This window comes from Biomphalaria glabrata, chromosome 3, assembly GCF_947242115.1.
Source record: "Biomphalaria glabrata chromosome 3, xgBioGlab47.1, whole genome shotgun sequence".
NCBI lineage: Eukaryota > Metazoa > Mollusca > Gastropoda > Planorbidae > Biomphalaria > Biomphalaria glabrata.
The window spans coordinates 27,671,258-27,815,436 of NC_074713.1; the positions used below are offsets into that span (position 1 = coordinate 27,671,258).

At 33.7% G+C, this 144,179-nt stretch overlaps 7 protein-coding genes across 15 annotated transcripts in view; 5 read left to right on the forward strand and 2 right to left on the reverse strand.

The window, feature by feature from the left end:
• Positions 1-4,319: 4,319 nt before the first annotated feature.
• On the forward strand, positions 4,320-36,940 carry LOC106069188 (forkhead box protein N3-like). The gene is made up of 10 exons (XM_013228798.2): positions 4,320-5,093; positions 7,603-7,701; positions 22,806-23,473; positions 28,330-28,484; positions 28,756-28,814; positions 28,925-28,975; positions 29,943-30,002; positions 30,123-30,189; positions 30,495-30,634; positions 31,738-36,940. Exons 2-10 carry the CDS (start codon positions 7,689-7,691, stop codon positions 32,991-32,993), a joined length of 2,469 nt encoding a protein of 822 aa, XP_013084252.2. The 5' UTR covers positions 4,320-5,093; positions 7,603-7,688; the 3' UTR covers positions 32,994-36,940.
• Positions 36,941-38,410: 1,470 nt separating this feature from the next.
• LOC106069187 (uncharacterized) lies at positions 38,411-57,941 on the reverse strand. Of its 2 annotated transcripts, none has more exons than XM_013228797.2 (17): positions 57,742-57,941; positions 53,472-53,563; positions 52,882-52,979; positions 51,061-51,134; positions 50,737-50,855; positions 49,859-49,923; positions 49,682-49,773; positions 49,470-49,563; positions 44,943-45,111; positions 44,450-44,569; positions 43,597-43,726; positions 42,976-43,144; positions 42,232-42,462; positions 41,155-41,293; positions 40,367-40,465; positions 40,086-40,253; positions 38,411-38,676 (listed from the first exon to the last, which is right to left on the reverse strand). In XM_013228797.2, the coding sequence occupies exons 1-17, from the start codon at positions 57,762-57,764 to the stop codon at positions 38,558-38,560; spliced, it is 2,001 nt and encodes a 666-aa protein (XP_013084251.2). In that variant the 5' UTR covers positions 57,765-57,941; the 3' UTR covers positions 38,411-38,557. The 2 variants fall into 2 exon arrangements, with proteins under 2 accessions (XP_013084251.2, XP_013084250.2); XM_013228796.2 differs by having other exon boundaries at positions 52,882-53,066.
• Positions 57,942-58,139: 198 nt separating this feature from the next.
• LOC106069183 (golgin subfamily A member 5-like) lies at positions 58,140-76,756 on the forward strand. Of its 4 annotated transcripts, none has more exons than XM_013228790.2 (15): positions 58,140-58,242; positions 67,690-68,404; positions 68,911-69,180; positions 69,278-69,497; positions 70,036-70,159; positions 70,414-70,510; positions 70,977-71,083; positions 71,566-71,736; positions 72,036-72,164; positions 72,752-72,850; positions 72,971-73,120; positions 73,247-73,331; positions 73,736-73,832; positions 73,971-74,034; positions 74,719-76,756. In XM_013228790.2, exons 2-15 carry the CDS (start codon positions 67,888-67,890, stop codon positions 74,815-74,817), a joined length of 2,229 nt encoding a protein of 742 aa, XP_013084244.2. In that variant the 5' UTR covers positions 58,140-58,242; positions 67,690-67,887; the 3' UTR covers positions 74,818-76,756. The 4 variants fall into 4 exon arrangements, with proteins under 4 accessions (XP_013084244.2, XP_013084245.2, XP_055880308.1 ...); XM_013228791.2 differs by lacking the exon at positions 58,140-58,242 and adding an exon at positions 58,458-58,592; XM_056024333.1 differs by lacking the exon at positions 58,140-58,242 and adding an exon at positions 58,458-58,592 and having other exon boundaries at positions 68,914-69,180.
• Positions 76,757-77,250: 494 nt separating this feature from the next.
• LOC106069186 (alpha-soluble NSF attachment protein-like) lies at positions 77,251-85,476 on the reverse strand. Its single transcript, XM_056024335.1, has 9 exons — positions 85,208-85,476; positions 82,724-82,806; positions 81,941-82,057; positions 81,796-81,842; positions 81,581-81,658; positions 81,370-81,425; positions 81,030-81,114; positions 79,736-79,909; positions 77,251-78,905 (listed from the first exon to the last, which is right to left on the reverse strand). The coding sequence occupies exons 1-9, from the start codon at positions 85,297-85,299 to the stop codon at positions 78,756-78,758; spliced, it is 882 nt and encodes a 293-aa protein (XP_055880310.1). The 5' UTR covers positions 85,300-85,476; the 3' UTR covers positions 77,251-78,755.
• Positions 85,477-97,990: 12,514 nt separating this feature from the next.
• LOC106069185 (tRNA (guanine(37)-N1)-methyltransferase-like) lies at positions 97,991-106,286 on the forward strand. 5 transcript variants are annotated; one of them, XM_056024336.1, is made up of 8 exons: positions 97,991-98,145; positions 98,328-98,492; positions 98,620-98,690; positions 99,265-99,551; positions 101,878-102,028; positions 103,551-103,739; positions 104,040-104,720; positions 104,837-106,286. In XM_056024336.1, exons 2-8 carry the CDS (start codon positions 98,368-98,370, stop codon positions 104,872-104,874), a joined length of 1,542 nt encoding a protein of 513 aa, XP_055880311.1. In that variant the 5' UTR covers positions 97,991-98,145; positions 98,328-98,367; the 3' UTR covers positions 104,875-106,286. The 5 variants fall into 5 exon arrangements, with proteins under 5 accessions (XP_055880311.1, XP_055880315.1, XP_055880312.1 ...); XM_056024340.1 differs by having other exon boundaries at positions 104,040-104,405; XM_056024337.1 differs by having other exon boundaries at positions 97,995-98,088.
• A 2,660-nt stretch (positions 106,287-108,946) lies between these two features.
• On the forward strand, positions 108,947-127,611 carry LOC106069182 (selenoprotein N-like). The gene is made up of 12 exons (XM_056023397.1): positions 108,947-109,242; positions 112,334-112,800; positions 113,598-113,708; positions 113,932-114,018; positions 114,179-114,305; positions 114,660-114,876; positions 116,067-116,218; positions 116,714-116,832; positions 117,186-117,287; positions 121,728-121,937; positions 123,356-123,522; positions 124,457-127,611. Exons 2-12 carry the CDS (start codon positions 112,462-112,464, stop codon positions 124,542-124,544), a joined length of 1,719 nt encoding a protein of 572 aa, XP_055879372.1. The 5' UTR covers positions 108,947-109,242; positions 112,334-112,461; the 3' UTR covers positions 124,545-127,611.
• Positions 127,612-131,561: 3,950 nt separating this feature from the next.
• LOC106055066 (protein phosphatase 1 regulatory subunit 21-like) overlaps positions 131,562-144,179 on the forward strand; it is a 16,368-nt gene continuing 3,750 nt past the window's right edge. Inside the window, exons 1-17 of the mRNA XM_056024347.1 lie at positions 131,562-131,641; positions 133,109-133,324; positions 134,675-134,836; positions 135,064-135,180; positions 135,341-135,399; positions 135,591-135,685; positions 136,080-136,282; positions 136,502-136,603; positions 136,883-136,971; positions 137,131-137,267; positions 137,614-137,706; positions 138,573-138,700; positions 138,968-139,135; positions 140,785-140,877; positions 141,022-141,123; positions 141,714-141,881; positions 141,998-142,144. Of these exons, the coding sequence (XP_055880322.1) occupies positions 131,591-131,641; positions 133,109-133,324; positions 134,675-134,836; positions 135,064-135,180; positions 135,341-135,399; positions 135,591-135,685; positions 136,080-136,282; positions 136,502-136,603; positions 136,883-136,971; positions 137,131-137,267; positions 137,614-137,706; positions 138,573-138,700; positions 138,968-139,135; positions 140,785-140,877; positions 141,022-141,123; positions 141,714-141,881; positions 141,998-142,144 (2,130 nt within the window). The 5' untranslated portion in view covers positions 131,562-131,590. The remainder of the gene's footprint in view (positions 131,642-133,108; positions 133,325-134,674; positions 134,837-135,063; positions 135,181-135,340; positions 135,400-135,590; positions 135,686-136,079; positions 136,283-136,501; positions 136,604-136,882; positions 136,972-137,130; positions 137,268-137,613; positions 137,707-138,572; positions 138,701-138,967; positions 139,136-140,784; positions 140,878-141,021; positions 141,124-141,713; positions 141,882-141,997; positions 142,145-144,179) is intronic.

The following is a 144,179-nucleotide window of genomic DNA, read 5'->3' on the forward strand; positions in this document are numbered from 1 at the left end:
TATTACTGTTTGTTGATGAAAAGTGCTCGTGCATCAATGACATCATTGAAAAAGCGATTTTCCATTTATTTCATCATACAAACAGGAAAAGTAGCACAGTTTGTCACAAGCGTGTCTTCTAACAGGTGTCTTGGTTCAAGAAGAATCCCAAATGTATCCATTTTCTTTCCAGCCTTTGGAATCTGCCCTTCATCTCCATATGAAATCTGTCCAGCACTTCTGTCGCAACACGTTTGAATTGCAGTTGTATTGACAGTCCTACATTAGAACTCAACTTCCCATCAAGTCTTTTCTTTCATATGGTTGTTTTGATTACAGGGAATCCATAGTATTCACTACCTTCTTTTGCTTTTTCGATAGATTGGGTTTTTGTCAGTTTCTCATCATTTTGCAGAAAGCATGAAAGGGTACTAATTTCTTTAGCAGATTCCTGTATATGCAGTCCAGACTTTTTTAGTTTCTTCCGAACTATATTAATTGGGCACAGGAGCTTTGACCAGAATTCAAGATAGGCAAAAAATTCGTAATTTTCCACTTCATGAAGAAGATTCTGTGCTAATATTATATGGCATTACGTCATTGTTGGTTGTTTATGTTTTGTGCGAAAGCAAAAGGATTCAGAGTATACAAAAGTGGGAAAGATCCATATCTCGTTATGCTCGAGTATAGAAATACTCCGATAAGTGGACTGCCGTATTCACCATCACAACTGCTGACGAGTAGAAGACTCAGGGAATCATTCCAACTGATCACAAACTATTGAAACCATTGGTAGCTGAAAATGCAGAGACATTACTCAACGAACGACAGATGAAAAGCTAAGTGAAATACGATGCAAAAGCAAGACTACCTAAAGATTATTCTGTCTGAGAGTTCGTCTAGGTCAAACATGGCAGAAAGCAGTTGTCATAAAAAAAAATTCAGCACCCAGATCTTACATCATAAAGACAAACAATGGAATAACATACAGAAGAAATCAACGCTTTTTAAATAAGAGTTTCGATGAAGACATCTCTGTGTACTATGATATCGATGAAGACAAAGAACTGCAAACTGTTGCTACAAACGAAACAGACAGTTATAGACCAACGTCTAGAGAACTTGTTCAGTCAAGACAACCAGAAGTGGACGAATTGTTAAAGTTCCTAGTAGACAGTGCCGGTCGCAGTGGGCGCCGCGCTTTCATAGGCCCCGCGCTAATTCCAAGTGTACATTATTAAATTAAACAATTATAACGTATATAAAATAACAGGGTTTTCGCGACCTCCTGATTTTTCAGGGCCTCCAGGAAATCTCATGAAAAGGCAAAATATACGATAAAGTCCTGAACTTTTTTTGAATTTATTCAAATCTCCTGAAGAATAGACGAAATTGACGTTTTGGGGTGCCAATAAATAAAAATTGGCATTGCAAGCTTTCATTTGATAAAAAATTATTGGAAAGACGAAAGTAGGCCTATTTTCTAATTAAAAAAATAATAATTTTGACATTATGCTTATCCCTACCCAGACTAGGCCCCGCGCGATCCGTTTCGCATAGGGCCCCGCAAATGCTAGGGCCGGCCCTGCTAGTAGATATCACTATTAAGAACTTTAAAAGGAAGGGTGTGATAGTAACTTCAATAGGAAGGATGTATTAATATTATATGATAATACGTCATTATTTTTTGTTTATGTTTTGTGCGAAAGCAAAAGGATTAGATCATTAGATGTAAATAAAAAGAGAGAGTTTCCATTGGATTGAGGAAAGATGAATAAAGGGGTAATAACTCGAGTGTGAAGTTTAATTCTGAAATTATAGACGCCAAACCCGAATAATGGACAATTTTAGCATTGTTAAGAATAACTTTTAGTTATACTCGATTCTGTAAATTTTGCTTCAAGGTTAATTAGTGTAGCCATATAATACTCGCCATTTAGATCTATTATTAGTAAATGTAACAAGATACCTGGAATTCGCTGTATATCATGCAGTTTTATTCGTGGCAACAAAGTTTAAAATGGATTATTAATTTCACCTTTAAAAACTGATCTCTGCGGCAAAAATATTTTTAAAATATCTAGGTTGAGTCTTTGTGATAAATTTAATCCATAAATGTTGATTAAAAAAAGACACCCGTTGACACTATTTGTCAATCAAATATATTAATTTATGTATTTACAAATAAATTTCGGACCCCCCCCCCCCCCCCCATCCTTAGTTACGCCACTGGTTCTATCCTAGAATAGGTAGGCTACTTCTTGAAGTTAGTGTAGCGACAGGAGACAGACACCCCGCCCTTGTCAGCTAGGAGTTCTGGGGTAGAGCTGTGAGCAGCGGGGTACGGGTAACAGCCGCGCGCCAGCATTAGCTATTTCCGGTATTTGAAACTAAAAAAAAATGCATATTCTGAGGTATCAACAGTGCATTGTTCTTATACGCTTCTATTTAAAAATAAATAGGTCAAATTCAATTCTTCTATTCACTGTACTTTATCAATGATGCCTAGCGACTGCTAGTAATTGATAACTCTAGTTTTGCTTTATTTTTATTTTTTTTTTTATTGGAGAGGAAAGGGTAACCATAAAACCCCTTTTAAGCTACTTTGAATTTTTTTTATTTTAAGCCCCCACCCCTTAGGCAATGCTTACAGAATTTGGTGACTGTAGTTTGCTTTAGTTTTATATTGAAGAGGGGGTTTTAACGTAAAAAAATACTTTGAAGGGGTGTTTAAACTCACACCCCCCCCCGGCTATGCTCATGGAATTTGGTGTCTATCTTTTGCTTTATTTTTGGTTTTATTGAAAAGGTGGGTTTTAACCTCAAAACCCCCTGGAGGGCGAATTTAATACTCACCCCCCCCCCGTTTCCCGCTGAGCTGGTGCAAGTGATGATTTAACATTAAAATCTCACCCACATTAAACAAAATTAAATAATAATAATAAAAAAAAAACAGCCATAAAATTCCACCTCGTCTTGGGGGATGTATTTCATTTCGGGTGGGGGGGGGTGTGGGTTTCATCCGGTGGTTACGCCCATGAATTTAAGTCTATTGTCTCAACAAAGCGAACAAGAAAGAGATAGCCATCACAACACAAGGAGCCTGTTATGTTGAAAAAATATAGACTAAAGTTTGCCTTTTATTAGTGCTACTTTATATTGGGCCAATCAGATGCACGCTGGAGGGAGAAGTATTATCCACATTTTTTTTCTGTTATATAGCAGGTGTAAACCATGCAACTATCACAAGTTACAAATAGGAACTATAGTTTGCAGCTTAACTAGCTCTTTAAACCCTTCCAGGAGAATAATCTATATACATACAAATATTCCTCTGAGAGAAAAACAGTGCACTTCCTAGTGCTACGCTGATTAATGGACATTGGAGTCACGTACGGCACCAATCATACCCTCCTTAACGTATGCTCCTTTGCAGGAGAGTTTTGAGAATGATCTTCGACATGTTGTGATTGAAATATGTGTCGTTCACTTTTGATTTTAAATTAATCTATAATAATGCAAGACTTTGTAGAGGAAAAACACACACATTAAGCTAAAAATTAATTAAAAGCAGTGGCGTAGCTATGGCGGGGGATGGGGAAGAATTTGAAAGTACTCCCGGGTCCTCAAAAGGGGTGCCTCCAAATGAGTGTTCACATTTTTTTACATTAAATATTAAATATCAGCCTACGCCATGTCATGATGTCGAATGTCAAAATGCAGGGGCCCCTAAAGAGGTCAAGCCCCCGGACCCCCAAATGAGGGCTAATTCCTAGCTAGATCAGGGGTCGCCTAAGACCATCGAAAATATGGATTGTTATTGTCTACTCTTCTATTGCTGTATGTGTGTGTTTGGGGGGGGGGGGGGTCGCGGCAGAGTGGGGGATTGTAAAAAGGGGTTACCGAGCTGAACCGCTGATCTAGATCATCATCACCACCAGCATCGACAAAGGTGTGGATAACAAGATATTTGAGGGAGTATCCCACGCGGACGCTGTTGGTAGTAGATATTAGTGGTGACGTTGAACTTTTTGGATTAGGCCTACCGCTAACATAATAATAGACTCAAATCCAGTAACATCCTATAATAGAGACCTAGACCATAGTTTCGTAACCTTTATAGTTCTGCGACCCCTTTTTACAAATCTTGACCATAATAACCATTCATAAGCCGAATACATGTAGCGTTGTAGCCTGTGATTTATAATATGGTTATACTTATAGATAGTATGACCTAAATATCTGAAATGTAGATCCATACTGTATTTTCATTTTGAAATTGACAATTAAAATGTTTGAAAATGTGATTCAGTTGTATACATCTAACCTCGAATGGCAATTGTAGTTTAAAAAAACAACAACAAAAAAAAAAAAACTATCAAATAGAAAATATCTGTATAATGTCAGGCAAAATAAATAAATAAAATCCATGGTCTAATAAGTACTGTAAAGTGACACCCTGGCAAACAACCTTGACCGCCTGTGGGAGGATAGGGCGGCCCACCAATAGTTTGAGAACCGCTGTCCTAGACCCTGCAAAGTTTATTTCTTTCTCCTTTAAAAAAAAAAGTATTTAAAATTAATAAAGGTTACAAGACATACACAGCATCGTGAAATTAACAAAAACAAGTTTGCACATTTTTGGGGCTTTGTTGACAAAATAAATAAAAAAAAACAAAAAAAAAAAAACTAAAAAGATTCAGTTGAAAAGAAAAGGAACAGATAAAACTGGTTGTCTTGGCAACATAGAGTTATCTAGTAGGCAAATGATCCTCTGAGGTACAACACTGTGTCATCCATGGCTGTTGAATCATTCATCTGTGTCGGTAGTAATTGGGAAATTTAACATTCTACAAAGTTTGAAGAAAATATATGACTAGATAAAATTCACACGAGCTTGAAATAATGTATATATGAATGCCTGCAGTATTACAACTTTTTGATTAGCTAATTAATTTTGAACTTTACAAAAAATAATTTTGAAAACATGATAAATGGAATGTCAATGTATCTATCGGCTGCAGTAGCGTGATCACGTGATGTACTACTTCCGTTTTCAGAGCATCGTGCATCCCTCATCTTTTGGCTAGTGTCCATAAAATTTAACAAAGTTGGTAAGTTGCATTGTTTTGTTTATATCTTTGTTTACATTTTGTAAATAGCTGATGATAGTATCATTTACCCTTTCCTAGTTAGTTCAAACACATCTTTATATTTTTTAAAGCATAATAAACACAACCAAAGCTAAATTTCAATTAAAATACATCATCTGTCGCTTCAATGTGACGCTCGCGGGAAAATGACGTTCAGCCACGTCGGACTTTACTGAGATGAACATGATCTTTGCCTTCTACTATGATCTTAATAATTAGTGATGTATATAGTTGATTAAGTTATCCAACATATTGGTTATAATCTCCTTCTTTCTTTAATTTGCTTCCCCATTTGCAGCGTCCTAAAGCGAGGGCTTTTTTTCTTTGTTTACACTGACTACGCAGTTTTCAATATGGCGACATTGATGATCAAAAGTAAAAAAAAAAAAATCTCTGTAAACATTTTATGAATTAACACATTTTTATAAATTTTAAACTTGTTAAGTATCACAGGAAGATCTAGAATAGAATAAATCTAAGTATATCAGTAACAGTTATGTAGGGCTGATTTAGTATACCTAAGTATACTGTTTAACTATACTATAACTATAGACTATAGACCTGTCATATATTATTATATATACAATTTTTTTTTTTTTTTATAATATATACTTATGTACTATATAAATAAGTATATATAGACATAGATAATATTAATATAGATGATTTATGATATTTTATTATATTATAGATTCTATTTATAGAATATAGATCTAATTATTTTACTAATTTTAGATCTATAATATTAATAATAATAATTTATTATTAATATTATTATTAGATCTATATTAGGTTAATTAGGTTAATATTTTTATAAGTACTTTTAAGTCTAGTCTAGATAGATCTAGATCTAGTAATCTAGTAATTATTGTTTAATAAAATCAGTTTATAATTATTAAATTTGAGTTTAAACTAGATGTCTAGATCTAGTATTATTTTTATTATAGGTGATAGTCTAGTATAAGACTCACTCTATATAGATACTATTTAATTATTATGATGTAATCATGTATTATTATTATCTATTCTAGATAGATCTAGATCCATATAAATAATAATGTATACTTTTTTTTTTCAAATAATAATTTTAGATCTCTATATCAGAAGATCTTATATAGTTATCTATTGAATATTAATCTCACAAGTCTGTCTATTATAGTAATATAGTCATATAGATTGAGCAATACTGGCAATAGTCTAGCTAGAATAATCTAAAATCTAGACTAGATCTTTTTAGAATTAGAATTTCTAGATTTCTCTAGAATGACTAGATCCACATAAGTATTACATTTACTGATTTAGATTTTATATCATTTTGGTAAATTTACTTCTCGACATATTCTTGGAGTCTAAATAGAGTTAGATCTGTCTTATAAAAGAGAATATAATTGCAGAAAATAAATAATAGAGGTCTAGATCTCTAGTCTTGAAATATTTAAATTCTAAATTTATATTCACCTTCACTTATCTCTTACTCTTAGTTTGCTAGACTGCTGGGGCACCACTCAAGATTTGTCAACTGTCTTTCTTCATTCCGCTCTGTCTTTTGCCTTGGATACATCCTCTTTCAATGGCAGGCCTGTCCATTTTTTTATCTTGTCTGCCTTTTCTTTTTCCTGGTAATGTTCCCTGAAGTTAACATAAATAATATCTAGACTTATATAATAATAAATGTAAATTAGTAAAAGAAAGATATTGGCCTTCGCCATAGTTGTGTTAGTCTGCTCAACTGAGAGTTAACAAAAAACTGGTGATACTGATTTTGCAGGACTTGACATGCTTGTTGATTTTTTTTCATTGAATTTATCAGAAATGAGCTTAGTTTATTGGCATTATTATATTTTTAGACTTTATAAAGCTTAACTTTTTATTCTAGTATAAATGCTTTGCAGACTCTGAGGGGATGCTTGCTTGACAAGGCAATGGTAGTGGTCAAAGTTTGTCTGCAATAGGTCTTCTTCTTATCTTCTTATCCTATATATACTACAGACATTACTTTAATAACAAGATAATTACGTCCTACGCATTTCATGAGTCAATCTAGTCATGAATGCATCTTAATCGATCATTTAAACTCTGCTAAGTCGTTATTTTTCCTGGCTGATTCAGGATTAATAGAGTACCAAAGATATGAGAATGGTTTTGAAGCAAGTTCATTCATTCACTTTCAATCTTTTTTTTTTTTTAGTTTTTTTAGTTTTTTTTTTTTTTTCATGTGGGGGTTTCTGAAAAAAGGTTTCCTTACTGCTTGGATGATTAGCAAACTTTATATGAGTCATCTCAATCTGTCTGTAATCTTCATCAATATTCAAACTTGAACCACTCAGCCACATTCATTTTGAATTAAAGCTGCAGAATAATTTTCTTTTTTATAGTCTAAACTGATAGGTATTCACCCATATGTATCAATAATTTTTTATTAGGACATCATTTTCAAATGTGTAATTTATTATTTTATTTCATTTTTCAGATAATGTTCTTTGCATCTTATCAACCATTCAATGTGTTTTAAGTGATTGATTTGTTACATTTAAGGATTTGTGTCAGATAAAGAAAATGAACGACTCAGGTGTGTAAAAACATTGTTATTTTATCTTTTAGCGAAGTCTTTTTTTTTAAAACCACAAATTTAACATCACATGCTTTTATTAGCAATGAAATTCACTAAGGACAGGAGTAGTGACGCGAAGAAATATTTATAAATAATCTATTCAAAAACCTTACAAACAGCAATATATTTTTTTTTTGCTATCTAAAAATCATATAAATTACGGAGATGTTTCTTCAAAATAGACAATAATTAAGTCATAGGCATAAGTAATTAGAAGTAAAATGTACAAAGTGACATAATATTATAAATCACTGATTCATGATTCACTGATTTTCCCCTCCTATTCAAAAACAGTAAAGAATTGCATTTAATAGTAAATAGTTTAAATAGTAGAAAATTAAACCGAAGACTGAATGTCTCTAAAAAAAAAAAAAAAAAAGATTTTTATTTGGAGTCAAGATTTTATAAACTTTGTTCTACATCAATAATTTGATTTATAGAAGCCAAACTTTTTTTTAGAACTATTTATTTACCCCCTCTAGCATTATCATCAATTGTTGTTTTTGGAAAATTTGTAATAATGCTCTATAACCCTGTATACTGTAAACAATAGGAAATTTTATTTATTGGGAGGGGGGCTGAGATAGTGTTCACTTATTTTTTTTTCTTCATAAAGTTCCTGTCTTTACTACATTGTAAAAGATCTTAAGTAAAAGTAAGCCACACCTCAACAGGGATAACCAGACAAAACATGTGATTGTCAACACCATCAACTATACACACTACACCAGGACTACATGTGTAGGCCCACTACGTCTATCTCACCAGGTTGTAAAAATAAGTCGAGGGTGTGGAAGAATTGTTTTCTTCTCTATTTGCTTTTTTTTTAAATGTTCTTAGATCTATATAACAGTAGTTTTAAACATAGATCTCAATAATAGACCAGATTATAATTTAATCTATGCTTCGGCATCATCTAAGGTCCAAGCTATAAATAAGTTAATAAAATATCGTTTACCGCAAATGAATTAATCTAAAACAATAAATATTGACCTACAACGCTTCAGATTCTAACTATTAACTAGAAGTTACTATCAGTATTAAGCCCTTGAAGCCAGAACAAGAAGCAGTCCTTGGACTTTAAATTACAAGCCTGATGACCAATTGTTGCTGAAATTCATGAACACATACATCGGAACACTATACAAGCCAGATTGCACTTTACCTTAAAGAGATTTACATTAGTAACTAGTTCAATATATATTTACGTATTTTACATTGTCCATGCCACCAGTGGCGTAGCATGATACCCGTGGGCCTGGGTTCAATGATATATTGGTGGGCCCCCTCCCCCAATAAGACAAATACAATGTAAGACAAAACAATTGAGTAATTTGAATGTATTGGTACATTGACCAAAATACATTCCAATACAAGTAAAGTAGCTTTTTAATCATCTTATTACGATTGACTCTGTTATAACTTCAACACGAATTAAAAGTCAATGTTTGTACAATTTTTAAACAGAATGAAACAAGTTAACAGAGTTTCAAATATATAAAGAAATGAGTCCAAGTTCCCATTCTACACTTTGACATTCCTAAAATACTTCCAGGTGTCACGCTTTCAAACATTGATACTAGTATCTAGTCCTACGTCCATTATTTAACAGTAAATAGATCGAATATTTATTTACTGAACATTTCTCTGGCCTTCTAAGTAGCAAAGTAAGAAACCAGTGCATCTATTTCTTAATGCGCGAGCGGCTTCTTCTGATGAAACAAAGGCCATTCTAGTATCCAATCATATTGGAAGCACCTTCATAGCTTTAGCCCAGTAGTTTATTTAAGGATAAATGTTGTTGTTTTTTTAATTACTTGGTGCATTTGTTCAGCAAATTCTGCTGACGTTTGATACTCACATATATATGAAAACCTAAAAATGACTATCTAATTTCTATTTCTTTGGATGTTCCGTCATCGGAGATCACTAAACAGTATCAATAAAATAATACGAATTTGATAACATTTTATTTGTCTTGAGCGCTGCCACCAATGAAAGAGAAAAATGTTACAGAATTGATATCCTATAGTACCAGTATTTTTTCCAGAACTGCATTGCCCAACAGATATATTATCTCGTTTTGAATCTGTTAGGCTTTGATTTCCTGTCAAATTTGAATATTCATAGCAATTTTTTGATGTTTTTGTATAAATAGATGGCGTTAAATTTCTTTAAGAGCAATGAACCAAGTTTCAACCAAATACTAAGCATTGGTCAGTGAAAGACACTATTCCATGATCAATTTAGTGATCTGTCTATCTTTAAACATCTTGTTATAAACCTGCTCCCCAGTTCGGTTACCTCCTTAATTGCAATAGCACAAGCATCTTCAACTGGAACAATTCCTATGTTAACACTCTGATGTTTCTTTGGCTTGCTAAATATTTAATATTATTATTTTGTTTAGATTTCATCTCTTTTTATTCTGATATAATGATTACATTAACATTTTGTATACAATACAGAAGACAACAAAACAATGCAATGAAGACTTTCGAGGACGCATCGTCTTGATTGAATGTCTTACACTATTTCACAATGTAAACTTCTTCGGATTCTATAGTTGTTGTTTTTTATGTCAGTCTAATTTTCTTTATATCAGACTACCAGATTATACTTTCACTTACAATAACTCACAAGACAAAACAGGTTAACGCATTTACGCTGAGCAGTCAATGTTATTGAGAAGTTGTGTATAGTTCATGATCAAATACACTGTTCATTGTAATATACCCGATGGAGTTTATCAATTATAAAGTCATAGTCGCATATATAGGAGCATTAGCGAGTGGTCAAAACAAGATCAGATTTTCAAGCTCATTAGAAAGAGCGAAGATCCAAAATTGTTCATAGTTAAGATTTTGTTGGTGCGTCTACTAGCTAACAGATCAGCCTGAACACTCAGATTGGAAAAAAAAGACACATAGTTTAGAGTAAAATGAAATGATTATATTACATATTTTAAATACAAAACGAATACAAGACAAGGGAAAAAAAGAATGGGATGATATGGAAACAATTGTCACCTTGAACAAACAATTAGGGCTAGCCACCATTACAATTTACAAAACTTAATAAAAAGCATATCCTTACATTAAAGCTTAAAACACGTTTGAAATTAATATAAATTTTGATACAACGTTCAGGATATTTTGAAGGAGCTTTTTAAATTCTATTTTTTAATTGTTTTTTACAAAAGTGAATTTATTTTTTCACTTTGGTGTCACCCCCAAATTCTCAAGTCAAGAGTCATGGGCCCAAGCGCAGTGGGCCCCTAATGGTTGTGGGCCCGGGTTCATTGAGCCCCTTCATGCCATGGATGCTACGCCACTGCATGCCACACACCCCTTTACAGTTGGTGGACTCATACATATACACACACTCATGCTTCACAGATTAGTTTGTGATATGCATATCTGTTTATAAATACTGTTAAGCTTTAATTCATCAATCATTATCGGAGTTTAAAGCAATAAGGTAATTTAAAGGAAAACAATTATTACGAATATAAGTATAGTATGTTATTTAACAGTTTGCAAAATGCTCAGCAACACAAGATATGTAGGTATCCAGCTCCAGCCGAATATCAAGTGAACCCCTTGTATAGAGTAGTGTGTTGGGCATGTATGTATATTCTTCATCTTTTATTGAAAGAGGTGAATTGAAGACTCTTGGAGCTCTAGGCCTACAGAAGATCCCTTCCATCGTCTTTTCTGAACAGCTGTTATGTCTGGGAAAGATTTGGCCAGATGTAAATCCCTATATATGAAGGCACCATATCTAAAATGTTTAGATTTACTGGTTAGATGCTAGATGCTAAACTCCCACATATATATTCCATAAGATGTCCATTCTAGAAACGGCCAAGTATGGCTAATGACTTGTTACCTATTTGAATAGAGATACAAAAGATTATGAACATTGTGGCCAATGTAATGCAGTTGTCCACATACAAAGATTTCACAGATATGAAAACACTGTTGTAATTAGGCTTGCACTTCTTTGTCCTGAGAGGAGCCCCCACACAAAAAATGCAGCCTTACTGTGGACCTAGAATTTAAGGATATTACAAGGTGCTTTTAGTTTTGATAGCACGAGAACACTGAGAATGGGATCCTTGGAAAAATGCTGAGTTTGGTTAGGGCCAGCTGGATTAATGTTCTGATAGAATTTTAATATATAAATTGTAAATGTTAGTATCTCATGTACAAGTTTTACAATTAATAAGTAACACTTATCAAACACTTTGGTGAAGAAAAAAAATGGTTTTAGGATTACAAAGCTCCTCTGTTGCTTCTCTCAACCCAATTGTTTCATTTGTTTGTTCTGATTTCTCTTTGGTTATTTGTCATTGGAAATCATTTTTTTTTCTTAAAATTATAAAGTGTAATCTTAATTGACTGCAAACTAGCAATCACAGTTTTTTAAACATACATGTGGACCTTATGTGCCCATTGACTCCTGTCCTATTATTTTATTAAATATCTTCTTTATTTTACCATAAGTTTTTACAGAGTTAATGAATACAAAGCATTTTCTAAAAGCTTAAAAAGTCGTTTCCTTTAGGACTTAACCTTTCTTAGGTTTTTTTGCTGTCTTGCTTTTTTTTTTTTTTTTTTTTTTTTAGTTGCCAAATGTGAAAGAAGTTTTGGTGGCCAGAACAATGATCATCTTCTTTTACTTTGGCAATGTGTTAGCTATTCATGACAGCTGGCTAAATTCATGCTATGTAATTTACCTAATTCCTAGCTTCCATCTTGATTCACTCTTGTAAATATATTTTTGAGCTATAATTCACAAGGTCATGTCATCATCAAGCTGCTCATATGATGAAACATTTAATTTGCATTAATTATGACATAGAAATGGGTTTCTTTGTTGGTTTTTTTTTTATATTTCTTCATTAACATTATTTTAGCCAAACCCTTTCACCTAAGTCATTTACTACTGCCTTGGTTTTGTAGTAAAGTTTTGTTATCTTTCAATGTATTTTCTATACTCATCTGTATATATTATATCTAAATATTTAGTTTAAAAATTACTCGGTGTAATCTATGTAGTCTGTACGCCTGGGTTTGATGAAGTGCTGATGTCTACGTTTGAGATGGTCTCGGTCTAGGTTGTCGCTTTGTTGTTTGAAATAAGGGATTCAACTGACACGAAAAGCACATGTATCAACACATTGTTGGGGGGGGGGGGGGGCGGGGGAAGGAATCCATCAGCAAGCGAGGCGTGCTGTCTAAATGTCTTTAATTAAATGCCGGACTCCCCTCCCTTGATATAAAAAAATACACTTCAACTCCCTGCATCCCATCGTTGCTGTTGGAGGAAAATGTCCAAAGAAGAGAAAAAGGAACATCAATGCGAAAGCTAGTATGGGTGCATCATCGTCACCATGGAAACGGACGGTTTCATGTCAAATAACACCCACACCACCACCCTCTCTTTTTTTTCCCCTCCCTGTCTTCCTGCCCACCCCTCTCTCCCAGCAGACAACTTAGTTGGGCAATCGGTTCATGGAGCAGTAAGAGAGAGACAGGCATCTCGTTCTGGTAATGATTGAAATTGGGGCCCGCGTAGAGATCGCCCCTCCACAGGCCTAGGTACATTGCTTCTTGACCTATTTCTTGTCAATGATAAACTATGGAATGCTTTAATATATTAAGGCATTGTCTGCGTGTCCATTTTTTTATATTTATTTGCTATAAGTATGTGACCTTCCTATTTGCCACGTCTCCAATGACTCTCGATGTGAGTGGAAGTCATTTAGTCTAAGTTTTTTTTTTGTTTGTTTGTCACCCCTCCGAATGAAACGTTTCTCATAGCATCTAGTGCAGTGGTCTAGTTGAAGAACACGAAGGAATCAGAACTAAACAGGGATCGGGGGTGAAGTTCGCATTCTGATTGTGATTAGTAAAGTCAAATCTCTTGCTCCTGCCCACTGAAAGTCATTTCATTCAAGGGGCTTTGCACAACTAAAGCGGCTTACATCGTTTGCTTGCTAGCAAACGCTTACGTCCACTGTAGTGTTGGTTTTTGAATGCTCCTGATCAGTTCAACAGTTGAAAGGGAGCTGTGACAATATCCTCTGGACTTGAGCAAGTCCTGCATTCGTTCCTTCTGTTTAGTTTTTTGTTTTTCTCAAAGCTGAACATTTGGAGGAAGTCATTGACTTGTTAAAGAAAAGTTGAAATATTAATAGGAACTCAGCATTCACTAGTAAGAAACAATATAGTTTTAGTCATGCGGCTTTTAGGTTTAGCAATGTTTGATAAATACTTTTGAGGTCGTTCAGTGATGAAAAAACGATAGCTATGATTAGTATGACGATAAATACAGTCGATTTCGTAGAATCGGATTGTAACAACACTTGGGCCAGATGTAACAACATGCACGATGTTACGATGTGTTGTTATGCCGGGGATTTTACTTGAATTCAATAGTTAACAAAAATGACGATCTAGAATGACAATCGACGATTCTTTGATAAAACAAAACTCTGGAACTTTATTAAATACAACGTAAGTACAGTTTATGTACAAATTACAAATCAATGAGCATATTACAAAGGCTTTTCAAACAGAGCTCCTAGAAACGTGACTGACTACAAAGGCATTATTTTATCGACTGACTTTTACTTTCTTACTACCGCCAATTCTCTGGCGCTAACTCTTTTCAAAAATGTCTTTGTTTAAATTCAAATCAACCAATAGATTTCAAACATACTAATTACGTCCCTTGGGTAAATCCTGACTTGAACATCAAGTGTCTAAATTTGAGGATTAAATCCCGAGACTCATGTCGAGGGCTTATATTACTTTCAAAAGGTGAAATGTACAAACAATTCTATAATGTAATCTGTGACATATTACCCCCCTCTCCATTTAGCATTTGTATGGTAATAGAAATGCTCATATGTATACATAAAATACCATACATGAAACTATAGAAAAATGGATGAGGTAACATATGACAAGATAAAGTCAACTTGGAGATAACGACAATAATAGAAAAATGTAAATGCAGTGAATAAAATTATTGATGATTTTGAATACCTGTCTCACTATTCAAGTGGTTATGAAAATGAGACAATGCTTGTCATGAACAATATCAAAAATTGTACAAAGCATAATACTTGGATAAATTAAATCTTGAATTGAATAGGTTATGAAGCTTCATGATGAAATTAAAATATGACAATATAACTCATTTGGTTAGTACTAATGTGAAAATGTGTACATGGAAAAATATATTGCATATGAAAAATTGACATAGAAAAAATAATTGTGATAGTACATGACAATCTTCTGAGAAAATAGTACTCAATGTGATCTAAATCTCAACATGAAAAATTCCAATTGTCTGTCATGTATCTGTACTATCATAATAGGATATATGCAATAATAATATACCTGAAATAAAATACTCATGATTTAAAAATTAAAATGTCTGATGCATGTCATATGCAAAGATGCTGAAACATAATAAACGAAGTATCTTGAATGAATGACCTTCCTCAGTGGGTTGCTTGGTGCTGAAATAAATATAACATCTGATATAGAACTCCTGTGAAAAATGAGTAGACAAATTAATTGATTAAGTACAACTGAATACTGTTCTTCCTTGACGAGTATGAATGATAATGGATCAAGTGGCACTAAATATGCTATAGTACATATGTAGAGTAGAAATGTAAAGTTCGGAACCCTTCTGAATTGCCGACATGGATGTGCATGTGCGTTTTCTAAACTTGAAGAAAAGGTCTTTCAGTTTATGAAGCTGTTGTCTCCATGTCATAATGATCTCACAGATAATGTCTGATTGAACCGCGTTTGAGTTTGGTGAAAATAAGAACTGTCCGAAACCAAAACTCAATTTTCTGGTTGATGAACTTTGACGCTGTAGAACAATGGTAGCAGAATGCTTTGCATTAGAATGTTCAATAGAGCAATGACTGAACATGTCTGAGTTCAATCGGTCAATACAGTAATGTTGAAGAAGTTCATTTGTTCCTTTCTGAAGAAAAGTTGCCCCTTGAGTAGAAGGAGGATGAAACTTGGTGTTGTCAATGTTATTGCTTTCTGAGTTGTTTTCAAATTGCAGTAATGGGAATGTTTCAGAAACACTGGTAAAGAAATCTGCATGGTCTGGAAACACTTTAATGTTCTTCACTGTTTGTAGTGCTATGTCATCCAGAGTGATGACCTTGGGAATGTCAATGTTATTTGATGTTGGTAATAAAACATCTATCTCAGGAATGGGTGTTGATGATGTTTCTTCTTCCTCAGGAATAGTTGCTAAGCTTGTAAAATGTTCAACTTCTGCTTTGATGTCTTCATTATCTGTTTCATGGTAATGTTCAAACATATGAACATGAAATACTCTGGTAAACTTGTTGACATTGATTTCATAAAGCAGGTTGGAAATCTTTCTGGTGATGGTAAATGGACCTTGCCATTTGTAGAATAGCTTGTTACTCCAATCTGGTAACAGTAGATTGACTTGATCTCCTTGAGTAAAATATCTTGATTTCATGTGTTCATGTAATATTCTTTGACTTCCAATGTTCATGGTTGTAATGGCTTCTTGAGTTGACTCACATTCTTTCAAATGAGGAATACTTGTATGAGTGTTAGAGTCAAGTTGCATAGTTTTTCTTTTGTCTGGTATAGCCAAAGTTGATTGAATATAAGTATCTGCTTCTGGTTCATGAGACTTGTCTTGATGGACTTCAGTTTGACCAGTTAGATTTCTTGTATCATTGCTGGAGACTCTGGGCATGTCGTCTTGTTCTTCAAAGTTCAACAATGGACATTCGGGAATTGGAGGTGGACTTATGACCGGTAGGGATGGGCTTGATGTAACTGGGGGTGTCCATGTTGAATGTTCTTGATTATTGCTGGCTACTGGACTAGTAACTGGTTCTGTTGCATTCTGCATAACTTGAGTAACTGAGGTAGCCATGTGATTATTTTGGCTAACTTGTTCAGGTGCCAAATGTTGTTGTCTGGACATGGATCTTGTCATTACTGCCAAACATTTTTGCCCTTGCTCTATGGCATTTGTACATTCAGCAAGTTCTTGAGGAGTGCATTCTTTAACTCCTTCTATGTTTCCAATGATTAGGTCCACTGGTAGATTGGGTGTTACTAATGCTTTTGTTTGACCACTGAAGAATGGTGTAGTAACATAAATGATGGCTTCAGGTAACTTGCTGACAGTTCCGTTGAATGCAGTGACTTGGACGTGGTTGCCTGTGAAACGGTTTGCGTGTACGAAGCGTTCATGTACTAATGTGGACGTGCTTCCGGTGTCACGAAGAACTTCCACCTTCTTGTCTCCTACAAAGCCTGGATAAAATTTGAGACCATTGGACTTTGCAATGACTGTCATAGTTGAGTGCTCATTGTAATAGCTTCTGTTATATGAGCTTCTGTTTGGCATATATTGTGGTCTGGAGTCCTGTGAATGACTTCTGTAGCGAGGTTTGTTGTTATCTGGTTTATTGTTTCCAGGTGCTTTGTTGAGATTGTATTGCTCTCTATTGCTGTATCTTTGAGTTGGTGATGTGGGTCTATCAAAATTTTGATTTTTGGAGACTGCCTGTTTTTTCCAACATTCATGATTTTGGTGACCCTTTTTATGGCAAAATGAACATTCTGTGGTTTTGCTGCGGCATTGAGACGTGAAATGCCCTAGTTTATGACATTTGTTGCATTTGACTTTGTCATCTGACTTATATCTTGCATTTTTGTCTTGAGCAAAGCAGACAAAATTTTCTTCAACAGATGGTTTGATTGACTTGTTTGGATAGGCTGCTTTATACTGTCTGATGATCTTGGTTAATGTCTGGATATCAGTAGGATTTCTCTCTATAATATAGGATTGAATATCTTCTGAGTGAGCATGGGTAATGTTGTCGATAATAATATGTTGACGAAGAGCTTGGTAACTTTCTTCTATTTTTGCCATGGATACCCATCTATCAAACCACATTGACATATTAGCTACAAAAATTTGAGGATCATCATTTTGCTGTGGCCTTTCATTATAGAATTTCTTTCTATAGTTGGCTGAGGTTGCTCCGTATTGGCGCAGTAGAGCTTCCTTGATATCAGAGTAAGTGCTGCGTTCATTGATGGACAGTTGTGAGCAAATGTTGACAGCTTTGCCAGTCAAAAGGGTAAGGAGTGAGCTCGACCAATGTGCTTCAGGTAGACCGGATGTTGTAGCTATTTCTTCAAATCTTATGAGATACGAGTCCATATTGTCAATGTTTTCGTTGAAAGCCGATATTTTGTTCATTAATCTGTATTTGTCAAACATATTTGATTGACCTTGAATTGGAATGCTTTCTTTATTTTCTTTATTTTGTTTTTCGAATTCCATTTTTTCTTTTTCATGTTGCCTTTGTTTCTCGGCTTCTTGCCTTTGTTTCTCGGCGTCTTGCAATTTTTTTTCTTCTAATTGCATGCGTTTTTCAGATTCTTGCTCTTGGTATTCTTTTTCTTCTTGTTTCTCTGCCCACTGCCACTGGTCTGGTTTTGGGATATGCTTTTCTTTGGCTAATTCTATTAATTCGAAGAATCGTTGTGTTCTAGCACTGGAAGCCATATTTAATTTTTTTGTTAGTTTCTTGTATTGGAGCAAAATGTTCAATATCTGGATTTTGGCTTTATCTCAGATATAATAATAATATAATGAAAAAGTTCTTGAAGCCTCAATTTGCTAATAAATTCTTGACAGTAGACTTGTAGTTACTGGAGTCGTATGATTGAATATATAGATCTATTGAGCCGATGTACTTTTTACTGGTTTAACAGTTGGTTAAATCTGGTCTTCTGTTTACTTTGTGCTGCACAAATGATTGTTTACTGGTCTTCTTTATAATGCCAGTTATTTGATTTACTGGTCTTCTTTATAATGCCAGTTATTTGATTTACTGGTCTTCTTTATTGCCAGTTATTTGCTTTACTGGTCTTTTAATAATGCCAGTTATTATGTATATTGGTCTTACTCCTTTTGCCAATTACATATAATAATAGATTTCGTGAGTTAGACGTAACTCTAACGAAAATCTTTATAAATAAATTATCGATAACCAACTGACCTGTTAAACACAGAAATTCTGTCCTCCGTTAAATAAGAATGAAGTTCCTTTGAAGAGTTTTAGAAATTGGTCCTAGATCTTGAATAAATTTCGTTAAAAGTTGTCCATGAACTTTTATTTGTCGGAGAGTGCCAATGTAACAACACTTGGGCCAGATGTAACAACATGCACGATGTTACGATGTGTTGTTATGCCGGGGATTTTACTTGAATTCAATAGTTAACAAAAATGACGATCTAGAATGACAATCGACGATTCTTTGATAAAACAAAACTCTGGAACTTTATTAAATACAACGTAAGTACAGTTTATGTACAAATTACAAATCAATGAGCATATTACAAAGGCTTTTCAAACAGAGCTCCTAGAAACGTGACTGACTACAAAGGCATTATTTTATCGACTGACTTTTACTTTCTTACTACCGCCAATTCTCTGGCGCTAACTCTTTTCAAAAATGTCTTTGTTTAAATTCAAATCAACCAATAGATTTCAAACATACTAATTACGTCCCTTGGGTAAATCCTGACTTGAACATCAAGTGTCTAAATTTGAGGATTAAATCCCGAGACTCATGTCGAGGGCTTATATTACTTTCAAAAGGTGAAATGTACAAACAATTCTATAATGTAATCTGTGACACGGATGTACATCCCCATGCAATCATTGTGATCCTATTAAATGACTGTGTACACAGAACTGTATACAAATGTTTGGATAATTCTGTCTCTATAGCAGGCTGGTCTGATTAAACGGTTTGACTGTACACTAGCTTGATAATGAAACGTTGAACGTGTTTTATTATTTCTATTATCACATATCTTGAACAGATGTGATTGTTGTTCTTTTATTTATGCATGCAGGGGACACAGTTTCATCTGGTTCATTTAGGCTTTTGTTCAATGTAGGGCGCTTAGTCGATTGTTTCAAAAAACATTATTATTTTTTTTTTTTTTTAGGATTTCAACTCCTGGATTCCCTCTTTTCCCTGTGATATAATTTCTCTGTTTTATTCAATATTAAGAACAGATTGATTTTTTGTTCGTACTAATCATCACGTCTGAACAATCTGGTTTGACATCTAGCTCTTGAGTCACCACTTATTGCCTCTACACGCAAACAAAATTTGATACAGTTAGATTACGGGCCTTTGTATGTACTGCATATCGACTTTCAAGTCCAATCTTCCAGCTGCTGGTTTTGGGACACACTGTTTGAACGAGCTCTCTCAATGTTCATCCCGTACTTTTGAAAGTTAGGAAGAGCCCTTGGAATAATACAGACACATATTGGAGGTGGCTTGAAGCATATTTTCTTCGGTCTGTCGAATTCAACTCTAATTCAACATCTTTCACACATGCATCAATCTTACTTATAACTTTCTAGAGTGTACTCATTATGCATCGTGTAATAGTGTCATTGTTAGGTTGTCACTACTACTAATCTATAGCATTATTTTTTTTAAACAAATAAACAAGCGAACACGTGATCCCTAAAGTAAGTCAGTTTCATTCCACTGTCCTGTTATAGACATCCTAGCGACTCTATTGATTCTGTGCTGTAAAAGAACAATGGTAATGGAGTGATCTGCTATTTTTGGATGACTACGGCTTCCATTGGCCGTGAGCACATTTAACGTGTCTCGTGCGCCGATGATAGTTTATAGGTAACTATGGTGATGCACTGTCAGCCCGGAGTGTTGTTCACAGCTTCCTGCTGTCCTCGTCAATCTGACAGATTTTTTTTTTTGATCAACTCCGAGTTTGATTTCTTCCATTGTTTCCATTCAGTACTTCACATTGGTGTCACTAGGAGTTTGTAATCATTTGTGTTTTGTTAAAGGTGTGTGATTATAATGTCGTTGTTGAAGGTGAGTCATTGAAGTCATAATAACTACCGAGTGTAAGACAAACACATACAAATGTTTGCATTGAAAGTACAGTGTCCTGTGTAGTCTCAGTGGGTGTGTTAGTGACTTGTGTACAACAATTCGCTATACTGTGGGCTTACGTCTCAATGTGTTTGAAGTCTACACTATGTGCAGTAAGAACAATTGAGGTTACCTTTTAGGTGGCTTTCAACTTGGGTTTGGCTAAATGTCGGAAGGAGGAGGGGACGGCTGTGATTCGCACTTGTGAGGTTAAAGTTCATTTCAAGAGTTGAATGTGCATTAACTGTCTTGAAGCCAAAAAAATGTTACGGGTTATGTATATACAGATCCATATATATATATGCCACACCGCCGTGAATATTCCTTATTGTTTAAAACCCATATGAAGGAGACTTTGAAAAGGAGGGGAGGGGTTGGTAAGGGTGTGAAATCACATTATGTTAAACCATGACAGATACGAGATGTGAGGCATCAGCCAGCTGGAGTTTACGTTACCATGGTAACTGACGCTTTGGGCTTGCGCCGCTTCCACTCCCATCTCCTCATCGAGTGAGTGTAGCCACGTTTTGTTCTGCGAGACCGCGGCGGCTGTATTGGCTTTGCGTTCGCGTCTTTCTGTCTGGATTAGTGCATCGCATGCTAATAATGTAACCAAGATTTACAGTCATTGCAGTTGTCTGAAAGAACATGGATTGACACTACTGAGTGTGTCTCCTCCTTTGCCATTGTTTACTTCTTAGAGTAGTTTAGTTTAGTTTTGTAGGCATACGTTGAATTTCGGAATCAAGTGCTAGGTCAAAACGAGACAGGAAAGACATGAAAAAAAAAAAGCAACAACAAATGATATGATCTTGTGAGGTAGTGGTGCGACGCTAGTCCTGTCTGCTTGTAACAATCTATTTCGGCCGGCCGACCTCGTGAACTTTCTCATTGCCCCACTTCACGCCAAACTCTTGTGTACTGTTGTCATGGTAACCGGATGCTCGAGACACGATTGGTGGAGCTTGCGGGCATGGTTGTGAGAAAAGCGAACGAAATCAGAAGGGAGAGAAAGAGAATTGCGAGTGAGTGACGGCCCTCCCCTTCTGTTGTAGTTACTCTATTTACATTAGCCCTGTCCCGTGAGTTCAACCCTTTCAAATCACGTTATAAGAGATGCTCTATTAGATGTTTCCATTAAATGTCTGATATAAGGTGGGCCGCCAGTTTTTTTTTTTTTTTTTAATTGTAAAACAGAGGTGAGGGTAGTTGAATGTGATTTATTTATTATAGACGTTATTATTTCTGTGTGTGTGACCATTTAGTAGTGGTGAGATGGTCCCAGGGGAGATAACCTGGTTTAAAGCTACTTGATTTAAATTTTGTCTTATCACTAAGAGAATTATTTAGAATCTTTTCAAGCAATACAATATATGCCTATACTTTATGGAATATGTAATTGTGTTTAAATCATTTCTATAGAAAATGATCAGGAGCTATTATAGCTGATATTGTGTTTGCAGGGTATTAAATAAACAAAAGACCTACCAAGCATCACATATTATAGGCAATTTTAAGTTTAAAAAAAAATGTGTAGGTTTTTACCACATCTACTGTGTCTACTACTGGTTGAGCTGACTTTGCTCAGATTCTTACTAGACCACATTTATTATATTATTAAATCTCATGTTCCTCTGCCTTTTTATCCCGCCTGGCCCATGCACTTTCCGGCCCCATTCATGTGTATTCTTCCTACCAGGATTGCAATATCCCTTCCTTTTTTATTTCTTTCCAAAATAAAAGATGACTATTTAAATTTAGTTGTAACTTTATTTCAGTATGCTATTTTATTGGATAGACTACATATTCTATATTGATCATGATCAATCACTCATTTCATTTTGCTCTTTGGGGATTAAACTTAATTTTTTTTCCTTCTTGGAAGTACAATTTTTTATCATTGCTTATTCAGCTAGAATGATTTTTTTTTTTTTTAGATAACTAAATTTTATATAATTGAATGGATTCTTCTTCATGTAAAAAAATAAAATAATTTTTTTTTTGTTTCTTTCTATCCAGGCTGTGAGGACACAGTGCCTTCAATGGTCTGCAAGCTACCAGAAGAAAGTGATGCCTCAATGAGAGCTCGTTTGTTCACAAGTTTAAGCCAGAGCTTTCCCCACAGTCAGCTGTATAAAGCTCTCCATGGAGGAGAGGACATAAACCTCAATGGTGGGGACAACTCTGAGGACGACGATGATAGCCTCTACGGGGACCATCTATCAAACAGCTGCTTTGCTTCCTTACGCATGGATCGCAGGGACAGTGACGATTTCGATGATGACCTCCAGTCCCTGGAGTGGCTTCAGAGTGAGGATCTGCTGAAGAATATTGGTGGTGAAAAGTTAGACAAGGATGAAGAAGAAAGCGGCGAGCAGAAAGAGAATGAAGACATTAAACCAGATGTCAGTGCACTAGCAGAGCCCACTCGGCAGCAGCCTATTGCAATAGCACCGTTTCTTCCCAAGGAACATGTCAAAAGCAAACCTCCATACTCATTTTCATGTCTTATATTCATGGCAGTGGAGGCATCTCCACAAAAGAGGCTTCCAGTTAAAGATATATACAATTGGATTCTTACACAATTTCCCTACTTCCAGAATGCTCCTACAGGATGGAAAAATTCTGTACGGCACAATTTAAGTCTTAATAAATGCTTTAAAAAGGTGGAAAAGGATAAAGGCCAGGTAAGATAAACCATTTGCACTTTATTATAATTAACAAAACCTCTTTTCAGTCCTTGAACTTAAGCAATACTAAATACTATAGTACATTATTGATATGCCTAAACTAATTACTTGATTAAAAGAAAATCAGCTTTTAGGTATATAGTGCCTTTTCCATACTCTGGTCGGTGGGAGCACAGTATTTACTGGCTAAATTTTGTTTGAGGGTAGCAGTAATTCAGTTTTGCATGGCTGGCTTTGTGTTCATACTATGACCAAGCTTTTCTTTTCAACCTATTCCTTCTTATCAACCTCGTAACTTTGTCAACTGTTTCAGTTGTTTCATTTATCCGCAGTTTATGTTGACCATCATACTTTAATTTAGTACAGACATTATACCCAAGCCAAACCCATTTTTTTTTCAATAATTGAAATTTACTTTTCTGTTCATTTCTTGCAAAGTCAGTTTATTCAGTTTAAAAAGGTCATATTTACACTAAAACTTTAAAACTTTTTTTTTTCACATACTTAATCTGAAGTATACATAATTATTATTCATTAATTATTTCACAGTAATTTTTGTTTTGCTTTTTAAAATGACTTTTAAAAATTTACTATCATTAGTTCCTTATTGTAATAACTTAAGTGAGGCAACTCAACGAGGACATAGACGTTTATTTACATAGAGACATGACAAACACAAAGGGGCATCTGCCTTGAGTACAGCATCTCCATATTGGCTCTCTACTTGGGCGGAAATCGTTAGTCTCTTATGTCAACATCCGACTTGTCCGGTCACTGATAGTGCGCACCTTCTTTCTGCACTATCTTGGATGGCGGTGCGCATGGCAAAGTCATAACATTGCCCCCGTCTTAGCACTTTTCGTCCCGAAAAGAAACACTGCAGCTGAGGTTTGACAGTTCAGGTGGAGGTCGATCAGTGGGAGCCACAGGCGGCATGGAGCGTGTTCCCCACGAGGCCATCCGCATTGTTTTCCTCCAGTGCCGCTTTCTCTTTCTCCAGTTGACCAGGCTGTTGTTGCGATAATGACATGGCCGTTTGCCACACAAAGAGATAGGGTCGAGCACTGTTTTCTTCAGCACAGCCGTTGATCGGACACGCTGTCTCAGCAGACCTTCCCGACAGACGCCTCTCAAGGGAGCTGCAGGTTCGCTTGCAGCCACATTGCAAGCAAAGTCCAATGCACCGCAGTCATCCTCAGACAACAGTCTTACGTCCATAAGATAGGTCTCTTCATGTTTAAGTGGAAAATGTCTTCCTCTTGACAGCTCAGATTTAGAGTGGTTTGATTGACATTCATCTATGCCAATATCGATGATGATGGTAGAAGTACATATGCCCTGTTGGTGGTTTTCTTGGCATCTAAATTCTATGTTCATGTGTGATGCTCTGCACGTACAGTTCATGCTAAACTTCTGGATGCAGTTGTCAAGCTTCGAATTTCCCTCGTGAGCACCGACAGATAGGCAGAGGTCTTTAAGGTCCATAGCAACAGGCTTGAACGCAGACCCAACGTTGTCTTGCTCCGTCAGGCTCATTGAGGTACTGGTAACAGGTACAACAGGAACATCCGCTTCAGGCACATAACAGACTTCAGTTAAGGTAATGGTAACATGTACAACAGGAACAAACGCTTCAGGCACGTAACAGTCTTCAGTTTCTTCATTTGTCTCTTTCCGTTCGATTCGGTACATCTCGTTGAGATCATCACAGCAATCGTTGTCACGTTTCTCGTCTTGAAAGTCACAACCACAAGACTTGCCCACAACACAGACGGCGCTCCAATTCCCAGCGTCTCCGTCACCACTGTTTGTGCAGCCACAGTCTTGACCACGCAACTTCTTTACCAACGAGTCTACAGGCAACTGCTCCTTTACCAACGAGTCTACTCGAGACACCATTTTATCTACCTTTTTCCCCATACTGTTCATTTGTTCACACATTGCATCAATACCTTCATTTATCTTGCCAATAAGCTCATAAATCTCTGGTTCAATTTCAAATAGGTAGGTCTCCGGATCTTCGTCTTCATCAATTAGGGCTTGCCGGAGACGAGCTGTAAGCACCTCCTTCCCTCCTTGCTACCACCAAGCTTCAGGTGTCTGTAACGAAGTTCCTGCCTTAGCTCTTTAACTAAAAGCTGGTCTAGTTGTTTCAAAGAAGCCATTGTGCTAGAATCCTACCTCCTCTCGTTGAGTCGCCTATAATCCCACTTCTGAGACCAATTGTAATAACTTAAGTGAGGCAACTCAACGAGGACATAGACGTTTATTTACATAGAGACATGACAAACACAAAGGGGCATCTGCCTTGAGTACAGCATCTCCATATTGGCTCTCTACTTGGTCGGAAATCGTTAGTCTCTTATGTCAACATCCTACTTGTCCGGTCACTGATAGTGCGCACCTTCTTTCTGCACTATCTTGGATGGCGGTGCGCAAGGCAAAGTCATAACTTATCATATTTTCTAGGTTTAAGTTTTACAACAATACAATTTATTCTATTTTTTTTAATTATTATTTTCAATGGTTCCCCCTATATTATTGTTATTATTATTTCCAGCTGATTTTGCATGTTGCATTTTAAAATAGTTATGAATGTTTCTAAGTTTTAAAGTGAAAATATGTTATTAAGTTGAAAAAAATTATCCAAAGGTTTTGATCATATAAATTTATTAATTTAAAAAAAAACAACAAATATGCAGTTAAAATATTTCAGTCCTAATTTCAAGTGATATTACCAGTTAAAATTATTAATCCTAGCCATGTATATTTCCAGCTCTGGTTCCATAGGTCGGGTGGGAGTGCATTTTGACTAGGTTTGTAGAATTGTGTGCAGTGTGCCTTTGTAGTCACCAACTAAATATTTTATCACATACTGTATACTCCTGAGTTTGTAGAAGTGGTTTTCATTTTGTTTTGTTTCTTCTTTAGTTTATTAATTATATTTTTTTATTACAAAAAAAGTTGGCCAGCTTTCAAACATCTGTACAAGTGTGTTACTGCTGACCTTGGTCACATTATTTGCATGTTCTAAGACTCTAATCTTTTCCTGTTGGGATTATTTCCCTGGGTAAAATCATAGTTGTTAACAGAGATGCAAGTAGTTCTCTACCCTTTTTTTTTTTTTTAAAGTGTTAATGGCACAGGACTAATTTATTTTTATTTTTTTTTATCACTATATCTCTGATGTCTGTATTCTACTTTTAGTTTTCCCCAAGTCTTCTAAGAAAAGAAGTTCTTTTCTTGTATATAGAAATAAAACTTTCATGTATCTTATGTAATAAAATTCCCAGACTTAAATTGGTGTACTCTTTATAAAGTTTTATACCCAACATTTGAAAATTGTTATGAACTTGTAGAGTTACTCTATTAATGTAAATGCTTGTGGTGTCTTATGGATGTATTGCAGATGTTGATAGTTTGTTTTTTTATCCCCAGTAAGAGTCACCGGTATGAGACTCCTAGCTTAGAAGTTATACACAGACATTCTAATTTATAAGAACTTGTTATAGTAATTTTTCAAACTTGTATTAGCCTAATTAATCTTTTGTACACACCCTTTAAAACAAAGTGATAAATGTTTATTATTGTAACTTATGATTTGTAGTCATTGTTTAAAATTTACAAGACAAAGAGCATAAAATATTCATTTATTTTCTTTTTTGTACGGTAACAATAGAAATCAACTAGAGTTATAATTGTATTTACTAATAATTACTAACACAGAATTGTATTTTATTATCACTTTAAATATAATTCTTTCCCCCCCCCCCCTTTTTTTTTTTTTTTTCTGAATCAACTTTATTTAACTTCTGGTAGTCTAAAATAATGAAATAGTCAAGTTGTCCAATTTCAATTCAGTAGAGCTTTTTTTTTTAACATATATATATATCAAACTTCATATGATCAAATCTTTATCCACAATTAAAAAATAGCCAGTGAAGCTCTACTAAATGAGAGATCAAAGATAAATCACAATGCAGTCTCAAAATAGTCTCTTCTATGAGAATAACTGGAAATTTTGGTCCAATTGATCAGGATACAGGACTACATTCACCATCTTTTTTTCTGGCTGAAATGCCAGTTCAGAATTTTAAAAATATTTTCATTAAATTTTTTTACTCAAATCATATCTCTTCAACTTTATTATTTTTTTTAAATAGATTCTTAAATCTGATCCGTCTGTTATTTATAAAAAGTATTTCCTGATTGTTGAAGACTCAGCCTGATAAAAGAAATATATACTTTCTCAAATTTGGTGCAATTAATTTGTATTTATAACACTTAAATTGTTTCTCAATGTTTAAATAGATTTCTCTAAAATGTGTAGGGAGCTATTTTGAGAAGTGCTTTGGCTTACAATAGGTAAGGTACATTGATGTAATTAGCAGCCCTAAGGTCTAAAGAGTCAATAAGTCTCTACTTGACTTTTTAGCTCATTCTTAGAAGTTATGGTAATGTTTTGAATTCCATGTGTTTGAATTGATTCAATGCTGTATAGAAAATAGAATATTTATATCTGAAAAGTCAGAATTATGAAACATTGTGGTGGATTTAAGCTTGCTATTTGATAATCCAACCAACGCTAATGAGTATCTCACCAATGTGCGGGAAGGGTGTTTTTTTTATAGTTTGACATCTAGGTGTGAAGGCTTTTTAAAATAATAAATTGATACTACTGATAAATGGTACTTTTTTTATGCTTCAATTTTCTTAGTGGTTACAATTTGCTTTATGTATTAAGTTTAAGGCATACACATTTCTGTCACCAAGTGCTGTTTTATGTTAATGAAATGAAGACTGTTTTCTTTCATCATCCAACTCTTATGTTATTTTTGTTTGTGTCTATCCAGAGTATAGGTAAGGGGTCATTATGGTGTATAGATCCAGCATACAGACCCAATCTGCTTCAGGCCTTGAGAAAAACACCCTATCACCCATACCATCAACTTCAAATGACATCTACACAACCGCAAAACTACCTTCAGTATCTGCAGACACTTCCTGGGTAGGTATTTGTAGCTGATAGGTTTGAACTTGAGAACATTAGCTCAACAAAATTACTAGAAGCAAAGCTTAATTCTTTAATCATTTCAGTCAAGACAATTTTAAACAAATTTAAAACATTCTTACGAAATAGTTACTAACAACAGAGTTCAATAATTGAAATTTATGAATTATTTCATTTTATTATTTTTATGAATCAAAACCTTTTTATATTTACCATGTATTATATTGTTCAAACATTTGTTCTAATTTTTTTGTCTTTTGTTTTCTAGTGGAGGGCGGACAGTTCTTCCTTTAACTCAAAGACCCGTGCCAAATACAGTTTCTCCACGTAAGTCTGCATTACTGTTCAGAAAGTTTAAGATTTCAACAATTTTGTAAAAATATAATGCTTTAAATAGTCACAATTTTGCAACAAAATTTTTTTTTTGTTCTTTTCAGATTTATTCCCATTTTTAAGTCGAAGGCTAGCTCAAACATCTTTTGATGTTGGTAAGTTCTCAATCATATACACAGAGAGCTTTGTTAAATGATAACATATGAAACAAGGCTCATAAAAATTTTTTTTTATTAAAATAGTAACATTTCTTTAAAAAAATATAACCATCTTAGAATGACAGTAGTCATATTTGAGCTCAATGTTCTATCCTTTTTGGTAATTACTCCTCCTGGATCCATTACTATGCAGTGCATAGAAACCCTGGCCAGACTTTACCTGCCTGCATTACTATTTGTATTGATTTCCTATGGGTAAAATTTACTTTTGCCAACCTTGTAGAATTGTTCTGCTGGAGAAGGTTAACAAAGACAATTTTTCATTGATTGTTAGACAGCAGTTAACCCTTCACTTCTCCCTCTCTTCCCAGCCCTTTTTTAAAAATATTCTCTCTCTCTCTTTTTCTTTTTTTTTATTGCCACATTTAGAGTTGTATTGACGATACCATGGTAACATTCATACTAAAGAAGTTGTCTTATTTTCCCATGTTGGAATTGGTTAAATGTGATCAAAATATGCATATTTTTTTTAACTTGAAAGTGCTCTCTTTTTTTCTCTGTGACATTTTGTAACTTGTGTTATAGTAGCTGTTAAGTTTTTTGCTTTATACATCACCTTATTGAATCAGTTGGTAGCTGAGCACTTTAACTTGGCAGTGACAGAGCTCTATTCCTTTTTTAAAGTTTTTAATTAAGCCATCATTCATGTGGTCTAAAGTTTTGTACTTAATTCCTGTTTGTTTTAAAGTTTGTTCAGTTGATAATTTTGCTAGGCTTATGGGATGAATAGCAAATATTTCAAGTTTGAGCTTCTTTTAACTAAAGAAACAATGAAGATATGATGTATGGATAGTATTGTTTTGTTCTCTTTTAATATAAATTGTTCAGTATATGAATAGTTGACCTTAATATAAAAGGTCATTGCAAATTAGTTTCTCATTGAGAGATGTTTCTCTTCTCTTAGACAATGAAATGAAAGATGTTGCTCAAACATTAGTGGCATTAAAAACTTCACACAAACTAGGTGAGATTTTTTTTGTTATTTACCAACCTTATTTAGTAGATCTAAATCTAAGTTATAGCAATAAGTCACTCAACTTACTTGTCTTGAATATTTATGATCATTGCCTTTTGAAATGTCTAGGTCCCACGGATAATTCAGCTGGTGAGGATACTGGTCCAACATGGAAACATCATAAAAGAACTAACAGGTAGTTATTTCTAATTTTATAAAATTTTGGTTTCAAATTAATATGTTTGTGTTGCACTAATATATATATATATTTAAGCAAAATCTTTAAATTAAATGCAAATAGATAGGGTAACACCCATTGACATGTTACTGGCTTTAGTTAGTTCATAAGTCTTTTCAATTTTATATTTTGTTTCTTATGTTTTTTCTGAGTTTCAATTTTTTTTTAAAATCTATCAACTTCAATATTTTTGTAAATACCTAAATATTTGATAATAATCCCTACATTTTGTCATTACAAATGTATTTTTTTTCTTTCTGCAGGCGCACATCTGTCCCTGTTGTTGTAACTGAACACCCTTACAGCGACCACTCTTATAGCTGTATTAGACTCATTGAAGATGATGTTCCTTCTCCATCCTCCTCTTCATCTATTGATGAAGAGTACGACTTTGGTGATGCAGGTTTGTTGACAATCTTTCAGTATTTCTATCTATCAATAACCAATAGACTATAAGATATTCAAAATAACATTTGTGGATATAAGAACAAAAATTGTAGGAAAATAAACTTTAACTGATGAAACAAAATACAGAGTCTGGTCAAAGTTCAGTGACAGGAGTTTTTAACTGCAAAAAAGAAATGACCCAGTGCTTTTGATAATTTTTTAAACATTTTAGTCTCGATAAGCAAATAATTTTAATTTGAAGCATCTGATCAGACTGTACGAAAGTAATAAATCTATTGCTCAAAGGCTTTGAGAGCTTTTCCCTATTAATGTTCCAGTACTGTCTTATCTACTGAGACATACAGGAGATACAGCTGATGACTTGCTCAAACAGCTTGATTGCTCTGAGATCTCTTGCCCTATAAGTGATCATTTCTTTTGCCCTCATAGTAAGATTTTTAAACAAGTCTTTCTTTCAAGTTGACTTTTTTTCCTGATCTGTTTTGGTTTTATCTTTTCATTGACTCTGAGTTGTTTCTCAGAAATTTGTTTGTTTTTTAGGAAAAAGGGGGGGGGGGGGGGCTGTAATCAATTTTTTTTTTGTATGGGATTGTTATTGTTTCAGAATTTTTTTTGTCATTTGTTTAAATAATTAAATGTTTGTTCTACTGTTGTTGTTTTTTTTTTAAATATATTACATATAGAAAAAAATTATTAAACCATTTTTTATGTTGTATTTCTTCTTGTAGTGAAGTTAGACTGTTATGTTGTTGTTTTTTTTTAATAAAATATATTGTTATTTTAAACAGACTTAAATAAAAAAGTTTTAAAAATAAACAAATTATTAATTAAAAAAAAATAATTAACTTTTATTATATTATATTATATATATATATGTGTGTATGTGTGTCTGTCTGTCTGTCTCTCTCTCTCTCTCTCTCTCTCTCTCTCTCTCTCACACTCCTTCCTCTCTCTCTCACACTCACTCACTCCTTCCTCTCTCTCTCTCTCTCACACAAAGGCTTGTTTAGTCACCCAAATATTAGATAACAAATTCTTACTTGTATAGTGTTTATTTGTGCCGTAGGTTTAAAAGTGTTTTTGTTTGTTTGTTTCTAGATGAAGAATCTGACTATCAGTCTGACATGGAGTGGGACAGTGATGACAAGGACGAAGTAGATGGAGATGTCCAGCCTCACAAGAGGCTCAAGATTGATCTCCAGGACAGTGATGGGGAGACCTATACTGTCAAGAAAGTCATTGAGGATGAAAGTGAAGATGATGAGCAGAAGAAGATTCATGAAGGGGCCAGTGCCCTTTTGAACCTTGCTGGACTCTACCGCAGCAACAGCAGCACAAGCAACAGTCCCAGTTGTGGAACTGAGAAAAAGAAAATGGAGAGAACATCTTCAAAGAAAAGAAATTCTGCTGAGAACAAGTTGAAACTGAGTAAAAAGAAAAAGGAAGAGAAAAAACAAGTGGCTAGTGAGTTGCCAGAACCTTCAGGTAGAAAGAGTAAAAGCAAAAGGAAGAATGCTGGAAGCAATGGGAAATATGCCAGTGGAGAATACTCTTTATTAAAAACCAGTCGGACTCCAACTAAAGGTCGTATCAGTAAACCAACCAAAACCTTAAAGTCTTCCACCGCAAATTCAGAAACAAATAATTCAATCCAAAACAAGGATTCTGATAAAGCCAATAGCTTAACTTCAAAGCCAAAATCTTCAGTGAAAACCAAATCTCCAAAAAAAGGCAGTGAGAAAAAGAAATTGAAACTTTCCAAAAACTTTGGCACCTCAAAGAAACAAACTGCTTCTTTATCAGGAGAAAAGAGTGCTACTTCTGCTTCTGTTGGGCAGCCTCATGAAAGTAGCACAAAAAAAAGTTTTCTTAAAAAGGGAAATACTCCAGCTGTGGTTAGTGGAAGGAAAAAAAAGTCTCTTTCTGATCCCTCTCGTAAAGTTTCATCATCTCGTGTGGAGGGTGACAGCAATTCAAGTTCAAAGAAAGATCATCCCAAAGCTTCTGAAAATGTTTCCATCCAACCATCCCTTGTAGAAAAGAAGCCAGCTGACCTTGGGGAATTTTTTCAAGAATCTGGGGAATCCAAATCAGTCAGTAGCAGCCTTGTGGCACACATTTTTAAAACAGAAACACTTTCTCCAGCTGGTGATGCTCCGGCTATCACTTCCAGCAGCCCAAGTGATAAACTGGCCAATCAGAAAGACAAGTCTGCAACTGGAAGTAAACTCCCAGCAGATGCAAAGTCTAATGGAAATAAAAGCAGTGCTTCTGGGACATTGACAATAATAAATGTAAGCCACAAAAGCCCTCACTTTACAAGGTTCTCAAAAAAGAAAGCCTCAATGTCTTAGCACTTGTTTATTCAACCATACACCAGTGGAACAACTATTTGGTCTTGCTCTGTGCCAAGGACCATTGTCAAGCTACACACTTCAATAGGATACAATTCTTCATCAGCTAGTTTCCAACTTTACAAGACTGGTGTGGTAGTATTTGGGTACCACATTTGGCTCAGGACACACAGATTGCCCATCTGTTTGGTTGTTGAGTTACTCTGTAGTTGTACAATTGTTGATGCTATGTTGGCAACTTAGTTCTTCAGTCACATTCTGAACTGTTTTAGAAGTGATAGTTTATGGCATTTACAATAACTTGAAATGTAATTCAGTTTGTTCATTATAAACATGATCATTATGTTCAACTTTTGTTTTATGGTCTCTTAGCTTTTTTTTTCTTTTAATTTTGCTGTACTGCAACAACTATTGTTTGTGGCAAAAAAAAAGTCAACACAAATTATCCCTGCATTGGACTTGAAGACCACTCTGTCAGCATTAAAGTTTACGTGACTGAACTTATACATTTGAGATCATCAGCTTCTAGACAACAAAACTGGTGGCAGGTATATCAACAATGTTATTTTATTCATAAGTCCATTGTGTTGTTGTTCTGAGTTTTGTTTCTTGTGTGATATGTATAAGCTTTTGTTATTGAACTGAACACAATGCACTAACGCTTTCACTGGTTTATTTATGTTTGTGTTATTTCTCAAGAAATGCATGACATTGCTTTGGAAAATGTCAAATTCATTAATTTATATAGCTCTTATAATATCTGTATAGTTTTTCTGTTTTGTTATGCTAGCATAGTTGAAAGTAATGCAAAGATTTTGGTTGTAGTCATGTCTGTTTGACTATAAATGGAAATGCCTACATTTTGTTTGTCATATAACTTGTAATAAATGAGTTAATGAACTGGTAGATAAGTCAGTTTAAAAAGCAACAAACCAGGTTATAACTAGCAATGTTACTTTTAAATGAAGTTTTGTTGTGTTAAGATTTCTTAAGAAGTATCTTTTAAAATATTGAATCAAACTAGGCTCAGGGGTCATAGGTAGTTTCTGCTATCTCAAAATGTTTTAAGAAATTGCTAATTTGAAATAGTCTTTGAATACGAGTTTAAACTTTTTAAAAAATGTATTTAAGTGCATTTGTTTTTTAGTTAGATAACTATTTTATTCTTGAGTATAGTCATTTGAATGGACAGAAGTTAGAAAAGTCTACACACTAGTTGTGATCTAATTTCATCCATAGAACATGTCATTTTCATTTTCATTTTTTTTTAAATACTGCCCATAATATTCAGTTACTTTCCTTGCTTATTGTGTGATGTGACCAAATGTTTTTTTACTGTTCAATTTACTTCTAGGTTCTTATCAGAAAGTATTACTTGCTCTTGGTGCCTTAACAATTTTATAAAACTGTTGTTAACAATTTATTCATTCATCCATTGTAATGTAGGTCAAATTCTCCTACTGATTTGTTAGTGAGAAAGCTTTTACTTCATGTTGGATTGAAGGTGTTTGGCCAATGTTTCTATTAGTTGTTTTTTTTTTGTTCCTTTTTAGCATATAGACAAAATAATACATGTACTTTAATGAGCAATGTGTTTTCATAGCATTCTTGAATTTTGACCAAAAGAAATGGCTGCGCTTTACATTTGTGAACTTTCTGATCTCTAGTACTACAGCCAGCTTTGTATCATCCTTTTGAGTCTAGTAGCTACAGTACTACCTATAGGAAAACTTTAAAACTTTGTGGGTTTTTTGTTTTTTTTTACAATTTCTTTTAAGTGTGATGCAATAGTCTTAGCTTGGCAATAATAAAAGATAAACTATTTTCATGGCCTCCCAACACTGTTGTTTATAACATTTCCATTGAAATCTTCGGTAGTGTAAGACTAATAGCTGATTTCTTTTTCATCTCTAGTAGAACTACATAGGATTCAGCAATTAGAAGTCTCAACTATTTCAAGTTTTCAGTTTATATTATTTGTATAATAGCCAATAAAACTGTTGATTGATGGCTTGCACAAACACTAATGCAATATTTCTTGCTGTTTGTTTTCTTGTCCACTCATCAGAACCTCACTTGTACTCTCACAGCTGCTTGGCAATAACATGTTTTGTTAATAGTTGGTCAAACAATGTGTTCATCTTGAAATATTTTTTTTCATGTCAAAATCTAGTCTATTCTTTTACATGACAATGATGGAAAAGAAATTTAAAAGCTTACACATCATTAAAGATATTTGGAATTAATATGATATCACTAATATAAAAAGATAGCGATGATAGTTTGAAATTAATGTGTACAACGAATGCTTAACATCGATTGAATATGTGTCACTTTGTTGTATGAACCATCTGCTCTTGTTATGTCATTGGAGAACATTCTTACAGTTAGTGAATTGACCAAAAAATTAAAAAAAACAACTCAGTTTGTATGTATAAATGTACATAGAACTATTCTGCAATGAAATCTTTTTTTCTGTGCATTTTGTGAATATATAAATAATGTTTTCATTTTATTTGTGTTTGTCTCTGTACATTATGTCATGTATGACAAATCTTGGTCCTGTTGTGTTTCTCGAGGCCAAACACTGATACTACTGGAGTGTTGACATTTCTTAGGGCATTGTAACAACCCCTAAAGCAACATGCTTGTTACATTCAATGACGATGCTAGTGTACATAGATACTAAGCAATAGATTTAGATCAACTGCTGTTTTTGTCTGAAAACATTTTGTCACTGTCTTGATTAGTTAAATAAGTGTGTGTGTCTTAGTCTCAGAACTCTTGTGAGGAGCTCTGGTCATAACCTCACACAAACCTTCTAAGAAAGAAAAAAAGCTTCAGTCAAGAAGAGTAGATAGTTTTGTCCTTAGTTTCATCTGTTTGTAAGCCATATAGAAAGGTTGTGTGTGTTGTGTCTTATGTTTAGACTAACATAATCTGTTTAATTCCTGTGATACAAGGAAGGAACTGACCTAGTGCTGTCTAAATATGGTGGAAGTGCACTTTTTTTTTGTTTCATTTATGAACTAATCAGATTATCTATTTAACAGGTAACAATTTATGTTCAGCTCATGTCTTGGTTTAAGCTAGTGCACTCGCTGCTTCTCTGGTTGCCATTTTCATTTAATGTACATATGTCAACTTGTTGCACAATGATCTTTGAACTAGTGTGAATGGGTGTGTCTTATCTATTTTTTAAGCAAGAAATGTATACATTTGTAATCAGTATGTCATTTCTTTAATGACACTATTTTAAGGAGCCTTCCTCAACTGTCTTCCATGAACTCATTTATAAAGTCACCAAAATTTTTCTTTGTTTTGGTCATTTGTTATGGAGCTTTAATGATTTTTTTTTCTCATTTATTGCCTAAGGAATGTAAAAGCAAACTTAAATGTAATTAAAACATACTATGGTCAAAATTAATTACCCAGTAACACATTTTAAACAAGCATTTGGTATTTTTTCATGAAAATTCTTGCATAACAAACATTTTTTTAATCACAAAAAATATCAAAATAGAGATGGGAAATGTTCTAGAAAATCAGTCAATTTTTTTATACCAGTATCTGCATTAGTAGGAAGGATATGTATCATTTGGCTTACAGTACTATAACTAAAATTCTTTTTTCTTCTGAAGAAGGCAGATTGATATTTTAACAGGCTTGAATTTTTTTTTTCTAGCAGGAAAAAAATTGACCATTTATTTCAAATGTTTTTAGTATCAAATTTGTGTCAAAACTTTTCTTGTATTTTTAAGGTGCTGTTATTTGTGTTATATAAATGTTTTTTATTTAAGAAATGGAAAAGTGTTCAGCTTCTTTGTGCAATAGGCTAATGTAATTAGACTGAATTAGGACACATTGTTTAGAGGCTATTGACTTCTTTGGTTCACTGTACATTGTGTAATTAATAACTGAATAAATCTTTGTTTTCCTTTCCCTTACCACTGTGTAGGTGTTGATACTTTCTGCTGTTTAACTCTCCTAGTCTTATATTACTTTTCTTATTATAGCCATCAGAAAAGAATGCAGATTTTAAAAAAAAAATGGGCAACTCTACAACAGACCCACCATACCAGTTCCTTGTGTGTGGCTGGCTTTTTAAAGCGAATATTGAACTATTAGTCATCTTCAAATTCATAGGAAATGAGATCAAGCTCATCTTCAACAGCACAGGAGCACCTCTGTATTGTGGTTATCAATTTAAAATTTAACATCAATTGAACTGACAAAATGGAATAGATCATAATGACCAAGGGGATATAACTTTGTTAGACTTCTCTAAAGAATGTTAAAATGGTCAACACTTCAAAATAAAAAAAAACTTAATTTTTGTGTCATAGTTGCATGTTATTTGTTTCAATGGTTCTTATCTTATATAATACAGACATTACTTCTAAATCATTACTAAGTACAAGCATTAAGAGCAATTGATGAATTACTAACAATTTACTTGAAAAATAAGTATGATAGTGATTAAATGATTTTTAAAAATCTTATTCAAAGAATTTTTTTCACAATTTAAAAAATTTAATAAAATATTACTAAAATGCTATCTAACCATAATATAGCCAATATAAAATGTGACCCATGACCATAAAAATCAACATGACAAGTTAGTCAAAAAGCAAAATAAAAGTAAAGCTCCCCTTTGGCCTGTCTGAACAATTGATGTCTATGTATCATATTCAGTGTCCTGGAGCTCAGGTCACCCTGGCTAAGACGAGTACACCTGGGAGCCCTACCACTTTTCCTTTGTTGTAACGTGCTAACTGAATTTATGAAATGATTGAAGAATGGCATTGGATTTGGGACATGGTTGTTGCAACACTTTCAATTCCAGAGACTGCAATCAAAATCTTCTCGCACTGTACTTAGGTACTCCAACAGGAGTCATATTTTTTGTAATAATTTCCTCTTAAGACTGTTTTCCATCCAGATGCTACTATAAAGCTGGGTAGCGTAGTCCGGGACAGCATTTCCATAAACTGTCATTGTGTTAGTCATTTACTTCTGGACTTATTAATTATGAGAGTTCCCCTTTCAGACCTGTGATCTATTTGGGCAGATGATGTAGAGGTCATCTGTTTTTGTGGCCCACAGTCAATGACCAACCTTTACTTTTCCCCAATAAATTTCAGGTACCCATTAGAACAGGGTGGACTCAAAGATCCTGAAATCAATAATCTTGAATTCAAACCCGGGATCTCTTGGTTCAGTAGCCAAGCATTTTACCACTCAGCCACTGTGCCTCTTAAGGTTATGATGCTGCGTCAATATTAGGAATTGAATGTCTTCCTTAAATTGCTAAAGTATTTCATTTTCTAAATTGCTTTACTATTTCCTTTTCTTTGAAAGCTTGATGCTGACTGAATACTGGACTAGAATAACAAGAAGAAAACTAAGACACCATGTCATTATTGCACTCTTTATTTCATTTGATTGGTTGCTTGACAAGTGTACTTCTGCATGATGTAACATAGTGGCCCAATGTTGAGAACATTGTCATATTTGTCTCCAGGCCACATCTTTAGTTATTCATTCTTTGATGTTTCTGGTGCCTACTGGCACCAAGCAAGAACTTGTTGTCGGTTGCTCAAACCTTCCACAGGAACTAAAGACAGTGTTAAAGGGTGAGAATTACAGGAGACTCCAAGATGTTCAAGGTTCAACTGAAAACCTAAAAAAAATAATTTTTTTTTAATTTAAATCTAAATTTTAAATACATTATGGCTGATGTAAAAATAATTACATTCAACAATTTTGACCATTTAAAAACAACATGCAAGTATGATGATAAAAGTCAAACTTTAAAACATGAGATTTTAATAAAACATTTAACTTTGGGCAAACTAAAGCCCACAGGCCAATCAAGCCTGCCAAATGAAAATACACTTAGACATTGAACCAAAGGGAAAAGTTTCTTCCTTGAGGCCTTGAATGAGAGATTGACCCTTTACAAAACAATTAAATCAAATAGATAATCATACAATAACATCAGTTAGGCCAGATTCACATTAAACCATATCTTTGCAACTATCCATTCATTGAATACATTAAAAGTCTCTTCTTTATGTATTGGCAGAGATAGGATTGTGGTAGTTGGTACTTCATAGTTTATGATATTTTGATATGTTCGGGGGCCAATTTTTAGTTTCTTTCCACACAAACTGTCTGAAACACAAAGTCTTTGGCACCTTGTTTTAGAACAGTAGAATATAGCCCATTTGTCATACATGTTTATCACTTATCCACAATAATAGACTGTTTCTATCATATAAGTTTTTACTTATCCAGAAACGTGACAACTTAGCAACAGATATTCCCTCAATACCTTTAGCAGTTACCAAAACTGGAATTTTATTGTATTAAGTGCCCTGCTAAAAATTCACTTTGCCAATCTACAGAAGAGTTCTAACCAGAGGTGCATCACCAAGGTCAATAAGTAGTAAACATTGACAGGTCTCAAGGTGTGCAAACCAACAAATGTGTGAAAGGAAGCACTGAGTTGTCATAGGATAGAGGGTACACCAAAACAAAAGTTGCACTCACTGGTGGGGATGATGCTGCGGGATAAATGGGAATAGATGAAGAGTTGCTCAAAGGTAAATTGGGATTTTGAAGTTTAGGATTTTTAGGGCCCACCTGAGTCCGCCCAACTCTAATGGGTACCTGACTTTAGTTGGAAAATATAAAGGCAGTTGGTCGTTGTGCTGGCCACATGACTTTACTTCAAAGTCTAAAGTAAAAAAAAAAGTAAAGCTCACGGTTAGCGAGGGTGTCATGTGGCCAGAACAAGGACCAACCACCTTTACTTTTCCCTAACTTATGTCAGGTACCCCATTCGAGCTGGATGGACTCCATTTCGCTCCATACTATAATCTTTTGAGGCACCCTTAAGATCCAAAAATGTTAAAATCCAAGTCTTCACCATGATTCAAACTCTGGATCTCTCTGCTCAGAAGCCAAGTGCTTTACCATTCAGCCACCATAACTTATGCTTTAAAAGTCAAACCATAGGAATAAATCATTTATTTAGAAACTAAAAGCTACTGTTTTCATTTCAGTTCTAATAAAGTTGGTACATACATTTGTAAAGTATCCCATAGTTGAACATTGTAGGTGAGAAAACAATTTTGACTAGTGGTGTCATGCCTGTGATGCCTCCTTTCTCCAATACTTTAAAGTATTCCAACAGCAATTCTTTGACCATCTGCATAGTGTCAATGTGGCTATAATCTTTTGGGGAGCCCAAATCTGTAGATGAAAAATTTTATAATAACCAAATGTATCTGTACATCTTTTCAATGGTTGTCTGTATAAACTTTCTTTCACTTATATAAGACAAGAGAAAAACAAAAAAAACTAACCCACTGATATGTGACAAGAAAACAAATCCACTTTTCCTCTGTAAAAAACAGCGCTTGAAGTGATTTTGTAATTATCAAACTGTTGTAGAATATTGATTTCTAAATATGAAGAAAGACAGGTAACAATTAAAATCTGTATAGTATAAGTAAAGTAGAATATTCTATCAAGTCTACCCCATGCTAGGATATAAGCTGTACACTATTTTTTGGGTGTTCAAGATTCAAAAAAGTCTTAGCCGCAGCTTTTTCACATCATTTTTGGGGTAAGTTCATTCTTGTCATTTATATGATAGCCTTTTTCTAACTAAAGACCGTTCTTATGTCCTTTAATATGGTAGCCTTTTTTCAACACAAGCTCATTCTTAAGTCATTTATTTGTTAGCCTTTTTTGCTCCATACTAATAATCCTACCCAACTAAGTGTCCCAAGATAATTGTATTATTGACATCATAAAACAAAGACAAGAAAGTGAACAGAGTGTCCAACAAGACACAATACAAGCTGCAAGGGACAGTTCTGGATGAAAAAGAAGGCAACAAAAAAGCTGTAATTTAATATTCTTTATGTTTGGCACTAATGAACTATTGCATCTGTTCCAGCAGTTCTCAATCTTTAGAAGCTATAGGAGAAATTATACATTTTTCAGGACAAGTTGTTTTAATATTACTTTCTGCACAATCTATGAATTGAGACTTTTGTTCACAAGGTAAGGTACAATGAAGGTGAGTCATTCCAATTGTAGACTTAGTTCTAAGATTGCTGTGATCATGTGTGCAATAGACAAATACCTGTGACATCCTCCTGCAAATCAATATTGGGCCAAGCGTAGGTATGCCACTCAACAAGAGCATTCTTGGGTAGTGCAGGAACAACACAATATTGAACACTAGGAGTCAGTTTGGGCTGTTCCATATTTATAGCAGATGACTGAGGAAACAGAATACATTTTATTTTAATCTTGATGCTGTTACTAATTGTTTAATGAAAATAATTACAAATATGTGGTGGCTACATTTTGAGCATTAAAAAATATATAATCCATTTCAACATTTTCAAATCAACTGAGATTGAAACCTTAAAATGAGGAAATAATCATAAAGTTATCCTGTAAATAAATGTATAATAGTCTGATTTTCAATAAATGTGAAATGTATTATAAACATTTTTGTTTTAAAGTAACTATATGAAATATATTTATTGCCATATTTATAGACATGGCATTTCTAAATATGTTTTATCTAAATTAATATTAATATTTATAATTATAGAATATCGAAAGAATGATTAATATTTATGGTTATTGCGTATCTAAGACAAGAATTTTATTTTTAACTCTAGCAAAGCAAAAGATTATTTTGTTTCTTTCATAGGATCACATCAAATAATCTTTTTTTTCCAAGCTCACTTTCATGGTAAGTTGTCTTTCAAAACAGGAACAACCAAAGAAGATTCAAAAGTAAAGTAGCAATTATACATAAAACACTGAACCATAATCTTCAAATACAAAAACAAAAATTAATAAAATACTCTGAAAGACACAAAGATAAAGGCACATTCCTCGTTCCTTTTGTTAGGACAAATTTGTACAAATGCTCCTTCTTCTCTAGTGCTATTAGAGCATGGAATAGATTGCCTGAGCAAGCCAGGAAAACCAATGACTTGGCAGAATTTAAATCATTGGTTAACATGCATGACTAGATGCATGAATCATAGGACATAATCATCATCTTTTTTAAAGTAACATCTATATTTTATAAGATAAGATAACTTATTTAATTTTTCATGCACATAACAAGTTCAAACCCAACCACAATTAAAATCCCATTGTACTCTATTTAAAACAACAAACAACTCAGTTGATTAACCTCCAGAGCTTTCTTCCACTCTTCTTCTGCATGCCTGACATGTTCCTGTTTAGTCAGATAACACATGACCAGCGGGCAGGACCAAAATGTACAGCCATCTTTCATTGCGGACATGACATTCTCTACATGCAGTAGCCCAACTGAACACTGAGAATTGATTCCACCATTAATGACTTCTAAGGTGGCGGGGACCAAAGGCACCATTCCAGCCAGATAAAGTTTATCTCCTGTCTGAAATCAAGATTGGATAACGAGTTGATTTAATTATGTAAATATTGTACACAAGTTCTCTTTAATGAAAGGCATAATACAGTATATTATTAGTAGAGGAACAATTTGTTCTTAAAATAATCTTGTGGTTTTTTGTTGTTTGTGTGTGTGTGTGTCTTTTGTGTGAGATGAAAGCTCATGGAATGAGATTCTATGAAGCAAAGCAACAGAGATAACTGACTGAATTCAAACCTCTCTAATGCACTAGAGGTCACAAACTTGAAGCTAATAAAGGTAATATAGTATTTTCAATCATATGTAATGGTGACAGGGCATGTTGAACTCTGAGGAAAGTTCAAATTGAAATGAGAGGGATAAGTTATAATCTGAATGTTATTTGTATTGATCTACATTAAAATAAAAAGTTAATTTTTTTAATTTAAATTAGTGTAAGCAATTGACTTGTGGTTGACAAAGAGATTTTTTTTTCTTCATTAATAGAAAATTGTATTTATAAATAGTATATAGACTAACCAATATAGCTTGACTGTAAGGGCCAATGTTTGCCGGTGCCCAATGGGACAATGACTGAACATGCATGACAACTCTGTCAGACAATTCCTCGTCTTTCTGCTGCTGTATCCTTCCCTGACAGTCCAGCTGTAGGGCTATATTACGAGGTAAGTTGGCTTGTATACACAGTCTGAGGGACACAAAGTTGTCAGTTCATCTAACACATAATCAAGTTTTATAATCAGGACATAGCTACTAAACTAAGTAGAATTAGACAGCTAAACATTAACTGTAAAAATGTGGTGGAGTTGATTAAGTTACCCAAACTCTGATTGAGTAACTACACAAAGAAAGATAAGTGGGGTACAGTAAACCTTTGATTGGATTATAAACCAGCTTTGATTACTTACACACAGCAATGATTCTCAATAAGACAAAATAGTTGTTGGTTACAAGTAGCCAGTTACAAGTAGCCAAAATTTCATGCTTAAACTAGCTCAATGAAATGGAATATTTTAGAGCAGACCATTACAATATTATAATTTCCAGTTTCATTCAAGGTACTTTAATTAGAAGAATGTTCTGCACAATAAGAATTTTATTTTGTATTCTGTGCAATTGTATCTTCACTCAAAGTCTTACCTGACAGGTGGGTTGGAAGAGAAAAATGTTTTATACACTTTGTTGATTTCTGCAAACTGGGTCATGTCCCCTACCAGCAAGGACATTGACACAATGTCACTAACCTTCAAATCTTTACTGTTTAGGCAATCTAATAGAGGAAGTAATCATTTTGTTTAGTTTCTCTTATGCTTTGTGTTTATAACCTAAGTAGTAAACATTCAGAAACAGACAAAACATAGTAAACAAATTAAAGTTTATACCAATATGAGTACAGGTACATAAAAATGTGAGAATTTTGACCAAAAAAAAAATTCTAACTAGAGATCTAGACCTATTTCTTTACTAAAACTACAAGTCCAGATCAGTAAAGTCAATAGAGTAGTAAAGAGATTATTTCTTCCACCATTAGTTAGCACACCAACTGTGGCATTTTACATTTCCCCTTTTGACACTTCTCATGTGACTAAAGATACTGATCCTTGATACACATCCACTGTCATGGGTTAGGTGGAGGATATTGAGTTTGTTTTCCTGACAAAAGTAGGTGGATCATGTTTATAGCTACTGCTCTGTACACAGGTTCCATAATCAGCAAAGTACTGTCTCACAAAATTTTCTGCAGCTGTGACACTGTGACCATTGTTTTGACTACCCTGTTATAGTGATGCCATTTTCAAGTATCACATCATTGGAAATAATGGAGCCAAGTTAAAAAATGATCAACTATTTCCAGGGATTGGCCATTAATGGTCTCGCAAAGTGCATTAGTTTTGGCCCTCAAAGACTTAGGCTACTGTGATATGCTTCTTACCAATCGATAAATAATGGACAGTCCAATAGTTCATTATAAAATAACTCGAGTTGAACTTACTTTTTAAAACAGACAATGCTTCCATGACTGCTACACTTATATCAATACCTTCAGAAAGAAAAGCTTTCACTCCAGAGACCACAAAATGTGTCCCGTCTGTGGAGGTCACAGGAGCATAATCTAGAATGAATCATACAAATAAAATTGAAAAAAAACAGCAAAAAATCCTTTTAAAACACTTTATTTTTACAAATAAATCATTGGAAAAGTAGGAACAACTGTTCTACAAAACAAAATTAAATAATGTTTAAAAATTATGTTAGCCTGAACGTTTTTATTTTACTTTAAAAAAACAACAACTTCAATCTCTTAAAAGAAGCCTTTTATGGGTCATATATATATACCACTGTTAAAAGAGATTTTTTAAACAAACTCCTCCTATTCTCTAACAAGATTTATCTGCAACATGCTTGCCACTTTGCTCAATAACTCTTAATTTAAACTGTCATTGCTTTAATATTTTAAAAAGTTCAATGACAAATATGTCACTAACCTGATGTGTGGAGCTCAGGTACACACATCACCATTCCCATCAACCCAGAGTCTCCTGCTCCATCCTGACTAACCTCTGCATCATCATTGGGCACATGCCGTGCTAGCCACTTCTCAGTTGTCATCATTGGCAGTTTCATTATTTTTTCTTTGAGAGATGTTGAGCTATCCTGCGTCAGAAAGATTCAGAAGTGTGAACAGTGCTGACTAAAACATCTTTAGCACATCTATATTACTCTAAAGCCTCATCAAGGAAAGTATCCCATCTCAAGCAGGATTTGGGCAAAGGATCATTAGATAAGTTTAATGCTGTAACAGAGATGCCTACATGTAAAAAGGGAAATGTGTATTCCCAGACCTGGAAATGTGTATTTTGAGGGACAAATGCGTATTTTCCTAAATATCAAGAAATATACACAGGAAAGACTAAAATTAAATCATTCACATAACATACATGAAAGGCAGCAATCCCAATGTTAACACAGCATAAAGTTATATAAGACATTTTGTACAGTTGTCAAAATATTTACACTTGTAGTCACACTTGTAGTCTTTGTCTAAGACTTTTCTAGACTATGTTAGAATGATTGCGTTCTTGTCACTTTGCAATGATCTTATGATCATAATGCCTCTTGTATACTTTACATTCCATAATAGCGCAACAGAAAATTCATTCAAAAGAATGGACATTTTTGTTACAAGTGAAATAAGACTTAAACCAGATGTAATGGTTTGCTTAGCTGGATCAGTGACATCTAGTTTTATAAAAGTAGTTTTGTTTATAGGCAATTTCTTTACAAGGTATCCAGACACTGGAAATATTGTATATCACTTAGATTTTCTTCTTCCAGACCTTTTTTTTGCAGAGTTAGCAATGAAAGCTTTGGCATCCTCTACAATCACTAATTACAAACATCTTATATTATAAAGTAGAATGTGAGGTGTATGTATGTATGTTACTTATAGACATCAAAACAGCTTGACCAATCTTGATAAAACTAGGCAGGAATGTTCCTTGGGTACTAACTTAGACCGTAGTGTATGTATTGTAGCCCTAAAACAAAGTTAAGACCCTCAAAAAAAAAAAAGTTGTCCGACTCTATTACAGCTATAGTATTTTATGGATCTAGGCCATGTCTACAATGTTGACATGAGAAAAGATAGAAAGGATTTAGACCTAGATCTAATTTTAAGAAATACACTTTGCGCAGATAGTTTTTTACTTTGACACATGAAAATACAAAAGAAGATCCATTGATTTCATTATATAACAAAATTAACCTTCAATTTGGTGTTTCAAAAGCATTTTTTACATTAATTAGTTCCTTATATCTGTGATTACAGATTTCCTGACGAACATTCTTTCATTAGACAATTCCGTAATGAATCGCGTACTAAATATTAATTCGTTTAATTGTTTACTTTATAATCCCATCCCTAGATCTAAAACTCTAATTCAACTCTAAGATGATAAAACTTCTCTTCGCACAGATAGTTTTATACTTTAACACATAAACATATTAATTAAAGTCCATTCATTTCATATTTTGATCAAATAAACATTCAAATTTGGTTTTCTAAAGCTACATTCATTTACGAAAGCTGCGAAGCCGAGTTGAGATAGGCCTAGATCTATATTCATTCATGAATCGCGTACTAAACATTATTTCGTTTAATTGTTCACTTTATAATCCCATTCATTTAACAAAGCTATCGCTCTTTTCGTTTTTAATAGATAAAAATGTATCGACTTCGGGTAAACCTATTTTCGCAAAACTAATTTTATTTTCGTAGCGAAAGAGAAATAACGTGAAAGGATCATTAGCTACGTTTAACATACATCTAAATCCAATCCACTAGATTATCCAAAAGCATTTTTTACATAAATTAGTTCCTGATATCTGTGACTACAGATTTCATGGCGAACATTATTTCATTAGACATTACCAAATGGTTACACATTAACACCTCTCTCTACTGAGTCTATTCCTAGGCCTAGGTCTAAAACTCTTATTGAACTCTAAGATGATAAAACTTCTTTTCGCAAAGATAGTTTTATGCTTTAACACATAAACATACTAATTATTGTCCATTCATTTCATATTTTAATCAAATTAACATTCAAATTTGTTTTTCTAAAGCATTTTTAATATATTCGTTCCCTGTTCGCTAAAGCTGCGTAGCCGTGTTGAGATAGGCCTATATTCATTCATGAAAAAAAGTTCACGCATGTGCAGCACAGAATGAACTCAATAGTCTATTAAAGCCAATTTTTAACTCTAGATTAGTGTAGATTTAGATCTATGTCTACCTCAAGATCTACTTTATACTTTATACACATGAACATACAAAATTTAGTCTATTCATCTCAAATTTTAATCAAATATATGTAGGCCTACAAGCAAATGTTTTAATTTAAAAAAAAAAATGAATTTAAGCCTATTAGCTATTCTGATTTGATAGCTTCATTCACACTATTTTTACATTGACACATTCGCTTTACTTATTACATTATTATTTCGTTTAATTGTTTACAAAACACTCTCAGTGACTATATCGACAGTAATGCGCAAATAAAGACCGGCGGGTCGCGGGTAACATATGTCTAGTTTTAAATATTTGTTTTTTAGGCAGATAATCCTAATTAGTCATTGAACTTGTTTCTAATATAAAAAAGCTTGGCTATTGAGTCTGCTTTAAGTGCCTCTGATTTCATTCTTTGAATTTAGGCCTTCATAAGTAATGGAACCTAGCTAGTCCCTAGTGATTATAACAGTAGCTACCGCAGAAGATACATTCTGCAAGTCAGGGAACATCAGTTTGATCCCCTTTATCTTGCTAAGAGAAAGATTAAGCTCAACCAATATTTCTTCTATGAAAACCTCTGCCCTTCTGACTTTCATCTAATAGAAAAATTGAATCCACCCAGGAAGAAAAACGTACAATTCGAAAAACGGCCAGCTCCTCTACCACCGAAGCAAAAGTGTCTCTCCAAAATAGGGCTCCACAGCCACATGAGGAAGTGTGCTCTGAGATGAACCATAGTCGTTCTACGACTGAAGGAGGCCAATGATGATGATTATCTAGAATAGATCTAGATCTGTAAGCAGCTTCATTAACAGTTTATTGGTTTTTAATTTGCATAGGGATATTTAAAGGTAGGCCTATTTTAACAATCCCACAGAATTGTAGGCTCTATCGCGAATGTGAAATACTATAGCTAGATCTAGACCTGTACAAAGTTAGCTGTTCTCAGCTTTTTGCCCCATTTTTTTATATTAGATTCCATAAATAAGAAATTGCTGGTTTTGAGTAGATTAGATCTAGTTACAGATATCTAGAGCCTTAAGTTACCTCTTCTACTAGAGTGACTAGACCTACGTCTAGCCAGTAGTTTAAATCTAAGTTTATTACACACCTGATCATATCTAGAACTAGAATGTAGACTAGAATTATATTTATATCTAGAATCTAGATCTATATCTAAATCTAGAAAAATCTAGATCTAGGTATATTTAGATAACACAATTAGATCTAGACCTCCATTCTAAATATAGATTTACGTACATTCTATTTTAGGTGACTGACATCGTAAAATATCTCTGGTTCTAGATCCAGTCTAGATGAATTAGAACTAATCAATCAATTAATTCCCAATTAGTTTGAAGACTTCATATAAACTGACATATCGTAAGGAACTCTGCTTTATTTAGATGAGTAAGATTTAGTAACCATTAAAACCTACGAGCGTCAGCACGCGCAAAAAAAAGTGATATTAACTCGAGGTAGATCTAATAGGAAAAGTCCATCCCAGGCATTGACGCACTGATCTATTATTCTATATATGATTAGCAAGAACTACTTGTTTGTTTTTTTGTTGTGTTTTTTAATTAATTTTTTTGTGTTGCTTTAGAAGGGGAAATGCATATTTTCAGATGATAAACCATACGTGTGTATTTTAGTGTCCATTTGCATACAAAATATGCAATAAGACGCAAGATGCGTACTTGTAGGCAACTCTGCTGTAATACAAATATTGAAGATTTTCAAAAGATTGTGAATGGATCAAACCAGTAGCAGAGCAGTAAAACTAGTTCAAAGATGTGATTGTTGATATAGCTGTGCAATAAGTAGAAGTCAAGTAATGTTTAAAAATGTTTCATAAATGAAGTATAAATAAGTTTGACAACTACATTGTAACTAATCTGCCACATTTTTAATGCTGCTATATTTGAACATGAGCCAGAGATATTTTAAGTATTATAACTACTTTTTTATATTTAAATCTGTACACAACTTGACTATAGAGCAAAGCAATGAAAAGAATTACATTATTTTTATCAATCTTTTTTTAAAAAGATCGAGCCTGATTAAGAATGCACACAATTTCAAACCAAAGATAAAGCATTTTCTACAGTGAAAAAAAAAAAGACATTGGCAAAGATATGTAACCACATAATCAGAAGTAATGCTTGCAAAAAAAAAAAAAAAAAAAAAAATATTTTTAGACAAAAAAACAAAAACTAACCCAGTCTTTATCTTTATGCTGGCAATCCAATAAATTGAGGTAACCAACTTGAGCAAAAGCATCATCAGAGTGGATGACTGTCTCTGTCTTATTGCTGTTAGTAGACAAGACAAGCGTTAGAAACTATGACTAAGTAACAAGATCATTATTTGAAACTTTATTTATGTAAAGGTATATTAAAAACACTCTTGAAAAGTAAAACAAGCACTTACATAACTATTTCCCTTTTAAATAATGGACAGTCATAAACAAAAGATTCATATTCACCACCCTCTCCACAAATGTTAAGTCCATACTTGCTGTTCTAAAAAAAAAAAGAGAATGATTTGATCTTGATACGGTCTAGAAATAAACATTAATTACACCAATGAAAGCCTATTGCTGCGTACCATTTCAATTAAATGTGGATAAATCTCATCCAGATCAAGACCTAAGTGATCCTTTGGATTCAAACCTGAGAGTACAAAAAGAAAAAAAATCTTAGAAAAACACAGAAAATATAAGAATATTATAACCTTCTTTTCTTTAGGTATAGAGCAGGGATGGGAAAATCTTTTCATCTCTGCCCTGGCAGTTGATTTTTAAATAAAAAAAATTTGATTCTTATTGTATCTGATAAATTACAGAATTTCCTTTAAAAGAGAAAATAATTATGTCCTAATTAAAATGATTACTGTTTTTAATGCCAATTTTGTAATGATTATATGTTTATGATTATGTTTACAATACAATGCAAACAATCATCACTTAAGTATATGATTCGCAACACTATGCACTTTAATGTGTTTATCTAGTTGAGTATGTTAATTAGAGGCTATATTTTTTATTAGAGGCTTAATCTTTATCTGCGTCTTTCTGAATATTTTATTAGTTTGTTTTTTTTGTTATGGTTTTAGTGTTTTAGGTATTATTGCTACTTTACACTACTTTACAGTCCTGAAGTGTCTCCAAGTTTAGTGATTTAATTAAGTGTTACTCTAGTCAGATGTAAATATTCATTTGTTATAAATCTCATAGCTCTATTTTGTGACTGTTCTAGTAAAAATGCACTATATAAATATATATATTTGTAAATTATGTGTGTGTATATTGATATGCTACAAAAAAAGATTTGGTGCATAAAAATGAGGATATTTTGGTTTAAGTTTTCTAGCTTAGCAACAATGGCATGAATATAAAAATACAAACTAGATATTGAGATGAAATAAAGTTAGCTGATAGAAACATTGTTTAAATCATTAATAATATTTAAAAAAAACAGAAGTACCCATGGCAGCCACTTTAATGATTTTGGCTTTAATACCACATGCTATCATCTCTTCAAGCAGTTCTTTCTGATTTCGTCTCCAAAGGAAAGCTAATACTGTCAGACCAAGACGTTCACACCTTAGAGAGTAAGAAAAAAAATATCTAGTAACCAAAGATATAGAAACAAAATCATTGGAGTTTTAAGAAACATATATATATTTTTAGTTTAACTAGCTTTAAATGATATAATTAATCATGCTGCAATCTATATACACTAAAGAATATATAACATAAAGACATACATATATATAAATATGAATAACTAGAAAGCGATTTTCATTACACATGTTCCACTCTTATTCTTTGATAATCTGACAAGATGGCACCAACAGAGACAGCCTCCACTTGTTTCTCTTCCTGGAATCAAGATTTTTCAAATATATTTACACTTTAACACTGCTATATAAACAAAGCAGATTATTATTGTCAGAAGTTAAGGAAACTAATTCTAAAGCATTCTGATGCATCATGCAATCATTTTTACAAACAAATATAGGAATGTAGACTGATGCAGAATTTATAGAGATGTAATTTTTGTTTAAAGTGACATTTTTATCACTATGTATTTAATCATGCATTATATAATAATATAATCATTATAAGTAAATACAGCTTTTAGCTTTTGGAATCTATATGGCAGATGATGTAAAGACCAACCACCTTTTATTTCCCAGGTACCCATTAGAGTTGTGTGGACTCGGGCAATCCATTAAGTCCAGAAATCCAAAATCTCAGTCTTCACCAAGATTCGAAACCGAGACCCCTTAATTTGGATGAGGCCAACAGACAAATGACACTCTTGTTACTTAATAAATTACAGCTCACAAAAATAAAAATAACTCTAATTTGCATTAGATAATGTTTTGTAAGTAGGTCTTACAATGAAACATTCTTTATTACAATATTTCTACTAAATTCAATTTGTAACTTTTGGAAAATTTTAAAAACCTGAGTGGTGGACACTGATCTAAAAAAAATGTTCCATTGTTTTTTAATCTAAGATTCGAATTAGTTATTAGGAGAAAAACAATTGCTCTATAAGTTGCATATAGTCTTTTTAGCGGTCCCTGAAAGGGGAAAAGACGCTATTAGTTTTGTGTGAAATGTCTGTCCATCCGTCCCGTTTAGATCTCATAAACTAGAAAAAGATATTGAAAATCCGACATCACAATATTTTAGACCATTCAAAGTTCTGATGCAACGGTTAAATTTTTTTTTCTTAAAGCGAAAAATCTAATTTTTAAAATCAGTTATGCAAGCAGTTTTTTAAAGAGAAAAAGCTAATTAGTATGCATTATAAGTTAGACCTAAATTAAAACGAATAGTAATCTTGTAAACGTCATTTTCCTGAACTATTTTTTTTAATGCGGAAATGTTTTTTTTTTACTTTTTTAATTTTAGGATTCGATTAAGAGATTGACCCTTTTCAAAGCAATTAGATCAATTATAAGACATCAGATTGGCCAGGGGAGGCATGGTGGGTGAGCGGTAAAGCGCTTGGCTTCCAAACCGGGGGTCCCGGGTTCGAATCCTGGTGCAAACTGGGATTATCAACTTCGGAATCTTTGGGCGCCTCTGAGTCCACTCAGCTCTAATGGGTACCTGACATTAGTTGGGGAAAAGTAAAGGCGGTTGGTCGTTGTGCTGGCTACATGACACCCTCGTTAACCTTATGCCACAAAATCAGATGAACTTTACATCATCTGCCCTATAGACCACAAGGTCTATAAGGGGAACTAGTTAAGCCAGGTTCACTCACATCTAACTTTACATTCACTTTCACCTATCCTTTGATCTGCTGGACCGTTGGGGCACTACACAGGATCTGTTAACCTTCTTTCTCCATTCTTATCTCTCATTTGTCTTTGATATAATTTCATTCGGATGTTCTTTCTGAAAATATTGAAGCCTGCCTGGGTGGACCACTTCTAGGGCCCGATTTTAAGTTTGTGTTTCCGCACAAGCTGTCTTTTGTAACCTTGTTAATGTTTTTCTTGTTTTAATAAATATGTTTGTTTTTTTTAAATAATGTAGAAAAAAAATAGCTACATAAAATATCTGATTCTTTTTTTTGACCTCAGTATGCACAGGACAAAGTGCTTACTTTAATGGTTTGGAGCAGCTGAAATAGGTCTTCCACCTCATCCTCCGCACTGGGCTGGTAACTTCTGCCGGTGCACACACTTGAGCCCTTGATGATGCCTGAAAACAGTTGCAAGTCCATAGCCTCAGCATACAGATCAACTGCCATGTGTCCAACTGTTTGATACATGTAACTATCTATCTCATCTACAGAAATGGAAGTGAAAATGTTGGAGACAGAGCATTGGTGTGATTGCAAGAAGTTTTTCTATAATATATCACAGTGGTTCTTATTCCTTAAAAAAAAAAGGCCACATGTTATATAATATAAACTACTCTCAGCTACTATCTTAGACCCATTTAGTCAATTGTAAAGAGTCATTGCAAAGAAAAAGAGCTCTTGATTTATATTAAATAATGGTAATGTTTATAAATAGATTTATAACAAGGTTAAAATTTTATCTAACAATGATGGGGTGAATGGTAGCTTACTGCGCCGCTAACTTAAAAAGTTGTATTTACAAATTATAACTTAATTTTAAGTATGCGTTTCAAATCAATTCAATACTTAAATTATTAATTATTATACAGTAACATTAACTTTAAAATCACCTTTATTCTCAGGTCGAAGGTTTGCAAGAGCCACTATTTCATGACCTTCTGCTATGCAACACATGATGTTGTAGCAGCTGTCCTTGCCACCACTATTAAAAGAAAATAACATTATTTTTGAAATCAAGATAAAAAGAACAAAATGAGCATTTTTTTCCTGTTCATATATATATTTTAACCAAACACAAGTATGGGTCAGACATAGGCTTTAACAGAATTGTAAGAGCAGACATTAACCACTAGAGCAAAATAAGACTGTCAGTATCACATTCACAATTGACAGATTACATGAATCATAAGGTATGTTGATTTCAGGAGAATGGTATGTGCCATATCAAGAAATGATTTATAAACACGTTTAGCCAATTAGTTATAATTCCAAATAATTATAGGAAAGCAACACTTCAATAAATTCTCACTCTCCATCAGGATTCACTTCATGCTGCAGATTGTCTGACACATCTCTTAACAATGCCCCTTAAAAAAAGGGAATAAAGTATGCAAAATATATACTCAAAATATACAGCAGCCTACCAAAAAAAAAAAGCTGTGAATCGTGTGAATGAATATTTTGTAAACCTATTTTAGGTGATGAACCAATTAATGGTGAACCATTTGTAGGGGGAATTATTTTTTGTGAACAAAGTGTTGTCATGAAATCCTTATTTTATTAATTAAACTCATTTAAGTGCTAGTCTGTAGGCCTAAAGTGTTAGTGTACATTTGTTAGCCTTTTTTTTTTATTATTACACTACAGACAAGTGACAGTGTGACCAACTCATCTCTTGTGACAGATGCTTGCTTAGTAAGCCTAGTTTCTAGAGTACAAACATAGCTAGAGTAATTTACAGGCCAAGATCTAGTCTAGATTTAACATCTAAATATTTTAGTGCTAGATCTAGATATATTGAATATAGATTCTAGATTGAGTTTAATTTGAGGTGGCTATCTAGATCCAAGTTCCAGAGTCACTGACCGTGACTATCAGTATCACATTCACAGTGAGTTAGTGCTTCACCATTTATGATGCTAATTATTAAAATGAGAATAGATGGTGGATCTATGTCTGTAGATCTATGTGAGTATGTCAAACTATACTTAGTCTAAGTTAAGTGTACTAAACAATAATAATACTTATACATGTGTGTCTTGATACTACTACACTACTGTAGTAGACTGTAACTTTAAGTGTAAGATATAGGTCGAGTAGAAATTAGAACAAATTCATACAAGAGCTTCTTCTTCCCTAGTTACTAATGCCATGGAATGTTGCCTGAATCAGCCATGAAAACCTATATCTATCAATTTATGAATTAACAGTCTAGTGTCTAGTCAACTCTGACACTTCACAAGACTAGAGTCTAGTAGACCAAGTAACTAATTGACAAATGCTATAATCAAGTATAATCTGGATCTAGTCAATACTTGAATATTTCAATGACAATAATAGTAGATATAACTATGATGAGTATATAGTAGTTTAGTAGTTTAGATAAGATATCTGACTAGTAGAGTAGGTAATTTATATTCACTTACTATGTAGACTCTAAATAGAAAAGTATCTATATAGAAGAGGGTAGACCTATTCTATCACTTGATTCACTATACTACCATTTTCTCAATTAACTCAGTACTAGTGTCAGTAGACTGAGGTGTATAAATAAACTTTAGTAACTTAATGGTAGGCCCCTATAAAATTATAATTTGTCTATATATTTATATATAAATATATAATATTCTAGATCTACAAGACTATTTAGATTCCCCAACTAGATCTATTAGGCTACTAAAAGACTCTATAAAGTAAAAAAAATTCCACTTTCAGACCTTGTGGTCTATAGGGCAGATGATGTAAAGGTCATCTATTTCTATGGCATACAGTTAATGAGGGTGTCATGTGGCCAGCACAACAACCAACTGCCTTTACTTTTCCCCAACTAATGTCAGGTACCCATCAGAGATGGGTGGACTGAGAGGCACCCAAAAATTCCGAAATTAAAAATCCCAGTCTTCACCAGGATTTGAACCCAGGACCCTTGGTTTGGAAGCCAAGCACTTTACAGCTGAGCCGTCTACGAAATCTATTATCTAGATTAAAATTTCTAGATCTAGTTACAAGTTTTTAAAATTTAGATCCTGAATAAGTTTAGTCAAGTCAGATTTCTTACTTGCTATTCATAATCATGATGACCATAACTTCTGATAAGTAGTCAGTTATGAGTTCTAGTCATCATCAATAACTTGAATAAAATAAGTAGACTATATTTCTATTTCTCTAAAAGTATAGTATAAGTGTTACTGTTAGTAGTGTTAGTGACTTAGTCTGTTAGCACATTCACATGTTAGTGTAGTGACTTAATTAGATTAGTGATAGTTCCAGATCTAGATATATAATATGATGAAATTATACTGTAACTATAATTTTAATAGACTAGACTAGATCTAAATTTATAATTTTAAAAAATTTATAATCTATATAATTATTATAATCTAGATCTTCAGTGATTACACTACTACTAGACAATATGAATATAGCTACTATTCTAGATCTAGTCAGAATAGTGACTAGTCTGCACTAGTCACTAGCTAGAGCTAGAGCAGCCTAGGCTAGGGTCACTACTATAGTACTAGACTCTAATTAATACTAAAAAACTAATCTAGTCCTAGACTAGATCTAGAATTAGATCTCTAGAGCAGGGGTGGGCAAATTACGGCCCGCGGGCCACATGCGGCCCGCCGAGGTGTTTTATGCGGCCCACTGACACCTACAGAAATCAGGTGTGCCCACAGTATATAGATAAAAAAATGTAAATATTTTAAAAAAATATCTATATAAATTATTGAACTGTCTCATTAGTTTTTAGTAAACGAAGAATATGCTTATTGGCTATACACCAATTTCAATAAAATCAATTTAAGACACAATGTCTGAGTGTTGGGTAGGCTTGAAACAAGATAGCAAGTGTAACAACTTATGGAGCTCGATCTTTGACTGAGAACCATAAACTTGAAACAGGAAAGTTTGCACAAAGCTGCATATAATTTGAATATTAATACATACTTATGTTGAAAAGTAATGGAATTTACAAGAGCTAGGGGAGTTAACCAAGGGCAGCTTTGATTTATGAATTGCAATTGATTGTTTACATATGAAATGTAAACGCATGTTAAATCTTTTCAAACAAGGTTTTCACTTTTCTACAGGCAACCAAAAAAAAAAATTTTTTTTTGTCATTTTCCTTTGCTGAAAGGTGAAACTATCTTTAGTGAAATGATTAAAAGTGCAACACTTATTAAGACAAGCCGATTCAGCTCCAGAGGACATAACTCAAAGCAAAGAGAAGTTCCAGTCAGCACTACCACGGGAGCTTTATGGGTGCCAGAAGCTGTATTTCCACACTTAAAAAAACTTTGCTGCTGTTCACACTATTTGGGTACACATACATCAGTTCTTCTTCTTCGTTCTCATTTTACATGTTGAATGGTTCAAATCAGTAATCCTATATCTGAGATGAACCGCGTAGTGGTTTCCAGATCAGGCAGTTCTCCTAATAGTCTTTGGAGAGTCTTGTTTGGGTCCCTTGATTTAGTATGCACCATTGAAGGACATGGTCAGCATTCTCTGGTGATGCTCCACAAGGGCAGGCTTCGCTCGTCCCGACATTTAACTTACGGAACATAAATTGTGTCATTCAGTGAGCAAGCATTTTTTGTGGAAACTAAACAAGTATAATCACTGGACAATGTTGGCTGACTGTAATTTGACAGCAGTCACACACAGAGGTAACAACTAGTAAGATAGTTTCACAGTTAAGAAACATTATGCTCGAGTGTAAGAAGTAAAATACTGCATATTAAGTACAACTGTATATTTGTGGGGATATTGTGATATAAAAAGACAATAGCAATTAAAAAAAAATCGTAATACAGTGCATATATGAATTAAAAGACATTCTACACAGCAAGCTTATCTTTCTAAGATATATATATGATATATGCGGCCCGCCATGCCCCAACTTTTTTTTAATGCGGCCCTCGGTACAAAAATGTTGCCCACCCCTGCTCTAGAGTCACTAGAGACTATTTCTAGACTAGACTTAGATCTACATCTAGATTATTCTATCTAGATCTAGACAACCTAGTACTAGACTCTATACTACTCTTCTTAGACTTAGTAACACTAGAATAGTCTAGATAAACTTTAAACTTAGTAAAAGTAAAAGTAAAACTAATAAACTTAGTTTAATCAAGTCGGTCACAAGTGGTTTACCTTATCAGAGCAACGGTCCTCATTGTGTTTTAATTAATTTATCGCAAAACTGCACAGACTTTAGAAATCTAGACTAGATTTCTATAACTAGAGGTCTAGATCTAATTAAATATAAATAATCTATCATTTTATCAGTTATCAGAGTGCCTCATGTGGCTCAAGTCATGTTACACAGCAACTACAATTTTTTTAAAGTTTAGTGCCGCCTGTGATTCCGAGATAATTCAAAATTCAATATAGACCGATTTTATTTTTTCTTTAATAGTGAAAAATGTTTTTACACTTATTTACCAAATAAATAAAAGTAAAATATAGTTCAAAATATTTTTTTTCACACCAGATAAATGTCTTCTTAATAATATATGTAAGAATGGTTTAATTTGAACTCAAAAAAAAATTAATTTATCTCTTGCTAAGTTGCTATAAAACTTTTAATGCCCAAAAAGGAAAGTTTACATTTTTGAGACATGCGCAAACGTCAATCCACGTCTGTCAACAAAAGTAACATTTGTTAAGAGTTAAATGTAGCCTAGATTAGATTTAAGATGTATAGTCTAGATCTTTAAAGATTAGATCTAATCTAATTCTAGACTCGATCAAATAGAGTTCTAGATTCCACTAGATCTAAACTTGTCCTAGTCTTAGATTCTAACCATAAGATAAGAATTAGGATCTAATCTTATTTATGATGTCTTATATTATCTTATTCATATTCAGATATTAATAATATTATCATATTACTATTATTCATATTCTACAACGATCCAGACTTGCCTGACCAGTGACACTGACAGTGTGACTGAAGTGAAGTGTAACTCAAACTGTGACTACTGACACTACTGTGACTCAGTGTGAGTAGTGTGAGTGATTTGGTACTTCAACTACTTAGACCTTGGTGTGGTCAATGAGGTAGTTCCTTATTTCTGACCTACTTTTACCAAAGTCACGTGATTGTTGGACAACAAAGAGAAGAATGGCCTTGTCTTCCTATATTTCCGTTGCTGTTGCTCCTCTATTTTTACGAAATTTTACATTTACAAACATTTTAAAATATACAGAGTACATCAACGAACTCCCTGAATGTTCAAATAATTATACGAATGTTTTCATAAAGGGCCAAGAACTGTTTAAGGATAGGTTTAAATTATCAATGATATTTCCTTTATAGTCATGACAAGCGTCAACACTTTGCCGATGATAGATCTACATTCACATACAGAAAAAGATGTTTTTACAAACGTTCTTGTAAGATTAAAAAAAAAGCTTGGTATAAACTACACAAAACACATACACACACACACACACATATATATATATATATATTTATTTATTTATAGGCCTATATATGGGATAATATGCATATTAGTTGAAACATTGTTATTTTCATAAACTTCAGCTATTTTTAACGTTATGTATTTCATATTCCGCTAATTTGAAATACATTATGCACATCGATTACATTAAGAATTATTTTTTGTTTTGGATACATGATGTATTATTATGTTATTAAAAGTTCTATCATTTTTAAGAAATTCACAAAATGTTACATTAAAGTTTCAAAAATGCGTCGACGAAACAGATCTAGATCCATTTTATTACTTAGAAACCAAATTTAACAATGAAAGGGCGGGGTAAGACACATTTGGCCTGTGTAACTGTAAGAGTAGATCTCGATTTATCCTTGACTATCAGATGTGTTATTTGTTCGCTAAACAACTGAAGCCTATTACGCACAAGGAAAACCCATGGCAGTCTTTTTATCTTTTATAACAACTAGTCGACATATCGACTACACACTAGCCCTAGAGCTATCTGACCAATACACACTGGTCTGCTGTCCAACTTTTAGTGTTCTACTCAAGTTCAAGCTTGTTTACTTTTGGGCAGAGAGGAAAAAGGGGGGGGGGGATGAAAGTGTTATTTTTTTTTCTAGGATTGGTTACCCGAATGCTAAGAACTGTAAATGTAGTCATTCATTGTAGATCAAGAAATCTTGATCTCAGTATGGCAGATTATAGGCCAACGCTTCGGTACCTTCTATCAAAGGTTTAACTATTTGATTTAGTTGAAACTATTAAAAAAAATGTATCTCTAGATTCTCCTGTTATTAACAAATTATAGTTTAGCGCTAATGAGTAAATTGAAACCACTAAATATTGACTTAAAACGATTCCGATTCTCACTACAAACTAACTAAAACTAAGCACGGTGCGCGTTGTATACACACAACCACGTGACTCGGGGGGAATACGAAACTACCTCATTGCATGACTGTCACTTGGTCTTGGTTGTGAAGCTAAACATAATCATCATAATGAAATGTAATCTTGATTACTAGATGTAGATCTATGTGATGTCTATGTCATAATTCTACGTGCATGTCTATAACTAGAGTAGTTTATGCTATTTGGACACCTATAGGCCCGAATTTGAAAGTTTGACTTTGACAGCGCATTATTTTACAATGGTTCGACATAGAAAAGAAAATGAAGTATAATCTTCTTTAGTTAAAGGAGAATAAGGATGACTACTTATATTTGTTCCCTTAACCTGTATTTGTTATTATATTTAAGTTCAAAGAGGCCGGGTGTTTTCATTTAATTTGAACAAATTTGACCCACATTATTTGATTCCGGACACCATAATTTATTTCAGACAGTCTCTATATTTAGGCATCAATAAACTCAGATTTTAATTCTATATTAACATTAACTAAATTTTAAGACCCTAGACATAGCCCCTCACATGAAATCATTAAGATGTTTTCAAACTATGCATAAATACCAACACAAAAAATAAAAATATGAGCACACTTATTCTTTCTACCAAAATTAGGTCACTGGGATAGTGACTTCTGCACCGACTTTTAGACTTATTTTATGTTTGCATGATTAGATGTGTGATGAATGTTTGTGTCTTTTGTTTATTAATTAAATAAATTTCTAATACAGATGATCTTTTGTAGTATAGTACAGGTTAGGATAGCCATTCTTGCCTAAATAGCTGAATCCTCAATATTCTCTCTATATAAATCTAGATCTATCTAGTAGGTCTACATCTAAGCATCTAACTTCATTCAATGTGCCAAGCTCACTCCAAACATTTGCCCATTTATTCTCTATTTAAAAAAACAACAACAAACAAACAAATATAATATAAGATCATTTTTATTGATGTCCAAAACTGGCTGTCCGAAATAAATTTTGGTAAGAAAATCGTAATTTAATTCGGACACCCTATTAATTTTTTTTTTTGATTGGAATCAGACAACTTGGCTTATGAATCAAATAAATCAGCTCCAAAAACAGAGTATATATTGCCAGGCTCATTAGTATAGACTTACCCAATCAAAAAATATAGTCTTAACCCTAGGAAGAGGTAAAGTCATCCGGGTAACATAGGAAAAAACAACAACCTGACTAACAATTTGAAAATTCGTTTTTCTTACATAAAAAGACAGCTTAATGGAAGAAAATTGGGTCAGAATCATTGGAAAATGGACAAGCACATTTATACAGCACACTAGTTTTATAATAAATATTAAAATAATTATTTAATGACCATAAAAACAGCGAATGTCCGAATTCATGTAATGTCCGAATTAAAAAAAACTACTATCTATAATTATAGATCTAGTTTAAAGTATAAGTTAATAGTTATATTGAGTTATTATTATTACAGTTATACTATAGTATAGATCTAATCTAGTATTACTAATTATAAAATACATATATATATCATATACTTTACTAATTACTTCGATCATCGATAAATGATGAATTGTGACTTGACTTCGCAAATAATTTTTAAAAATTTAATTAAAAATAACTAAACAAAGCTGTGAATCTGAATGTGAATGAAAATGATCAAATTTTGACAAGATATCTAGATCTAGGACTAGATAATAGATAAGTTCTGATCTAAACATTAGATTTAGATGGTAAATCTAGTCAATTTTACTAATTATATTCTTCTATCACTATTTTCATCAAAATGTAAAATTATTTTAAAAAAACAACAAAAAAATAGATCTAGATGAAAGAATGATGTCACACTATTAATTAATTAAATCTTATTGCTAATCTATTATCTATACTCACTATTGGCATTCAGGCCAGGAGTATTATCTATATTCACTATTGGCATTCAGGCCAGGAGTATTTATTAGACATGACTAATTTCGATTTTTTTTAGACTAGATATATAACTATATATAACTTTGTGTAGTGTTAAATTTAAATCTACATTTTATTTATAACTATTTGAGCATTACTGATTGATTACAAATACATTGCTATGATTCTCTCTCCTAATCAGGCTTTCTGTAAACATGATTGTCAACACAACACATCCAACTCATAGAACTTGACAACTAGAGTTCCAAAATAATGTGGTACTTTTTGTTGGCCTCCTTCAGTCGTAGAATGACTATGGTTCATCTCTTAGAACACTTTTTCATGTGACTGTGGAGCCCTTTTTTGGAGAGACACTCCCTTCCACATGTCCACATATATCATAGAGGAGCCGGCCATTTTTCATATTTCACGCTTTTCTTCCAGAGCTGAGGCCCATGGTTTTCACTGTCCATAGCTTTCTTAGTGATCCACACAGTGCGGTCTATGGCTATGTCTTTCCAATGCTCAGAATCAATGTTCAGTTTTGAGGTCCTGTTTTATTATACCCATGTAACGGAGGTGGGGGCAGCCAGTTTTTCTTTAGCCAGATGCGAGTTGCCTGTAAAGAATGACTTTCAGGATGTGATTGTCCTCCATCCAGAAAATGTGTCCAAGCCAGCGCAGAAAGCTGAGGACTGTAAGGATGCTGGGAAGACTGTTCTCACAAGGATCTCAGTATTGTTTGCTCTCTATTGTATCAGTTAGTCAAAATTAACTCTATCGTTCCGTGACAATATGCTTTACAACAATACTTTATACTATGACACTTAGATAGAAAATTTGAGATAGAAAAAACTAAAAAATTTAATAATGAAATAGATTATAAATGGCTCCAAATAAATACCAAGAACAGTAATTTCTAATTTACATAAATTGTGATAAATGACACCTAATTGCATAAGTTAAGAAACAAAAAATAGACTACTTGCAGATGATTGCTTAATAAGTAGAACAACAAAAGCAAACGAAATACATAAGTTTTACATGTAGACCAGTTTAGCAATCACAGATATGGGAATCAAATTGGAGCTTGTCTTTCCATCCAGAAAAATGCAAATTGTTAAGAGTAGCACAAAAAAAAACTAAAACAAATAACAACTGCTCATCTTATTCATGGCAAACAAGTTACACAGACTAAAAAATCAAAGTGCCTAGATGTTATAATAAATGGAAACTTATCATGGAATCTATCATGTATTCGAAAAATATCACTCACTGATTCAACTTTCAAAAGATATCTGGAATTGCCAAATGGTTTTGCATGAAATTTGGTACACAGCTTCCTTTTACTTTTTACGTCCTCTTATGAAACTGTATTGATAGAGATTCCCGGTCTGAGCGCTGCAATTCATGAAAATCACAAGCTTTCTATTAAACCTTTGTATTTAATTTTCGTTATTTCTCAAAAAATGGTAAGAGTCTACATATAGAACTTAAAATATGAATGTTCAATAGCATAACAATATTCTTCTATCTTTTTTTTTTTTAAGCCTATTTTATTTCTTTTTTTCCTTGGTAGAAAATAGTTGCATGAATGTGTGTGTTTGTATGCACAGAGTTATGAAAACAAAAAAAAAGCAATAAGTTTTAGATGCATAACTTTCCATTGTGGACACTTTTTAAAAGTAACTAACAAAACCAAAGTGATATTTTCATATCTGTTGTGTGTTATGGGGAGGATGTTTTGTTTAGAATTAAACTATTAAAGAACCCTACATTTTTTAAATTGTATTGATGGTCTTGCCAGTGTGTAGCATATTTATATTACGTTTATTCAGATCTACAGGCAACATCGACTTTAAAATATTTCTATGAATTGAGATCCCCAAGAAAAGTCTGCATGTGAGACTAACTTTTTTGTTGGGGAAGGGGGGGGGGGAAGAGAGAAAAGTGATACTATAATTTATGGGGTACAGGAATGAGAGAAAGAAATGGTAATAGAGACATAAACTGTTCATGGAGGGACCTCAAAGTAACAGAGCCTATTCAATATTTTGATATTGATTTCAGAAACAGAACAAAAGTTACAGATGTGAAACCAACTTTTTTTTGGGAAGGGGGAGGGGAGTACTAATATAATTTACCAGCCAAAATTATGTGTGTTGGGGGATGGACATTATAAAGCAGGTGTTCCATGGAAGTAAACTGTCTATGTTGGCAGACATCTCAGTGAGCAGGGTGCCAAAAAATAATGGTGGGGTGTTTCTAGAGAGAGTAGGAGAGAAATTCAATGTAACAGAAACTACAATTCACTGACTAAAAAGTAATTTTGAGGAGAGCGTTAAAATCCAAAGAGGATGTCCTTTAAAAAATACTGGTCGACCAGCGGCGTAGCATACGCCGCTATTTTGCAGGGCCGGCTTTAGGCCACTGCAACCTATGCGACTGCAGTGAAACCTGCACTTTCATAGAACCCGTGCTAATTCTAGGTGTATAAATTATTAAATTAAACCATTTTATAACTTATAACAGATTTCCCTCGGCCTTCTGTCAATTTACCAGGAACTCCAGGAAATCTCATGAAATTGCAAAATATACGAAAAAGTCCAGGAAATATCCGGAAATTAGTAAAATCTTTAAAAAAACTCATACAAATCTCCTGAAATATATAGACAAAAATTGTCATTTTGGGGTGTCATTCAATATGGGAAACGCCAATCCTACGCGCGATAAATATAAACGGCATTATGCATTAGCCGTAATTGTGTAATCTGGTGAAAGAAGCTTCAAACTAATGAAGAATTACTTGAGGTCAACAATTCTCGTAGATAGATTGAAACATTTGTTAATTCTTGCTATTGAGCGTGATCTATGTAGGAAATAAATTTTTTATGATATACTGTATGACTTTGCTACAGGCAAGGCTCGTTAAGTAGTTCTGTATGTATTAAAGAATGAATAAAATGCAAAGCCGAATTTATTTTCTAATACAAACTCTTAAATTTCACTTATTATGCGTATCCCTACCCAAACTTGGCCCCATGAAATCCGTTTTGCATAGGACCCCATAATGGTTGAGTCCGGCTCTGCTTTTTAGTGACAGGTGAATACAGAGTAGATTACTTGTTCTCCCCCCCCCCTTTTTTTTTTTTCGCCGCTATGTGAGGTAGAAATAAAAAAAAGAGTGATCTTTCTTGGTCACAACGGTCCGGGCCTGCTATTTTGTGAATACTTGTTCTTCCCCCTCTTGTTTTTCGTGGGGTGACTATCCACAGAAATAAGAGAGTGATCTCTTGAGCGACGAAGAGAATTATATATATATATATAATTCTCTTCGTCGCTCAAGAGGGGTGCACCGGATAGTACTTTTTGATATTTGTCCGGAGCCGGATACCTAAGTGTCTTGTTAATAGCTTGTGTTGCTGAACATTTTACGAAACTGTTAAATAACATACCTGTATTGGTTGGTTTTATTTTTTTTCCCTTTATATACATTATTGTTTTAAACTCGGTTACTGATTGATTTATTCAAACTTAACAGTATTTCTAAAAATCTGTATAGCATGAGTGTGTCTGTGTGTATGTACGATGCCACCAACTGTAAAGGATGTGTGTAGGAAGGTCAATGTAAATAATGTTAGTATATATTTAACTAGTTACTAATGTAAATCTCTCATAAGTAAAGTGCAATCTGCCTAGTATAGTGGTCGGATGTATGTGTTCATGAATTTCAGACCAACAACCTGGTCAGATATACCTAGTGAGCTTACACATGTAGTCCTAGTGTAGTGTGTATAGTGGTTTGTGTTAACCATCAAGCATTGTTTTTTCCTTGAACATACACAGGCAATAGAGTTGGGTGTCAGTCAAAAAAGATAACACATTGGCATGGTCAGTCAAGCATATAGATAAATTATACCCGTCCACTAGTTAGAGGTCAAGGGTTGTTGTTTTTTTTTTTTACGCTCCAGCATATTGTTTCTTTGTTTGCTAGATCTAACTCCGGTACTATTATGCAATTTTAAATTTTACTGTAAGGTTTTCTGTTATTTATTAAGTCAAAAGAATTAAACAAGGAAATTAGCTTTCTTTCTAAAGGTTTTAATACAAGGCAAAAAATTACACACACGCAAACATGCACATCTTTTTTTTATTTTATTGTGCAAAGAACGTATGTAAGAAACATCTTCCTTAATTATTACTGATTTTATTCGTGGTTTCAGTAACTGTTACAAAAGGGAACGATAGTAAGCCTATGGATGTCAGGTGTGTAAAAGTCGTCCTGGCCTGATACACAGTGGCTAAGTATGCATCTTAAGTAAAAAAAAAATAGTAATAACAAGGAGTTAATTGACTGTCACAAATTATTAAGAATATTGTTATCAAGTCAAGACACTTAACTGCAGGAGTAATATTCAAGTTAACACGTTAGAAAAATTATTTAACCGTAATATTTATTGACAGTGTAATATCCTTTGCTAGCACGTTGTGTTTTTTTTCATTCTGGCTTAAAAATGGTCAATGTCTATCAATAAATTGGGTGTCAAGGACCAAAGAAATAAAATAAAGAGTAGGAGGTGTTTAGCTCTCCATTTAAAGATAGCCCTGGTCGTGTCTTCTACAAAATAATTAGTTACTGGCTTACTGGGCTATATAATCTCGCGGTTTGTGTTCTGTGTAGCTAAAGGTCACTCGTTTAGGTGTGTGTGATCTTTAGATCAGCTTTCTAATTGAGATTTATGTTCAAGTAACTCGGCACACTTGAAAAGGTGTGGCCTCTAGCCCAACCACGTGATTCAGATTTTTCTCCAAATAAGCAAACTCTTTGTCCGGATACCCGTGTAGATGTTTGGCTTGAAGTCCAGTCCACCCCCACCCCCCAATTAAAATTAACTACTAAGTAAACAAACATAGTTCTTTCGTGTGACCTCTAGAGAGTGCTTACGTCCATCGTATCTGACTTGGGGTCACCTGTCAATCAATTAACTCAATGTGATGAACGAAACAAATAAAAGAGGGAGGGAGTTGTTCATCTGGAAATATACCTAGTTACCTTAGAGGTGTGGCTATTGTAGTCCAGCCCCCCTAATAAAGATTAACTACTAAGGAAACAAACTCAGTTCCCTCGAAAAGTGTGACATCAAGAGAGTGTCAATACGCTGACATTAAACCTACGTCCATCATATTTAATTTGTGGTCACCTGCCTATAAGAAAAACTCAATGTGATGGACTAAACAAATAAAAGGGGTGGGAGTTGTTCATCTCTACCTCTGGAGATATACCCGCACAGCTAGACAGACGTCTGGTCAGCATGACGTAGTCAAGGAATGTAGCATTTTAACATGTTAACTAACCAACTCAAAGGTCAAGACAAATTGAAAAAAGTGCCAGCCATTGCTTCTCTGTATATCAAGCGCATTTATGATGTAAAGTTTCATTTCTATTCATATTAAGCTATTTACACGCCTTGTCTTTATAATAAACGATGTTTGGTGCATATTCATAATGGCTCTATTTTCAAGCACATTATTTTGTTTTAATATAAACATTAATAAATTCTACAACAGACATTAATGGAACGAGGTCCACTTTATGCATATTAAATAGGTGTATTTTTTACTATCCGGTAGTGATATCCAACCGGAGCCGAATAGCACCGGATAGTAAAAAATGCCGGATATTCGGCAGAAGCCGGAGCGACTATTCGGTGCACCCCTAATATATATATATATATACCGGTATATATATATATAGATTTACAAATTAAAATATCTTTTTTTATATGTAAATTGTTTGTATATTATTATCCATTTCTCTTTTTCTCTTTCACAGCTTTACGCATTTCCTTTGAACAAAAATATGTAAAACTCAAAAGAGACTGAGTTTAATACGAGTCATACCTGTAGCTAAGACCATTCTTATGAAATTCTTTTCATGATGCAGAACAATCATTAAGGAAGTCTAGACATGATTATTTTATGAACTTTTTAATTATTTTTTTTTTAACATTGAGGTTTAAATTTGTAAGTAATGTCGTGGCTCTCAGCTGTCACTGGTAAAGCTGAGGATTTTCTTAATAAACTTGACCGGTCAGCAGCCGATGTTTTGCATGTGGATGAACCAAAAGCTAAAGTTAAACCTGAGCAACCTCCTGTTCAGGTGATAAATGAACCACTCCTTTCACCTTCTCTAACACCTTCCCAGAGTGTTCCAGCAAGGTTGAATTTTTTAAAAGAGGACACGGAAAGGTCCAAAACTCCTTCTCATACCAATACTTTAGCATCTTCCCCGCTGCAACAAGCTCCTGGAAAGAATGTGAAGAAAAAAAATTCGGATGAAGCCCTGTTTGATTTTCTCAATAGTAAAGAATCTTTGGAGGCCAGTAAGAAAAGACGCACCCCAGTTAGTAGTCAACACCATTCCAGGCAGTCCAGTACATCTTCCCTTGTGTCTGCCACATCAAAAGGAACTAAGCTTGAAGGAACTGCTGTCATAGGTTCTGATGCATCAACTGCATTTACACCTGTTACACAGATAAAACTACCAGGTAAAAATAAATAATGAGCTCAAAATTAAAAATGCCTTCCTTTTTCTAATTGCTCAATAAAGATGTTGACTTTAATTTTGACTTGAATGTATTAATATATATACTAAATACTTATTTACTAAAAGTAATTGCTGAGTGGCTTGGCTTCTGAACCAAGGTGAAGAGTGGTGTTTTAAACTTTGGGGATTTTTAAGGCACCAGAGTACACCCAACTTTTGGGTGCCTGACATTTGTTGGGGATATAGTAAAGACATTGCACTGGTTACATAACACTCTCATTAACCAGTGGCCAGAGAGATACATCACCTTTTCATCACCTGCCCTATAGATCGCAAGGTCTGAAAGGGGTACTTAACTTTACTGAGTATACTAAGTTTTGGTGTCATTTTGGTCCACCCCCCCCCTATGAATTTGGTTTAACTATCCAATGGTGATTAATCAGCATATTGGGGATTTTGCAGCAAACTAAAACTAAAATATTTACTGATTGTTTTGACTCTTATCAGCAGACTCCACAGATGATGGCCCACGACAAGACAGTCCAACGAATTCTCACACTTCTGCTGACCTAGAGGCCATTGCTGATGCCATGAAAGAAAGTCCTGCTGGGAGTGACCAGAGTGCCCCTGATAGTGACCATGCTGATATGGGGGCTGGAAATAAAGACAGGCAGCTTTCATCATTAGAACTTGAAAACAGGCTCCTACGCAATGAAGTGGCTTCCTTAAATGATGAAATGGCAAGTGTGATCACACGAGCTAAAGACGCAGAAACAGGTGAAATAAATTAAGATTTTGTCAAGAATTTTGTTATTCATGTTTCACTTTATTTTTTACACAAATAAATATTTAAACTAAAATTTTATTTTAATAGAATTGAAAAGAGCTAAAGAGAAGTTGAAAGCTCAGCTCAACTCTGCTTCAATGCATGACCAGCTAGTACGAGAGCTTCAGTCGCGAGAACTGGATCTGACAGAAGCTCTGAAAGCCAAAGATGCACAACTTGCTGTGCTGCGAGTCAGGCTGGAAGAAGCAGACAAGCGTCTGTTAAGTAAGGAGAAGACACTGGAAGAAGTGAAACTGGAACGGGAAAGGTATGGAAACTTGCAAACAGTGGTTTTGTTTAACTAAGTGTTAAAGTTATAACCATCATTTGCTCATTTATTATTTTTGGAAAAATTGTATTAGAGGATGTTTTAGGGATTAGAATTACCTTGTATTCTTATGAGAGAGAAATCTTACCACCTTAGTCTTATGGGTATGTCAGAAGAAGGTGTATAGACATTGGAATGTCAAATACGTTTTAATGCAATTCTATTTCTTACAAACAAAATTTGTTGTCAAGATTGTAGGGAGACTGCTTTTATGTTAAGTGGTAAATTAGAGATTGTGATAGTTTTATAAAGTCAAGCAAAACTGCTCTTACATGGATGAAGAGACACCTTAAGAGGTTTCAAAGGTAAATGCTGCATATGTGCTTTGGGCAAGAAAATTTGACTCCACTCCCACCTCTTTTGAGAGTACTAAAACAATACCAATTTTTCTTGTGGTGAATATCTCTCAGCTTCAGGTTCTGTAACTTTTTTAACAAAAAAATTGATCAGCATTATTGATGAAACTATTCTTTTTAAGAATATTAAGAGATCACACTGACTCTAGTGGACTTCACAGTCAGGCTTTAGACTCCATGAAAGAAAAATTAGAAGAGGTGGAAGCTGCCCTCAGGCGAGAACAAACTGCTTATAAGCAAGCTCAAGTAAGTCAAAGCCCTTTTCCTGTTTACTCTAGGTGCATTTGTTGTGATGTTATATCCCTTGATTTGATATGATCACTTTTTTACACACACAAGTACACAGAAAGAGGGAACAGAAAAAAAACAAAACTATAAGTAAAATCTGAGTTCTTTGAGCTTTGTTATAACATATAGACTAAGAAATTCCAAACATAACAATGGCTACCACCTACAGGTAGACTTCCATAGTTACAGATCTTTTTTAAATCTGTTTTCAGCAAGAGGCCAGCCAGAGACAAAGTAAACTTGAGCAAGAACAAAGAGCTATGGCAGAGTCTCTCACTTTAACAGAGAAGAAGCTGTCTGAAGAGAAAAGTACACTATCTTTCAAATTCACAATACTTAAAAACAAACACTTGATCATTTGTCTTACAATACCTTTCAAATAGAAAATTGGAGCCTGTTTTCTTCATTCAACAAGTTCATAGTGAAACTGTGTGTCCTTACATCCATGTTACACAGTTGTAATCTGTTTCCTTGTTTAAAATATGTTAGTGCTCATTTAAATTTAGATCCACTATAATAATTGGAAATGGGAACCACCATTCATCAGTTTTCTGAGTTTGGCCAACTAATTAACCACTTGGAGTATAAACTAGCATGATCTCAACATTTTCTCAATAACTCAGTAATCTTTTAGTATTGAAAAGAAGTACTTGTAAAATATTTGACAAATAGTTAATAATTGAGAGAAATTAACATAAGCCATGACATGCAATGTTTATATGTGTCAGTGAAATAAGCAGAATGAAAGACTAACACTTTGCATAATATTTGACAGTTAAAATCACAGAACTCAGCACTCAGATAAAAGTGGCTAAATCTGCAGCAGATTCTGCTAGAAAAGAACTAACTGAATACAAAGACAAGGCTGCAAGAATCTTGCAGGTCAGTCTTAGTAACACAAAATACTTTACTTCAGAATTTAACTCTCCTGTAAGGATTTTAATAATAATTATGAACCAGAACTTAATAATGTAACAGTTGAATTAATCAGTTCCATTAAATACCTGCATCATGGACATTGTGATCTTACATCCTCTATAATTGCTGTTTTTGTAATGCATCAGTTTCATGTTTTCTTTGAGCTCATGGTGGAACTTTTTTTTTTTTTTCAAAATATGCTGTACTAGTGTTAGGGTCCTGAATGCATTATTAATGCAACTAAAATGGAAAATATAACATAAAAGGTTGATCCCAATCATATCTTTGTTGCTCTCTGATCATGTCATTTAATGAAAATAGTGATAAGATAAATTGATAATAATTATAATTGTGAGCATTCTGGTTTTAAAAAAAAGGTAAAAAAATGTATAATATATACAATATATAAAATAAAAATATTATCAAATCTATTAATGGCGTTCCAGTCTAAAGAGAAGCTTATATCAAGTATGAAGGATAGCAGCAGTGGTATTGGAGATACAGGAGCTGGAGTATCAATGCTTGAACATGAGTCTCTGAGACAAGAGAGAGATATGCTGAGGGAAGAGTTGCAGCAGGCTAAACTGACCATTGACAATCTTAGGACAGAATTACAGGTGGCTCTACTAGTTTCTTTTCAGCAAATATTTTTATTGCAATATTTATCTCTGAAATTCTCCATTGATTCCTGCTCACTGTGAGCATTGTAGCCAAAAACAGATATTAGCTCACTGATTTGTTCATTATTAACATAAGATGTTAAAACAATCATTAAGCTCTTCCAATTGTAATTCTATCTGATAAATAAATACTGTTTCTGTTTGTAGAATCTTCCAGTTTATTACTTCTGTAACACTTCTAGAGAAACTTTCTTATGTCGTAACAAACTTTTGCCACTATATTTTTGAATGTGCAGGATTTAGAAACTCAGCTCCAGTTGGACAGTGACACAACTCAAGAGACCATCAGATCTTTGGAGGATTCTTTAAGGGAGGAGAAGAGAAGGAAGGAAGATGCTGAGCAAGAGTTGTTGAAACACAAGCAGGTTTGTACTTTACTTTGGTCAGCCATCGCTGCTCATTCTGAGCAATGGAAATATCTCTCATTTCTATTTCTACTTTTCTAGAGCCCTCAAAACAGTTGTAGTAACCATCAGTCTCTTTCAGGAGAAATGAACATTTGATGGCTGCCTGGTATTCACTCTGGACTGCTTGCCACCATTCCCCACCATCCTGGGGAACATATGGTCTAGGATGTAATAATATTCAACTCTGAAGGAACATCCATGTCAAACAAACAAACAGTATTTTATATTGTATGTTCATTCTTTGAAGTCACTAGTGTTTGGAACATGAAAAAACGTGATCTTATTTCAGTGATGACCTCCTTCAGTTGTAGAATGACTATGGCTCATCTCATTCAACACTTTTTTTCATGTGCCCATCGAGCTCTATTCTTGAGATATTCCTGTCGATATATAAGGCACATTAATGTTGCATTTGCTTTGGTGGTAGATGAGCCAGCTATTTTTTTGGCATACTTTTCTTCCAGCGCTGAGGACAATGCTTTTTGCTGTCTAAAGCTTTCTTTACTTAATTTGTCTCTGAAACTAACACTTTTAAATTTCTCCAGGAACTTCAGTACACCACAGAAGAATTGTACAAACAAAAAACAGCATTTCAGTCAAGAATTTCTGACAGAGAGACAGAAATAGAAAAATTAAGAAATCAGGTCAGCTAATAAAGATTCTAGTTATTGCATTAAAAAAATGGTTCTGTAAATTTTTTTTAAGAACATGTATCTTTCAAGCCTATGCTAATACAATATGTTTGCAATCTGGATTATTTGTAGCTAATGACTAAAAGCATGAGCACCAGTACTGAGAATGAGCTTGAATCTCGTGTCCGTGCTCTAACAGAGAGCCTTATTCAGAAACAGACTGTCTTGGAGGCCCTAAGCACTGAGAAGAACTCTTTAGTTTTACAGTTGGAGAGAATGGAGGTAACTCTTTGAATTATGTTTTTTTTTTAAACATGAAAGAACTTTACTAAAACATTTTCAATTCATTACTTATATGCTAGCCAAATACTTCTGAGTTGATGCTAAATTAGCTGTTTTACCCTCCAGCATCAATACAGAGAATTGGAAAATGCTGCACCCAGAACTACATCAACTACACAACTGGTGGCTGTCAGTGACCATGATGATGAAGGTAGACTTCTCTTGAACTGTACATAGAAATATCAACAAACTAAAACACTGGCTTCAATTTCATATCTAATTATTTCTGTTGACACTTTTTCATGTAACTTTTTTAAAAAAATGCACTAATTTTGTCTTCCCAAGAGAATAACAATTATATTTTTAAAATGTATTCATTGATGTTAATGTATGAATGACTGTCTGTATCAATGTGTTATTTTATGTGTGATTGTGATGAATATCTGTATACAACTTGTATTTGTAATGATAGAACTAGTTTCCTGAAAAGTTGGTATCAATTTGCAACCTTATGTTAGTTTTTTTTTTCATTATGAGTGTGTCAGGGAGGTGAAAGCAAAAGCCTGTTGTTAATTTCTGCTAAGAAACTAAAACTGCTTAATATTTTCTTAATAGTGAAACAAAGATTACCAATGTTCTTGAGAGAAGTTCCTACAGACCATGAAGTCACAAGAAGAATGAAACGAGCAGCAAACTCTATCGATGGATTTAGGTACAATATTGGAGGGGAACATGTGAAACAAATTATATATCTCGTACATACTACATATTGTTTTGTTTAAGCTTTTAATGTGCCATATTTTCTTTCTCCTATTGATGTGTTTCATTCTTATCTTTCTTCTTGACTTAGCATACGTTTAGGTGTCTTCCTTCGACGATACCCAATGGCCAGAGTTTTTGTGATTCTTTACATGGTAGGCATTCAGTTCATATATCTCAATGAGCTAAACGTAGTAGTTCTAGGCATCATTTGTCTGTATAAATAGTCAATTTTGGGGAGGGGGGGGGAGGCTGAGTGGTAGAGCAATTGGACGGTAAAAAAAAATTGCTGATGGAATACTATAAAGTGCTGGAGAAAGGAGGCACCATGGGCACGACACCACTAGTCAAAATTATTTTCTCTTCAATTTTCAACTATGGGATACTTTACAAATGTATGTTTTAATGTCATTAGAATAGAAGTGAAAACACAACCATTAGTTTCTCAATGAATGATTTATTCCTATGGTTTGACTTACACAATTTAATTTTGTACAGACTTTGAAGCAGGAGACGCTCTGGGGGAATGGCCTTCAAAATTGGAGGTCCCGGATTTAAATTTTGGTGAAGACAGGAATTTTGAACTTCAGGACTTTTAGGACGCCCCTGAGTCCGCCCAGCTTTATAGTACCTGTCTTTAGTTAGGGAAACTAAAGGTAGTTGGTTGTGTTGGTCCCATGATGCCCTCGTTAACTGTCAGCCATAGAACAAATGACCTTTACAGACATCATATAGATAGCCAGTTCTGAAAGGGCTACTTAAATATACTTTTTTTTTTCATCATTAAAAATCAGTAATTGCTAATCGCAGAAGAGTACTAACAAAAACATTCTTTTCAGGCTCTTCTCCATCTGTGGGTTTTGATTGTGATGATGACCTATCAACCAGAGATGCATGGGTTAGACTACCAGCCTCAGGCTCCCAAAGGAGGGGAATAACTAAACCTTCAGAGGATGCAATTGCCACAAGATGTATGGCTCAGATTCACAGACCTTTCAGGCAACTTTGTGTATAAATAAATGTTGAACAGGTGTTCCTGAGAAGAAGAAAAACATGGTTCTGATGTTGACAATGTAACCATATGTGCTGTTTTTTTTTTTTGTTTAAAAAAAAAAAAAAAAAAAAGATTATATTTGCAGTGTAAATATCTAACTATAAATGACATTTGAATCTTGTTCAGTTTCCTCCTTCCTTAACCCAGCTGACTCTTATGTCATTCAACAGTGCTTTGGTCAAATTTGTATAGATTGGAACTCCAAGAGAACATGAGATTCAGGATTGGGTTAGTGCTGAGGGATAAGACAAAGTTTGTTGTTGGATCACTTGAACATGTACAGGTCATCTGGATTTTTTTTTCATGTTTTAGTTCATAAACACTTTTTTTTAACTATGAAATGTGAAAAGCAGCTTTTTTTTTTTTTTAAAATAAATGTGTAATTTACACCATACCTTGACCTTAATACAATTTTTCTTACTTTTTGAGCTACAACCTGATAAAATGAAACATTCTAGTAGATGTTAATAATGTTTATACCTGCTTGTGAATATGTGCATCTAATACATAGAGTAGTTATGTTCCCATACACTTGATTTGTTACATGAAATATTAATATTTTATTTCATCTTGGCTTGAGTTTAATTTGTTATATATGTATATTTTTTTGTTTGTTATTCTCTCATATCAGACTGACCAATGAATTATGCCATATTCTATGATCATCTTTAGCTATAATGTAAATAACATGCAGACTTGATCCTTGGCTCCCGTGGTTCTGAGCAATACAAGTAATTGAATTGAATAATAGGTACCTTTTCCTTATCTCACACTGTACCGCCACTGTCTATTCAAACGTCATCAATGCTCTTAACACATATTTAACTACTTTACTCTTTGAGCTGTTAATTACAAATAAATGAAATTTCACAAATTTACATTGAACATTCACAAATAAGATTGATTGTTGGAGATTTTCATGAGAAACCAACAAACACTAAATGGAACTTCACTGTAGCCAACTAAAAAAAAAAAAAGAGTAGAGCTACAATTTGTAAAATGTTCCCATGCATAGCAGTTGATCATTCATATCAACTTTCCCTACTTACCACTAGTTAGTTGCCCATTTGTTTTCAAATAGATGTCAGTCATACAATGAAAACCTAATGCTTTATCCATATAGAAATTATTTTTTGCTAAAAAATGGAGGAACTTAGAAAATTTGATTCTGCAGTGATAAAAAGTGCAAAAATAATTCATACTTTTTAATAACATTAGTTACTGTACACTTTATTTATTTTGTACACCAGATATATCAGAGTTTTTAACTAAATGGTTTTTTGTTAAAGTGTATTGAAATAGTGTCTAAAAAGCTTGTGCAACTTAGAATTTTCAACTATTGAACATGAATAGTTAACTTATGAATGGAATGCTTTTGAATTCTAGTAAAGGCTAGGATGTTCTGTATGGCATTATCCCACCCAGCTTTAAGAGGAACCTGACATTTGCACTGGAAAGTAACCTTGGAGCAAACGGATTTGTCTTACTAGGAAATTTTTCTTTCAAGAATTTGCACATACAAATCTATACATACTTGACTTTTAATAACCTATCACATCTGGGCAGTAATGTAAATACATTGTATTATTTGAGGTCGTATTTGTTACTGTGATAATATTAAACAAAAACTGTCTTTGACTCTTAGCATGCTTAGTGTTGCTATAGCAACAGACATTTTTTAATTTTTTTAAAACTTATTTTGATTGCAATGAGATGCAAAGGAAAATAATTGTTTATGTTTTGTCAAAATAATTTCTGCCAATGTTATATGCATAGATTTGTAATGCTGTGGGAATAACTTCAATAAAAGTTTATTCATTCTTTATTTTGTTCACTACAATTTATTCAAGTCATCTAAGGTGTTGTTTGAATTAATTGTGTACATTTAGTCTAATAAACATTCGATTAGTAAAGAAATAAAAATTTAGTACAATAAGTTTCCACAGTCATAATCATGATAGTAAAAGTCTGGTACTGATATTTGTTAAAAAGAATTTTAACTTTATTCACCCACAGAATGCTTTGTAGGCTAAAAGTCTTGTTAACATATTAGTATTTTTTTTTATTCAGTCTTATCATAACTTAGTTCATTTTTAGAAACGTTTCATAAAAGATATGAAGATCTAAGACAGAAGGGAATATTTGTTTGCAGAGAAGTGCAAAAAACAATTTGGTTTCCTGTATAGTGGTTCAACACCTTGGTACTCCACTAATGCTCTTGACTTTTCAGACTATACTTTAGAAAGGACAAAAAATCTTGTTTTCCAGTGGTACGGATTCAAAAAAAAAAAAAAAAAAAAAGAATGTAAATCATGAATTCATTTAAAAAATCACATTTATTTAATTTCAAATTATTACATAAATAAAGTCTTATAGCAGTCCAATGCATGAATTGATGGTTAAGGTATCTATACATTGTAGATTATTGCAGTGTAACCCACTTTTGAATCATACCTCAACTCATAAAGTTGATCCTTGAACATTTCTGTATTCAGGTCAGACCACCAGTGAACTATTGAAGGCAAGTTGCCCATCAATAACAAAAGTTTGAAGAGAAAAATTACAAAATATTTTTAAGATGCACATATACTGATTAAAAACTGTTACTAATCTGCTTCATAGTGAGACAAAATATAGAGAAAAAAAAATAGTTAAATCAATTTCAAACTTATGAACTCCATTCAAAGACAATAAATAGCAATGGCTAGAATATCTACACAAATGGACAGCTCATAGAATGTTAAATATTACAAAATATCTTTGACTCTCTAAGCATCAGTTCTAATATTCTATTGATAAAGTTTATCCTTGACTAGCCTAGTAAAAAAAAAGATGTCCTCAACATTTCGTTGGTGATGGCTACAGAGTAGAGAATAGAACAAGTTTAAACATTGAAAATACATTTATAAAGAATCTGAAACTTCATACATACTTTTGTACTTCATGTTTACACTCCATACTCAGACACTGAAATCAAATACTTAATGTCTTAATAATAACTTAAAGAGTTGAACAAATACAATGTGGCTGTATATTTCCTGTGTAACAAATATTTCATAGTAGTGATTAGTCTTTACTTTTTATACTTTTTTTATTCTTCAGATTTTTAATTATTTTAAATTAAATGAATTAAAACCATAGAAAAAAAAAAAGAACGCTGCATTGAACATTTGTATCTGTAACCAATTAATATCAGAGAATTTGTAATAGCAAATTTATTTGACAAGCTATTTAATAAAACAGTGATGTCAATATAAATAACAAACCAATATTTCCATTCACTAAAAACAATCTACATAAGTGACTGAGATTTTTTTTTTTATGTCTGTACCAGTACTATAAAATACAACATAGGAAACAAAAACTCAAAGTTTGAGGTTGAGTTAAACTATGTCCATCTAATTTAATCAAGTTGAATAAAACAGATAATTAAGACCTAAACAAGTAATGAAATGTGCACATTATAAACTTCTTTCAATAAATGTGCCCACACAGTAACTGAAGACTCACACTGTCACTTTCAAAGTGGGAAAGGAAGAAACTTTATTAAAAAAAAAACAGCACAATGCAAGGTCATCATAAAATGATCTGAACATAACATGGACATTACTTCAAGAAGGAATATATTTTTTTTAAAATCTCGACTTATCTTCCCCCCCCCCCTCTAATAATAAAAACAAAACTACACAATTTTAAGACAATTTAGGGAGTCTCAACATGAACCAAAGTGGAAAAAAACTTGTCAGTGAATGTTCGAGAACCTTTCAACCTTTGACTGTTAGATACAGAATGAAATGAAGAGAACTGAATAATGACTGATTCTCAACACAAGTCAGGCTCTGCACTCAATTGTTTCTTGACTCTCACCAGCAATGTGGTCAGGAAGGGATCCAGTCGTGATATGCTGTCATACTCTTTTAACACTTCTGTAAACTGGTCCACATTCTCAGCTTCTATTGCCTCCAGTAGTTTCTTTAAAAGAAAACATTTAGCCAACTAAATGAACATGTTTAGTTGAAGTATGACAGCTGTTTTATTTCACTTTTGAAAGAAAGCACAAGAGAGAAAATTTGACAGCACTTGTCACAGGTATACAGATGTATTCTTAATTATAACTTTTGAATAAACTGTGCATATGTTAGGACATGGGTAACTTAGATAAAAGTAAAGTTCCCCTTTCAGATCTTGCAATCTATAGGGCAGACGATGTAAATGTCACCTGTTTCTGTGGCCCAAGATTAACAAAAGTTTCATGTGGCCAGCACCGCAACCAACCACCTTTTCTTTTCCCCAATCCCAAAATTAAAATCCCAGTCTTCACTGGGATTTGAACCCAGGACCCCCAGTTCAAAAGTCACATGCTTTACCACTCATCCTCCGCAACTATGACTGCATGATCATAAAATCCTTTTACTCTTTTTCCACATTTAATTTAAGTACTTCAATAAATATTGAAAAAAAGTGAATATTTAAATACTGATACTTTTTTGTTTACATATTACTGATAAGTTTTTGTTTGTTTTTAATCTACAGCCATCAACCTTAGAAATAATTTTACATTGAAATAAAAAGGAAGGGGGCAAATGATCACTGAGATAGGGTCACCTTGCATTAATGGGTAAAGTGCATGTTTCTAAAGTTTTGATGTTTGCTCTGTGGCCTAGTCAGATGTAATGATTACCAGCTGTCCCAATTCACCTTCATAAATCAATACTGCTCTGTTCAACATGTCATATGAGAACTTTTATCAACACACACATCAACTAGATCTAATGAAGAAAAAAAAAAGTGCACTCATTTACCTTGACAAGCTTACACTCTCTAGAGTCAGCAAATGCTGGGAACATCTCTTCATATTTTTTCACTGCCAATGTGGCATTAGCTGTATCCATGCACATATGACAAATTGAGGCCCTAAAAAAGTGATCTTTTGCACTATACTTCAGTAAGGAGTTGTCCATACTAGACACAGCCACCTGACAGACAGAACACATGGTTATTACATACTTATATTTGTCTTCACTACAGGAGTGCACCATTTAAATAAAAAATGTCTGACTAAATAACTGGTTACCACTGAATTCTTTAGAGATTGTAGTGTAAGTTAGAGTTTCATTTTCTGTGCTGATATTTTTAGTATGTTTTAATAATATTTTAAGTGCTTTAATAAATATATTAATATTTCATATGAAATTTTAAAAAATGAGACATACATATACCATATTGTTGTGCATATAACCCTCTGGTTAGACAAGTTTTTACAAATGAATGACAGCTGTGCAGGGTATACAAAGGTGCAGAGTTTACAAAATTTATTTTACTCAAAAGAAAAGTAAAGTTCCCCCTTTCAGATCTTGCAATCTATAGGGCAGATGATGTTAAGGTCACCCATTTCTTTGGCCAACTGTTAACGAGCAGGGTGTCATGTGGCCAGCATAACGCCCAAATGCCTTTACTTTCCCAACTTAAGTCAAGTACCCATTAGAGTTGAGTGGACTCAGGGGCACCATAAAATTAAAAATCCTAGTCTTCACTGAGTTTCGAACCCAGGACCCCAGTTTCAGAAGCCAAGCACTTAACCACTCAGCCACCACACCCCCACTGATAACATAGCATAACGGAAATTATGGACATACCACTGGGACTTTTTAACTCCTAAGGTTTGCTGTGTGGTTGAAAAATGTACATTGGAAAGCTTTATGAAGATCTCATTAAAAGAAAAGATATAGTACTGATGCAGCAGAGAATCTTTAGTATACCAGTAATTAATTGTGACAAGTAAGTAAGCAACGAAAGTTATTTGCAGATACCGGTAGTGTCAAAATGTATAGACTACAGTGCACGCAATACATCTGCAATCATTTGACAGTCTCAATTATGTCACTGTCCTTTCTATAGTTTAGTGAAGCCATAGAAACTTGTATCATATTCACTGATTTCTTCCAATAAAATAAATTTTCACATGTAGGGTATATAAAGCAGGTTGTATGTTTTTGTTTTTACTTATTTCTTAATTTGTGTGGGTAATATGGGTATGTGCACGAAAATACAGTAGTTAATTTAAATATTAAAAGTGAAACTGAAGAAAAAACAAACCTGCTCATATATTTCTATGGCTTTTTCATAATTTTCCAATGTTGCAGAGAACTGAGCAACTTTCAACAAACATTTATTGGCAGAGCTGTAAGTTTAGACAAAAATATTTCAATATTGTCATAATAATTTAAATCAATAAAAGTTCATTTCAAAGTTGATAACCTTTAAGCTTAAGGATTGGAAGCAATTATTAGAACAATATCAAAAGGGGTTTTATTTTTGTAGGAAACAAAAGTGATCCAATTATTTTTCATGTTAAATATCAAAACGTTTTTCCCCAAAATATCAAACACAACCAATTTAAAGATAGAAATGAGTGACAATATAGATTATTACATACCTATTTGACTCCTCCCCTTTATAGTAATCTGCTGCTTGTTCATAATTTTGAACAGCCTAATAAAATAAATATTAAAACAAAAGTTGTAAAAAAATTTCTTTCTAGTAAATTATTTCGATGAAAAATAAATAAATTTATAAAACTAAAATTTGTTCTAAAAAAAGTTATATTATTAGTTTACAAAAAGAATGAGCTCATTTTGTAAGCCTACCTTCTCCATGTCTGATAATTCATTTTCATAAATCTCTGCCACAGTTATGTGATGTTTAGCAGCTATATTAAATCTACCCTGTAATGACATGATTTTACTTTTTATTCTGAAAACACAACACTAAAATAATATATTAAATTATTACTATATATATCAACTTATGCATACAAACGTGTGCTTCTATTCCTTTTAATACTAGTGTTCTACCAACTTACCATATCTGTGTAAATCTCTATGGCTTTGTGTATTGCACTAACAGCAGCTAAAATAAAGTATATTAAACTGTACAAAATCTTAATGTAATTGGTAAAAAAAAAAAATAAGTGTATATTTTATAAACTATTTTTAAGTCCAGCTTACCATTGGCATCAGCTTTTCTATAACAGTTACCAGCTTCAACATAATGTGTGGCCCCTTCATGCTTGCTACCTAGAGCTATCTGAAGCAATGCCGCTTCTTCAAATGCTTTACCTGCCTCTGGAATGAATGAAAGAAATAAACTTAAGATAATAGCTGAAGTAATAAAAAAATAGAAGATTTTGAAACTATTGGTAAGTTTCTGTAAAAGTAAATAAAAGTACAAATTTAAAAGATTGAAAATTAGAATTAACAAAAAATAATTAAGGAAATAAAACAGAAGAAAAGAAATTAATGATAGTTTCTTGAAATATTTTCAGTACACTATATTCTTATGGTGCTTTCTTTCCACTTAACATTGGAAGACTGCGCTCCTAAAATGTTTTCTTGTAACTGAATTTTGATTAGTTTAAAGCCAGATAGACTAATGTGACAAAATAAAAGATCTAATGTGTGCCTGCCTCATGAAGAATCTTGAACTGTAATAATTCTTTTTTTTTATGTCCTGAGATGAGAGGCCAAATATAAATTTAGTGGGCTTCACGCAAACACTTCAATGCTAAGTTAGGCCTCTTAAGTACCAGAAGGGAGTAAAGAACTAAAGAAAATTGATAAGAGTTCTTTTGGTCAGTCCATTACTCATGGTGTCTCAATTGGGAGTTTAAAGTGATATTTTTGCATTTACAATCTTAAATTGTACTAATGTGTGTTTTTTCTGTTATTTCTAACTCTTTGAATTTGGATGTGACACTACTAGTGAAAATACGGGAGAATAGACTGACTTACGTGGCCATTTTTTAGCCATTTTAAAGGCATTTGCTGCTCTGACATACAAATCACATGCTTCCTCTTGTTTGGAACCTCCACCACTAAAAATGTAATGAGTACATATTTTAATGATACCAATAGTTTTTAATAATCAAAGACTTTACTGTAGACATAATATAAATAATCCTAAAGTTTTGGCTACTTATAACATAATTAACAGTTACAATTTTAGTTATCAATAAATAATGTCTCTACCATTAAAGACTTCTATCCAATACATTTCATTTAAATTTCACTTGGTTATTGTGCAGTAGATTAAGCATCAAAGAAATAGGATATATAATAAAATCAAAGCCCTCACTGACTCATCACAAATTCTTCCACTAACTTATTACCTACACATTTATAGTCCTGCTTTTCTTTACCATATTGTTGAAATAAACTACTTTTCATTTTGATACTATACTCCTTGCATCCTACTCACTCCTTTAATAGTCAACTCTACCACATCAAGATTTGTATTTGTTGCCAGCATGCATGCTACAGCTAATTCCCTGACTACTCCAAGTATTAACTACTTATTTATTAAACAATCTCATTTTTCACACTGTTTTTCCTGTTTTGACAAAATGTACTATTTACGATTTTCTTTTAATTTTTTTTTACATATTTTTTCCTAGCAGTATTTTGGTTGAAAGAAATCAACACTGTGTGTTACAGTATATTTTTGTAAACTTGCTATTTATTTATTTATGCATTCCTCACTCATCTTTGGCTTTGGACTCGAAGACAAGCCTTATATATTTATAACAACTGTAATAATAATAATAATTAATAACATCAACAATATGAATGTTGTTAATCTTGATCTAAATCTCTCTAATTTTATCAAATACAGAGTAACAGACATTACTCCAAAAGAGAAGATAATTATATATATATATATATGCCATATAATGGTATATAAATAATAATACAAGTAGATCTAGATCTATATTTATATGTAAAATAATATATAATAATCATATATAATGTAGGCTAAGTACAAATTTGTACATCTCTACTGAAAATAAACAATACAAACTTACAAATTATTAATGACAAAGTTATAGATCTAGTACTCTTACAGGCGGCCATATTGGATCTAAAAACACATTTGACATCAAAACAATTTCCTGTTCAGGTTTTACAAAACTGAAATTAAGCATGTCCTAAGAAAAGACATTGCTTTATAACTGAGTGTTTTTATGACATTTTCTTGAGTTTATTCTAAAGATAAGAGGTTCCTCTAACGGCCAGTGGGAAAAAAATTTTTTTTTTCTATTACTATGTCCTAAATATTTTAATCAGAAAAATTTGAAATTTTCAAATAACAAGGAAATTAAAAAAAGGTTTCCGTACATCTTTAGTTTTAAACCATACACTTAGAAAATTCATTCAGCTTTCCAATGATACCAAATTTATTATGATTAAACGAGTCAACGATATTTTAAAACTTAGCACACTTTTATAAGGTACTAGAATTTCACTAAGGTCGGGATGACCTTTTATCAATAATATCTGTTTTTTACAAATAAAATTAGTGTATACTGAAACATGTAAAATTGAATGAATCACTTTTTTATACCTATATCATTGCTTACTAACATAAAATATAATAAAGATCTGTATTTTTGGGAGTTCTTTTGGTCAGTCGATGTCGAAGCTAAAATCTGTAAATCTAGGTATCTAAATTGACTAAAATATTCTTTCAAATAAATATAATTAAATAGATCTAAATCTTAAATTTAAAGATTCTTTTTCTAATCTACACTATTGTTTTATAACTAGATAGATCTAGATCAATTTAGAAGCTTATTGTGTTGAAAACTTGACAACCAGGAGCATTTTTCTTTTTATAGACTATTTTAAGAAAATTAGAAAAAATTGTATTTTTTTCGTAATTTACTAATGATATTAATTTTATAATTTTAATTTCATTTTGATTTGCCACTTTTAAATTAAAATTCCTCCTTTAAAACTGTACAATTTGATATATACTTTTGTATATGTATTCACAATAGTTTTGGAAATATTCACATCAAAAAAAATTTGCTTCACTTTTTTTTTATTTCTCTAGTCTATATATAAAGTCCATTGGATGTCAGGACGCCTCGGACAAACTTAAAATCACAATAACTTTTGAACCAATAATGCTAGCATAATAAATTTGGTGTTGTTGGAAAGCATTTTTCATCCTCTTTCATTCTATCACAATTTATTGGTATAAGATTAATTAACTCTAGAGTCTAGATCTAGGATTCTAGATTTAGGTAGAATCTAGTTGCACCAAAAAATTTAAATAGCTTAATAGAGTAATCATAATAATAAATAAATAATCATTGATTCATTATTATTGATTATTATCATAATATGAATTATGATATTAATTTATATTAATATCATAATCATATGATTAATGATTAATACTAATAGATCTAATATGTTTAGTTTGTTACTTACCCAAACAATGAATTAAATAATCCTTTTGAAGATTTCAACTTTTTTTCAGCTTCAGCAATTAATTGTAATGCTTTCTGCTCTTGATCAGCCATTATAAAATGTGTGTTTTGTCGATATGAATAGTAATAATTATAAATTTTCAAATAATAACATCTAGAAATCTAGATCTGGATCTAGACTTAGAAGTTAGATCAAGGCCTAGAATAGAATACGCATCACCACTCCACTACAACACAAACATTACATTAATGACATTATCACTATTACAAGACACCAACTTCCGGTTGGAAGCGCCTCCCACTACAGTAGATTTTTTTCTAGCTCTAGATCTAGATCACAGACCTATATATATATATATTATAATAGATCTATAGATTGCAATCATGCAAGAGTTTAATTAAATTAGTATTCAGGAAAGGCCTATCATTGGAATATTATAAAGCATAGCAACTTAACAAGTAGTGCTACCACTGAAGTAGGCTACAGTTGTAAAGATAATATAATGTTACAAATCTCACAAACTGCACCATACACCACCAACTTAAAGAACTTGATAACTCAGGGCTCCAAAGTAACTAACACTTTAATAGTCGAATAAATAACAGCCAATACTGTACAATCGGCAACATGTAACACAGGACTGTACAAATATCTCTCCGATAACACCGTACCGCCGTATCACCTCTTGCACTGGCCTCTCCGTCTCGTTCCGGGCTTGCACTGGGTTCAACAGTTCAGGACTGACTTCACACACTAGGCTCGTTGTGTCGGATTCGATCACAGACCAAGATCAAGACGCCAGTCGTCTCAACTGTACTTGACAGTACTCCGCACGGAACCGTCGTAATGCTCAGTACAGAACCACACCGTTGAACTGTGCTGTAGTCGACCGTGTTCTGAACCCCTGTCGTGAACCTTCTGTCGTGAACCCTCTCTCGTGAACCGTCTTGACTGCGACATCTCCGATCTTTATATAGGGTCCCTAATGGCCTTCTAGAACCGAGCAGAACGTCGCTGGACGTTTCTAGCTTCGTCACATGACCCTCGTGACGGTCCTGAGCTCTGTTCACGACGGCGATTCTTCCCGAACCGTCCTGTTGACACTCGACTCGGCTGACCGTCGTAACTCGTCACGGTTGACCGCTCGTCTAGCGCTGGCCTGGGGCGATTTGCGTCGGCTGACTACACTCACACCACTACCCCCATCTGTGCCACCACCAGGTTTATAACAATAATAATTATATTTATTTATTATGAATGCCACATGTGCAAATGAAAACAAATATCGTAACGACTAACATGCTATAGAATATAGAATATGTGACACCCTTTATAGTGCAAAGAATTGCAAGCCTATAATAAATCGTACATAGTCGGACATGAACTACAGAATTGCTTATTCTATTTACAGTGCACTTAATATCGATTAGGTATGCGGATGGAATCACGCCGCGGGCAGTATTTGTGCATCACTGCTATAAACTGTAGGCGCCCTATACCATACATATTTGTATGCACCTGGTTGCGGCATCAGAACGAGACAGCTGGTGGACACTCACAAAGGCCGCGGGATACACATTTAAGACCAAACGAAAATCCGCTGCCGAGGGCAGACGCAGATGGTGAAAAGAAAATCTAAATCGACCACCTGCGGACAATGGTTATGCTTGCCCTGGCTGTGGCAAAATATGTAGGTCACAGCTGGGGCTGATCAGCCACGGGAAATACTGCATCCCTCACTAATCTTTGGACTCGAAGACAAGCCTTTTTTTATTATACATTTTTGTTTAATTCACGCATGTTGAAAAGAAATTGTAGTGGTAAGAGCGTAGCCCGGATTTTTTTTTTAAATGGTGCTGGGGATGGGGTAAAAATATGTTTTACAAAGCTTATGTCAACTCTGTCTGTCTGTCTATTTGGTAAAAAGTTTATACACGTTTTTTCAATCACACACAATGTCGGATAAAGCTGAAAATTTGCATAATTATTTCTTTTACCCGACAACACAAGAATTAAGGGAAAAAAAAACAAATAGTTAATTAACTCAGGGTAATTAATTATTTTGGTTGGTATCTTGAACAAGGGAAATAAATCGTACTTGACAGTTGTGGTGGTATTAGTTGAATTAGTCACATATTATAGGCAAGACTTTCGCAGCATGTGGTATGCAAATAAGTGCCGAAGAAACACAAATTATGACCGATTGCGAACAGGGTTTTAAAAGAGACATTAGTATTGTAGGCAAAAAGTTGACAAGTCTCAGTGGGTTTACATATACCTCGAAGTTATCTTCTCATATTAAGAAACCAAACCTGAAATATTGGCCAGAATTGCAGTCCACAGCAGCACCACTTGTAAAATTCAAAACAATTTGGAAAGACAAAGCCATAGCCCTCGACGTCTAAAATAACACTTGTACGCCCCCTGTTTGCAAATCTTGGACATTGATTGCAGATCTAGAAGGGATCAGGATCCAAGCAATGGAATTGAGATGTTACAGAAAGATTCTAGGTATCACATATAAAGACCGCATTAGTAAAACGATTAATACAGGAATAGGACCACACGATGACCGTCTTCCGTCAGGGAACAATAACAGGAATTTTTAAAACGAGGCGGACACAGAAAGTGATGGGAAGATAACCTAAAAGAATGGACAGGCGTGCCATTGAAAGAAATTCTATCCAAAGCAAAAAAAAAAAAAAAAACAGAGAGGAATGGATAGTCAACAGTAACAGTAGCCTATATTCACCCGACACTAAATAGTAGAGCCGGACTTAAGCATTGTGGGGTCCTATGCGAAACGGATTTCGCGGGGCCAAGTTTGGGTAGGGAAGCGGACAATAAGTGAAATTTAAGAGTTTATATTAGAAAATAAATTCGTCTACGCATTTTATTCATTCTTTACTACGTACAGAATTACTTTTACGAGCCTTGCGTGTAGCAAAGTCATACAGTATATTATAATAATTCTGTTTCCTACATTGATCACGCTCAATAGCATGGCTCAATAGCATGAATTACCAAATGTTTCAATTTATCTTTGAAAATTGTTGACCTCAAGTAATTATTCATTAGTTTGAGGCGCGAGATTACACAATTACGGCTAATGCATAATGCCGTTTTTATTTATCGCACGTTGGATTGGTGCTTTCCATATTGAGTGACACCCCAAAATGATTATATATTTCCGTATATTTTAAGGACTTTTTCGTATATTTTGCAATTTCGGGAGATTTTCAGGAGCTCCTGGTAAATCGACAGGAGGGCGCGGGAGATCTGTTTTAAGTTATAAAATGGTTTAATTTAATAATTTTTACACCTGAGTTGTGCAAACATATTTGTATAAGGGAGCATTACTAGTAAAAAAAAAATATTTGAAATGCTAGTTTAAATTAAAGTTTAGAGCACCTACAGACCCGATAGCTACCTTTTCTTTTTTATAAAGCTTCTATGAACTCCTTCTTTCTGTCTGGAACAAGTTTTGAACACGTTAGTTCTCCCACTTTCCATTCTCGGATCAAGTTGAAACTTTGCACAATTCTTCATTGTTCCTAACAAAACATTAATCAATCAAGACATTAACCAATTATTTATTTAATTAGTGGCTATTAACTGTTTTTTTGAATACATGACTCATGTGAAAGTGTCTAAGGCAGGGGTGGGCAACCTTTTTCTATCGAGGGCCGCATTAAAAAAATGGGAAATGGGGGCTGCATATATACAATATGAAAATATACACATTAGAAAAATTCTCTAGCTCTGCATAATGTCTTTTAATTCAAATATATGCTGTATTATACATTTAAATTTCATTTTTTACACTCCCAGTTGAGGAATTAAAACAAGAGTTAGTACTTTCTTAAACTAATTTTATTAATATTCTTTTTTTTTTACAAATTTTATTATTGTCTTTCAACTTCACAACATGTCACCACAAATGTACTTAACATGGGCGTAGCCAGGCGGGGGGGGGAGTTGGGATTACCCCCCCCGCCCCGAAATGAAATCCCCCCCTGCGGGGGGGGGGAGGAATTTAGTGACTGATTTTTTGCTTTGATATTGTTTATTTTATGTGAGATTTTAATACTAAACCATCACTTGCCCCAGCGCAGCCAAGGGATTTTTGAGTTTAAAACCCCCTACCAGTGGGTTTGCAGTTAAATCCCTCTCTTCTATAAACAAAACAAAAAATAATGCAAACGACAATCCCCATATTCCAAGAGCATAGCTAAGGAAGATTTTGATTTTAAAACCCCCTCCGAAATAAACGATATAATATATATATATATATATATATATATAACACAGACGTCACTTCAAAAAAGAAGATGATTATATATACGTCCTACTCGTCATGCAAAATTTGCTTATAGGCATGTCCTCTACAACCGAATCAGCTTCTGCACTAAATGGTGAGCTGATGGTATTGAAAACTGATTCCAAGCTCTTGGCGTCTTAATTAAAATTTGTTTTCAATTTCCACAATCAAAGAATCCAAATAATTTTGTGCTTTTCAACCATTTCACCAGAGATAGTTTCACCGTTCAACAAAGGAAAATGACAAAACCTGTTTTCACTTGCTTGCCTGGAGAATATGGAAAGTTTTGTTTGAAAAGATTTAACATGCACATACAAAAATACAGAGTTCCACTCTTCATTATAAATATTAGTTACAAAGTCACAATCATGTCCTTCAAGGAAAATAACATTTTCTTCCTTGAGATCCCACATTCTTCTCAATACCTTGTCTATGCTAAGCCAGCGGATATTAATGTGGTACTGAATACTGGAATGTTTTGTTTCCAAAAGCTCAAGTAGGCCCCTACTTCTTTAAAACTGTCTGTGGTAAAAGCCCTAACTCTGATAAGCTTGATCACTGAGATAATCGGGTCAATAATGTCTTTGATATTCAATGCAGAAAAGCAGGGGCTGACTGGCTATATGGCCATTCGTCCAAATGCCCGGTGGGCCGGTACCAAAATGGGCCGGTCTGGTCGTGACCAGATAATTTTTTTTTCAATTAAGACAACTTTAAAAAAAAAGTGACAGCAGCAAGAAAGATATGTTCAAGTTTTTTTTTTTTTGGACAATTAATATTGTTTAAAATTCAACCATGATTCAACTATAATATCAAAAACTTTTCACTATACTTATTATCATTTGCAAAACGTCAGACCACAATCACAGATCCCATATAAGCGCCATGAACTTCAGCACTGCTTTGATGTCTTCGAGGTTGTGTTTGGCCTGATCATTTTGCTGGTCGGCATGTACAAACTTCTGCTTAGTTTGAAGTCATTAAAGACGTAAATTCTTATAATAATGAACTGGTTTTATATAGCGCTGTTACATCCAATATTTAATGAAAGGAGATTTATATTTTATGTGAGAAGGTCAGGAGGCGCTGGAGACCTTTTCTCTGCTCAACATTAAATTTTATAACAGTAGTACTGGATGGGCTCTATCTGTGCACCTCAGTCTGCGACCAAGGGGCTAGAGTCGCCTAAGCAACCAGACAACTAGACTAAACTAACTAACTAAAGCAAGAAACAAACTTTATTTGAAAATGAATACTAAAATTGAAACTTTATTTACATAAAAAATAAATCAATAATCAATCATATATACACTAAAGTTGAATTTAAAAAACTATACCTATGCAACTACTACTACCAAAAATCAACACTAACAAACCAACCTTCCAATAACTATCTAACTAAATTACTCCAAAGGAACTTACAACACTAAACCTAAATCTATACTAAGTAACACCCAACCAACTCTAGTCTAGATCTTCAATCTGCAATATCCTACAACAAACCAGTAACACTGACTAAAACACACATTACAACTCCACAACAGAGACTAAATCTATCTAGCTAAATGAACAGCCAAAGATAATGGCACTAAATACTGTTCTGTTGTCACAGATTAATAGTAAATTACTGTAGACGTTACTAATTAATAATGATAATAACGAGACTGTCTTTATCAAGGTAGACATATATAACTAACTTTTTATTTCCATCCGATTCTTGGCTTTCGCATAAAACATAAACAACAAACAATGACGTAATATCTTCTAATATTAACACATCCTTCCTTTTGAAGCTATCATCACATCCTTCCTTTTAAAGTTCTTAATACTTATATTTACAAGGAATTTTGACAACTCGACCACTTCTGGTTGTCTTGACCGGCACAGCAAGTTCTCTAGATGTTGGTTTATAATTGTCTGTTTCTTTTGTTCTAACAGTTTGCTGTTCATTGTCTTCGTCGGTGTCATAGTATCCAGAGATGTCTTCTTCGTAGCTCTTGTTTAAAAACCGTTGATTTCGCCTGTATGTTTTCCCATCATTTGTCTTTATGATGTAAGATCTGGGTGATGGATGTTTCTTAATGACGACTGCTTTCTGCCATGTTTGTCCTAGACGAACTCTCACCTTCTCCCCGACAGAGTAGTCTTTAGGTAACCTTGCTTTTGAATCGTATTTCACTTTGCTTTTCCTCTGTCGTTCGTTGAGTAATGTCTCTGCATTTTCAGCTACCGATGGTTTCAATAGTTTGGGATCAGTTGGAATGATGTCTCTGAGTCTTCTACTCATCAGCAGTTGTGATGGCGAATAAAGCAGTCCGCTTATCGGAGTATTTCTATACTCGAGCCTAGCGAGATATGGATCTTTCCCACTTTTGTATGCTTTGTTAAATATCTGCTTTACGATACCAACTTACACCTCACTTTGTCCATTTGATTGAGGGTACCTGGGACTTGATATTGTTATCTTGAAACCCCATTCAGAAGCAAACTCTCTATATTGATAGCTATTGAATGGCATATTGTCGCTCACTATTTCTTCTGGTATGCCATGTCTAGAAAAAATACCTTTCATTGCCCTGATAACACATTCTGCTGTTTTGTTCTCCAGTCGTTTTACTTCAGGGTATTTAGAGAAATAGTCCACAACAAGCAAATAGTCATTGTTTCGCCATTCAAACAAATCTGTCGCAATCTTTTTCCATGGTCTGTCTGGTACAGCATGAGGTAGCAATTTTTCTTTCACATTATTTCTTTTGAACGTTGCACATGTTGCGCATTTCATTATTGTCGAAAAAATATCTTTGGACAATCCTGGCCAAAACACACTCTGTTTTGCCTTGGATCTGGTTTTCTCAAGACCAAAATGACCTATGTGCAACTTGTCGAGAATTTCATTTCTCATATACTTGAAGGAATTATAATTCTGTTCTCATAAAACAATATTCCATTCTCTTCATGAATACTGTCTTTAAATGACCAATACACTTTCACTGTTTCATGAACTTGAGTTTTTATCTTTGGCCAACCTTCTCTGACATAATTCATTACAAGTTTTAATTTAGCATCAGATTCAGTTTTCCTTCTAATTTCAATAATCTTCTGATCACTTCCCGGAAACTGTGCTGTTGCGTTATGAATTCTCATAACCATGTCATCATTTGAATTTGATTGTTCTTGACCATTGATGTACGCACGCGATAACGTATCAGCTATTTGCATTTTTGAACATGGAGTGTAAGTTACTGTTAATTGAATGTCTCAATAGTCTTAACATCATCAACTGAAGTCTTGGTGAAATCTTATGTAAATGCTTAGTCACAATAGTTTGCAAAGGTTTGTGATCTGATTGTACAGTCACAGTTCTTCCAAAAATATAATGGTGAAAATGTTCAGCTGCAAACACTATAGCTAATATTTCCTTTTCTATTTGTGCATATCTGCACTCTGTTTTTGTCAATGATCTTGACGTATACGCAACTGGTTTGCCTTCTTGCATTAAACATGCTCCCAACCCTTTAGAAGAAGCGTCACACTGAATAGTAACTGGCTTTTCAGGGTTAAACAATTGCAGAACTGGAGCTTCACTAAGTGTTTTCTTTATTAGTTGGAAAGCATTTTCTTGCTCTGCATTCCACTGCCACAATACATCTTTCTTTAGCAATTCACGCAATGGACTGGTAATTGTTGACATGTTTGGAATGAAACTTGACAGAAAGTTCAACATCCCTAGCAGTCTTTGAATTCCTGTTCGATCTGTTGGTGCTGGCATCTCCATTATTGCTTTGATTTTAGCTGGATCTGGACGAATACCATCTTCTCCAATTTGTCTTCCGAGATAATTAACACCAGAAAGTTTATATTGTATTTTGTTCTTGTTGAACTTTACATTGTTCTTTCTAGCTCTCTCCAGAACATTTTCAAAAATTTGATCATGTTTTTTTTCATCTTTTGCTGCAATCAGCATGTCATCTGACATGATATGTACACCTGGGATGTCTCCGAATACTTGATAAGCACGTTTCTGTAATACTTCACTAGCTGAGGATATACCAAAAGGCATTCTCAAGAATCTGTATCTTCCAAACGGAGTATTGAATGTACATAAATAAGAGCTTGGTTCATCCAACTCAACTTGCCAATATGCATCCTTTTGATCAAGTATACTAAACACTTTTGCTGCTCCCAGTGAACTATTGATTTGATCAAATGTTGGTATAGTGAAATGTTCTCTCATTATATATTTGTTCAGTTCTCGGGGATCTAAACACAACCTCAAAGAATTATCTTTCTTCTTTGCTATAACCCAGTTATGAACCCATTCTGTTGGTTCATCAACTTCTGTGATCAATCACTGTTCTGTAGTCACAGATTAATAATAAATTACTGTAGACGTTACTAATTAATAATGATAATAACGAGACTGTCTTTATCAAGGTAGACATATATAACTAACTTTTTATTTCCGTCCGATTCTTTGCTTTCGCATAAAACATAAACAACAAACAATGATGTAATATCTTCTAATATTAACACAAATACAGCAGCGGTTAAAGCAGCAATAACACAGCAGTAATATTCAGCAGAGTAATAATAGTAGGCCGTCTCTGAAACTTTTAATTATCTTTTTTTTTTTTCATTTTTAACGCTAACACTTTAAAACTTAGGTCGGCTGGCAACGCTGTCGTTAAGTGTCCGCTTGTGGCATGCTCGTAATATATGAATGCAGCTCCGGAATTACGGCAGTACATCTAACAATGGCCTTACCGGCCCTTACCCTCCACAAACTAAAAATTATACACTTCTTAAAACTAAAATTTGTATATTAAATGTTTAAAAAAATACAAAGTGAGACTAAATTTAGCATGCTTTTAGATATAAGTATTTTTTATTCCTAAGTGGAATTTCATGAAAGCTTTTGAAAAACTGTAGGGGGGCTCCACAAAAACCCTGCCCCGGGGTCCCCAAATACTTAAATCAGGCCCTATAATTAATGGGTCATGGTACATTCTTATAAAATTCGCGTTTTTTTTTGAGAATTTACTAAGACGAAGCAAGAGCTTTTCACATTAAGTTCCCCTCTAACCGTTCTGCTTTCACTAATCTTTAAATGGAATAGGTTGTTAGGGTCAGCCAGGAAAACCAACGACTTATCAGACACCCAGTGACAACACATGAAATGCATAGGACGCAATTATCTTCTTTTTTTTTTAAAGTAAAATCTGTAATCTATAATTAATATTTAATAATATTGTAACCGAGGGCAAACACTCCACGAAAGATAAAGGTGAAGAGATATTTTTTTTACAAGATATTAGACGATCACAACATAAAAGTCTAATGAGTTCATTTAGCTGCTCTGGTCTGCAGGTTTCACTGTCTCCGCTACTGCCTTCCACTGACATACACCGTTCACTGCTGCCGCCTATGTCTTATCGTTCCAACACTAACACAGGTTACATTACGTGTCTCAGGAACAATAGTATACATACACTAACAGGAATGACCCTTTCCAGTTTCCTCAAAACACTTCTTCCTGACCAGTCAAACTACACTGCTTCTGACCTGCTTACCACACTGGCAAAGATCCCTTCTACAACTCAGGCGGTTTTAATCTTCTAACCTATCTATATTCTGTCTCTCTATAATATCTACTTGGCTGGAATCAACAGTCCACCATCTTGTTTCTACCCACTCACTCGTCTTTAACAGTGCCCTGGTGCGTACCATACGCTTCAATGTAGGAGCAGAGATATAACAATATTGTTACAAATGAACAGTGACAAGTAGAGGTCAACGTGTGACCCCAGCGAGATGACACAGCAGCCAGTGTTCTCTGGAATCTACATGTATAAACATAGACAGGATGTGACGTTTCCTCACATGTTATTCCAGAAGATACTAGCAGTATTTGTGCAACTTTGGAGGAGCGATTAGGGACTCTATATAAGTCAGAGGGTTAATGTGAAAGTCAGTCGTGCGTGAGCCGTTACAGTCGATACAGACGATGTAAGACGTGTGCAGCTCTAGTGGAAGAGAAATGTGTACGACTCGATGAAAGTTAACTAGGGTAGAGTTAACTGGAGTGGACTACTGTCGTTAGAGTCTATACAGCGAACTACAGTGGACTTGAGCCGTTACAGTCGATACAGTCGATGTAAGACGTGTGCGGCTCTGATTCGGTAGACTTGAGTACGACTTGGTTCAGCTTTGGGAGACCTGGAGCGACATTGGGAAGTGTGTCGTTGGTCTGTTCTGTGGAATACGGCTCGATGCAAGTTGAGAAGAGATGAATTGCAACGAAGTATAGCTAACTGTAAACTGACAGATATTGTACAGTCTTCTACGATACATGTTACAGTGACGAATTGTTAGAGTTAATAGTCATTAAAGTTATATGAAACTGAAAATTGAGTCGTCAAGTTCTTTGCAGTGTTTTTATTTGTGTGCCTACTAATACATTTAGCCAGAAGATTCAGAAATACGTAACAATATATTCTTTTCAAACTTATTAAGACTGCTATTGTACTGTTAATAGTTTTCAGACTACATACATGTATAAATAAAATACAGTATGTAATCCTACGCAAGCATACATCCAGTATCTGATGCATTATCAAACTTTATCTACATATATTATAATTATATACATATAATATGACATGTCATTTGTGGGCCGGGTTATATGGTAATGCCCTGGCCGATTTTGACACCCAGTCCGCCCCTGCAGCAAAGTACAAAATTTCACAATTATTATTAATGACGTAATCATGACTTAATGTTTCAAAATATTGCCATTAAGAATACTCTTCGTTTACTTTAAACTTTTTAGAATGACATGTAGAGACAATGTTTCTTTTGCCTCTTCATCATAAGTGATACGAATATATAATTTATAAAGATATTTAAAATAATTTGTTTTTGATATATTTACATTTTTATATGTATAGGCCTAATCTGTGGGCACAACTGATCCGCGGGCCGCAAAAAATACTCCGCGGGCCGCAAAAATAATCCGCAGGTCGCATGTGGCTCGCGTTACGTCAAGAAATCAGAGACAGGGTTACTGTAGCGATCGGAGCTCATGACGACCTGCTTACTATTGTGAAAAAACGAAAGCTTAAAACCTTTGGCCACATTACAAGATCTACGGGGCTCGCAAAGACCTTTCTTCAGGGAACAGTGCCAGGAAAAAGAAGAAGAGGCAGACAGAAAAAGCGATGGGAGGACAACATTAAAGAATGGACAGGCCTGCCATTGAGAGAGGTTCTGATCAAGGCAAAAAAAAGGGAGGAATGGAGAAAGACGGTCGACAAATCTTGCCTGGTGCCCCAACGGTCCAACAGACTAAGGGATAGGTAAAGGTAAAGGTAAAGGTCTAAGGGAATGCGAGAGCTTTTCCATTGCACAGTGCGGAGTTGTAAAAGAGCTTCCGCGACCATGTCGATCATCATCATCAAACTCCATCTGAGTGAGGGCTTGAGAGGCTCAAATCCTCTCTTGCAAAAGCCCTGGACAGAAATCCTGCTGTCTTGCGTAATGCAAACATGTCACCATACAGGTCGAGAAGTTTTGGTTTCCCAGACCTGTCGAGACGGAGATCAGCAAGTCAGGGGCAGTCAAACAGAATATGAGGCACGGTTTCCTCTTCTTCCCCGCAGCGGGGGCACGTGAATCGAAACTTGGCCATAGCTGTGAGAAATATGAGCCAACAGGACAGTGGCCTGTCCTGCACTGTGCTATACTAGCTTGGACAGCCTCCACCACGGGGAAATGCGGTCAGGGCGCCTCATGCGCTCCCAGACTTAACCGGCTTTTTGGTACTTGTCCCAGCACTCAAAACATTTTTCCATTTCTGTTTTTTTTTTTTTAATTATAGCCAGAGCAAGATGAAAACTTACAGCCGGTTCGGTGGGTGGAACTTGCCCTCCCTGGTGGGCCAAGGAGTCTGCACTAGTGTTGCCAGTCACACATATGGGACTCGGTATCACTGCATTATTACAGGAGAGCCATAGCGTTGCTTTATGTTGTGTAAAGCCATGATGACAGTGTCGATATGTCGAGAATAAATACCCTGTCGATAACCCAAGTGCCGTTCGTCAAGGGCAAGTACTGAACGATTAACTTGGTAAAACATGAAAATGGCAGGGGTTGCCGGTGTGCTAAGCCTTCGGCGATGTATTCAAGTCCATGCGCCCGGAGTGCCCGACACATTGGAAATAGCAGTGTTTTATATAAACATTGATTTGGGCCTCTTACAGACGAGCGGTTCGAACCATTTGTTCAATCATGCTTGCAAACCTAGACTTTCGAAGAGCCTTCGGCTTAACTCTTTTGACAATCAAACGGCATTGTGGTTACACTGAAAAATTAGACACATCAAGGTTTTTAATTATAAATAATCTGCAGTGAAATATAAAACTCTGAGCTAATCTAGAGGGAGATCACCAATCGTTTAAATATTTTAAACTGCTACAGTCTACTATACACCTACAAAATCTAGTTCTATCCATGTTGTCAATGTGGATAAATAAAAGCGGTCCAACACCAACACGAAATCTGAGTAGAACCCTAATTTTTATCAGTCCAATATCTAGATAACATGATAATTAAATAATAGGTAATAGTTTAGATGATCTAGAATTCTAGATTAGGATTACAAGAAAGATGTTATAAAAAGTTAGTGTTAGTGGTCATTTATTTCTCTTACAAAGTAACAAACTCAGTAAAGTCAAAGTGTAAAAAAAAACAGTATCTAGATATCTAGTGTCTACTTCAAATCTAATTCTAATCCATTTTCAGTTTACAGATAAAAATTAGGATATTGCTGAGGTGTACACTAATGAAATTTGATGTATTCAACTCTGTCTTAAGACTTTGGAGCCATAATGTGAAAAACTTACATTTCTTAATTCAACATGAGAATGGGATTTTAAAAGTTGATGACTCTTTTTACTCAAAATTCAGGTAGGGTATTTTTATCCAAAATTTGAAAATAAATTATTTTTTTTTTATATTTAGTGTTGTTTAGTTAGAATCACTTATATCATGATTTTATTAAGATATAAGCACATCTTTAATTTTTTAAATCCAGAAATCTGTTAAATAAAAATAAAATGAATACAATTTCAAGTTCCAATGTCACTCCTCCACCCGAAGTCCAAGGTAAGAACATTTACATTAGAAATATTAGTAAGTAAATAGTATAGTAATTAGTATAAGTAAATAAGCAACCTTTTGACAAATGAAAGAAAGTAATGACATAATTAAAAAAAATGAATAAATAATAAATAAAATGTTTTGGGGATAAATAGTGGAAATTTGATGAGATAAAAATAAGCTTTGGACAAGTCAGGAATCACATACCTCACTCTGCAACACCTCTACAAGAAGGTTTACTTCTCTATGACCATTAAAATTATTTTTAAAAATCTTTTAAACTGGTGATGTTAAAAAGCTCAGTATTCACATTTCAGTGGTCATGTCATTTCATGACCCTTTTATGTAGTAGTTGGGCAGCTTGAGGCAATAGAAAAAAATATTGCATTGTGAACACTGCATTGTGCATTAAAGTAATAACTAAAAATTTATTTTTTCTGGAAAGTTCTCTTGATGCCTTGTATTTAAAAATGGTGTATTCAGTTTAAATTACTATTCCATTTTTATAATATTTAATAATATAATAGTATATAATATTTATTTAAGCTCAGTAACCCTCAATCCAGTATTTAAATAACAGGTATGAAAACTCTGGATAGAAAAGCATTCTCTACTATAGTGAAAATTCCAGGGATAAAAGTGCCTAAGTCAGAAATCAGTGCAGCACAGAAAGCATGGAAGTCTTGTCTTTTCAAAATGAAGGGAATAAAACCTATTGCAGAGCTAGGGAACAATGATCCACACAGAGAAACACACCACTTAATACTCTTGGACCCAGGAAAAATTGGTTCTGATAAATTGGCTCAGGAGCAAAAAGAAATCCTGCAGAATTATGGTTTAAATTTAGATAGTCCAACTCTATATGAAGTAAGTGAAATTGAATTTGTTTCTTTTGTTAAGAATATATCACACATAGCTTTTATTTTTCTGAAGACTTGCATTTTTTATTATCTGTTTACAACATGTTGTAGAAAAATTAATATCTATCATGTATCTTTTTTTTCCCTAAATTCTGTTTCTCTTCATCCTGTCCAATCTTAAATTATTTCTTCTCACATATTTTTGTTCATAGTTGTAGTCATGAGGTTGGCGCACAATTATATTTCTTGGTATTAGATATTCTTTAGTCTGGTTACCATGTCTTTTGAATCTTGAAATGATGCTGATATATCCACACCATCTCAGTTTTCTTTTGTACACTTATTATGTTGTTTAAAGGCATAATTTTTTTACCAATACACATCAGACAGTGCATGTGAAAACTGTTGAATTTATGGTCTTGGTGCATGAACTCTCGCTGACATAGAGCAGGGTACATAGATATTGTCTGCTATGACTACAGAAGCTTTTCAGATTCTTTTTCTCAACTTATTATTGATGTTTAAATTGCTGACGTCTGTTAAGCATTTGTATGTAACTGTATGTACACCTGTAAGGGTGTGATTATTACATTGATGGTACTGAAATAACTTAAGGGAGGCAACTGAAGGATATAGATGTTTATTAACAGGACATCACAAACACATAATAACATTGTCCGTCTAGACTTGGGCGGAACTCCATTGCTTCTCTCTAATGCAGGGGCATAGCTAGGAGTTTTCTATCGTTTGGGGGACCGGGGGGCTTGACCTCTTTGGGGGCCCCTGCATTTTGCATAATTTTTAATGTAAAAAAGCACTAATTTCAGGGCCCCTAACGTGGGGGCACTTGGAGATTTTCAAATTCTCCCCCCCCCCCCCTCCTCCCCCACCGTAGCTAAACCACTGCTCTAATGTAAACATCTTTCTCTGTCTAGTCTCTAACAGTGCATACCTTCTGCACTGACTTGGATGGCGGTGTGCATGGCATGGTAATAACAATATATTGTTTTTAAAAATTACTAAAAAGATGGTTGTTTCCCATTGGAAAATAATAATAATATTTTTTGAAACTAATATGTAAAAAAAAGGAAATGTTATTTGAAGAAAAATACACCAGATTTGTGGGCCACATTACTGAAAAGGTACAAAAACAAATGAAATTGACCTGAAACAATTTTATTAGAAATCTGGGGATCTAGTACTTACATTTATTAATGTGATACCTGAAAGGTGACTTTTTTTTTACTTGGAAAATAGCTTCATGTCTCTACTTAAAATATGAACAACATTGTAGCTATCTTACGTACAACTCATTTTCGTGTCTCTTTTTTGGTAAATATTCCCATTGATCCTCCAATCTCTAGGCGTAGTTAAAAAAAATTTTTTTATTCGCAGCTCAAATCAAGAATGTGGTCATATTTGTTTTATAATCCACTTATATGTTGTTTTTTAAAACAGCCACACATCGTTTACAAATCAAATATGTTTGCTTATTATCATGTTCCACAAAAAAGTCAAGATCCATTCATCTTTTCCTCACAGTTTCTAAATTCAGAGTCTACTTGTTGTTTCTTCGATTTCATAAACATTCCAATGTTAAAGGTCACTGTAACAATCCATCAGAGAAAAAGTGAGGACCCTAACATAGATAACATATATTTTTCCACCTTTTTGTTTTGGAAAGGGGTGAGGGATATTCTACACTTTGTGACGACATTTCGGCGTGCCATATTTTGGGCATCATTGTGTTAAATGATTTTTTAATGTGATGCCCAAAGTTGTAGGGTGTCTGCCATAACCTGCTTAGCCCAGGATCTTGGAACAAGCAATTGGCGCAATGTTTCTGATTCCACGGAACTATGACTCCCAATGCCATCACTGTGGAAAGAGCGTCAAAGCACTGTAGCATATCTTGTACGAGTGTACCCAGCTCTGGGAGCTAAGGGGTGTGTGTCTGAGCAATCACTCGACTTGTATGGGGGCTATGAAGCATTACGCTGTATGGCCCAGTTTCTTGCCAGAGAACTACAGGAAGATTAGACCTTCCTGCTCTGTTCCCTAATGGACTTCATCTCAGGATTCCACCTGGTTCTGACCATCTCAGGATTCCATCTGGTTCTGATCATCTCAGGATTCCACCTGGTTCTGATGGATACTTAATATCTGTTTAGAAAAATGAAGGTGGCATGACATTGTGCAGGCCTCATAGCAGAGGCCTCAATGTGTGAATTTTTCTTCTTATGCTGTGTAAACATTCATTTTTGTAAGGGCTCATGTACTTAAAAAGTATGTGATATGTTTTTTTTTAAACTTATTTATTTTTCAATAATTAGGTAGTTCTTCATTATGAAAATTGGTCAGTCTCTGATATTATTAAAGCAGTTCTTCCTAGTGATGCTGAAAATGTGACATCCTACTCCCAAGTTGGTCATATTGCTCACTTAAATCTTAGGACTGAAAGTTTGCCATACAAAACTATCATAGGTAAGTACAGAAAGGGTATTATTTACATATATAGAGATTTTTAAAATACAGGTAATTGCTGCAGATCTTATCAAAATAAGCTGGGGTGGTCAATTGGTCAAATACTCAAATGATCTGTGCATCTCTGGTATATGTTCTAATGGAGACCTTGAAATCTATACTTGGGACTAGATGCCCATATTCACCAAGGGTGGCTAAACAGTTTGAAAAAAAAAAATGAATGTAATGCAATGTACACATTTTAATATTTTGTCAGATACAGAGCAAGCAAACTTTGAAAAATGTTTTACATATGTTAAAAAATCCATAAAAATTTAAGGAGGCCTCATAAACATATTTATTTGAAGGATAATAAGCAGGATCAACACCCATTCATATATATTTAAAAAAAAAAGAAAGAAAGAAAATTTATACTTTGAATAAATGTATCTTTGAATTATCTGCCATAAATATGCTCCATTTATCCAATTTGTTTAAAATTATTTTATTTTAATATTACAGAATTAGGATAATTAAAATGCTCATCAAATTCCACACAAACTGCATTTTTTTTTCCACTATGAAGAGGGGCACAGATTTGCAATACGTATTTCTGAAAGGGATGTGCGAAATAAGCATCAAGCTTTTTGTTTCTTTCCAAAAATGATATAAAAGCCCTTAAATTTCTTTTTCTATTCCACTTTAAGGTAATATAAATTTAAGTAGTCAAAATAATCAAAAAATTAGTGTAAATTTTATATTTATATATTTATTTATTGTAAAAAATGTTAGAATGAGTATTGGTCATATCCTGATTACAACAGGAAATTTATGCTAAAAACCTTAAAAAAAAAAGGGCCAGTTTAGCGTAAGATCACAATATATCATTAACTATTATTATGATCTGTGTCACATGTTTACTATGTTTATTTGATTTGAATATCTTGATGATATAAACTTGTGACATATGCAGGTCCGGAGGTGCCTTAATTATAGTTGAAACACTTTAATAATCAATGAAGTAACAAAGTGCTGATATGTTTTTCTTGAGTTTTAATTATTTAAAACTTGAACTTGAAACAATAAATGTATGTACAAAAATATATATAACAGATACAGGATTCTGTAAAAATGATCAATAAACTGAGTAACTATTTACTTTAAAAGTAGCGACTTCTAAGTCTAACTTTCTAGCTCTCCCTCATCTCAAGCTAACACTCCTCCTTTTATATCTTTCTTTAGAATAAAGAACCATGACATCTCAATACCCATCCTTGACGCCTTAACCCGTTTACATTTAATTTTCCTTTTAATTGTTTTTGTAATTTAACCTATGTTAATTATGTTTCCCTGCTGTAGCCTTGAACTAAGTTATAATCGGTGTCTTTCTAGTATTTAAGCGTGGGTACGCTGACCTGATTTGAGATAGGTACAATGTCCTCATTTTGTGAACAATGAGGTGTCACTAGGGACGTGACAATCTGCAAGAGTTCTTTATTTATAGCAAAATAATAATTTTTTTTTTTTTCAATTTCTTTTATAGGAGAGGTACTGATAGATAAAATCAGTACCATTAAGACAGTAGTAAATAAGCTGAATGCAATAGACAATACATATAGAAATTTCCAGATGGAGCTTTTAGCAGGAGAAGACAACTATGTAACTAGAACGAAAGAACACCAATGCACCTTTGAACTAGATTTCTCCAAAGTTTATTGGAACTCTAGACTATGTAAGTATAACATTTATTTTATTGAGTAACTTTTATTACATTAGCATTGTGATATGATTCTGTTACATCTTAAAATGTATTGTTTCCATTTTCTGAATTATTTAAAAAAAAAAATATTTAATACAACTAACACATGTTGACCAATCAATATATCAATTAAATTTTTAATTAAAATTCAGCTTAAGAATATGTTTGACAAAGCTCACCTTAAACTAGCAATGTGTGTAATATTATTATATTCTGTTAACATTTTTTTTTACAAACAACATTTTTATCCTAATGTTCAATTTTTCTCCGCAGCTACAGAGCATCAAAGAGTAACAGAATATATTCCACATCATTCAGTTGTCTATGATGTGTTTGCTGGAATCGGCCCCTTTTCAGTTCCTCTGGCTAAAAGAAAACGATGTCATGTTTTCACAAACGACTTAAATCCACATTCATTTGAATACCTCAATAAGAATTTAAAGTTGAATAAGGTGGATTTAAGCCTTGTCAAAACATTTAATATGGATGGGCGTGACTTCATAAAAACTGTTTTCAAAGAAGATCTTGTAGAACGAATTAAAGAATATGCTAAATTAAACAATGAAAATGCTCTTTACCAAGATGCTTGCAAATCATTCGTCCTTATGAATCTTCCTGCTATCGCTGTTGAGTTTTTAAGTGAGTTCAAATCTTTGCTTCATGATTTGCCAGATAGTTTGAGAAGCACTAATCTGCTTGAGCAGACATTGCCAGAAGTGTTGTGCTATGCTTTTACCCCCAAAACTGATGCAGAGGCAGAGCTGAAGCCCAGAGTAGAAACATACCTTAAGCATTCTCTTCCTGCTAACTACAAGTGTCGGGTTGTCAGAAATGTAGCACCTAACAAAGAAATGGTGTGCCTCTCATTCCAACTGTGGCCTAGTCTTGTACTTGAAACAAAGGATGAAGTAAACATGGCTCAAGATATAAACACAGCCAATATTGAAAGTCAAAGTAATTGTTGTTGTTTTTTTGCATTTTAAAAATAAAAAACTGTTTTAAAAATTATTTAATCATTTGTACCATCGCTTTTGACTTTATTAAACTTATGTTTCTCTTTTTATCCTCAGATTGTGAACCAGAAGCAAAAAGAATTAAGTGTAGTTGACATTAAGTTTTTCTTCTCTGCCACGTATGCAAGGTGAATGGTCAGAAAGTGTTTGAACAAAACTGACATTTGAAACTGCACCATAAGAAAAAAAAATATTTTAAAGATTTTATTGTTTTAGTGTTATTATGTTTGTTCTACAGTTAACTGGAATAGATTATTTTTTTCTCTTAGTAATCACTATAGAGACATAATTTTCCAAGTATATCTGAATGTTTTATTAAGTCATTTAGATAAATTGATACATTATACTTTTAATAAATAAGCATTACACTTAGAATATTGTTCTTATTCTAACAAAACAATCAGTTACCAGTCAAAGCAATAGACCATTGTGCCAGATTTTGTTGTAGTCGTCATATTTCGTATACAGGTACACTAAATACATTTCATTTAATGTTCAGAGTGTTATTTTATCAAATAACAGTGAATGGAATCTTCTTTCAATAAATTGAGATCAATGACTTGGTAAAGCTTAATACTCTAACATGCATGACTAGGTTAACACATGGAATACATTACAACTAAAACAAATTAATTACACTTATCTTATTCATTGCAAACCAGTAACACAGACTAAAAACGCAAAATACCTATGTGTTATAATAAATGAAAAACTGTCATGGAATCCACATATTGATGAAACTACAAAAAAATCAAACAAAGCATTAGGATTTATTAAAAGAAATTTCTATAAATCAAATAAGAACATAAAACTAAAATGTTATTTAACCTTGGTTAGGCCAATAATAGAATATGCATCCTTCGTTTGGGACCCCTCAACTCAAGAAAACATTAAGAAACTGGAACAGACACAAAATAGAGCAGTGAGATTCATAACAAACGAATATTCACATTTGACTAGAGTAACACCTTTAGTAAAATCACTAAATTTAGAAAGTCTTCAGGACAGAAGGCTCAAAAGTAAAGTAGCAATCATACATAAAACACTGAACCATAATCATCAAATACAAAAACAAAATTTAATAAAATACTCTGAAAGGCACATTCCTCATCCCATATGCTAGGACAAATTTGTACAAATACTCCTTCTTCCCTAGTGCTATTAGAGCATGTGAGCTAGCCAGGAAAACCAGTGACTTGGCAGAATTTAAGTCATTGGTTAATATGCATGACTAAATGCATGACACGTAGGACGTAATCATTTTCTTTTTTGAAGTAACGTCTGTATTGTATAAGATAAGATGTAACTGTGATGGTGAATATTTTTGACTGACTTATTGTAATGTTCTGATAAACTCAGTTGTCTATGTTGTTGTCATATTGAATAAATGAGTTATTGAAAGATGTGAAGGTTAGTCATTTGACTGTAGAATGGGGACTTGAAAGTTTGTTAGGACTATGTAAATGACAATTTGAAGAATAAAGTTTGCAGCTACACAGACATGAAATATAGTGTTTGTTAGTGTATTCTAGTCCTAGGAGGAATTCCAGACTATGATTTGTGATCTTTAAAGAAGTCATTAACAATCGCAAAAAATTAGGCGATTAGTTTACTGTTAACTTTCTTGCCAAATAAAGAGTCATCCCACATGAAATGAATGTGTATCAGCAATTTTTTTATTGTCATAAGAGTTGAGTCGAAGACTCTTGAAACTCCAGGCCAACAAAATGTCCCCTTCGCTGGCCTCTTTGAATAAACTTTTAAAAAAAATAATCATATCATTTCATATGACCTAGTAATGTCTTTATGTAAATCATACTATTACCAAGACATTGTTAAAATAATGTTGAGTCTTGTGTAAAAACTGCATTTACAGACCAGGTGCTTTACAATACTTTAGTTAAGTCTTCGATTTATTTATTAAAGTCAATCAGAGTATATCATACTTCATACTCATAAAACTTAGAGTCTGTCATTGATTGCTTCACCTCAACCCAATGATTCCAATTTATGTAGAAAGTCAAAGTGTGAGCTGATTTTATGCATTTAGTTGAAACTTTTCAGTTACCGGTACTCAGACCAATTATTATAGTAAGTTTCAACACTGATATGCGCCGTCGAAACCTGTGGGTAATTTAGACCAAATGTACTGTTGTTGATTGTTTTACCTGAACCCAATGATTCCAGCTTATGTAGAAAGTCAAAGCATAATCTGATTTTATGCATTTAGTTGAAACTTTTCAGTTACCAGAGCGAGACCAATCTTTATAGTAAGCCTCAACACTGACCTGCGACGTCGCAACCTATGGGCAATTTAGACCAATAGCTCGTTGCCACATCACAGTTCTGACAACATGACCTGTGACGTGGCAACAGGCTATAATTTTAAACTGCCCACAGGTTGCAACATGGCATGTCAGTGTTTGAGGCCTACTATAACGACCTCGCTCAGAGCCACTAGTCTTAAATCTAAATGCTTATCATAGATTTTCATATTTAGATGCAGGAAGAATAAGATGATAATTTTACTTTCGAATTTTTAGTAAACAGACTATGTTTTTTAATTACAAAAGTTAGCCTAGTGATGCATGAGAATACTAGATAATTTAATATCGTTTTCCTTTTCTATGTTGAAAGTTTATATAGGCATATATTTTAGTTTGTGGAGACCTCTCCACCCCTTTGAGGGTGAGGCCTTACTATAATGTTGGGCAGAATCTACAATGCCATAATTCCGGTCCTGCTGCAAGCAGATAGTATAGGCCTTTTACTCTCCCACTTTCCCCTCCTTTTATTTTTAGCACCACTATTGGAAACTTTGATACAATGCCATCAAATTATGTGAGTCTATTTGATTCTTACAATGTTATTTCAAAATTCTGGATGCCGAGTTTCTAAATAGTAGTTGGGCTCCATACTGTCTGAAGCTAATTAAATATTTTAAGGTAAAGTGTGGGGATTAACCAGTGGTGTAGCAACCATGGCGCGAAGGGGTTCAATGAAACTGTGCCCATCACCAATAGTGCCTACACTGGCATTTTTAAAACACCTAAACAAACTATATGTTGACAGTAAGATTTCACCGCTGGTAACACCATTGCAGACTTATAGGCTCGCTAAGGAGGGCTAAAAGAACACGGTGGGAAGCTGAGACCCACAACAAACTCAGACAGATTGTGACGGATGTCAGGTGGCGGCCCACATCTAAGGGTCTGACAAGGCGTGGAAGCACGACCATGTCCAGATTTAGGATTGGCCACACCTACATCATGTACTCTTTTGTGGTAAAGAGAAAAGAGCCCCACTTTGTGACTCTTATCTCACTGTGGAACATATCCTCCTTGATTGCCCCAGATACCGGTACCAGGATATTAGGGATAAATATTTTAGAGCACACAACTTAAAAATACTGTTTGATAATGTCAACCCTGGAAAAATACTGGGCTTTATATGGGAAGTCGGGTGACTACGAGGGTTTGATTTGTGATAGGGCAAAGAAATTGTGATTATTCAATATTTACAACAGCTTTTTATTAAATTAATAATTTTTTACCATCTGAACTGTGAATGGACCTTGTTTTTAATGTCTTAACTGTATAAAATTTAGCTCTTGATATATGAAAGGGTAATTATGGGAGAGAGATTATGGGCATGAACTAAATTGTGCTGATGTGCCAAAACCCAAAGTATCAAATATCTAAAACCACACACAGAGCAGCTTGTAAGTTTCCATCATACTCTAGCAATAAAAAAAGAAAAAACTTTGTTGAGTACCAGTCCCAAAAGCCTATATTATAGGTCTAAGCACACCCGTACGTTCTTTCAGTTTAAAAACAAAATTAGGAGGGGAAAAAAGCAAATAAATAAATTGTGAGACAAAAAGAAAAAACAGATTGATTTTTTATTTGAAATAATTTTAAATGAGCGATGTGCACGCTTTGGTTAAAGCTGGAATCTGGAACTGCTTATATTTTGTAATATAAATAAATTTATAAGAAAACTGAGAAAAGAAAACAAGGAAGACCAGATAAAAAGTTATGACACAAATACATGAAGGCCTATTGCCTTGGTAGACCCAGTGGCATAGCAATTAAGGTAGGCCTATACTCGTGGGCCCAGATACAATAATATGGACAGTGGTCTATCCTGCATTGTGCTATAATAGCTTGTTCAGTTCTGGGCAGCCACCACCACAGAGGAGACTCTCAAGGCTTTTGGCTATATTATGTCATCTTTTAAATTAATATATTTTTTTTTACAATCTATTCTATCCTGTAGATCTAGATCAAATGCAAATTTTGATACCAAGGTTGAAATAAAAGACCAACATTTTGCTACAAAATAGCTAAATTGGCTGCAAGCAATACGCATTTACTTAGATATAGACTCTAATATAAGAGTTACTCAGTTAGTCGCACAGAGTTAGAGAGACCTACGGGTAGTCTATGGCTATGCCGTTTATGGTTAGTAGTCTATTCAACTATTGTACATCCAGCTACGATGTACGACTAACTTGACGTACGCTAGGATTTAACCCAGTACTTACACTGACTCCTGAGTAGCCCTACAGTCAGTGTTAAAAAATCGCCTACAAAATAAAATATAATATTATTATAAGTATGATAATTAATGATATCTAATATAAACTTATAGTCACATAGTCATTTAGATCTAGACCTCTAACCTCTATTGAGTCTATTCTATAATAATAATGAATAATAGTTTGGATAGATTCCGATAGAATTGATAGATCTATCTGCCAGGAGTGTAAATACCGACGCTCAATGCGGATATTGCCTAGTGCCCTTAGCCTTAGATTTTTAGATTAGTAGATCTAAATAAAATATCAGATTAGTAGATCTAAATAAAATACTATATAGATCTATCGAATATCTCTTAACTAGTCTTAACACCCGACTTTTGACTAAGAGTCTATATAGTAAATAATAGTACTATCATATGACTATGACTATAGTACTATACTACTGACTATACCTATACTATAGAGTATAGTCATAGACTCTATTTCTATATATCTATATAATTATAATGCCATTTACATTTATGGTAATATATAGATCTAGATCTTGACGTCTATTTGTTAAATTGTTATATATAGTTACAATCCGTGCGGCCACACTTCTCTATGGTAGATCCACAACAGATATGATCTTCTCCCTGCGACAGCTACAAGAGAAAAGCAGAGAACAAAGGCAGCCCCTCTTTATAGCTTTTATTGACTTGACCAAGGCGTTTGACTTTGTCAGCAGAACCCGCTTGTTTGCCGTATTAGAGAGAATCGGCTGTCCAAACAAGCTACGGAAACTAGTGTCAGCTTTTCATGAAAACATGCAGGGCACCGTACAGTTTGACAGCTCCGCCTCTAGGCCATTCTCCATCAAGAGGGGAGTAAAACAAGGATGTGTTCTGGCTCCAACACTATTCGGCATCTTCTTTTCAGTTGTACTCATCAGCGCATTCAAATCCCTGGAAGATGGAATATATATCCACAGTAGATCCGATGGAAAGCTATTTAATCTGGCACGCCTTAAAGCCAAAACGAAGAGATGGCATATTCTTGATTAGAGAACTGCTGTTCGCAGACGATGCCGCACTAATATCTCATTCACAAGAAGGATTACAGGGGCTTGTGAATGCAATGGCAGCTGCTTGTCAAGAGTTTGGCCTCACAATTAGCCTCTCCAAGACTGAAATCATGGCACAAGATGTTGCAGAAATACCAGTGATACACATTGGAAATCACACACTTGCGGTGGTGCAGGAATTCACATACTTGGGAACAACAATAGCCAGCAACCTAAACTTAGACACTGAGTTGACCAAAAGAATAGCGAAGGCTTCTGCAGCAATGGCAAAACTCTCTAATCGTGTGTGGGAAAATTGACCAAGACAGCAAAAATCCTTGTCTACAATGCCTGCATTCTGAGCACACTTCTCTATGGCAGTGAGAGCTGGGCAACTTACATGCATCAAGAGCACAGATTAAATAGCTTCCACCTACGCTGCCTGCGACGCATACTGTGCATCTCCTGGAGGGATCGTGTCACCAACCAGGAAGTTTTGACATGCGCCAACATACACAGCATCTATGCTCTCATTCAACAGAGAAGACTACGCTGGCTCGGTCATGTCACTCGCATGCCAGATGGAAGAATCCCTAAAGACATCCTGTACGCTGAGCTAGCAGAGGGAGCCAGACCCAAGCGCCGCCCAAGACTATCTTACAGAGATGTCTGCAAGCGAGACATGAGAGCCATGGGCATCGACCAAAGTATGTGGGAGGAGATAGCCCAAGACCGGACAGCATGGAGACAGAGTGTACGTGATGGTACGAACTTTGCTGAATGCAAAAGAAATGAAGCTGCATCGGTCAAGAGAAAGAAAAAGAAAGCTTCCCTGTCAGTGAGCCCTAGGACAGATGAATATAAATGCTCGAACTGTGGCAAACTCTACCGATCCAGAATTGGCTTGATCAGCCACTCCAGATTCTGCCCCGTCTCAAGACGTAACCAAAGCCAGTGACTCATCTGGGTGCATCCATTGTCTTACGAGACAGAAGGAGCCATATATATATAGTTATATAATTATATAGAATATCATTCTGTAGTATTAAATCTAGACTATAGTGATATTCTATTCTAGATCTTATATTATATTTATATAAGGATCTAGATTCTAGATAATAAAATTTATTGTCACATTCCTAGATTTTATATATATTTAATATATTATATATTTATATATAATATAGGTATAGTATCTTCTTTTTCTTAAACTGTCAGGTAGAGTTGAGCCTTCAGCTCTTGGAACTCTAGGCCAGCAAAAGTGAACAAGAGCTACCTCTCACCGGCCTGAATGAGAACAGTGTAAACTGTTCTGTCTGACGGGTGGGTCAGACTCGCGGCAAGAGACCGCATACACTAAGACCCCGCCATTTTCCTTTTCTATACCAGGCTAACTGTCCAGGACACGCAATTTATGTAACGGCCCCTTGAGGAACAGCGCCTGGATTGTGACAAGGTTGTGGGAGCTTTTTTACAACTCCGCTCAGTGCAATGAGGATGCTCTTGCACCCCTTTAGGCACCCCACAGGAGTCTTATTTTGCTACCCTTTAGCCTAATCATTTCCTCTAATATAACAATTAACATGATCACAAACTTCATAAAGTAAAAGGCTGTTTGTAACAGTGAGTTACAATTCTATAATCTAGTCACAACTCACTATTATAGTGATTAGTCTACTCAAATATATCTCAAGAGGTACTAAGAATTATGTATTTGTAATAGTATTAGTAATATAAATTCAGAGGACAGATGTAGATTTCGAAAAGAAAATCTTATCGACCACCGGCGTCCAATTATGGTTATGCTTGCCCTAGATGTGGCAAATATGTAGGTCACAGCCACAGGAAATACTGCATTCCTCATTAATCTTCAGACTCGAAGACAAGCCTTATTATTAGTATTATAAATTATTTATTACTTACATCCAGCTAACATGTTTTAACTTTGTTTTTCTGTTATCTTTTGCAGCTCACTTAATTTTTTAGCAACCAACCAATGGAATTCTTTATATATATAATAAACAATTATCTGCTTAAAAAAAAGACAATTAATGAATGCAGATGACATTATTAGACTAGTAGTTATGTGATTTTGACATGGTTCCTTCGAAATATCTGACAGGGGATAAAAGCACACAAAAGTCCATCTTGAGGAAGAATGACGCTAACCAAGATAGAGGACTATTACAAAATAAAGAGAAGAAATTTCACAAATGGTTGTACTGGTATACTCCCATAATTCTAAGCATCCTGTCTATAATAGCTTCATGGGCATATTTAAAATTGAACTCCTATGGCTCTGAGAAGTCAGTCTCAATGTACACAGAACTATATGGCTGGAAAGTGGTGGATTTGTTTCACACCCATGATAAAGATGGAGACTTTTATCTCAGCATTGAGGAAGCCGTTCCTCTTCTGTTACAAATACTTTCAGAGGTATGCGAAATAAATTTAAAAAAATAAGCATAATTACTATAATTAAAGATCTAAAAGCCATACAATATCACAAACAATTATAAATTTTGAAATAGTTTACTTTTGGATGTTAAGGTGAAATTTAAACTTAGTCAGAGCATGCCACACTGCTGGTGCCATGTTGGATATGTTTATTAATAGGGTATGGACAAACAGAGAAATGAAACACCCACCCACCTCCATTTTGCACTACCATAATATTGGGTACATAACCATTCTCTACACTCTTTCATTGGCAATCCTTTTCTGTTAAGGGTGATACACAGTAAGAATTAGATCTTAAAGGAATCTCAAGGAATGAGAATGAAATGCCAAAAGAGTCCAACAAAGAATTCAAATAAAGTTCTCTCATTTCTGACTTTTTCTACTGGTCAGTGGTCTTAAATGCCTTGCCTTAACTCTTGATATCGGCAGTAGCCAGAATCTCATCATTTTGATTTCTTATATTCTGACATTCCGTCAGGATTGAAGATTATTATGTTTTAGCCCATTCCTCTTGCACGATGGCAGGGGATAGCAGTGGGCAGGGTTTGAATCCGGGACCATCAAGTTGACAGTTTTCTTGTAACTTGTAGTGCTGGATGTTAAAGTAAAGCTGACTTTTGTAGTCACAGTTTTACAGGGTGATCAACAGTTTTAATTCAGCACTGTCTGGCAGTGTGGTTTGCATTAGGAATGGATTTGCATTTGTCTAGGTCTTATCTCTGCCTGCTGTCATCCCCTTACTCAAGTGAATGTTAAGTCATGTGTTTTTATAGGGAAATGTCACAGAATCAACAGATGCTCAACCAAATGAAGATGTGGTTACACTGGTAGCAAGATTTTCACCTCTCAATATTTCAACCATGATGAGGGACTGGAATGAAGATGTAAGAATGACATGAACACAATTTTAGTGTTGAAGTTAAGGCTAAAAAAAATGTTTTATGTAAGCACATATAAGAGATAATTTGCATTTCTATTCATTTAATTTTTTTCCCTCGTTCTCTTTTGGAACCCAACTTTTATTTACTTTGTACAATAAAATACTTTTTCTGAGGTTTACACACATTGTAAAAAAAAAGGTGAAATTTAATTTTTATTTGTTCTAAGATTGGTACTAATGAGTCTTTTAGTGGCCTCTTTCATTGGACTTCTCCTGCTATTCCTGAGAAAGTATTTGGGGTTTCAAGGTTTAAAGCATATATAAGAGATAATTTGCATTTCTATTCATTTATGTTTTTTCCCTCGTTCTCTTTTGGAATCCAACTTTTATTTACTTTGTACAATAAAATACTTTTTCTTATGTTTACATACATTGTAAAAAAAAAGGTGAAATTTAATTTTTATTTGTTCTAAGATTGGTACTAATGAGTCTTTTAGTGGCCTCTTTCATTGGACTTCTCCTGCTATTCCTGAGAAAGTATTTGGGGTTTCAAGGTTTAAAGATTTGTTGCCAGATAATCTCAGAGACATTCCTCCACCAGGCAAGTCAGGTTTCAAATTATCATTTTTATAAACTACAAATTACATAGAAACATTAAATAATTGCATTATTTGGAGCAGAGAGCCTGAGAGAGAGACATGTAGCTATATTTACTTCACATTTGTTAACTGTTGACAGCAACACTATTTTATAAATATGAATGCAATAAAAAAGGTTATAGAAATATATCAATATATAGCCCTATATTTTTGTGTGTGTTTAATTATTGATGTCAAGATTTTGTGCTGATACTTTTTGCTAAATGTAATTTTTTTAAAATTATAGTTTCTTATTGTCTTTTTAAAAAAAATAATTTTTATTCCAAATACATGTTCATTTCTTTTTTAATCCATAGGTACCCTCTACTCCATTGTTGATATGGGATCAGGTCATGTCCAAGATTTATCCAGTAATCGTTTTTACCCCCCAAAAGCGCAGAAAAAAGGAAAGTTTCTGTATCTTTTGTTTTCAATGCTTCAAGAATATCCTTTCTTGGTAACGAGGTTTGACCCCCAGGGAGCCATGGGGTGTGTCCGAGCAGTTAGTGATGAATATTTGGAAGTTATTTTCAGGTAATAATTTTGATTGGTCTTATCTGTGTGTGTTTTTTTAAATAGAAAGATTAAAGGATAATATTGTTACCCAATGTTTTTATAGTTTATTAATTTGTGAAAAATAAAACATAGTTGCTGTACAGTAGAGCAATAAAAGAAAAAGATTTACTTAACTCTTTCATTGCGGCGTTACTCTCAGCGAGTAACTTTGCTAACGCTGGTGAATGCGGCGTTTCTCTCAGCGAGTAACTTGATTAATAATATTTATTTCACTATCTTTTTTATGTCAAACTTTTTATTTCTCTCTTTTGTTTTTAACTTCCTGTATGTGGGAGTAATTGTTCTTTTTTTTGATAGTAAATTCAATGCAGTACCAACATGTTTAAAAAAAATAGACTATATTATGTTAATGGTTCCTCTTTTTTAGTTTATTTCCCGGAACCCAAAAAATATAAATAATACAATTTCTTAGTGCATTTGTTCATCTTTTATGAAATTTAAAGTGATTAAATAGGTTTAGTATTATGATTTTTTAAATATTTATAGATTAAATGTTTAATTTAAAGGTTAAATCTTTCAGTATATCGAATTTTTAATGAATTTTAAAAATATTTTCTTTTTCCGTACTCAGTTTAAAATTAATGAAATAAAATTTTGTTTGAATAATTTATGTGATTTACTATACTTTTGTAGCCCATTAATTTTCCTTTAAAGTAAAATCAATTTTATTAGATTATTTTATAAAATAAAAAAGTTATACTTGTTTTAGTAACTCAACCCCCTTTGAAAATTTGTGTTCGTTCCGGAAAACTCCATTTTTTCGATCAAAAAAATTTGCACTGAAAGAGTTAAGTACTTACGGCTCCTAAGGCTTACAAAATAAGGTTCCTGTGTTTCTATAACAAAAATTATATGACATTGTTATAATCTTTCTTAGCAAAACCTTTACTCTTATCAAATGTTAGCTACCTCAGTAGAGCTGAATGAAGCAGTTAACATTTTAATATCCACATTTTTAACGATTTACCATCAGTATTCAAACCAGGATTCACAATTCCACAGTTAAAAAAAAACATCCTTCCTTGCTAATATGAAAACCTTGAAAGAAATTTACTTTATCAGCCTTAAATCTTGGTAAAAGTCAACTTTACTGTCCATTAATGTTAATTGACAGAAATAACAGTAAACATGACTTTTGTTTTTCTCAGAATGCACATAGAATTCCAGCTCAATGATCCCCCAAGTTTGCCCTTTTGGTTCACACCAGGCCAGTTTACAGGTCGCTTGACTGTATCTAGAGATCTGACCAAAGTTTTGTTTTTCAACTTGTTTGTTCCAAATAATCAAAAAGTAAATGTGGGTAAGGAAAAAAAATAAATTTAAATTTCATGTAAAAGTCATTGTAAATAAACACATTTAATATCAGTTCTTATCAGTGAAAAGAGATTAAAAAAAATATATGTTCCAAATTTGTGAAGCCTTGCTAAAATTTTAGTTCTTTTAAATGTGTTCCTTGTTAGAAATAAATATCTTAGGCCAAACACATTTTGTTAATTGTTAATAAATTAGTATATTTACATTATATTTTTTAACTAAATATTTCTTGTGTATATTGTAATGAAAATGCTTACAAGTTTTAATGCTCCTGTTGACCATAAAGGGATAATGGACTTCCAATATATATATGATTATCATTTCTGTTGGATGCAATCTTGATACACAATTGGCATTGTCTTTCTTGCATGTTGTCCTCAAAATGAGCACAGTCGAACTTAAAATGCTCATTTTCTTAATTTAAAATACAAATAGTCAATTTTATGATTTCATTTATTGTATTTATATTCCTGCTTTTTAGATATGGAGTGGCTCACTGATAAAAATGACCCTGAAGTCATGGAGGTAGATATTGGTTTCATGCCCAAAATGGAAATTAGAAGTGTTGGGTATTCTCATAAACCTAATTCTGATGGACAGGTGTGTATGTAGACCAATATGTAGGTGTATTCACTGGTTAACTGATATGTATTCCAGGGCTTGTAAACTTTTTTAAAGATGTCTAACTATTTCTTTAGCTATTTGGTTTTTTATAACCTTATCAAATCACTTAGATGCTTTACTGACTATGAAATTTTCACAACGAAATTTAAATGAAGCTATATAATGGAAACAGTAATTTCATATAATATACAGATTTTGTTAATACATGTTTTTGTTTGAATCAATCTGCTAAAATTGTGAAATATGAATAACTCATTTAAAATTTACTTTACAATCACAGTAATCAATTATCAGTTGTTGTTTTTTTGTTATGTTTATACTGTGTATAGGAAAACAATGACTTTGAAAATACAACTATTGTTTGGCAAAAAGAAATTACTTATGAAGAGGCAAAAGATACTTTGGATGTGAGATTTTTTCCATTCAAAAAGGTAATTTTATTTGAATCATTTCACACTTTCATCAGTCTCTTTGAGCAAACACTCCAAAATTATGAAATATAATGGCTTAGTCCAATGATGCTAAACCTTATTCGGTCAGTGGGCCACTTTAATTTCCGACAATCGTCTTGGGAGCCACATCAACAAAACAGTTAAAAAAAACAACAACAGGAAATAGACAATGAATCATTTATAGGCCTAATAGAAACTAGTGACTTAAGTACTTACGTACTTACAATGATTCATGAAAGTTTATCCTACACCAACTTTATAATATCCGGCTGCATAGATGAGATGCCGAGTTGGAGCCCTTGCAAGGATTATGTAGTATGTCATCCGACTCATCACTGAAAAGGTTTGTTCTCACATATAAGTAATTATTGTTATTATCCTTAGTGCTTGTTTGAGGAGATTTAGAAATGTTTCTGCAAGCTACACAGAGTAGAAATCCACTATCTAAATCACTTAAATTTGGGAAGCAGCAATATTTAGCTTTGTAAGTTAATCAGTTCCAGTTGCAGCTCTGTCTGGGCACTTGACTCTATGGCCGCAGATGGATTTTCAAAACGAAGAACTTTATTTAATCTGAACACGACCATCATCACATGGTCCAGGCTGAACACCTTACCACTTAGATTTTGTTGGTGAATATTTCAATGAAACCACAGAGGCCTGGTTCCATTTGACTGAACAAGTTTTCTATTATCTCTTGCTGTCAAACATACTTGTTGCACTGTCAGTCGTCACTCCCACTAATTTCTCCCAAGCAAGAGAAAGATCCTCTGTGGTGGTTGAAACTTCTTTGACAGGACTTTGCTAGTGGTGGTCCCATGCGTGCTCCTCATAGCTACTAACTTCTCTGATTTCAAAACTGCTGTTTTTTTTACCGCGAATAAATACCAAGATTTGGAGCGATATCAGATATGTTTGTAGACTCATCAGCGGCAATTAAAAACATTTCGAAAACTGCTTTGTCTGTTATATTTGAATGGAGATATCTACCCATATCTTTCTCTCGCCTTGTATTGTCAAGAGAAAAGTTGACAACTCAACTGGATTCTTTTTTTTCAGAACATAGTTCTTCCATCATTACTAGAAAACACTTTTTTTATGCATTTGCTGTCGGAAATTTTTTTTCGTATATATATCAATCCTTTTTTCTAGGTGAAATCGCGTCTGAAACCAAAAATGCCGCCTTATTTATTTATGATTTTGATTTCACAAAGCTGTTTATGTTCTTTTAAAGAGCCACTCCATCTTTATAAAACAAAATATTATTATCGGTACCAATCCATTTACCCCAACGTAGAAAAGATACTTTTTTCCTCAAACTTTTTTTTTATAATAATAATAATAATAATAATAATACTAATCTTTATTATCTGTATGGAAATTTGTCTTACAATTTGTGCATTACACCAAACAAAAAACATAACTATAAGAAACCAAAGTGTACATTCACACCAGACTCACTTATGAGGGGATTTTCTACACTTTTTGTCAACGTTTTGGCGGACCAGATGGAGCCATGTTGCGGGCCAGATGTGGACAGCAGGCCATATTTTGGGCATTACTGGCTTAGTCAATTTATAGAATTAGAAGTATAATACCTTAGTCAATTCATAGAAGTAGAAATATAATAGCTTAGTCAATTCATAGAAGTAGAAATATAATAGCTTAGTCAATAGGGTTTCTTGCTGAACATAAAAATTATATATGTGTCAGACGCGAATAGCCCAATATTCTCTATAGAAGAAGTTACGAAGGCTATATAAAATACAACCACAGACCTATATATACTACAATAAATATAGGTTTTTGATTTCTAGTTACGATTTATTTAGGTAGGTGCTGTTTTACTATTACATACCAAGTATTAGAGTTTAGAAAAACCCAGGTTTGTTTCTAGTGCAACGCTATTAGCTAACTCCGCATATCATCTCTCCATTATTATATTTAGATCTATAATCTAATTCTAGTCTAGATCTATATATAAAAATCGAATAGATCTAGTAATAGTATAGATTCTATCTTGAGACTAGATTGCAGAGTCTAGCCTATGCTATGCCTATAGTCAGTTTTTATTAGAAAACTGTCTAGATATTAATAAAGACTAAAGTTTTTTTAATTATTAGATTATTAGATATAGACATAGGACATAGATTTAATAATACTGTAATATGTGTACTATACTCTAAACTTAATCTACTAGACTAGAGATCTATCTATAGATCTATCTATAATCTAGTCAACCTAGATCTATACAATATTCATTATAATACTTCTACTTATAATGACTTATTTAATAAGTTAGTACTTAGACTTAGATCTATTATAGTTTATTTTAATAGATTTACTTTTCAATGCATAGACCTAATAATAAATTGCGAATGATGTCTATAATGACTGATTATTTTAATTTTTTTTATAGTAATAGGCCTACTAGATCTAGGTCTAGATCTACTTAAATCTAGTCTAAAATAATGACTGTCTAAGACTCTAGATGATTGAGAAGTTCACATATAGGTGTAGTTAATAATATGGCATGTCACTGAAAGTATATAAAGTGCTTTTTTTTTTTGTAAAAAATAAAAAATAGGTGCCGGTACTCAGTGATAGATTGCCTAACTTTCAACTAATAATAAATTAACAATTAACATTGAATTACAAGAAAAGTAATCATTTTTCCAGACATTGAAAAAAGGTGCCGGTACCCTGTACCGGTGCGTACCGTCACAAAAATATATGTATATCTCAATCTTCTTTCATTAATTTTTTTTTTGCGGGGTTATTGCTACTTAATACATTGATACCTGATCGATTTAAATAGGCCTAAGTATACAAGCAGGATTTTGAGCATTGGGTAAATTTATTTTTTAAATACAAAGTTTTATGGAAGAGTTCTTTGAAGTTTGTAACTTCTTAAATTCAGGCTAAAAATATCGAAGCTACATTTTTACACTCATTTCTAAACAATTAGAAGAGATGGACTGACTCATAGTGTAGCTTGTGTACATCTGCAAAAACACAAACTCTTTTTGTAATCTTATCAGTTAGACTTTCAAAACTATTAAAAAAAAACTTAGTGATTATTTTTACTGTAGTACTCTATTATTATTCCTTTTTAGAATTAGGATATAAACAAAAATTTGCCATATGACTTTGTCTAACAGAAAAAAATGAAACTTACGTCTATTTATAAAGTTAATTTTAGTTACCTAGTAATATAAAATATATTGAACTAACACGTACATTCATCATAATGCAGCCATGTGATTTTTCGCTTATGAACATAGCATTATTTAGGACCAATATTTTACAAAGGCTGCTTGGAGAAATCAGGTATACCCATTAGGAGAAAAACGACCCCTTTACACAAGAAAAATTTAAGAAACTAGAACAGACACAAAATAGACAGTGACATTCATAACAAAATAATATTTAAAATTGATTAGAGTAACACCTTTTTAAGTAATCATTTCAAGTTTAAAATCACTACAATTTTTTTCAACAATTATTTTGTGTATGAAATTGTGTATCGGAAAATGCCGGGTACTTGAAATAAGCTAGTCCTAAAAAAACAACACAGATCTTGGGTAAAATACTAATCAAATAAAGTACTGTAAATGTGTAGTTTTATGCGCTAGTTTCAGGTCTTTTCTTTTTATAGCCTCTATTGGGTTTGATCACAACTACCCGTATTTTTGTGCAGAATTGTTTTCTCTATCAGGCACACTTAAAATTATAGCATAATAATGTCAGTTTAATTTAAAGAGAGAACTGAAAAATGCAAAGGGATATATAAAGAAAAAAGCCACTTCCAGCCCAATACTTTTTAATCAAAGAAACGAAACAGACTAGTCCAACAAACCCTATTCATAGAAGGAGAAATATAATAGCTTAGTCAATTCATAGAAGTAGAAATATAATATCTTAATCAATTCTTAGAAGTAAAAATATAATTGCTTAGTCAATTCATAGAAGCAGTTTGGGTATCTATTTTTTATAAATACTGAAACTTGAAATATATATAATGCTGACAAAAAGTGAAGTAAATAATTTAAAATGTTCATTTTTTTTTAATATAATTTTATTTATCATGTGCTAAAATTTCAGAGAATTATAAAAACAACAATAATGTTTTCATAAAAAATGAAATAAATGCAACACTGTTGTAGCAAGAATTTTAGAATGTAATTTAAAAACACCAGAAACTCAACATAATGCAATGAGTGACTAGAGTAGTTTTAAGTTAAGCATTTTTTAAACTCCAATTTAAAAAAATGGTTGACTACTACTTTTTATTGACAATACCTTTAGTTAAATCAAGTAACAAAATTGTTAACTACTTCTTTCTATTGACCATACCTTTAGTTAAATCTAATAAAAAATAAATTGTTGACTACTTCTTTATATTGTCTCAACCTTTAGGTGAAGTATCATAATTTAACAGATGCATTTCATTTGGCTGAAAAGGAGAACAAGCTTGTGCACACTATACTGCTCTGGGGGGCTCTGGATGACCAGAGCTGCTGAGGGTCAGCAAGGTCCTTGAGAAACACTGCCCTCAAGGATCCTCACATCATCAGCCTGTTAGCCAAGCGCTTTGTCAGCAGTTGGTCATTGACTGCAGACCTCAAAGTGAGTGATTCTCATTTATTTTGATTGTTGATTCCCCTCAATCAAAAAAGAAAATTATGCTCTAAATTGCTCTCATATTGCATTTCTATAACTTTAAAACTTTACTTTAATATTGTTTCTAGATTAGTTTATTTCTGTAAGTGAAAAGATTAGTGTTAGCATAAACTGCCTGGCTGCCTAACTAGGGGGTTTGAGTTAGAATCCTGATGTAGGCAAGGAAATAAATTATTGGGTTTGGACTCTGAGTTATGTTTGCTGAGTGTCCAAAGATACCCCCTTCCCCCCACATGCCCACAAAAGAGATTGGACCATAGCACACTGCTGAATGAATAAATTGACTTAATTTGTATAGTTTCAGCTTAATTTTCAGCTATGTCTAGATAAGTTATAATTTTAAATACTTATCCTACACACGACTTTTTTAGCCACCACATTTTGCAAAAAACTTTTTCACCATTTCAAAAACATTCAAACATTCGTTTTTAGCATTTATAAAATATTTGAGTAATAGGTACAAATTGTAAAAGAAATTGGACCATAGCACACTGAGCTTGGCGGAGAAAATAAAGATGCACTATATAAAAGCAATCTTTTTTTTAATGTCTTAAGTCACAAAAAATTCAAGCTGATACAATGAAATTCAAATTTTTTTTTTATTTCTATAAGTTGTAAAATATTCTTTTAAAAAGAACCTGATCTTTTTTTTTTAGTTTCAATTTTGTGGATTTAAAAGCAAATTTTAAATAGAACAATTTCTAGAGTATATTGTAATCAAAACCCTAAAGGGACAAATGTTGAGTCTACGATTAAATGAATGAATAAAAAGGTAATTGTGATGAACATGAGATTGAAGTACTTTTTAACACGTTCTTCAAATAGGGTTATTTTTTGTTAAAATTAAAGATACTTCATTAAGAGTATATTTCAGTGTATAGCTTCAAAATAGTGAATATTATTTCTATGATTGGAATAAAAAGAAAGGTATAGATCTATATATTTGTTCATATAATTGACCCATTTATATCATGTTGAAATCATTTAGATGAAAATAATATGCTCTTCAAAATATACGTTATTTTTAAAGGCATACCTTTTTACATTTTAAACAGAATTGTATTGAATACTGTATTTTTGTGCATATACCCAGCATACACATATAACCCACACATGCGTATACCCCGCACAAATTTAAAAATAAGTTAAAACAAAATTGTACAACCTGCGCACTTATATACCTCGCATTACATGGGTGACCTAAATTAGATAAAGTTGTTGTCCATCGAGATGCCATTCGTTTGTAAAAACTTGTATAACCCGCAGGTTATATGTGTGAAAATACGGTACTTTTTAATTTCCACTTTTTGGTGTTGTATTTGTTAGAAGTGTTATAATGGAAATCTGTTTTTTTGCTTGTTCAGGCTCTTGCTGCTGACCCAGAAGAACATTATTCTCATCTTGCACAGAAGTTGTTAGATATCTATCAGTTTCCTGTCATGCTGGTCATAGCTTCCTGGGATGGTCAAGTTGTTCATCAGTTAAATGCAAATGATTTGCTAGACATGGGCACAAGCTTTGTGGAAAATATGTGAGTTATTTTTGTTTTATGACCTGATGCTGTTGTAGCTGTCTGGTTATCTGGTATGTGCTTTGGACTGACATCTCTATGGTCCTGTGTTCTAAGCCTACCTTCTTCCATCCCATGCCATCCTTTAGGAGGTTATATTCTTCATTTCAGAATGAACGTCTAAACCTTGTTAATGAGTTTAGAGTTTGATTGACTCAGGGATGTCTGAAAAATCCTTAAGTTCAAAATAGAAGTCTTCAGCTGGATTTGAACTTAAAGAGCCCTCAGTACAGCAGCTATACCATTCAGCCATCCTATTCTTAAATTAGCATTTTAATAAACATTACATTTATATTATGCTTGTTTGTTTTTTAAATTTAAATACAAAAGAGACATTGTTGCTCAAAACTTATGATTTAATAAAAGGTTACTATGTTAGTTTAGATTTTAATCATAAATGTGACTAGGGGGTTGAAATCCCCACACAGTTCAACATTGTAATGTGACTTTTCGAGTTGAGGTGATATAATTTAACAATCTATTAAGGTTGAGATCTTTATGCAAATGGTAATATATATTTATTATTTATTTATTAACTATTTATAATATTAAATACAAATATTTGTATTGCAACTTGTAAAATAAAAATGTGCTTCCGTTTGAATGGATTGTATCTATTGCAGTACCCAATAGTTTACAATATGTATGGCTACTATAGTTATTAATAACCTTATTCAACATACTAGATATGAGGTTTTTTACTAACACTGGGCAGAAGACCAAGGCTATCCAAAAATAGTAAAATGAACAAGTTTTCATTAGACCATTTCACCAGCAAGTAATTAAACTTAATCAGCATGAAAAGCTAGTGTACTTCTCCAGAATAAAAACAATACACTTGTTTGTTTTAAGCCATAATATATTTTGTAATGAAATATTTTATTTTATCCCACAGTCTGTCTAACCCGACTACCTTCAATTACCTTCAGTTTCTTAAAGATGGACTTCAAAAGGCAGAACAACTTGGTGTATCCACAGTGTAAAGATAGGATAATGAATCCTTTAAAAATGTTTTAGACTTTTGCCTCAAATAAAAAAAGCAAAGCAATAATTATTTTTTTTACAGTATCTTAAGTATAGGAAATATTTCTTAAATCATTGCAGCCTTTATGGCAACATTGTAATGTCCTGAACACAATTTATTGAATAATAATCTTATTATCCATGAGGAAATTTGTCTTACAATTTGTGCATTATGCAGAGCAATCCTGTTACTGAATTGATGTAAAAAAAACATTATTAATATTCATGACATTAGTATTTTACTAAACTTATTGGATTGTTCACTCCGATTGACGGACTTGGACTTTGCTGATGATGTTGCACTACTCGGGGCTACAAATAAATGCATTCAAGAAATGACGGAGCACCTAGACAGAGAGGCACCCAAAATTGGCCTCCGCATAAACTTGGATAAGACTAAAATTATGCGAGTGGGATATAAGACAAAGGGTGTCCCCGTCAGACTTGGCGAGTCAAAGCTTGAAGAGCTGGACAAGTTCACGTACCTTGGCAGCATCATAACAAATGATGGAGATGCTTACCATGATGTAGCGTGCTGAATAGGAAAGGCTGCAGCCTATTTGGACTAACCAAGCCATTCGACTCGAGACAAAAATACACCTCGTCATTCCAAATGCTACATATGCATGTGAGACGTGGAAGTCATCTGTCAAAATTGAGAAAAGACTAAATGTGGCTCAACAGAGATGGCTGAGACGGATTTTAGGAGTCAGTTACACAGACCGGATCTCAAACAAGGAAATCCTATGCCGAACTGGGAGTCAAACACTTAGTGAGGTTGTGACTGAGCGTCGCATGAGGTTTGCGGGACATGTTCTAGGTCAAAATGAATTACACACACCAAGAGTTGCGATAACATGGAAGCCAAAACAAGGAAAGTGCAAACAGGGACATCCTCGTATTACTTGGCGACACACCTTCATTGAGGACCTCAGGGACACCAGGTGGGAGGAGGCTTCAGACATTGCCAGTGACAGATCTTTATGGAGACAGCTTGCCACCCAATGCGCCGAATGGCGCGGGAGGACCTAAGTCTAAGTAAGTATTGGATTGTAGGATTAAAAAATATAGTTATCTATTATTATTTTATTATAAATTTCTTGTATTCAAATTCTTAGTAATTTAAAATGATTCAGTATAGCACTACCAATTAACATTTTCATCATTTTTTTGTGCAGTTTTCAGGACATTCAATCATGTGCAATCTTTTAGATTTTCATTCAAAATTACCTCATAATCTTAAGAAGTATTATTAGTTTACATATATTTATATAAAGTAGTATTTTTGATCAGTTTTTTTTTCCTTTTAAACTATTGTATTGGTGGATTATTACTGACCATCGCTAAGAGTATTTTGCTTTTATTTAGGCATTTTATTTATTTATGTTTCAATACAGCTTTTTAACTATTTATTGTGTTCATTAGTAGATCTGATTTATCTTGTGTTTAAATTATTTTTGAAACAATTTTCCGTGGGCATTAGTTATTTTTAACACAAAGTAAGCCACTACAATTGTTGAGTGAATAATAGTTGAATGTATGCTAGCACTATTTGATTAGCAATAGTTTGAGGTAGTAGATTTATACTCTTCCTCCTCACTCATTATTTGAACACAAAACTTTTTACCATTTCTATCCCAGGAACACAAAGACTCTTACCCACTTTGTTAGTCTCTTACCCACTTTGTTAGTCTCTTACCCACTTTGTTAGTTTCTTACCCACTTTGTTAGTCTCTTACCCACTTTGTTAGTCTCTTACCCACTTTGTTAGAAATACATAAGAATGATTGACTAAAAAATATTTAAAAACCTTTATCTTGGTGTATTAAAGGAAAAAAATGAAGAACTTTAACAAATTGCACAGAACTGAGGAAGTAGTGTTGTTAACTTAACTGTACTTAACTAACTTAATACTGTCACCTCCATCAAAAAGGTTTGAGTCATCTTTTCAAGAGACTTTCTCTAATGCAGGCCAAGGTTGTCATTCCAATTTCCTCTTAATTGGACTTGTGGGAGTATTTGTTAAAAGATTGGAAGCTTTCTGTGTTGGGCCATCAAATCAAAGTGACAACTGTTGATAAAATTCTGTATTTTCTACACTGCCTGTAAATGGTTTTAAATTAATTTTTGGTTGCTACATTGATCAATATTTTAAATAATGTATTTTTTTTTTCTCTTCCATGACAACTTTCAAGAGACCCCACAGCTTAGTAATAAATCTCTCAAAGATGAAGAAATTTTGCTGAAGTTTTTTATCACAGGTGTAATAGTAAAGACTAAATTTTGTTCACATTTTTTAAAGGATATAAATTTGAAGTTTATGCATAATCTAACTGATCTGTTGTTGTTAGTGTATTTATTGTAGCAAGGGTGTGGTGCTCATTAAACTTACGTGTTTTTTTTATTTCAGGATGTTTAAGACATTTAGTGCCACTCAGCTATCAGTTCATGAAAACAAAGCCTGAAAAATGCTACCAATTTGCATGGGGCTCTGTTGGATTATTTTGAGGTGTGGCTGGCATTAAATTCTGTATATCCTTGAGTTAAGATCTGACATGTGTATGCTTTAACAATACACTTTTTTTAATCATTTTTCTTTCTATAGTGGAAAAAAAATAATTTAACTACTAACTTTAATGTATCTGTAGCATTTGTGACTTATAACTCCTTGGTGCCGTTTCTGCATAAACCATTTACTTTTGAACTTTTGTCAATAGAAAGAATGTTAAATAAAAGACTTACTGTACTTAGAATTTTACTAAATAAATTACAATGTCTTTTTCTTTGTGCTTTCAGCTTGTACTAAACTATTCCAATCAAAATGTAATACTAACAACAATGAAACATTTTCTATAAGATTTCCTTCTGACTTTATGTTAAAACAAAGCTGAAACCAAAGACTATTTCTTGGAGTTTGTACTCACCATCATTTGTACATTTGATATTACTTTGTAAACATAAACATATTTTTTTTTGAGATGTTCATTTCATGTATATGTTAAAAGAAAATAAACATATCATTTGGTTTATTATTGTTCTCTACATTGTTGCATTAATTAAACACAAACTCATGAAATATTTTGTAATACACTACATGTAACGTTAGCGGACAAACACAAGTCTGGAACAAATTAGCAAACTATCTGAAAGTGTTATATAAGTATGCAACAATTTGTTCTGAGAAGAACTGCAAGCTATTTTCCAATGACACTGACTGCAAAAGAATTCACATATCAGCTGCAAAAAGCTGTCTGACTACACTTTGGATAGTCTAGTGTTAGAATCTTATTTACTCTTCTGCGGGTGGTCTGTGCAATACAAGTCTGTAATCTAAAAAAAATGGTTGGATGCAACTTATCAATATTTCATTTGGTTTTTCAAATCAAATGCGTATTACACGTTAAGAGGTGATGGACTCGTAATGGGGTGGCAAAATTTAAATTGAGAAAGTAACAACAACAAAAACACGGAATACCGGAAATGAATTCTTTTCTTCTATTCACTTCATCTTGGTTTGTTTATAAATCTTCTGCTCACCCCCAAGACTTCTCTCTCAGGCAAATGCACGAGGGTCTAAGGTTCAAATTAGACACAATGATGGAGACTTGAGGGGGGAGGGGAGTTGTGTTGTAGCTATAGACAGCCAATCCAACGTACTCTTGTAGACGTAGGGCCTATTACTTGTAGCTACAACAACCAATCCAACGTACTCTTGTATACGTAGTGCCTATTACTTGTAGCTACAACAACCAATCCAACGTACTCTTGTAGACATAGTGCCTATTACTTGTAGCTACAACAACCAATCCAACGTACTCTTGTATACGTAGTGCCTATTACTTGTAGCTACAACAACCAATCCAACGTACTCTTGTATACGTAGTGCCTATTACTTGTAGCTACAACAACCAATCCAACGTACTCTTGTATACGTAGTGCCTATTACTTGTAGCTACAACAACCAATCCAACGTACTCTTGTATACGTAGTGCCTATTACTTGTAGCTACAACAACCAATCCAACGTACTCTTGTAGACATAGTGCCTATTACTTGTAGCTACAACAACCAATCCAACGTACTCTTGTAGACGTAGTGCCTATTACTTGTAGCTACAACAACCAATCCAACGTACTCTTGTAGACGTAGTGCCTATTACTTGTAGCTACAACAACCAATCCAACGTACTCTTGTATACGTAGTGCCTATTACTTGTAGCTACAACAACCAATCCAACGTACTCTTGTAGACATAGTGCCTATTACTTGTAGCTACAACAACCAATCCAACGTACTCTTGTAGACATAGTGCCTATTACTTGTAGCTACAACAACCAATCCAACGTACTCTTGTAGACGTAGTGCCTATTACTTGTAGCTACAACAACCAATCCAACGTACTCTTGTATACGTAGTGCCTATTACTTGTAGCTACAACAACCAATCCAACGTACTCTTGTAGACGTAGTGCCTATTACTTGTAGCTACAACAACCAATCCAACGTACTCTTGTATACGTAGTGCCTATTACTTGTAGCTACAACAACCAATCCAACGTACTCTTGTAGACATAGTGCCTATTACTTGTAGCTACAACAACCAATCCAACGTACTCTTGTAGACGTAGTGCCTATTACTTGTAGCTACAACAACCAATCCAACGTACTCTTGTATACGTAGTGCCTATTACTTGTAGCTACAACAACCAATCCAACGTACTCTTGTAGACATAGTGCCTATTACTTGTAGCTACAACAACCAATCCAACGTACTCTTGTAGACGTAGGGCCTATTACTTGTAGCTACAACAACCAATCCAACGTACTCTTGTAGACGTAGTGCCTATTACTTGTAGCTACAACAACCAATCCAACGTACTCTTGTAGACGTAGTGCCTATTACTTGTAGCTACAACAACCAATCCAACGTACTCTTGTAGACGTAGGGCCTATTACTTGTAGCTACAGACAGACAATCCAACGTACTCTTGTAGACGTAGGACCTATTACTTGTAGCTACAACAGCCAATCCAATGTACTCTTGACGTATGCCCTATTACTTAACTTGTAGCCTATACAGATCTGAATAAAACTTGAGGGGGGGGGGGGTCCCCAAACCTAAACCCTCTGTGCAGAGATTACAGTTTAAGAACAAAATTTGTCTAATATCAATGCAATTAACTACCGTTACTAATAATAGCCCTAACCCTAAATTAATAATAAAAGTTAAAATACAAGAAAAGTAATCATTTTTCCCTACATTGAAAAAGGTGCCGGTACGCCGTATCGTCACAAAAAAACAAACAAACATGGTTGTCCCCTCGGTTATGCTGGCCAATTCTTTGGGGTAGGGGCGATTGCATTTACCGCTATACCCTCCCCTCACTGCCTTAATAAAGGCACATTCCTTGTTCCGTATACTAGGACAAATTTGTACTAATGCTCCTTCTTTCCTAGTGTAATTGGAGTATGGAATGGGTTGCTTGGGTCAGCCAGGAAAACCAATGACTTGGCAGAATTTAAGTCATTGATTAACATGCATGACTAGATTGACCCTGAAACACGCGTAGGAAGTAATCAACTCCTTTTTTGAAGTAACGTCTTTATTTCATAACATAAGATAATTCTATTCACTGTTTCATCAGCCGATGGAGTGACACACACACTCCATAATAGTGATCCATCAGCTCATTTTTCTCTTGAGAATACTTTACAATAGGGATGTGTGGTGGGAAGCGTGGTCGAGAGGCTAAGCACGCTTGAACTTGGCTTGTCTTGGGGGTTCGGGGCTTCACACCCGACTCGAGCAGAGTTGTTTACTGAACGCCTAAAGGCAGCACGAAAAACCTTCTCACCCACCCCAACTGGTCCACAAATGAGATTGGACCATAGCGCCCTGAGCATGCTATAAGCATGAAGGTAGCGCTATATAAAAACTACAATTATTATTACTAGTCGACCGGTGGCGTAGCATGCGCCGTTATTTTGCAGGGCCGGCCTTAGTCCACTGAAACATATACGACCCGAGTGGGCCCCGCACTTTCATAGAACCCGCGCTAATTCTAGGTGTATAAATTATTAAATTAAACCATTTTATAACTTATAACAGATTTCCCTCGGCCTTCTGTCAATTTACCAGGAACTCCAGGAAATCTCATGAAATTGCAAAATATACGAAAAAGTCCAGGAAATATCCGGAAATTATTAAAATCTTTTAAAAAAACTAATACAAATCTCCTGAAATATATAGACAAAAATTGTCATTTTGGGGTGTCATTCAATATGAAAAATTCCAATCCTATGCGCGATAAAAAAACAAAACGGCATTATGCAAATCCCGTAATTGTGGAGTCTAGGCTAGTGAAAAAAGCTTCTCGCGCCTCAAACTAATGAGGTCAACAATTCTTGTAGATAGATTGAAACATTTGGTAATTCTTGTTATTGAGCGTGATCTATGTAGGAAATAGAATTTTTATGATATACTGTATGAATTCGCTTTTTTACACGCAAGGCTCGTAAAAGTAATTCTGTACGTAGTAAAGAATGAATAAAATGCAAAGACGAATTTATTTTCTAATACAAACTCTTACTTTTCACTTGTTATCCGTATCCCTACCCAAACTGGGTCCCGTGAAATCCGTTTCGCATAGGGCCCACAATGGTTAAGTCGGCCCTGCTATTTAGTGACAGGTGAATACAGAGTAGATTTCTTGTTCTCTTTCCATGACTTCTTGGTCACAATGGTTATGTCCAGCCCTGCTATTTAGTGATGGGTGAATACTACTTGTTCCCCCCCCCCCCCTCTTTTTTTTTTGTTCGCCTCTAAAATTACGTCCGTCCGTCCAACTTGCAGAAATAAAAGAGTGACCCCCTCCCCTTTTTTTAGGGAATCTTCTTTTACAACTTTTAGACAAGATGTTTATCTTAACAAAAGAGCTCTCCCTATTTTCTAAGTACTAAAATGTATCCAAAATAGAAGAGTGAAGAATAAATGTTTCCGGTGTAAGAGATGGCCGATTTACCTGGGAAGTATCAAAAACTTGCTGGTGAATATGCTAAAGTAAGAAACAAGTAGAGCTCAAGCTATTTTCGTTATAATTCCAGTTTGCATCACTTTCCAAAGATTATATTGTCTAAACAATATTATTGTTTTGTTGCAGCTATTTGATTATAGGTCGAATATCATTGTCATTGTGCATTGATTTGTTGACATAAATTTTATTGGACATTCACTCAGTAAATCACTGATTGGCGGTGATTCACGCCCCTTAGTTTGGCTTTTTTATCTAGAATCTAAACCTAGTTATTATATTTTAGATCTGTGTAAAAATCTATATTTTATATCTGGTCTATATAATAATAGATTAATAAACCTACTAGATTTAGATTAATAGATCCTAGACTACTCTAGACTAGACTAAATCTAGATTACTTATAATATAATAATTTATTAGAATCTAGAGATCTAGTAAATATTAGACTTTAGACTTTCTTATAAATATTTAATATAAAGTCTTATTTAAATTTCTAGAGATATTACTAGACTCTAATTACTAATATTATTATTAGATTAGAATTGATTAGATTCTAGACTGACTTAACTGACTAGACCTAGACTAGAATTCCTCTGTACTGTCTGTACATGATTTTTAGATCTGGTGGCCAGTGGTTAAGTCTAGCAGATATTACAAAACAAATAGATCTAATATTTAAGTTCTAATTGAATAACAGTCACACTTTACCTTTAGAAACACTTTTAATCATTCTGAGACAACACATTCTAAAGTTGTGAAGTTTCTACAGTATACAGCTTTATAATACATGCCAACATGCAACACCAGTCCAATTTCTGTGATGTCAGCAATGAATCTCTGACACTTATCTCACACTGACCAAGCCTAACTTGGCTCCATCAATAATAACAAAAGACAAATGCCCTTGTATTTGCTACTCTTAAAAATGGTAGCAATGAAGTGACTCTAAATGTCTATTCATTGAAACAATACTAATGATACCAACTTACCCAAAACAGATGTTAACATTAATCAGCTTAACATGTGTGCACTTCTTACTAAGAGGTAGCACTAACTTTTGTTTAGTTTTTTATTAGTTTACTTTACAAAATTACCTCTCCAAATTTGGTTTAAAATTTTGTTAGATCATCTTGCTTTTAGATTTATTAAGGCCTTCTTTGGTTGACCAAGCCTAACTTGGCTCCATCAATAATAACAAAAGACAATCACAGTTTAGTTTTGTTCACATGAGCTACACTTCCATTAAAAGCAAATAAATAGATCATGTATAATCATCATGAGATCAAGCATGATTTTTTTACAAAGAATTTTTCAACTTTTCAAATTCTAGAACATTTCATGATAGAAATTTTATTTAACTTTGTATGGTTGGAAGATGTTTAGAAATGATTATTACAGTTTTACAATCTGTTAAATTTAGCAAGACACATACCAGTTAATATGAATAAACCAGCAATAAAATATTGATTACACTGTTACTTGAACTTACCCAGTTGAAAGCTCAGATTCCAGTCCTGAAAAAGGCATATCTGGATGAGCAAGGGGAAGTAAATCAACTGAAGGAATTGTTGAAAGAAAGAGACCAGACAGTTAGAAAATATGAGCAAGAGGTTGACAGCTTAACTTTTCGAAACCAGCAATTGTCCAAGCGAGTCATTGTCCTGCAAGAGGAAGCTAGTGAGACCAATGGTAGTAAAAAAAAATCTAAGGTAAGAAAACAAAGTGAAAACAGATTTCATTTGACTTCATCATAAGAGATTTCTTATATAAATTTCAAATATATATCATAAAGTGTTGTTGTTTTTAAAAAGTGAACATTTTGTTAGTGGGAATGAAACTTATTATAGTAGGGAATTAATAGTTTATTTCCAGTTGTTTTAAACAATACATCGGCAACTGAAAATGTTTATGGGCACTGAACTTTTATATTATTAAAATAGTGCATTATAATTCAGTTTTAATTTTAGCTAGTGGCTGTAGATACAACAGTTTAAACAATATTGCTTGACTAATAAATTATACCTTTTAAAGTGGTTTGTCATTGCTGCTAGCAGGTATTCCTGCTTAGTTGGTTGTTATATGCTGCTATAGGAAAGAGCATGTTACTGTTGCATTTAAGTTATTGTTGGGGTGTTGATGTAGCATTTTGTTAGGTTTGGTACGTTTAGTGTGATTAGGTTCAGTAGAGTTTAGAAGGCGTATTGAGGTTGGGGTTAGCATATAAATATACTTATTACTGATTTATTTTTGTTTGTTTAAATATATTTTAATAAAGTAAATGTTTTTTGTTGTATAAATTTAGAAGGTTTCTTTGCTTTTATTAACTAGATTAGATTAGTTAGGTGTAGTCTGGTTGCTTAGGTGACTCTAGCCCCTTGGTCTCAGACTGAGGTGCACAGATCAAACCCACCTAGTAGCATTACCATCTGGCTACTGGATTAACTTCTAGTTAGCCTGTGCTGGGCCTGACCTAGGCCCGCCGGCTAACAGAAAACTGGTGAAAGTGGGCAGGGCTCTTTATCAAATTAAGAAATCTATTATATTAGTCACATGATATGGATTACACAAAGTATTACACAGCAATACAAAATTTACCCCAAAACATCTAGTCTAGTATGTGCAGTTGTTTTGTATTATGTATTCCTAAATATTGCTAGTAGATATATTGTGTTTGTTTCATCTAGTTCAAGTTTAAGTTAACATTTCCGGCATATCATTTTCTTGAACCTTGCATCACATTAAAAGTGTGAATAGACTCATCAGTTTCATTGTGAAATTCCCATTGAGGCAACAGTTTGATTTTTTATTAATTTCTTTTATAGCAATCCAGTAATTCAGTTAGCTATTGTTATGTTCAAGGTTTAAAAAAAAAAAATTGTTTCCATAGATTGTTTTGATTTTTTTTTCAGATTAACCTTTCCTGCAATAGTGCTGGTGTTCCAAAAAATTATTACTAACTATCAGTAATTTTCATTCATTCAATTTTCATTCATTTATTTTCTTTCATCCCCCACTTATGTATGAATATAGTTATATGTTTTATTTGGTGTATGTGGCAGAATAAGGGTGAGCCAACTACCCCAGAAAGATCTGGAGCACACAATGGGGCAATCAATGTCTTCAATGAAGAGCTGCACAACAAAATTGAGGAAAATGCACTTCTCCATAAGCAGCTGCAGGAGTTGTCTGCCCAGTTTGATGCACATGTTCGAGACTTACAGGTAAGGGAACACTGTTTAAAGTCTTAGGAATCTTAATATGAAATGGACTCTTAGTTTGCTGACCAAATATAGATTTTATTTGGGATAATTTATACTATCTACTATAAAATTATTTGAGGCCTTTTAGATAATGGCTGCTTTAATAGTTTGTGATTGAACACTTTTAGTTCTGCACTATGACTGCAGTTTTAATAGTTAAAACATTCATATTGAACACATTTCTGTAGGATCAACTGAAGGAAGCAGAAAACTTCAAAGGTCACCATGAAGAAGTTCTGGGAAGTGCCCAGAGAAGATCTAAAGAAGTTATTGACAGGCTACAAGAAGAAAAAGCTATGCTAGAAGTATGAGTTTGGTTTTAAGTCTCACAGAGTCTATATAACTTTATACCTCTAATAATTAATATATTTACTTTGATCAAACCAAATGGTTTTCAGAAAATTTTTTTTTAGTATTCTTTGTCAACAAAATATATTTACAAACATGTATTCTGTCAATTGCTAGGTCAAAATTCAAGCATTGGAAACTGACTTAAAAGACTTCAGAGGGAGATCTGATGCAGCGTAAGTTTAAAACCTATTATCTTTTTTTTTTTTTTTTTAACCAATCTACTGTTTTCATAGAAGTTATATGAAATATAATTGTAAACATTTTTTTTTTAATAATATAGTTTTTCTTTTAGTAAACAAATCATGTAGTTGCTTAAAAATTAATTTGCTCAAGTGTGAATAAAATTTGTCTATCCCTCTTTTAGAGAACAGAAATTAGTTACAGTAGAAAAATGCCTTCAGAGTCGCCTTCAAGAGGCCAGAAAAATCATTGAGGAAAAGCTACCATTTATAGATACAAGTTAGTTCTGTTAGCTTTTACTTTAATTGACACAAATTTTAAGCTTTAAATGGTGTTACATGTAATGTGGCTTAAAAAAATCATATTTACAACTTCTATTTTGTTCAATCCAATTAGATCCCCCCCCCCCCCCCCCGCCCCAAAAGTTACATTTTTAATTTTAAAATTACATATTTAATTTGTAGGCTATATAAAGCCGTATTTTAATCATTCGCACTAGTTTTATGCAGCTATGCATCTTAAAGTAAATATTTTCATTGCTTAAGAATTTAATTAAATACTAGATCTATAAATATTTTTAACTTTTTTCTATAAAGAAAAGTTACATATCCAATTATATAATCTGTTTCTATTTCAAACATGCATTGTCGATATTCCTTGATGTTCTTTTTAGAACTTAGAGATATCAATGGTCTTAATGTCCCAACCCATGACAGAAGACACCAACTCCGTGCCAAAGAGTTAATTACACAGGGAGCTAACCTGGTGGGTGAGCTGACCATGGGGTTGTCTAACTTTTTTACCTACAGTGAGCAGAGATCCAAGATCTATCCAGCAGACGGCGTCACAGAACCACTCAGTCCACTGAATACAAAGGTAAATTATTTTCTTAAGAAAAGACATTTTTAAAAAAAGGTGTTTGAGGATCATTTTGGATTTTAAATTTTTTAAATCTCAACTCAATCTTTTCCATATAAATAGTTTGTGAAAGTTTTTACTCTTTCACTCTTCAATTTCATTTAAGTCTTGAGATTTTAAATTATGCCATGTTTAGTTTTACTGACAATGATCCATTTCATCAACTTTTTGTTTCAGTTCTGCAAGCATCTTCATGAAAATATGCTGTATCTCAGACCAGTGGAACAATCTTTGAGAAGCTTTTTGAATAATTTAAAAGATGATTCTCTTACAGTATTGGTAAGTAGTAGGCTCTGTACAACAGGAGTCTTGAGGCTGTAAAGTAAATAACATTCTAGTAATGAAATAATATTAAAAAATGTTTTTTTTTTCATAGTAGAATTTTGTTGTTTCTTCAGTTATGATAGTTTACAAATTATATAATGTTATCAACATAATGCACATTGTTATAAATTATGCAAATTTACCGCTCAGCCACTGCACCATCCATTGTTGGATTAGAGTGTTTTTTTTTTTTTTTAAGCTGTGCCATTAAAAAAATTTGCTTTATTATTTTAGGAAACTTCTTCAGAGCTTCAACCATTTTCAGAAAACTTTAAAAAGATGGTGGCCTATATCAACAAACTTCTTCCTTATTATATTACAAGGTAATATATCATTTAATGTAACAAATTTGTGTGGATGGGAAAATATATATACATTTATATTTATGTATATATATGTTTATTTATTAACATAAAGTTATATTTATCTCTGAGATTGTCTAAAAGCTCACATTGTATAACAATATCTTGTATATCGTACAGTTTAGAAGAAGAGAATGCTGTCTCATCATGCACTGCTACACTTATGTCTAAAAACCGAGATCTTCTCCATTCCCTGAAGCGACTGGTATTGGCATTCAACAAAATTGACACATATGTGGCTTTGTTAGCAGCACAGAGTAAATATTATGTTTTGCTTTATTAATTTAATTCAACATTGTTTTGTTTTAGCTTATAGACCATATCTTCCTGGAATTTGCTAAAGGCTATATACACCATTTTCCAGGACTAAAGTCCCATAAAGACTTACAAATTTTGCATTGTAGCTAAAATTTCTTTAAAATTCATAAAAAGTGCTAATTATTTTTCATAAAGAGAAATTAGATAATTTACTTGACCTAATGACTTTTTTAACTAAATAAATCTAAATAGTGCTTTAAAATATGCAATTGATATTAATCCTAGTGTTAATCTTGCATGAATCATAAGCAATGTATACTTACATTATGAACTTTAACCATCCAGGTATTCAAGGTCAGGGTCATCCTCAGTCATCCCATCCCAAGTTTTTCTCTGGCCTGTGTAAATCTCTCAACGATCTTCATGAAGCTGTCAAAGGTCAGACGTTTGTATGAAACTTTTATGTAAATTAGGCTAGGCTGCAAAACAAAATTATTTTTTTTTCATACTCCAAGTATTGCACCAAAAGCTTGTAGACTCCATTGTTATAGACTTACTTCATAGCTTATAAGTTCTGACTGATTCAGTTACACCAATACGGTACACATGTGCCATTGCGCTTGGTTATATTAACATTTAGATTTCATTTTTATAATATTTGGAGGTGATGTTTTAATGCACTTATAATTTATGGAGTGGCTTCTGAATAGGCAGTGTGTATATTTGTATATAATTTATGAAGTGGCCTCTGAATAGGCAGTTTGTATATTTGTATATAATTTATGAAGTGGCTTCTGAATAGGCAGTGTTTATGTTTGCATATAGTTTATGGAGTGGCTTTTGAATAGGCAGTGCGTATATTTGTGTATATATGGGGCATGGTGGCTGATTATTTAAGTGCTTAATTTCTTAACCTGGTGTCCTGGGTTTGAATGCCTGTTGTGACTAGAATTTTGAACTTTTCGATTTTTAGGGTGCCGCTGAGTCCACCCAACTCTAATGGATATCTGACTTTAGTTGGGGGTAAGTAAAGGCGGTTGGTCATTGTACTGGCCACATGACACCCTGCTTGTTAACTATTGGCCAAAGAAATACATGACCTTAACATCATCTGCCTTATAGAACGCATGATCTGAAAGGGGAACTTTTTTTATGTTTGTGTATAATTTATGAAGTGGCTTCTGAATAAGCAGTTTGTATGTCTGTATATAATTCTTTTAAGATAAGCTCTTTATTTCTTTTTGAATAGTAGTCTAAAATTATATTCGTGATATATATTAGTGTATCTATATTTGTGTGTATAGAGGTGTCCAAGCATTACAACTCTAAAGTTTCCTTAGAACACCAATTACCAACAGCAACCAAAGAACTCAAGAGAACTGATGAATGTGTAGTGGCATCTTTAATATCTTTGGTCACTAATACAGGAAAAGTAGATAACACTTTATTTTTTATTCGTCATAATTTTAACTTACTTAAGACACATTATTTTTCAATATCTAAGTATTTTTATAGAGCTCTCTATTCAATGTAATGATTTTGTTAGAACATTGTCTACTGAGAGCTTTCTTTGTAACCTGTAAACTGTAACTATTATTCAATAGAAATGTCAATGATATTTTTTTCTTATTAATGATTTGGCAATTCAGAAAAAAAAACATAGCCAATTAATGAAAAATTAATTTTTTAATTCATCTAGATGGCAGCCTTTATGTCAGGAAATCTTGATTTCTTTTGTCAACCTGCTGGATACAGAACACGAGGGAGCAGTATCAACTCAGATTTAGGAACTGAAGGACCCAGATCTCACCCAGTTGTCAACAGCTTCAGGCAAAGAACCTCTCATTTTCTTTCTTCAATAGCCAAGGTTTGTATGGAATTATCTGTTTTCTATATTTTATAGTGCTAGTGCGATGTTTTAGGGTTCACAATGACTCATCAATTATAAATGATCTCAGGATACACAGGATGCACAATTTACTATTTAAGTCTCATAGAAATGATCCAATGAAGTAAATAATTTTAAACAATAATCCAAAGAATTCACATAATAAAATCCAATCAATGATGAATTTGTCTTTCCTTCTATTCTTCCATAAATCTCTAGCAATATCACCTTCACAGCTCAAAATTATCTCTCTATTCTTCTACTCAACATATTTTTTTAAGCACATGAGTTTTTCACACACACACACATTAAAAGGGAAAGTTAAAAATGGAAGTTAAACATGGATTCTTCAATGTGAATCTGGGTGATCTAGCAGATTCACAACACTGCTCCTTCTTTAAATCTATTAGTCCTGGGATAAATTCAGGCTCTCCACAGTAGCTGTACAAATGATCTTCTGAATCCTATATACCACATACATCTTTTTTCTTCTTCTTCCTTGTTCTCTTTATTATGTTTGAGCATTCAGATGACTAGACCAATATATGAAATGAACTGTTGGAGCCTTCAGATGACTAGACCAATACATGAAATGAACTGTTGGAGCCTTCAGATGACTAGAGCAATATATGAGATGAACTGTTGGAGCATTCAGATGACTAGACCGATATATGAAATGAACTGTTGGAGCATTCATATGACTAGAGCAATATATGAGATGAATTGTTGGAGCATTCAGATGACTAGACCAATATATGAAATGAACTGTTGGAGCATTCAGATGACTAGAGCAATATATGAGATGAATTGTTGGAGCATTCAGATGACTAGAGCAATATATGAGATGAACTGTTGGAGCCTTCAGATGACTAGACCAATATATGAGATGAACTGTTGGAGCATTCAGATGACTAGACCAATATATGAGATGAATTGTTGGAGCATTCAGATGACTAGACCAATATATGAAATGAACTGTTGGAGCATTCATATGACTAGAGCAATATATGAGATGAATTGTTTGAGCATTCAGATGACTAGACCAATATATGAGATGAACTGTGCAGTGGTTTCCAAATCAGGCAGCTCTTTATATAGTTTTCTACCACATCATTGATCTTTACTTTTAGGATCTATTATGGAACTTTCTTTGGGCAATCTTCTCTTTCTCGTTGGATTGATTTAAAACAATATATGAGAGTAAAAAAAAAAGATCTTGTGAAAAACATTTATTTAACAACAGAAAAAAAATGAAATTTAATCTTATAAAAAGATATTACCTGAAACAGAATATTTACAGAAGCTCCTAATCTATGGGGTCTTTTGTGGCTCTATTTAGAAGCCTTTGAAAATAAATTAGGTGTTGACAGATCTCATTTAAATTTAAAAAATAGACTTTTGTCCTGAAAACAAATCACACAAAAATTGGAAATCACTGATGTCTATAGCCTTTTTCAATTTTAAAATGATTATGGATCATCTCATAGAAATGAGATTGGGCATTAGCTATGGTTGAAACAATGTCGTCCACACTGATCTAGTACATACTAAACTTACCTTGTAACATCCATCCTGAGAACATAGATTAACGTGATGTATGGATAAAATATGTGTCATTATTGTTTCAGCCCATACCAGATACAGTACCTTACTGTGTAGCTCTTCAGAACAGAAAAACATTATACAGCTCAGCTGAAAGTAAAGAAGGATTAGCCAAGCAGGTAACACTTTATAGAGTCTATAGTTGTAATGTAGCACTCAACATTTTGTGATTTTAGTTTATCTTTGGAATAAATCTTTACCAGAATAACTTCAAGCTCAAAGCTATAGGAAAAGAAATGAACACAAAACATTTTTTTTTTCAGCTCTCAGTTTTTCAACAGAAACTAACAAAACTGGAGCAAGAAAAAGAACATTATCTATTAGAGTTGCAGCTTTTGAAGATTAAGTTTGAAAATGAACAACTGGTCAGTTGAATAGGACTATATTTTTATGACCTCTTTATTAATTAGTAGTTTTATTGAAACAACACAAACTGGCATGATGTTAGTTTTGAAAGCTGATCAGATGAGTTTTGGCCCTCTGCTTTTTGTCTTAGCTCTAGAATAATTAATAACAGTTTCTGGTTTTAAGTAACTATTAAAATAGTTTTTACCAGAATTCAGTTGACGATCTTTTAGATAAAGTAGAAAAGATTTTTTTCTTATAAAACTTAAAATATGTTTATCTTTGTCTTAAAAAATTTGGTAATACCAGTACCGTAAACTCCTGAAGGTTGTGCATTTTCATAAAAATTAGAATTAGTACTGAAAACAAGACTTGAAAATCTTTTTTTCCTTTGCATAGGATATCAGAATTTTAAGTTAAAAAAAAAGTGGAAAGGGTACTTTAAACATGAATACTATACCAGTGAAAACGTGAATACATTCTATTTAACTATCTATATTTTGTTTTTTGAGACTTCCTTATTGTACAAATTTTATTGGTGCTCTAAATTTTTAATTGTTATTCTAATTCACAATAAAATGATCTTGAAGTTTTATGATTCACTAATTAGAAAACTAAACAGTTGGAGAAAGAAGTTGAAAGTGTCCGGGGCAGCTCCAGTGGTGTTAGTCTGGCAGCCAGCTCGCTAGAGGATCATATAGAAAAGTTGACACTTCCTTCTGAAGCAAGCGTGCGGTCTGATTCTGTCAACAGTGGATCCTATCTGGATACCAGTATGGTAAGTACCATAATGGCTTCAGATATATTCATTTTTCAGCCACACCCTTTCCTATCTAGCCTAATTAAAGTTATATTTAAATCTCCTCATTCCAACAACAATTTTTACATGTGCAGCTTGGACAGTTAGAGACCAGCGGCACTGTGAAAAATGATATTGACACCAGGGAGCAGCTGATCATCAACCATTATAATGTCAGAATCAATGAACTGACTCTCCAGTTACAACAAGCTGAAAGCAAGGCTGTTCACTTTCATGCAGAGGTAAGCTGCTACTCAAATCAAGATGAAATAGAATGAAAAGCTTACCAGATTTAGGTGAATCAATGATTTGATAAACTTTTCTTTTTTAGTAGACTCTCTTACTAGCATTATCTATAAGCAAAGACTAGCCTCTCTTTATCTATAATCAAAGACTACTCTCTTTATCTATAAGCAAAGACTAGCCTCTTTATCTATAAGTTCTTCAAACTTATAATTTAAACATATATGTAGATTTTCAATTCAGTAACAACTTGACTTAACTCTTTCTCTCCGTAATTATTTACCACATTCTGGTGGAATCAACGTTGGTATCGTCAGTTAGGAGAGAAAGAGTTAAATATCTTGATAATATTCAACTTTCTACTAATACAACTTAAACTGATATAACTTATTACTGAAACAACTTAATGATACAACTTTAACTTCAACTGTTTAAGAACTCAATACAACACAAGAACCAGTTACAATGCAAGGACCCCGACTAACATGCTTTCCGCCAATTTATATTTTTTAAAACAGTATTTTTCAGAATCCTAGAAACTTCTATTCTAAATATTTTATTAACTATAACTTTTTAGAAACTGACCTCTTTCGCTGATTGGATGATTATAATTGACATGTTTGTTCTGCTGCTTCTTTGACCTGACCCCGGTTTCTGGAAAGAGGTAGAATTTAGTCACAGTATTGATTCGTGACATACAGCACATACTACATCTTAGTAAAAAGAACACAGGTCAAATAAAGTCAAATAAACAAGGGGGTGAGAAAGGCTGATACTGAAGTGTGTCATTTGGTACACATGTAGTGCATGTATGACTGTAATGTGTTAGATCATCATAAGATCATTGTGTTGAATCCCTTTTGTTTGAGAGACACTGCCCTAACCTTTTTAAAAAAAACATTTGGCAAAAACAAAACTTTCTCTTAGTGTCTTGTAGATGATACTAGATCACTGGTTCTCAAATGGTGGCCTGGGGGTCTGCAAGATGATTGTAGAGGTCCACATAAAGATTCAGTCTCATTATTTTTTTACAGACCTGCCTACCGTTACGCAAAATGCGTATTCGTTACGCAAAATCTCCCAAAAATGACAGTCAAAACGCAAATACGCATTTAACCCGTCGCGTTACGCATTTCGTATCCTTTTTTTCCCCTCTCTTGACTAGCTTACGAGCGGTCACGGAGGTCACGCTAAGCCGTCCCGTGGGGGGGGGGGGGGCAGAAAAGGTGGGGGAACACATTGTGTCCAGATCTATATGTTGATTGGTTCTTAAAAGCAATTAGATTTAGTCTAGAAATGAAGAACGCGAGAGTGGCAGGTTGGTACCAGGTTGGTACCGTCAGTTAGCTGATACACCAACGTGACTTTTTTTTTGTAAGTTCATTAGTAGAAATTAATTATGTTGAATCCCTGATTCCCGTATTCATTTGTATAGAAAAAAAATATCGAAATGCTATCGATTCAAAACATATTGAGTGACATTGTAGATATCTAGAATCTAGATAACTTGTTTTACAGGAATAGATCTAGCAGCTTTCTAGCTAGACTCAGCTAGAATCTAGCTAGTCATTACGTTATGTCATGATTCTCTACATTACTCTACAATCTAGATCTAGATCCAATTTAGTTGTAGTATGATTTAGATTGACTAGATCTAGATCAATAACATCTACTACCATCTAGTCAAGATCTAGACTAGATTCTTAGTCTTAGTATAGAATAGATCAAGGATGAAGGTAGGCCTACGAAAGTTTGGAGTAGACCTACGTTTGTAGCGGATCCACGGCATCGGTAATACTCTTGGTCTTGAGCCCAGATCTAGAGTAGATTATATTCATTATATAGACATAGATCTAGTCTAGATATCATCTCTATTGTTGTATTTATCTAGATTTAGATTGTAGATCTAATCATGACATCTAGATCTAATATTATATTGTTGTAACTCTAGGTTAGGCACTCAACACAGTTTAACAGGAAATAAATCGTTGTGTTTATTCACTAGGGTAAACACATAACATCCTTCAGCTTCCT

What these genes read in the sequence shown, in the direction of transcription:
- LOC106069183 (XM_013228790.2), top strand. Translation starts at nt 67,888, where the DNA reads ATGTCGTGGCTCTCAGCTGTCACTGGTAAAGCTGAGGATTTTCTTAAT. An exon ending in TACACAGATAAAACTACCAG is followed by an intron (nt 68,405 to 68,910) that starts GTAAAAATAAAT and finishes GACTCTTATCAG; the next exon opens with CAGACTCCACAGATGATGGC. An exon ending in TAGAAAAATTAAGAAATCAG is followed by an intron (nt 72,851 to 72,970) that starts GTCAGCTAATAA and finishes GATTATTTGTAG; the next exon opens with CTAATGACTAAAAGCATGAG.
- LOC106069185 (XM_056024336.1), top strand. Translation starts at nt 98,368, where the DNA reads ATGAAATTTGATGTATTCAACTCTGTCTTAAGACTTTGGAGCCATAAT. An exon ending in TCTTTTTACTCAAAATTCAG is followed by an intron (nt 98,493 to 98,619) that starts GTAGGGTATTTT and finishes TTTTAAATCCAG; the next exon opens with AAATCTGTTAAATAAAAATA. An exon ending in TTATTGGAACTCTAGACTAT is followed by an intron (nt 103,740 to 104,039) that starts GTAAGTATAACA and finishes TTTTCTCCGCAG; the next exon opens with CTACAGAGCATCAAAGAGTA.
- LOC106069187 (XM_013228796.2), bottom strand. Translation starts at nt 57,764, where the DNA reads ATGAGGACCGTTGCTCTGATAAG. An exon ending in CATTAAAGTGGCTGCCATGG is followed by an intron (nt 49,924 to 50,736) that starts GTACTTCTGTTT and finishes TTGTACTCTCAG; the next exon opens with GTTTGAATCCAAAGGATCAC. An exon ending in TCTTCCAACCCACCTGTCAG is followed by an intron (nt 43,145 to 43,596) that starts GTAAGACTTTGA and finishes TGTGTCCCTCAG; the next exon opens with ACTGTGTATACAAGCCAACT.
- LOC106069188 (XM_013228798.2), top strand. An exon ending in TCAAACATCTTTTGATGTTG is followed by an intron (nt 28,976 to 29,942) that starts GTAAGTTCTCAA and finishes CTCTTCTCTTAG; the next exon opens with ACAATGAAATGAAAGATGTT. An exon ending in GTACGACTTTGGTGATGCAG is followed by an intron (nt 30,635 to 31,737) that starts GTTTGTTGACAA and finishes GTTTGTTTCTAG; the next exon opens with ATGAAGAATCTGACTATCAG.
- LOC106069186 (XM_056024335.1), bottom strand. Translation starts at nt 85,299, where the DNA reads ATGGCTGATCAAGAGCAGAAAGCATTACAATTAATTGCTGAAGCTGAA. An exon ending in TTATTTAATTCATTGTTTGG is followed by an intron (nt 82,807 to 85,207) that starts GTAAGTAACAAA and finishes TTACATTTTTAG; the next exon opens with TGGTGGAGGTTCCAAACAAG. An exon ending in TAGAAAAGCTGATGCCAATG is followed by an intron (nt 81,843 to 81,940) that starts GTAAGCTGGACT and finishes ACTTTATTTTAG; the next exon opens with CTGCTGTTAGTGCAATACAC.